Source organism: Pipistrellus kuhlii, unplaced genomic scaffold (genome assembly GCF_014108245.1).
Source record: "Pipistrellus kuhlii isolate mPipKuh1 unplaced genomic scaffold, mPipKuh1.p scaffold_m20_p_15, whole genome shotgun sequence".
NCBI lineage: Eukaryota > Metazoa > Chordata > Mammalia > Chiroptera > Vespertilionidae > Pipistrellus > Pipistrellus kuhlii.
Window position 1 is genome coordinate 25,974,606 of NW_023425460.1, and position 144,179 is coordinate 26,118,784.

At 41.2% G+C, this 144,179-nt stretch overlaps 1 protein-coding gene and 1 long non-coding RNA gene across 4 annotated transcripts; one reads left to right on the forward strand and one right to left on the reverse strand.

Annotated features, from left to right (window-relative positions):
• The first annotated feature begins 56,475 nt into the window (after positions 1-56,475).
• Positions 56,476-106,524, forward strand: PCGF5 (polycomb group ring finger 5). Of its 3 annotated transcripts, XM_036438538.2 has the most exons (10): positions 56,476-56,654; positions 59,294-59,588; positions 79,046-79,142; positions 82,710-82,765; positions 82,878-82,937; positions 85,088-85,236; positions 88,536-88,634; positions 91,571-91,660; positions 97,172-97,231; positions 103,649-106,524. In XM_036438538.2, exons 2-10 carry the CDS (start codon positions 59,477-59,479, stop codon positions 103,694-103,696), a joined length of 771 nt encoding a protein of 256 aa, XP_036294431.1. In that variant the 5' UTR covers positions 56,476-56,654; positions 59,294-59,476; the 3' UTR covers positions 103,697-106,524. The 3 variants fall into 3 exon arrangements, with proteins under 3 accessions (XP_036294431.1, XP_036294432.1, XP_036294433.1); XM_036438539.2 differs by lacking the exon at positions 97,172-97,231; XM_036438540.2 differs by lacking the exon at positions 88,536-88,634.
• A 385-nt stretch (positions 106,525-106,909) lies between these two features.
• LOC123652380 lies at positions 106,910-109,302 on the reverse strand. Its single transcript, XR_006741693.1, has 2 exons — positions 107,850-109,302; positions 106,910-107,814 (listed from the first exon to the last, which is right to left on the reverse strand). It is a non-coding gene; the product is annotated as an uncharacterized LOC123652380 (long non-coding RNA).
• Between the last annotated feature and the right edge of the window lie 34,877 nt (positions 109,303-144,179).

Below are 144,179 nucleotides of genomic sequence, written 5' to 3' on the forward strand. Positions count from 1 at the left end.
CAGGAACATGAAGGAAAACAGTGGGAATAAACACTAGTTAAGGGTGCCATGCCAGTCGGGACAAAGCACCTTCTATCCTATGGCACCGATCTCACTGGTGGATCAGAAGATGGGTTGGGTGGAGGCTGTTGGAGATAGGACAGTGAGAAACACCCACAACTGTAAAATCTCGATCATTGGTACCACTCCTTTAGCTTTGGATCACGTGTTGCCTTGCAGCGATTCTGGTATTATTGTCCTGAATCTCCATTTAGTTCTTGAATTCTCATTTCCCTTATTATAGTTATGAATCCTGCCTTGCCAACTATACTCTAGTTCTTATTAGAGCAGGAACCTGGGTATATATCTCTTTATATGGCACAAAACTCTACAGGTGCTCATAAATACCAGTCTAATTAAATCAGGACTTGTTAAACTTTAGACAAACCTTTCTCTTTCCCAAATAAGATCCTAATTATTTGTCTTTCTTCTCAAATACATAGTCCGTCCAGTCCTGAATAATTATAGTTACTAATCTACAAATAATCTTCTGTATGTTCAAAGAAAAGTAGTTCAGCTACAGAAGAGAAGCAGATATTTAACATTTTATAAAATACTTTGTATTTAGTCTCTGATGCCAGGTGGATGAGACAGGGCATTTTCTTAGCTAAGATGAGGCCATGCGTTCAGCCTTTAGACTGTGGTCCGCAAGCTCTGGTGTTCCTGAGACCCTCCCAAAGTGTCTGCAAAGTGAGAACTACTTTCATAATATTACTGAAAAATTATTTGCATTTGTGCTAGATAAAAAACTTCTGCTGCATTATAAATATGAGAGTTGTCTTGAGGCAAGCACTCAAGCTCTTCAAATTATGAGCCTTACTCATTGCTTTTTTTCATGAAGCACCAGTTTTACTTGAAAGAAAGCCTGGAAGAATACTACTATAGTGTTTGGCAGATATTTTCTCCAAAATGAATGAAGTAAACCTGTCACTCAAAGAAATAAAATTGAGTGTATATGTTGCCAATAATAAAATTTGCATTTTTAAGCAAAAATTAGAATTTTGGAAAACATGTATTCCTCAATGAAAATGGAAGCTTCTCAATGCTCACAGGCTTTTCTGGTGAGAAATATAGTGATACTAGTAAATGCATTTTTATATTGTAGAATGAAACATCAACATTTGGAAGAACTATAAAAGTTTTAGTCAGTAAATAATTTCCAAATGAATAATTAATCATTACACAAATTATGCATGGGTTTACATTTTTAAAGATATTCAAAGTGTAGGGTAAATGAATTTTAATATAACAGAACAAGAAAAGATAATTAATATAGTTTCAGATTCCATATTGCAAATAGGCTCCCCCCAAAAAATCACTTAGTGAGTTTTAGTGTAGTATCAAAGAACAATGTCTACAATTATCTTTAAAAGCCTATGAAAATATATTCCTTCTCCATCTATATAACTGTGTGAAACCAGATTTTCTTCTGCTTCAATCAAAAGAACATTGAAGTAGTTTAAATGCAGAGGTAAATATAATCATTCACTCTTTTCTCCTAAGTCACACATTAAAGAGTTTTGGAGAAAAACAAAAACAAAAACAAAAAAACACACCATAAAAACAATTCCATTCTTCTTACTTTTTAAAAAAATTTTGAAAGTATAGTCAATTGAAATTGTTTAATTTATATTAATATGTAATGGGTTTCTTATAATTTTAAAATGAAGTAATAAAAGGCTCTTTGGAGTCCTCAATGAATCTCTTAAAAATATATTTTATTGATTTCAGAGAGGATGGGAGAGGGATAGAAACATCAATGATGAGAGAGAATAATTGGCCAGCTTGCCCCACAATGGGGACCGAGCCGACAATCCAAGCACATGCCTTTGACCAAAATCAAACTCAAGACCCTTCACTCTCCAGGCTGATGTTCTATCCACTAAGCAAAACCAGCTAGGGCAATAAATTTTAATTTTTTTGGTCCTGGGACCAAATGGTTTGAGAGCCACTGGTCTAGAATAACTCAATTTGTAGGTCTTCTTTGTTGTTCATAACCTATTAGCAGGGAGTAACCTCTTTATGGTATAAACCCAACATCTTTCAAGTGTAAACTGGATTATTTTTTATTCATGTGCTTTATCTGACCCCTACCTACTGAGGCTCCTGAGTGGAATTTATGACGGTGCTATGGTGGCTCACATGTCCTGATTGAAGAACATTCTGTATCTCCCTTCTCAGAGGAGCTTAGTGTTATTTGAAAATTTAGAGATTTTGCCTTTCTAGGTCATTCATAAAGATGTTAAGTAGGATTTCCCTCTATAATTATTAACCCAAAAGGCCCCTCACTTAGCGTTATATGTTTTCTGTCTCAAAGACAACTATCTGTCCTTGACTAAACATTGCCCTCAATTTCACATAATCTCAACATTTAGGGTTATCTTCAGTGTGCAAGCCAGTGGAAGGCTGATAATACTCAGTATTGACCACAACCATATGTTCCCTTCACTATAGATTTTTGTAATCCCTTGAGAATCTGCATTTTTCAGGCATGACTTGTCCTTACAGAACAATTTCCCCGAAGAGCTTTCTCTCTCTCTCTCTCTCTCTCTCTCTCTCTCTCTCTCTCTCTCTCTCTCTCTCTCTCTCTCTCTCTCTCTCTCTTTCTCTTTCTCTTTAAAAATTTCTCTTTGATTCAGTATTTCTCCCAGTTCCAGTGACTTATTCCATAGAGTCCTAGTCACTCAGTGGTGATTCACATTAAAATGATACTTCCTGTCATTTGTGATCTTTAACTGCCCAACTGCTGATACGAATTTGATCTGACAGACGTTGCATGATTTCCTGTTTCTGTCATTTGTAGAATGTTTCCCTTCTCCCATGAAACCCTTTTTCCTCAAGTGATTTCATCTACTACCCTAGTGAACAACATAGATTTTTCTCAAGAAGATATTTTCAAGTTTTTGTCTTATTTTATAAGTGAACTGCAGTTATTTATTTCAATCTAGAAATTTAGTCTTATTTCCTTTTTAAAATTAAGTTTCTTAATGGATGCTTTTCTTCCTTTTCCTCTCCCTCTAGATTCTGAATTCAATCGTGTAGTCACTGTTATGTGACAACTCACAAACAAGCTACTTTCTATAGCTATTCCTGATCACCACTCCTGAAAGAATACAATGAATGTCTTTCCTTGTGGACTTCTTCTTGAAACAATAATTTGTGTTATCTCAAACTTCTTGCTTCTATATCTGGCCCAGGAGCACTGCTGCAATTTGTATAAATCCTCCTTTGGGGGGTAAGTCTCTGGCAGTTATCATTTGGTCTAATTTTGGAGCTTCCCTCCTTATTACAAAGTGTCCGCCCAGGCTCATCATTTAGTTCAATAACCCTGTTGAATACACATTTGGGATAAGTGCTCTGGGGATACACATATGGAAAACAATATGGAAGATTAGACACACATTGGTCTCTGAGCTCCCAGGAGTCCAGTCTGATGGGGGAGACAGAGAGGCTGACTCAAGCCACTCTGATGGCACTAACAAAGTGTTTTTGGAAAAACAAGGACAGTAGGAACACCTGTTACCAGAGCTGCCTAAGGCTCCATCACCCTCCTTGTGTAATCCTTGTTTCTCTGAGCTGCAGCAGTCTTGGCAACCATGCGGGTAATGAGTGCGAGGGCATTTGTGTCTATTCACCTCATGAGATTGTATTCGACACCCTTTCCTTCCCAGTGTAGGACCTTCTGGTGGGTTTTTCAACTGTTGCTTCTTCCAACACATGCCTGGGACCCCACTGCACCCCAACACTGTCCATGCCTTCCACTGCTCCAGTACTAGGCTCTACTGCCCTTACAGCCATCACTGAAGAAGTTCTAGATGCTGGGACATTTTTATCCAGTCTTGGAGATCTGAGAGAGTGGTTGGTTACAGTCATTTTTAAGCTTTTAGGATGGCCTGTCTCTCTTGCTCAGCCACCTTGGAGAGGAATTGGTAAAATCTCTGCAGAGTGAGAATGGAAAAGATAAATGAAGAGTCACCACCACCCATGTATTGAGCAGTCATAAATACATTTTTCTTCTCACAGTAAATGCTCCACCTTCCTGGAGGCATGCTGACCCCAGAGGTTCAGCAACTCTTTATCTCCTCTCTGTTGAGCAATATGACAAGTATCTTAGAATCTGACTATTAGCTTCAGAGTCCCTTAATAATTTATCCCAGGAATAGAGTTCTCCATGTAAATAGGAGTCCTGATAGACTGCCAGACCACCACAGCATTTGGGGGGTGGGCATTCAAATTAGGCCCTTTCCCTGATTATTGATCTTGCTGGTGCTTTTCTAGCAAGACCTTTCAATTATCAAAGTAATGCATATTCTTTTTCAAAGATAAAAATTGTCCACAAATATATATATACATATATATGTGTATATACATACATATATATATATATATATATATATATATATTTGTGTGTGTGTGTGTGTGTGTGTGTGTTTTAAAGGTTCCCATTGTCACCTCCCACTAATCTCACTTCTCAGAGATTAGTTATTTTAAATTTGCTGTTTTCCCTATTTGCACACACAATCACAGAAAACTTGGGTTAGTCCCAAAACACAAGGAATTTGTCACATAAATTATCCTATTAACAGAATAAAGGGAAACTGTTTCTAATTGTCTTTCCAGATAAAGAAAAAATATTTAATAAAATTCAGCAGCAATATCTAAAAAAAAAACAAAAAAAAAACAACTTTTAGTAAATAGAAACAGAAGAAAACTTTAAACTTAATGGTTTTATTCCAAAAAACAAATCTAATATCATAGTTATGTTAAAGTGTAGAATTTTCCCCTTAAAGGAATATGAGAAACAAGGTTTGCTAAAGCAGCGCACAGAACTCAGGGTGGCACTTGTAGCAGTTTATTAAAGGCTGTGGTAAAAGATAGAGATGATCAGCCGGATGATGAGGTACACAGAGCAAGGCCCGGAAGGGTCCTGAGCCCAGGAGCTTCTGTCCCCATGGCTGTAGATGAGTTGACCCGCCTGGAAGCTCCCTGAACCCCATACTACTGGGATTTCATGGAGGCTTCTCATATAGGCATGATCGGTTAGGAACGCCATAGCCCCTCTCCCCACTCTGGAGGATGGGGCTGGGAGAGTTTGGTTTTTCTGGGTGACCAACCCCATCCAAGAGCCAACCAGGAGCCCACCTAGAGTCACCTCATTAGAACAAAAGATGCTTCAAGTGCTCTTCTCACTTAGGAAATTACAAGGGACTTGGGAGCTCTGTGCCAGGAGCATGGGGCAGAGACCAATGTATGTTTTCTGTTACCTCACACCATTATTAATCAGGGAATAAGCTGCTGTTTTGGGGGTTTAAAAGGTCAGGAAAGAGTTTTCATTATGTTTGTTTTGGTAGGTTATTAACCAAATCAGGCGAAGTTAATGGAACAGTGATTCTCCATAATAAAACTTATGCAGTGATACTATAGAATCTACAACGTTAAAATCACCAAGAGTTTGTAGAACTTATAAAAAGATTCTTCCTGCCATGCCCACACAATCTAACAGCATCCCGAAGTGGGAAAGCCATAAAAGAAATTGCTTTATTAAGTTGCAAGTAACTGCAATGTCTTTTCTCCCAAAAATAATCTGGAAAAAAAAAATCAAAAGGCCCCTTTGCTCGGGAAATGAAATAATAGTGAAAGAATACTCTTCTGATAAAACTACATCTGGTGAGAAATACAAGTGATACATCTGCATTACATTCAGATTTTCTCATTCAAGATAATATTCATTACATTCAAAATGCAAGGGAGAGGGACAGTGGCATAAATTATTCAATAAGTAAATAATACAATTTCCCAAAAAGTGTCCAGTAATCTCCATAAATTACCTATCCACAAATAAACACAGATTCCTTCAGCATTCCTGTGTGGCTTATCACTTCTCACTGAAATCTTCGTCCTAGGCGTGGCTTCTGTTTCATTCTTTCTCTATGTCAGACATGTCCTGATTATTTTGCCTTCCTGATATTTTAATCATTTTTTTCTCCTGTCCAAGTTGATCCCAGGTCTAGCATAATGGTAAAAGAAATAGGAAGTAGATCAATTCATGTTACTTTGGATTGATTAGCCAAAAGGTGATTAAAAAAAAAAGGAGAGAAAATAACATACACCGAATACCTACACTGTGTCAATAAGTAGGTTGCCTCATTTCATCCTTAAAATAACTCTGAGAGGTTATCCCTATTTACTTATGAGGGAACTGAGGCTCAGAAAGTTTGAACATACTGAATAAGGTTATTCAGCTGTTGGGCTGTAGAATTCAGGTTCAATTCCAATCCGTCTTTCTGTGAAGGCTGTGCGCTCTCTCTGGATCTCATCTGGGAACACATACCCAGGTGGCTTGGGTAGTCCATGATAAATGAATAAGTTAGACCCGAACAGAAAGTGAATTTTTCTGATTCTAGCCGATTAGAAATGTAACTTATATAAATGTGTTACCCTATTTTTAGATTTTATTATGGACATGATTTTATAACTTTAAATTTTGATTAAGCTCAGTGAATAAGCTACATATATAATACATTTTGTCTCCCCCTCTCCTGAAATAATAATACTCACCACTTTATAGACAAACCTCTTCTGTTACTTAACTTCAATATATATTAGATTAAGTTGGGATTTTATATTATTTCAAAAGTTCATCTTAAAAAATCATCTAATTTAAGATATCTCATTTTGGATCAAATTATCTGGAGCATGATGCAATGGATCACCCATAAAACTGTAATTGCTAAATAATGTTTCTTTCATTAAAAAAAATTTAGCCTCAAGTGCTAGCTTTATTAAAATTTTACTTTACCCTGTTCAAGTGATATCGTGAACAGGGTAAAGTAAATTTGTTAGATTGTTAATAACACTAACTTTATTTACTTTAAATCATTTTTATTTATTATCTATTTATTTTTTAATATATTTTTATTGATTTCAGAGAAGAAGAGAGAGGGGGAGAGAGAGAGATAGAAACATCAATGATGAGAGAGAATCATTGATCAGCTGCCTCTTGCACACCCCACACAGGAGATCAAGCCCGCAATCCATGCATGTGCCCTTGACCGGAATCAAACCTGGGACCTTTCAGTCCACAGGCTGAGTCAAACCGGCTATGGCTACTTTAAATTATTTTCAGATTATGAAATCTAAAATATATGTCATTAAAACAAATCAAACAATACAGTTGTGTATAGACATGTAATAAGACAAATGAGGTTGGAGAAATAGGTAGAGGTCAGTTCCTGTAGGGAGTTTGGAACTTCACTTACATTCAAAAGGCATCCCATGGAAGATCTTAAGCAGAAAAATAACAGGAGCTGATCTGTGTTTTGAGAAAAGATACTCCGGCTGCTGTCTGAAGAGTGAATTGGTAAAGGAATGGGATCCGGGAGCCCGTTGAGAGGTGCAGTCAAACAATGTTTGGGGGAAAGACAGTGGTAACTGAGAATGTTGGGGAAACAGTGTAAACAGAGGGAAGACCACGTTTAGTATCTATTTGGTGGATTGGATTGGGGAATGGGCTGGCTAGAGATATCTCCTCTGTTTGAGGGCTGAGCTATATAGGTGGAGCACTTTCTGAAATGGAGAATGAGAGAGAAATAAAATACTTCCCTTGTTGTAAGGTTTTCATGTGGGCATGTTTTAGAGATGGGGTGGTTCCTAGGATTTCACCCCTACTCCACTGCTCACATACATTTTACAATTCTCCAATTGTGGTAGATAATGCTCCAGGGTGATCCCCATGATTCCAACTTCCTGGTGCTCAAGTTTTAAGTGATCCTCTCCCCTTTGAGTATTAATGGGACCTGTGACTTGCTTCTAACCAATGGGATACAGCAAATGTGACAGGATGTCTGTGGATATAAGTACATGACCATATTACATAACACCGTAATCCAATTTGCTAGGAAACTCTAGTTTGTTTGGTGAAGTAAGCCATCGTGTTGTGAGATAGCCTATGAAGAGGACCAAGTGGCAAGCAACTGAAGTTATAAACTAGCCTCTGGTTAGTAGCCAAGAAACTGAGGTCCTCTGCTTTTAAAGGATTCTGGTTTGGCGGGGAGGGAGGGGGAGAAGGACACTTACATTTAAAAAAAAAAATAGAACTATCACTGGAAAGGCAGTGCCAATTCAAATAGTTTAAAAAAATTATATATATATATATATAATTTTTTTTTTTTTTAACAGAGAAGAAGGGAGAGAGATAGAGAGCTAGAAATGTCGATGAGAGAGAACATCGACCAGCTGCCTCCTGCACACCCCCCACCGGGGATGTGCCCGCAACCAAAGTTCATGCCCTTGACCGGAATGGAACCCAGGACCCTTCAGTCCGCAGACTGATGCTCTACCACTGAGCCAAACCGGTTTTGGCCAATTCAAATAGTTTAATACATCTGATTCAAATCCCAGCTTCGCAGCCTTAAATGGGACCTTCTTGGTCAAAGTTACTTAAGTGCACTTTAGGTTCCTCGTGTGAAATGGAAGCATATAGTAATATCCACCTTATAGAGTTATGGTGGCAATTCAGTGGGAAGCTGCACGTAAAGTTGTTAGCATAATATTGGGCCTACCACACACACTCAAAATTGTTAGTTATCATTATCATAGTCATCATTAACTTTTTGACCCTGCACCTTGAAAATTATAGGTTACAACAGGATAGATTAAATGGTTATGGGAATTTAGCAGCTCACATACGAGGTCAAACAACTTATGATTTCTCTATCTGGAGAAATTCAGACTGAGAAATAATACCATCTAGTCAAAATAATAAATAATGAGAAGAGAGGCACAGGCCTAATCATTAAATCTAAGAAAACAAACCCCCAGGGAAACAGAGAGGTTTACAACAAATGGAGTACTGTATACTCTAGTTAAAACTCAAAGGATATTTAACATTTCCTTAAGTTTATTCCATGTTATACCAGTTCCATGAGAAAGACATTTAAAGAAAACATGCGTTGATGGTCAAATGTGTTTGGGGAAATTCAGGATTCACATTAGTGTTTTAAAGGTCCTGTGAATTCCACTGAAAACAAAACAAATTAATCCTGAACTGTTTAATTCTGTTTCACCCAGTCTTTTTCTTTTTCTTTTCTTTTTTATAATATATTTTATTGATTTTCTACAGAAAGGAAGGAAGAGGGATAGAGAGCTAGAAACGTCGATGAGAGAGAAACATCGACCAGCTGCCTCCTGCACATCCCCTACTTCGGATGTGCCCGCAACCAATGTACATGCCCTTGATCGGAATCGAACCTGAGACCCTTCAGTCCGCAGACCGACGCTCTATCCACTGAGCCAAACCGGTTTCGGCTTACCCAGTCTTTTTCAAACTACCTGACTAGACAATGCTTATTTTATGCAATAGCTGGTATTGTTTTGGGAACACACTTCCTCAAGTTTAGAAAAGTTTCAGAATGTGTGTGTGGGGGGCGGGAGGGGGGAGGTTGGGGTAGATCTCTAACCATCGGAAGTATCATCATCATCACTGTGGAAGACAGCTACTGAATACCTACTCATCACCCTCATGAACTCTAAACTCAATGAGCCAGGCTTCCAGGAAGCTTGAAACCCAGAAATAGCTGCAACAAGAGAGAATGAAACAGTAGGAAAGGACTGAGAGCAGAGAAGTACCAGAACTGGTCATCATTAACCATCATCCTCAACCTCATCATTGCTGAGAATTTGCTGTACATACTATACAAAGTACCACTAGAAAAGAAAGATGATCATTTAGGGACACGGTCCCAGCTCTGTAATCCATGTTTTCTTACGGTGATACTTTTGCCATCTTGGAATATCTATATACCTCTGAGCCTCCTAGAAATGTGTTAGGAAAACCACTAATGTGAAAATACAAACATTTCAGTAGAAAACACTTTTAAATTCATCATATCATTATTTCCAGGAGTCCTAATCTAACTGATGAGAGACAAATGAAGCAGAAATATTGGGTCTGGTTCTAGCTTTCCCCCATCATAGGCTGTGTGTAGCTTTGCATATGATGCTTGGCTTTTTGGGTCTTGATTACTTAACTATACAAAGAATCGTTTGGCCTTTGTTATCTGCGAAGTCTTTCTGGCTTTAGCATTTTATTATTCTAGGATCTATTAAAACCTCATCATTAGAAGGCCAAGGTCAATATTTACTATGAATCAAAAAAGACCAGATGTCCAAATATAAACCATCAGACGCTCACAGGACAACAGGCACTCAGGGAAAGCAAGGGAACATGGAAGGCATGGAGTGTCAAGTACAATTTAGAAATACAGTGGGCCAAAGACTAACTCACAGAACACCTGGAAAGGGACATCAAAATCAGTAACCAGGGGGTTTGTTTTGTTTTGTTTTGTTTTGTTTTAAGCATCATCAAAGGGAATAAGACAGTAAAATCAGACAGTTTTGATGATCATGGAACAAAAAACTGCCTTAAGGGAAGGAACTGAAATAGTAATAGAGACCAAAAGTATGATTTCCTGGGACACCACTAGGGAAATTCTCTTTTCTAAATTGTCTTTTGAGGCAGAAATGTCTGACAAACAAACAGAGCTAGACACAGAGACTCTTTTGTCCAATCCATGAGAAAGGACACATATAAGTGTAAGCACAATCTGAGCAAATCTCTGGGCTATCACTATGAACTGTTCTTGGGTCAGAGATTGCCTAAGTCCGTGGTCGGCAAACTGTGGCTTGAGAGCCACATGAGGCTCTTTGGCCCCTTGAGTGTGGCTCTTGCACAAAATACCATAGCCTGGACACGTCTATTTTGAAGTGGCCTTAAAAGAAGATTAAGTTTAAAAATTTTTGGCTCTCAAAAGAAATTTCAATCGTGGTACTGTTGATATTTGGCTGTGTTGACTAATGAGTTTGCCGACCACTAGCCTAAGTAATTCCCATTTTATCAAGAATACTGCAGGGCCCAATGAGGATGAGGGGGCCTGGGTGAGTACAGAGCCCCAGCAGTGCAAGAACCACTAGCCATCCTTCCAGCCTGTCTTCAGGAAGCAGACACAAGTGGTACTCAGTAAATTGGACTATCATGAATTTCTTGTCTCCTGCTAAAATGATAGTAAGGCTCAATTTCTGAAAGAAATCTGGAAGGAAATCAGAGAAGAGGTTTTTCTTATTTCTTTAAGGTGATAATACTGATAATAAACAATAGCTACCATTTACTAAGTGCTTTCTATGTCCCAGTCTGTAGCATACAGGTTTGTTCAGATTTCATTGCCCAGCTCTGAGTCCTGGTTCAGTCATTTCTCGGCTTGTTGATCTTGGGAAAGTTATTAAACTTCTTTGAGGTTTTTTTTTTTCCATTTACAAATAATAATGGAATCTATATTGTAGGGTCAATAGGAGATAATTCATTTAAAGAGCTTAGAATAATACCTGTTGAGAGTAAGATCTCAACAAATACTAGCCATTATCAACTATTATTGTTAATTGCTTTACATTTACTATTCCATTTGATTCTCAAACAGCCCCATGAGTTAGGCACATATGCCAATAATAACACCAGTTAACAGACTAAGCACATCGCCTAAGGTCACACAGCTAGTTACTGGTACATATTTCAGAATTGGGAAGGCTTGGCAAAAATAAATTTGTATTTGATTGGTAGTCTAAATGCATGTTGATTTTGATGTTTATATGTCAAAATAGAATTGCTTTATTATAACTGTAAAAATATTGGATCATATTAAGATGGTTCTGCTATAAGAGAAAGGTTGGAGGGAGACAGAGTTGTGAAGAGAAAATGCCCTGAACCATGGGCCAGTTCACTCTAGGAAGACAAGTCAGAGAGGAGATACCCAGAAGTGGAAGAGGAGGTCTGAAGAAAGGAGAGCCAACCATCACTCATATTAATCCTAAAGGGCACAAAGGATAGTGGTGAGGGGCAAAAATGGGGCAGTCAGGAGGGCAGCTGGTGATGGAAAGTTCACCTTTAGGTGGACAGAGCGTGGGATGAGAGCTTTGCCACCAACATCTCTGTGCCTCAGTTTTCTCTTTTATCAAATGAGTAGTTAATCTAGAATTCGTCCTTTGGGTTCCTTCCGGCTTCCTAGAGGAAACATATAAATGAAATAGAAGATGTAAATGAAAGAGACAGTGAGTGATCAGGGTATTGGGTCACCAGTCTGGCTTTGAAGGAAAAGAGAAAAATAGTAAAAGAAAACTGTGCCTTTTAAGAAGTGACTTGAGCAGGATCATTAATATAGCCACCTGTAGAAACAGGCCATCTACCGATGAACCAAGAACTCTAAAGCAAAATGGTTAACAATGCAAGTCAAATAGCCTTTATTTATAGGAGAGATAAGCTTCAGTTTGTGTGAAGGTGTTAGGAGAGTCCAGATGCCCCAAAAATGTATTCCTGACCTTCTTAAAATACTGCCTGGATTTACACCCTTAAGACAAACCCCTTTGAATGTAGTTTGCATCGTAAGGTGCACATTTCTTTCACATTCAGCTGTTGACATGCTTTGCGGTGAACTAATGTAGCGGCTGACAACTAGCTAAGGACAGTCTCGCTGCGGAGACGAGGATTTGGAGTGGGAGAAGGAGGGATGCTTTTGGTATGTGTGGCATTGCTCACGTCAGTTGGCTCAACAATACGTGGCTGTGTCTGTTATCCTAAGCTAGGCTTTAGAGATAAGTAAGGTCCAGCAGCTTCTAGTCCAGAGGAGAGATTGCACAAAGACCATGATGCTGAGGAGTTTTGAAAAGTGAAACCAGGGACTCAGAAAGGAAAGGAGGAGGGACAATGAAGATTCTCTCCCATCACAGTTTGGGTGAAGGATTGGACACTCAATTAGAACAAGGCTTTTTCTTGGTTCCAGCGAATTCCTCTAAGGAACTGCCAAAATTGAAGCGGGCGGTTTTCACTCTGGAGGCTGAGGAAGGACAGATGATTCAAATGCCTTTAGTTCCATGATTTTTCGAAATGTGGATGGTGCTTTGAAATTTGAAATTGTAAAACATGGCTGTATCAGAATGTGTAAACCATATTGCCCACTGTAAAATGCATGCCCGTTGCTAATTTTTCATGACCCCCTTCTCTCTGGAAGGACACGGTGGTACTGACTGCACAGCAGGATTGCCTGCACAGGTGGCAGAGGAGGCAGCAGGAAGTGTGAGGAATGGGAGCCAGAAGGACTACTGAGAACTTTAAGCAGCAGATGGGAAGACAACCATATTTTCACAGGTGGCCTTCAACAGCACCCTAAGACATAACTTCCAGTAATGGGGATAACTCAGTTATGGCTGACAGGACTTTGAGGGACCAGTTCTGGCTCTGGTATTTACTAGCTGAATAGCCACGGAAAATCATAATAATATTCACCGGGCATCAGGCCATGCCTTTTACTCGTAAAAACGTTTAATTCCCACAAACTGCTGAGGTGGATTCTATCATTTTTTTCCTATTCTATAGCTGAGGAAACTTAAACTATACAAATAGCCTAACATTTGTCAAAGCAGGGATTTGAATACAGGTAGTCAAATACAGGTACTCAAACTCTAGTGCTCATGTTGAACTGTCTTTTAGCCCTCCCCTCACTTAAAAATGGACAAGTTGGGCCAATATCTAGATAATGTCTTTCTGGCTTTAAAATACTATGCTCCTAATTTTATGAATGACATCTCTACTCAATACAGCTAGGGTTAACCTGAGTTTCTGAGTAGTTTGTCTTAAAGAACTGGGACCTAAAAGCAAAGTTATGGAATCTGGCTTTACTTGCTAGCTGTCTTTTGAGTTTCAGTTAAGTTGGATGGTAATAGCCACTGTTCCACAAAGAATGCCCTTCCTTAACCTCCATTTACTGAAATTCTACCTATCTTTCAAAAGCCAACTGAAATGTCACCTCCTCCAAGTACCTATTCTCAGTCGTTGGAGATTTAGAATGGAGATGTATTAGACTCTAGACTCTACAGAGAAGGGGCCAAAATCTAAAATCCAGCCTAAATCGCGGGCCGAATGGTTTACTGAACAGTCATAAACTGTCATTGTGATGGAAACGCAGAGGAGTGCAGTGATGACAGCGCGGTGCGGGCCACATTGCAAGACCTGGCGGGACGGATTTGGCCCGAGGGCCTTGTGTTTGACACATGTGCTCTAGAGGAACAACAATATGATAGTTCTGAATCCCATTGCCTCCCAGAGGAGCCTCTCATCTCTGTCAACTGAAGAAGGCTGCCATCCTGCCCAGGAAGGGGTAAGACAAACAGAGGTGAGAAGAGACTCCTTGGGGAAAAGAGGTCAGGAGCATTACATGTGAACACAAAGAGGAAAATGAGAGCCAGAGACAGGACAGCCAGAGAGAAAAGGGAAATATAAAGGCATCATGTTAGAGATGATGATACATGATAAAGAAGAGAATAGATGGATAAATGGCAGCAAAAGGGCAAAGAGGAAAATAAGAAGTTCGTGTTGCCCTGCAGGCTCTGAGAAAGATCCCCAGAGGTAACCAGGTGCAGCACCCATGCTGGGAGTGCTAGTCACTTGCCACCGCTCTCTCAGACCCATTCTCCTTTTCCTGCTCCTCTCCAGGGGAGTACTTGCTAATCGCAGGATTGCCTCACCTTCCCCTGGTTACACATCCAGTTCTTTCAACCTCTATGTAACTAAGCCACGATTGAATTGTCTGGGCAAGAAAACTTGACTCTCATGTGGATTCACCCTCAGAGTCCAAAGACAACTTTCCCAGAGGAAGCAGCACATCATGAAAGAAAGAAACCAGCCATCCCGAGAGTCAGGACGGCTCAGGGTCCACTTCTCCAGGGTCTGATTGGAGAGTGACACTGTCCGAGTTGAGGGACTCTGAGTCTAGAAATTAACTATAAAATGACTGCGTCCATGGCCATGCATGTCTATTCTTCCCAAAGTACTATATTCACTTTGATCATTTGAGCCTTAACTTAAAGAACATCTGCTTTTTCTTCCTCCCAGGTTATGAAGTGCCCATCATGTGTATAGAGGGTACAGAACTAAATGTGATGGGGGCAGGGGGCAGACACAGAGACGTAGAAGAAATGGAGGGCATTCCCAGTTTTTGAAAGTGTTTGCTTTTTTGCAAAATGAAGTTCGTGAACCCTCTCTCAGGAGACCCTCTTGATAGACTGGAGTTTTTCTAGCCCCAGCAGAACTGCAGACACTCAGACAGTTGCATTCTTGCAGCGTTCATCTCTCCCATCTTCGGAGCCCGTTAAAACCCGGCTCCTGTGCCTCAGGATCCGCAGACAGTGGGGGCACAGTGATGCCAGCCACAGGGCATTCTGTGCGTGAAGGTGTGTGTGGGGGCGGGCAGGGGAGGAGGGTGAGCTGCACTTGTTAGACATGCTGAGTAGATGAGGCTTTGACAGGTGGAGGGAGTCCTGAGGTTTTCCGTTTCCTGGCCGAGAACAGAGTGGGATCAAAATCATTTGTGGAAGGTCAGAGACATCTGATGAGGTATCTGAAGACCAGGCTCATTGGGGTGCTGGCTGGGCAGTGGAGAGGAGACTGAAAGGGAGAGGCCCAGCCCTGGGGACTCTGAGACAAAAGGATTGGGGCTTGAGGACATGGGGAGTCATATGAGTGTCTTGAGCACCACGAGGCAAGGTCACTCCTGGGGGCGGCACCTTTGAATGCTGCGCAGGGGGGGAGACTGGGAAGGAGCCACATCCCCAGGGATGGTTTAGACAGGAAGGCTGGGGTGACCATCACCCAGGGGCCATGTCAACATTTGAGCTGCCTTTCCATCCATTCAAGGGCACCCTTCTTCCGTCTGGGAGGCGGGGAGGGAAAGAGCCTCTTCTCCGGTGAATGGATACAAAGTCTCCAGCGTCAGAAGTTTCTAATTTCCCCCTCCCTGCCAATCGGCCACTACAGGTGGGCAACTGCAAGCTCTGGGCAAACGTCTGCCGCCGGGGTGGGTCCTCTCCAGGCCCCGGCGCCGCCAGGGGGTGGGGGCCGAGCCCAGCAGGGCGCTCCGGGACCTGCACGGCGGCGGCTGGAGGAGGCCGGGCGGCCGGCCGCCAGAGGCTGTGCCCCAGTTTGTGTCCAATCAGGCCGTGCGGGCTGTGCCCCGAGCCGGGCGGCGATGCGTAAACAAACCCGCGGCGACTCCTCCGCCCCCTCTGCGCTCGCTCTGCGCCCGCCGCCCGCCCGCCCCGCTCCTCGCGCCCGCCCGCCCGCCCGCCCGCCCGGCCCAGCCCCGCCCCCGCCCCGCGCGGCTCGCACCCCCGCCCCGCCCCGCCCCCGCCGCGCGGGCCTCACCTACCGCCCCCCGCGCGCTCGCTCCCGCACCACGCGCCCCGCGCCGCCCGCCCGCCCGCCCGGATCGCGGCCTCCGGAGAGCGAGGTAAGGGCGATGCGCGGGCGCCGCGGCTCTGCTGGCCGGCGCGGCCCCGGGAAGTTTCTGACGCCGCTGCTTTCCGCCGGGTCCGGGGAGGCCCGGCTCCGGGCGCGCCCGGCGGGCTGGCGGGCGGGCGGGAGGAGGCGGCCCGGCGCCCGGGGGTCACAAGTTGCCCAACCTGACCGGGCGCGGGCGGCGCGGCGGGAGCGGGCGCGGGGCGGGCCCCCGGGAACTTTCTCCTCCCCGGAGGGCTTCCTCCCGCCGCGGCCGCGGCCCCGCCGCCCGCGCCGCCGGCCCCCGGGCGGAGGGAGACCGTGCACTGTGTTGGGAGAAGCTGACGCAGTTGGTGACGCTCGCGGCTTCCTGGCGGGGACCGGCCGCGGCAGCGCCGTCTCCGAGGAGGGACCGGCCGAGCGGCCGCCGCGCCGGCCCTGCCTCCCCCGCAGGGCACCGCGCTCCCTCCCGGGCGCTCCGTGCGGGGCCCGGGGGCCGGAGGCGCACGCATCTGGCCCCGCCGCCCGCCGGGGGGCCGGGCCCGGCAGCGCGCGCGGCTTCCGTCCGGATCCGCTCGAGTTATTATATAAGATGTTAAGATGTCACGGAGGGAGAGGGGCGAGCGGGCGGCGCGTTGGCGGGGAGCGGCGGCCTGGCGCGCGGCGGGAGGGGCGGGAGGCGGCGGCGGGGACCCACCTGTGCGCCCTCCGCGCCCCCTGTCCGCGCGCGCCGGAGGGGGGGTGGGCAAGGGGCGCCAGGACCTGCCCGCCGCCTCCTCCCGGACCTGAACCCGAACCCGGACCCGGGAACACGGGCAGCGGCCGAAAGGTGCCTTTCCTCCCGGCCCCCCGGCCTGGCTCCGCACGTTGTACTTGGAGACGTTGATCTCGCACGGAGGAAGCTGCGTGTGCGGCCGTCAGAGCGCCGCCGGGAGCGCGTGGCCGCGGGGGAATGAATCATCGCTCCGCGGAGCCGCACCGATGATTCACGCGGGGAAGGTCCCGGCGCGCGCCCCTGCCCCGCGGACAGCGGCCCCCGGCAGCCACGACGCCTGGAGGGGCGGGGGAGAATGCCTGCAAACGCGGGGCGGTTTTTTTTTCTTTTTTCTTTTTTCTTCTCCCCCTTTTTCACAGTTTGGGGGAAACTTTGGGGGTGCCAAGTGGCCCAGGTTTCCCCAGGCCTGTTTGTTGCACGTTCTTGGGAGGATTACTGGACTCCTCCACCTGGCTGAATGAATGAGTCCGTGGAGGAGCGCTGATTCGCTGCGGGGCTGGGACCTGTCTCATTCAGGATTTGGATGGTGTGGAATGAGGTATTGGGCTCTGAGAGAACCCTTCTAGGAACCGCCTCTACTTAAGTCCCTCTGAAATGATTAGCAACTTTAAAAGTTAGTGTCTCTTAAAAGAAAAATGAGCGGCTCCTAAGTAGAGAAGTCCTACTTGAAGATTTAGGTGGGAGTTTGTTTCTGGGCTCTTGGATGCGGGGGAGGGGGGGTAGACGGTGATAGCCAAGTCCTAATAGTTTGCCATTAATAGGAAACTTGATCGTTGTGACCTCCCTGTGAGATTAAGAATAAAAATTTCTCATCACTTAGGACTTAGCAAGGCCCTCTTGGTCACCTGAAGTAGCCTTATGTCCCTCACTCTGAGAACCACTTCCTAGTTCTACTTCCTTTTCTTCATAGTATTTCGTCGCTATATGAAATGACTTTATTTAGAGTTCTTTTAAATCCCTTTTCTTTGCATTGGAACGGGAGTTCCACTCTGGCAGGAATCTCTCTGCCTGTTCTGTTCACTGTATAACTACCACGGAGGACTGTGCCTGGCACATAGTCAGCATTTAGTATTTGCTGACTGGTGAATATTCTTTTCTTGGTAGAAGTGTCTTTGACAGTTGAAATTCAGAGCATTTCTGGGTCAGGCACTAAGAGAGGATATCGTTCAAGTTTTTTTTGTTTTTGTTTTTGTTTTTGTTTTTGTTTTCATCTAAGTTTTTTGGTTGGTTGGTTTCCTCCTTTGTGCCCTGTTACCTTCCAGCACAGGTTGGTTTGCACATCCCCTCCCAAGATGCTGAGTCTGCAGAAAGAGAAGGCATGGGGAGCCTTGTCAAAGAGAAAGTGTGTTACTGTGTAAGTCAGTGATGACGATTAAAAATATTATATGTGCTGGCTGGAGAAAAAAAAGCGAGGATATTGAAATGAAATCTGCAAAGTCTAGTTCCCATTGCAATGTATTTCCACTGGTATTTAAAATAGTGATAGTTCATCGTCTCCTCTTCCCACTACGTGTACACCAACCCCACATCTAGCTGCAGCCTGGGAAGGTCCATAGCAGATAGAAGTTACGAAGTATTAATGTAACTAAATGAATACAGGATTTACATCTCTGCAGAGCTCCTAACTCTGTTGTTAATGCCACTAACTTAACTCCACAGAAGACTAGATAGAAGTTACATATTTTAAACATCTTGAGTGGGTTGTAAAGAATTAAAGCTAAAATACTAAGCCAATGATATAATGGGAGAATGATTTGAATGTAGTGCTTCATACCACTTTCTTAGCCGGTAAACTTGACTTTGTGATTGATACATACTAAACTTGGGAAGCACATCAGTCTACCTTCATCTTGTGGCGGCATTTTTAGAACTCGGCACTTCCAAAGTCACTTCTAAAGAAGGCTGGGCATCCAGCAGTTCCCTTCCCTTCCAGAAGCATAATCTCAAGAGTGAGCTCAAGGATAGTAGAAATGTAAAGCTAAAAAGGACCTTGAAATTGCTTGGCGCCAGTCATTGCTTTCTACCAGTTGCTTCCTGAGGAAGTGAAGACGCTGCGAGGTGACTTGCCCAAGGTGCAGGGTGGAGAGGAGAAGCCAGGATTGTCCCTGAGTTAGCCAGAGGTCCCCTGGGTGGGGGAGGAGTGATTTCTACCGGTAGTTGATTGATTGCCTCTTGCTTACGAACTCTCAGAGAGTAAAACTCTTACTCAGTTTTGTACCTTCCCATGTGTCTTGGCCATCTAGGGGCTCAACAGATATTTGTTGAGTGTGGTAGGACAAACAGTGTGTTTAAAATGGAAAGCATACTTAAGAATGGGAAGCATGTATCTTTTCCAAATTGAAGAGGTTTTCTGACGGAGTCACAATGTTGGCAGTAATTAACCTTAGAACTTTGATAGCAATGAAGCTACTATTGAGTTTTCCTGCCTCCAGGATTTCAAACAAAATGGCTTACGACTTACAAGTGTGTTACAAGTGTGCCTGCTTGCTTAGCATAATTACTCACTGGTGGAGAAACAAGTCGGAAAGACACCTGCCACAGTGTTTAATTAGAGAAGCCTAAACTTTGTAGCCAGATAGATGTGGGCCTGAAGCTCAGCTCTGGCCCTCACAGACAGGGCTGGCTCTCTGTAGCAAGTTCCTAACTTTTCTGAGCATCCTCTCATCTCTAAAGAGGATGGATGTAATACCACTTACCCCGAAAGGTTGTTGAATGAGTGGGATAACTTAGGTAAAGTGCCTGGCGTACACTGGGCCCTTAATAAACGGTGATAGCTATCATTGTGATTTCTGACTTGTGTGATCATGGGAATAGCTTAAACTCTCAGAGCTTCAGTTTTCTTACCTAGAGAATTGGTGGTTGAGATCGGGGGGAGGGGGAGTTAAATGATCTCTAAGATTTTGTCCATCTTAAGAAACCAATAAGAATGCACAACTTTCCTATAATTTTAGTTTAAATAAAATGATTCATATTGATCTAACAAGAGTAACTACAAAAAAATGGTTAGTTTCTAGGCATTCCTAAGAATTTAGCATAATGAGTTTTTGGTGATATTAAGTACATTTTCATTATTTTATGTGCTGTGTAATGGATACGAAGTTAACTTAATATTTCAACCTCTCAGCTTATATACAAGGCAGTATACAGAGTGTACAGATTAATAAGCCATGGACACCCTTTCTGTGAGAGCATAAGAAAGGAAACCAAAGGCTGAATGTTACATGGAAGAACTGGTAGAGAGGCATAGCAACAATGCTTTGTGATTTCAGAGAAGGAAAAATTGGAGACGACTTAAGGAATCTTGAGCAAAGCAGTAAAGAATTGGTAGGACTTCAACTGGCAGTGATGTAAGGATCAGCCTGTTTTAAGACTTGAAGGATATCCAGAAATGGATGGACAAAAAGCTGGGGACAGGATAGTGGGACAGAAGGCTTTATGGCACTGTATGGTTAGGATCATATTGTGAACACCTTGAATGCTGGGCTAAGGAGCCTGTTCCGTAGGCAGTAGCTAACCATTAAAGGTATTTGAAGTGGAGGGAATGATGTACTAGTCATTAAAGCTGTGCTTTGATAAGATTGATCTGCATTGGAGGAGCAATGGGTAGTCCCAGCTCGGAAGCTATTAAAATCGTCTCCAGAAGAAAAGCAGTGAAAATCTAAATTGGGGGGGGGGGGGCAGGTGGGTCGGGTATGACACTGTGCAAGTAAATGCAAGAGGACTTGTTGGCAAATTGGATGAGGGAGAAGTCAAAGATTGAAACAGAAACTTGGGATGGGGATGGTGAGAAGTGTAGTGAATGGCCGGTTTAGCAAGAACAAGGAAGAGAACTGGGAGTGTGGAGGGACGATTCTGAGGCTGGTGGCAAAGGGTATGAGGAACTTTCAGAATCTCTTATCCTCGTGGAGGGATCAGTTATGAGCAATTATGTAAATTCTAAGTGTGGCTGAATTTGAGGATGGTGAAGTGACAAAGGCATGAGGTAGAAGGTCATTGATCCTCAGGTGTTAAAATTGAGCCACGGTGTTAAAATGATCATATATCAATGTCCGTGTCTTTTAAATATGCTGGCATACATTTATTATTACAGCCTTTCTGAGCTTTTAGACCATAGAGTGGAAAGTACCTTACAGATAGGGAAGTTATTCCTTCCCTTAAAAGATGAGGAAGCTAACATCTTTTAAAAGACTTTCTGGAAAGGTTGCAACTTTCCCAGATCACAGAAGTGTGGCAGAGCTGTTTGTGGGGGAAGAACCTGACCCTCACTTTAGTCCTCCTCTGTAGGACAGTAGGAGGAATTAAGGTACCCCCTGCACAGAATCTGAGAAAGCTTCCACACCATGCAGCTTGCCCACACCATTGTTTGTGGGCCCGGAACTTCACTGCGGAGCGCTGAGGAGTCCAGTCCTTGTGTTCAGACTTCCAAACCAAGAAAGGTGATGACATTTTTGAGGAGGACTCATGAAAAGCAGCAGTTCTTCCTCACCAATCAAGGAACAGATAAGAGTTCAGCCAATAGACAAAATGTTAACTTTATTATTGATGAAGGTTGGATCAGAAAGCTTAGCTTGGTGTGAAGCCCAAAATAGTCTCATGCGCCATCTACAGCCTAGTCCAGACTTCGATTCTACTTGGTGGGAAGTTTGAGTTCGCAAAGCAGAAATACCCATGTTTCTGCCTTTCACTGTCCAGGTACAGGGAAAGATGGAGGCCAAATCTCTCATGGCTAGTATATTTGATTGAAAAACTCCATCCATTTAAGAACTGAGAAATAGAGCCATGGCTGCCACACACCAACCAAATGAACGGCTCCACCTCATGGGGAAGGAGATGGTGCAGGGCAGTGGTCGGCAAACTCATTAGTCAGCCGAGCCAAATATCAACAGTACGATAGAAATTTCTTTTGAGAGCCAAATTTTTTTTAAACTTAAACTTCTTCTAATGCCACTTCTTCAAAATAGACTTGCCCAGGCCATGGTATTTTGTGGAAGAGCCACACTCAAGGGGCCAAAGAGCCGCAGATGGCTCAAGAGCCGCAGTTTGCCGGCCACGGCCACGGGTGTAGGGCAAGCAGACAGACGTACATCAGGAATGTGCCTCCTTTGGAAACTGTGAGAAGGGAAAGAGGCATTCGTTCCGCTTAAACATAAAGTCGGTGACCACTCCTAAGCTTCCTGTTTTCATTTGAGTTAAACAAACTTCTGAAACAGCAGGTGAATTTTTATTTTAACTAGAAATGAGTGTAATGACTCAGAATGGCTAGTTGATGACTCAGATTTCATAGCCATACCCAGTGAATCTTCCCTTCCCTTCAGGGAATGCCAGGGGGCCCACAGATGTCACAGAAACCACCAGCATTCATATTGTGTTGTTGAATTCAGAACTTGAAAGTTCTTTCTCCTCATAAAATATTTAAGGAGCCCTTATTGGACATGGGATGCCTGGAATCAGTCCTGATTCTGTCACTATTAGTGACCCTACTGATAACTACTCAGTGCCTTCGTTTCCCCATCTGCAGCATGGGAGAAAATAATACCTGATCTATTTCTCAGGGATTCATTGTGAAAACTGTTTGCAAATAAACAGTCTTATGCAAAGGTATCCATATTACCTTAAGGGATGCAAGGTAAACTATGGGGTTTAAGAACTCTCTTAATTAACGTGTTTCACATAAAACAAGGAGATGACTAGTGAAGTTTGGTGGGACTCTTGTTTAGGCATTGAAGGGTAAATCAGGATGACCTTTCTCCTTTTATCACTGCTAGTGTGTCTAATAATATGGCCAAGTGAGAGGAAAGCCCTGTGCTTTCACAACAAATGAGATTTCTGCCTTTTCATTTGTTTCTGGTAACTGCTCACAGTCTTTTTATTGCCTGGCTAGTGTGGCGCAGGGGTTGAGCGTCAACCTATGAACCAGGAGATCATGGTTCGATTCCCAGTTAGGGTACGTGCCCGGGTTGTGGGCTTCGTCCCCACTGTGGGGCATGCAAGAGGCCAATCATCATTGATTTCTCTCTCCCTCTCCCTTCCTTTCTGAAATCAATAAAAATATATTTTAAAATATTTTAAATCCTTTTATTGTAAAATATATAACTTCTAAAATGTAGATGTACAGTTCAGTGAATTATTAAAAAGTGAACATCCATGTACCTACCCACTCAGCTTAAGAAATAGAACATTTTCATCTCCCCCTCCCCTTAGGAATGGCTTTTCTTTGTTAGATTTTCTTCTCAGGGAGGTCATGAGTAATAGCCAGAGGCAAAAATAAGTATTGACAGGTCCAGAATATGTGCTTCTGGGTGGAATTACATCAAAGGTATAATATTCGTGTGTTTTTTCTTACTTTTACTCTGTAGTTATTTCTTGTTTTTATAACTATGAAATTTGGTGTTTAGGACAAGTCCTAGATTTTTCAGCCTTCAAGATCAAAGTCTTTAGGTTAAGAGTAGTCACTTTTGTATGCTCTGGATGGGAGAGGAAAAGTTGTGATCCTTTGGATATGAGAAAAGGCCTGTGCTTAATTATTTTTTAAATGTTCTGATCTTCTCTCCTTTGCCTATCTTTGGAAGCAAAATAGCTAAGACTCCAATATTGATGATGACTGGGTGCAGGAGTCAGACGTCTTCCTGGAAAGTAGTACTTGATCACTATCAAGGCAAATTACTTTCAGCTCAGGCCACCACCGATATAAAGTGGCAAGAAAGGAGTCAACAGAAGCAGCTTTACTTCATGAAAATCTGTATTTTCTTGGCTTACTTATAATCTAGTGTTCTATATTCTGCCATCTTTTAAAACTAAAAGGGTTAGTAAATCAAAAGTCTTTTGGGTCACCCAGAAAAAGGTTTCCTGATACATTTTATATTAAAAAAGAAAATGGTAAACTTTGAAATAATTGGAGAAATTATCTTCACTAATCTGGTGTGTCTGTAAAAATAGAAAAATTATGAGTGTTTAAAAAATTTGCAAAGGCTCATCTCTTGGGGCAATTTCTATGGTTGTAAGATTTAGTTATAGGGACTTTAGATTAGAATTTGGTGGACCGAACATGTGTTTACTGCCAGTCCATCCCGAAACACCACAATAGAAATGGCAAACCTGAGAAGAGGCAACAGCAGATGGGAGATGCCAACTAGTTTTTGGAGGATGAAAAGCAGAGAGACCTGGGGCAGCTGACTTCGTGTAGCAGTGAAAGTTGATACTGAAGGGCCCTTGAAGAAGGAGTTGGGAGTAGATACTGGGGAGAAACAGCCAGTTTATTTCCCCCGCCTCCCTCGCCTCAGAAAGGCTCTAGAATTAGAGGCTTTGCAGTGGGCACAAGGCTGGCAATAAAGAATGGACTGGAAGTCTGTAAATGGAACTGCACCCTCAGTTAACTTTCCCCATTGCATGCAGCAAGGTGAAGTCCTTGCCGGAAATGGGGCAAACACCCCCCCCCCCCCCCCCCGGAGAAATTGAAGTAAATGAACGGTATCCCAGATTTAGGGATTCCGGGCAAAAAGGAGAGGAATGGTGAAATGCTCAACTGAAAACAGGAACTTAATGAACTTATATGTATACCAGACAGGGAGACCCTGTGTTCTTTTCACTTGTCCTGATCTTAGGATACCTAAGTAATTACCTACCCAGGCAGGACACTAAAGGATCCCTCTCTGGATAAATGAAACCCCCTAGAGAAAAGTCCTATAGATTCTATCATCTGAGATCCCACAATAACAAAACTGACTTACCGCCCATTCTTCCTGTGGTGAGCCCACTAGTCAACAACTCTATTCCATGAATATGGAACCCTCAAAGAGCTTTTTAGTGTCTTACCCTTAAATACAAATAGATAGCCAATGAGTATGGAGTATGAGACATTTAAAGGAAGAATTTCATTTTTTTAAAAGACAGAAACCAGAAAAAGTAAGAAAAAAAATCATGGAGGAAATACAATTAGTACAACAGCACTGGAACATATAGACTGAGTATCAGCCTTGACTGCAGGAGAGGCTGGGAAACAGTGGTGATATAACTATGTGCGGCGACTGAACAGGGCATCAGCAGTACTATGAGTTACAAAATTAAACTTGAAAGGTAATAAATCAAGAACTATCAGTAATATATCATTTAGGAATATATAATTAAATATCAAATGAGATAGCTAAATGTTTTTTAAGTAGGTTGCCTTTGGGAAGTGGGTTTGGGGGTGAGTGGAGAGGTGATGTGGGTTACTGCTGTGTTTTCATTTTAAGCCTGGTAGTACTGTCTGAGTTTTACATAATTTGCGTGGGTCATGTTGATAAAGATAAAACGAATGAGAAAAAAAGTAATGCAGTGCTAAAAAGTGGATTAGGGCAGTGGTCCTCACCGGTGGTCCGGGGACCACTGATGGTCTGTGAGGTCCAAACGGTTGGCGACCGCTGGTTTAAGGAAACCCTGGGAGCAGTGGTCGCCAACCAGCGGTCCATGAGGTCCGAAAGGTTGGTGACCGCTGGATTAGAAAATGGTTTTGAATGGACCCGGAGCTTTATAAAGTGAGGAACCTTCCTCGGAACTGTGATTCCAGCCCTCAAATGATTCTGACACAGAGTGAGGGCTGGAATTCCAGTTGTGAGGAAGAATTCTAACTTCAAAACAACGTTTTTAACTTTTAATATATGCTTTTTTAAAAATTCAGATGATTTCCTCCTCCCAAGATTCTGACTTGACTTGGTTTTCACGAGGCCCCAAGGAATCAGTAATTTTTAAAAGAATCACAGCTGCTTCTGATGTATAGGTAGGGCTGGCTACTAGCCCATGGTTTAAACACCTTTGTTTCTTAAAGGTTTCTTGTATTCTTCCTCGCCTCTCTCATGCTTCTGCTTCAAGTCCCATCTTCTCTGTCTCTCAATTCTTAACTAATATGGTCTCTTCGGGGTCAGAAGAGTAGGCGGGGAGAAAGGGAGAGGTCATTGGGGCAGCCATGACTAATGAGGATGGCTGTGCCGAGAGCCAATATTTGTTTCCTTCTATTTTTCAAAAACTGCTTTAATCGATGACCTTATCTTGAATTTCTGAAGGAGCAATTTTAGAGCTCAAGTTCAAGCAAATTTGAATTTAATAGCATTATGCTGTGCCTTTGTCTTCAGTGTGGCCTCCTGGGACTCAATCAGGCGCACCCTCAGATTGCCCTCAAGATCTTTCACCTCCAGTTTCGGCCCTAGCTGTGATCTACCGGGTGTTCGCCGATAACAACATTTTGGTTTTGCACCTGATATCACGAGCAGTTTTCATAGTTCCCGAATTTTCTGTGAGGCAATTCTTAGCAAAATTGATTAGCAAGAAAAATTATTGGAATTACGTATTTACCGAGGTTAGACATCTTGTTGTATTGGCCTTTGTCTGGAGATTTTGTACATGTAAAAGAAAAAATGGTTGTTGTGTGGATGAGAGAAATATTTAAGACCTCAGAGAAAAACTGTTGTTGTTGTTGTTGTTTAATCTAACTTCAGATTTTTAAAAACATCAATAATTACAGGGATACTTCAAGTTTCTTTTGTTCTTTTTCCTGGGCCCATTTCCTGCCTCCCTAGACTCTCCGGTTCTCATGAATGGGGTATATCTTTGATCTCCTAGTGACAGTTGCACATCATGCCAGACTGCGATAGCACTGGCCTCTAGCCTGTCCAGTATGTAGGGAGCTGTCCTGACAGTTCCTGAGGAGTTACTTTACACCTAATGCGTGTATACAGCTGGGCCAAGGCGAGGGATCCATTCATCTCATCCATAAGTCTTATTTAGAGCTGGCCCACTTGGCTGACTCTTCCAGGCCAGTGCTTCTCACACTTGAACGTGCACATACGTCACTAGGGATAGCATTACATGGCAGACTCCAATTCATTCATCTTGGTGGGGCCTGAGACTCTGCATTTCTATGAATTCCCAGGAGATGCTACTATTCCACAGATCACACTTAGGGAAGGAAGGGTCTAGCTTAGGGGTGTCGAACTCAATCAGAGAAGGGGCCAAAATCTAAAATCCAGCCTAAATTGCGGGCCGAATGGTTTACTGAACAGTCATAAACTGTCATTGTGATGGAAACGCAGCGGAGTGCAGTGATGACAGCGCGGTGCGGGCCACATTGCAAGGCCTGGCGGGACGGATTTGGCCCGCGGGCCTTGAGTTTGACACATGTGGTCTAGCTGATAGTTCTCAACCCTGGTTGCTCCTTAGCAAGAACTATCAATAATATGTTATTGAGAACCATCCTTAGTGTTCCTGACTTAATTGATCTAGGGTAGGGCCCAGACATAATATACACGTGTGTGTGTGTGTGTGTATGTGTTGTGTATGTATATAAACTCCCCAATTGACACTAGTATGCAAGTAGGATTGAGAGCCACTGTTAAGAGCTCTGTACACTTTTGCTGTGTCTCAGAGATAAAGCTCTCATGTGGATGTTGTAGCAACCTGGGAAGCACCTTCTGGAGCCTTGATGATATGAATCCACTTGCTTTATGGATTGCTGGGTTCCTGGAGATGAGGTGGAGGTGGCTATCAGAGGGGCATACCTAAGAAGAAAACCGGCCTTTTCCTTTTCATAAACCCAGGTGCCATCTGATACAGGAAGGATAGTTGAAGTGATGAGTAAAATACGAAGTTGGCATCTCTTTATTCAGGGGATTCTTCTGTTTCCTTCACCCTTTTAGTAAGAGATCATGGAAAAAATATGTTATGAACTTTGATGCTTTTTTTTCTTCAGAGAAGTCTGTAAATTTATTTCTTACTATTTCTATACATTTACTTTGGGGTCCTAACTTGTCCTAAAAATTGAGTGACTTGCCATCTTGATGAAGGGGCTGTTTATTCTCAGGGGCTTCCAATGCTAATGGTAGATTGATGATTCGATTTTCTCAAAAATCATAGGGCTTAGCTCAGTTCGAAGGTTAATTGTTTTGTTATTATTACAAAGATGTTCCTAGAAGCAGATAATACAATTTTATGTATATTAAAAATTGTTAATTACAGTTTCTTGGAGGCAGTCAACTTTTCAAACTAGCAGATTAAAATTAAATATAATTATGCTGCTAAGAAATGGGAATCCTCTGTCTCCTCACCATTCAATGATACAAAAGGCCTTTGATTTTATTTTCTTAAAATTATCTTGTCTCCCTCATGGCCACTGACTTCGGTTAATTCTCATTCATGTTCATTGTTCATTTGCTCAATGGACCACCCTCCCTCCAGCCTTGCCGGTTACGGTCCTTCCGCCAGAGTCCTCTCTGGTCTCCACGGTCCTCTGTGCCTGAGGATAAAGTTCAAATCTCCAGGTGTCATCTAGAGCCTTCTGACCTGGCCCTACCTTTTCTCCACTCTGCCACCTGTCACTTCCCTTCGTAGCAGTTTATTCACTTTTAGGCTGAGGACTGGGGAGGAAATGCTGGAGGTTCTGTAGAAAGATAAAGGCATGAAAGAGAGGTGTAGGTGAGTGGGAGGGCAAGTAGCACAAGGACATGAAGTACCATTGCCTGGTGGCAGTGAAGGACCCTGAGATAGGTGGTGGGCATAAGGGGAGACCACCTAGCATTGGCTTCAGGGATACAGGTGTGGAGGAGGTGGAGCCGGCGTTCGGTCAGCTGCCCGACTAAGCCATTCCATATTGTCTCTGCTTTTGTACCTGCTGGGTCCTCCATCTAAAACATATCCCTTATCCTCTTTGCCTGGAATAATCCTTCTCTTCCCTTAAGAAGCCCTGATGATCATTTTCTTCTCTTTCCAAATGGTCTTTTGTCATCTCTGTGGAATTTGGTCATCTCCCTCCATTCTGTCCCCATTGTTCCATTAACCAGCCACTGTGACTGCACTTACCATTGCTGTGACAAGCGTCCGTTCATTGCTGTCTCTGCTACACTGTGAATTCAGCAAGGGCAGGGGTGTGATCTTTTGGTGCCCATGTTCATAACACAGTCCCTAGCATGGAGTACCCACTTATTAGTATAATAAATGCTGGATGAATCAATACAGGATTTCTCGGTGAAGTGTTGAGAATCTGTTCTTGCTGAATAAGGATCATTTTAAAAGTCAATTCAACTTAGTAATATATGGCGTGAACAATTTTAGGGCTTTAAATTTTAGTCTGATCTACCCCTACCAAATATCCAAGTTAGATCTTTCCAAATATACACATATATGTGTATGTGTGTATATATGCACATACATATATATCTACATGAAAGTGGAAGAAAGTTAGATCAAAGAGTATAACTATTAAACATCTGAGTTAACAAACATCATGGGGGCCTGCACAGTGCCCGTGGTTTATCTGTTCTCCTTCAGGCGGGCCTCTTTGTCTGGTAGGAAACAGGTTAAAACCTAAGAAACGTATGAGCCAGGATTGAACACATCCAAATTTTCAAGTTGTATTGAAGTTAGCAGTATCAAAATGTAGTTTTCAAAAGGTTTTTTTTTCCCAATCACGTAGAACCATACGGAGATTTTCACTACCAAAACAATTGCATACAGTTCACAGATGAATAAAACCCAGGGAGAAATTCAGGGTACCTTTTTTCGGAGGTAATGATTTTTCTGTAGGAGCGGAGGGGACTTGGGTTCTGTCCTGATGTGTCATTAAAAAAGGCTGTTGTGTCAGACAATGTTTCCCACCTCTCTAAGCTTTAGTTTCCCCCATGTATAAAATATGAGGTTTGGTCTAAATTATTACCAAGGTCATTTTGAATCATCTGTGATTCTGGAAAGTTATGAAACACAGCCGGTAACCATGGTGAGGAAAGTTGATTGGTGACTCCAAAAATAGACTTATTTTCTCCCTCTGCCTAACATTGATGCTCTCCCATTGAGTAAATCATTCCGTGTGTGTTGCCTTAATAAACCAATCTCTTTTTCCCCCCATAATGAAGAGTTATCAAAAGTGAATGAAAGATTGCCTTAAATACCGAATAAACAAGCTCTTGTTTTAAATATAGACCTGAATTATTGTGTGCCTTTGCAGTCCTGTTGTAGGTATTCAGAAGGCAGAAGGTGGTGATTTAGAAACTATTCCGCATCAGTTCCTGCTAGTTTGTGTGAGAACCCTATTCCAAATACGCTTTATTTATTCTTCCCTTAAATATGCTTTTCTTCATTTTTGCCTTCCTGCTGGCAACAAGTCCATATCTGTAAATACAGATTTTTGTCACAGTCTTTAAGTAACAGTTTTGTTTTGTTTTTTTCTGACTAGCTGTGTGATATTAAACAAATCACTTACCCTCTCTGAGCTTCAGTTCCCTTCTGTATAATGTTGGGATTTGATTTCTAAATTGCCTTTGACTCCAAAATTATTTTTCTTTATAACTTTGTCATCCTCTATCCAGCCCTAAAGTGACTGATGGCAATCGGTAATCTTAAACCTCAGCTAATCTCTGTCTCTTCTCCTGATATTTCCTCAAGCCACTATGGATAGTTCGCCTGCTCCAGAGGCATTTGTAGAGGCTTGTATGACAATTTTATTCCATTTATTTTTCTGTACATTTTGAGACCAGATCAACTCAACAACTCAAATTTATTTTACTTGTATATCTGGGTAATAATATAAAAACAAATTGTTCTCATTTTTGTAGAAATAATAAATATTTTTTTCCCAGCATGCATTGCCGTGAGTCTTTGTTAATGGGAATTAAGATCAATAGGTATGACTGATCTTAGCTATGTAGCACATTAAAATATCAGGTCTTTGATATTTACCCATATTCCTCATCATCAATCAGGAATCTGTTTAAATTAGTGTTTTCAAACTGTTGAAACTAAAAAAAAAAAAAAAAAAAAAAAAAATCTGTGGAAACAGGATTAGAGAATGTTCTAGTGTGGGTTAAGTTTATCTGTTTATTCAAGAAATACTCTTTGAATGTCTACTGGGTAGTCATTGGATTATCAGTGAACAAAGCTCCTTGATGTAATGGAGTTATTTTCTCTCAGGGGAAGACAAACAATAATATTAGTTATATGGTTTGTTATAAGATGAGACTGGACCACCAGGATAGAAAGATGAAAAGGTCAATCAGGAAAAGGGGAGTGACAGGCGGGTGGGGAGTGGAGAGCTGGGTTGCAGAGGAAATGCCGTGGTCAGGGAAGTAGGTGAGGCGGGCAGAAAGCCCCCTGAAGATGCCCTGGTCTAACCCCTGAGCCTGTAAATCAAATCCCACAGTAAAAGGACTTTACAGCTTTAATGAAAGTGTTGACCTTAAAAGATGGGGATCATCGTGGATTATCCTGGTGGTCCAGTCTCATCAAGTGAACCCTTAAAAGTAGGGTAGTGGTTCGAGTCAGAGAGATGTGGCTGAAGTTGGAGGGATTCAAAATCTGGAGAGGCTCGACCTACTCAGACTGAAGTGGGTGGGTGGGACATGAGGAAAGCATGAGAAGAAAGCAAAGACCAACCCCTGACTGATAGCCAGCAAGGAAACAGGACTTGTCCGAAAAAAAACCCGAATCTAGCCAACAACCTGATGAGCCTGGAAGCAGATCTATCCCCAGAACCTCCCAATAGGAATGCAGGCCCACTGACGCCTTGGTTTTGGCCATTTAGACTCTGAGCTGTGGACCCGCTGAGCTACGCTGTACCCAGACTTCTGATCTGCAGAACTAGAAGGCAATATGGCTGTTGTTTCAAGTCCCTGAATCTGTAGTAATTGCTCATGGCAATAATAGAAAACTCATACAAGGGATGAGGCAACGAGCCAAGGGTGTTGGGGAAGAGTATCCCATGAAGACAGAACAAGGAGAGCCAAGTCCTACAGTGAGGTCCACCTGGACTGTTAGACGGACCGCGTGTGGCCAGTGTGGCTAGAGTGGAGAGGGCAAGGGGACATGTAGCAGGAGATGAAGCCAAAAAGGCAATTAGTGTGGAAAGTAAAGACCATTGAGGTCTTTGGCTTTTATTCCAAATGAGCTAGGGAGACAGTGCAGCATTTTGATCGGAAAAGCATTATCTTTTGACTTAATTTTTTCAAAGGGGTCATGCTGGCTGTTCTGTAAACAGACTGTAGAGGGGAAACTGGAAGACCAATTAGGAAGAGACAGCAGAAATTCTACTCTGAATGGTGGTGGCTTAGACCAGTAGTAGTGGAGATGGTGAAAAATTGTCAGATTCACAATATATTTTGAAGACCAAGTCTTATTCTTTGTGACTTTGATGTGGAATATGAGAGAGAGAGAGAGAGAGAGAGAGAGAGAGAGAGAGAGAGAGGAGTCAAAGATGATCTATAGTTTGGGGCCTGAACAACCAGGAAGATGAAGTTGCCATCAACTGAAATGTGGAAAGCTGCGGGTGGAGGAGATCTAGGCTAGAGGGGAGAATTGGAGTTAAATTTGGACATAGAGGGATGAGCTGTCTGTGAGACATCCCTTTGGAGATGCAGAGTATGGTAAGTAGAATCATGGCCCTCAGATTCCCAGAACCTATGAATATGTCATCTTAGGCAGCAAGAGGGATTTGCAAATGTGACTAAATTAGAGACCTTGAGATGGAAAGATTACCCTGGATTACCTGGGTGGGCCCCATATAAACCACCTGAATCCTAAAAAGTGAAGAAACTTTCCAGCACTGGCCAGAGGAAAATACAACTCTGGGAGGATTGTCAGAGGGATACAGCATTGCTGGCTTTGGAGATCTAGAAGAGAGGCATGGCAAAGAAAGGAATCCTCTCCTAGGGTCTCAAGAAAGGAACACAGCCCTGTCAGCATCTGCGTTTAGCCAAGTGAGACCCATGTCTGACCTGCAGGAAGTTAAGACAATAAATCTGCATTGCCTTAAGCCAGCGATTTTCAGCTGGTGTGCATGCGGCCAGAGGCACACTGGTGTGCCACAAGAATTTTTGAAACACTTAATAACTGACTATTTAGTCGGGGGCACTGACCTCTTTTACCTTACTTAGATTGTCAAATAAAAATTTAAAAAGCAATGACTACTAACACAATAGCCATCTGATTTGAATGAATCAAAATTATACCTGTTTTTTTTGTGTGTGTGTCAGATTGGCAAAAAAATATATGTTTTGCTGCGCCCTGAGATGAAAAAGGTTGGAAATCATTGTGTTGAGCCATTAAAAATGTGTGAAAATTTATTACTACTGCCATAGAAAACTAACACCGTGTAAGTGGTTGGAGATAAATCTGGAGGTAAGGAGGGAGAGTGTTGAAAGCATAGAGATGGCATTTAAAGCCAAGGGACTGAATGAGATGGGCAATAGAATGAGTAGAGATAGAGACAAGGACAAAGCATTGAACCATTTGGCAGTCAACAGCCAGAGGATAGGAAGAAAGAAGGAAAAAGCAAAGCACCTCAGGAGTGATCAGGCAAGGAGGTAGGGGGCAAAGGAAGAGAGGGTGAAGCCCTGGGAGGCGAGCGAGGAAATCAGATCAAGGAGGAGAGAATGATCGCTTATGATTTAAGTAAGTTAATGAGTTAAGTAAGAAGCACCCAGAAGGCTCCTCTGAGAATCATCTAGGTCAGTGATCATCAAAGGGGATTCTCCATCCTGATCAAGAGGGAACTAGAGTAGTTTGTAAATGCTTCCTTCCTCTTCCCTAACCTCTTCCCTCCTGCCTTGAGATTGGCCAGACTTGTAGCACTCAGAAAGACAGTGTCTGTGAAATCCTATTAATTTTAAATCTCACTGTTGAGCATTTTGAAGACACTATTGTTCAATAGATGTTTAATGAATGAATTCCATAAATGCAATACCTCCCAGGCTGCTGGTGCTTCTGTGATTTCCCCTGCATCGAGGCATCTGGTTTTAGAAATTAGAAATATGTTTAGTTTTAGGATCCTCTCCTGGTGCCTGAAAGAGATCATAGGTAGGTATTCGTTGTTTTGGCTTCAACATTGATTTAAGTACAGACCTTCCGAGGAAGTAGAAACATTCTTCTTCTCTGGATTCATATTGCCATTTAGAAAAGAATTATTCAGGCCCATCAGTGTGGCTCAGTGGTGGAGTGTTGACCTGTGAACCAGGAGGTCACAGTTTGTTTGTCCAGGTTGTAGGTTCTATCCCCAGTGGGGGTCGTGCAGGAGGTTCTATCCCCAGTGGGGGGTCATGCTAATCAATAATTCTCTCTTATCATTGATGATTCTCTCTCTCTCTCTCCCTCACCCTCTCTGAAATATATATTTTAAGGAAAATAATTCTTCAGGTTCCTCTCAAGGTGATGCATTCATTCACTAAATGTTGATTATCTAATGGGTGCCAGACACTGGGGGAAATAGACAGCAGTGGACAGAGTAGACAAAAATGTCAGTCCTCATGGAGCTTATCTTCCAATGGGTTGAGACAGTCAATAAATAGGTGGTGAGAAATGCTATGGAAAAAAACAAAAAAACGTCTGGAGAAGGGAAATGGAGGGGTCACATCAAGTCACTCCTACCCAGTTATGTTCCCATGGCCTCCCATCTTCTCCAAGTAGAAGCCACAGTCCCTACGGTGGTCCAGAAGGTCATACACACCTAGTCCTCATCCCCTTCACCTCAGCGCCCCTTTCTCAGCCACACCGGCCTCCTTGCCGTTCTCTGTGGCTCTTCCTTGGCATCAGCATCATTTCTGCCCGTGGCCCTTTCATTTCTCTCTACATGGCCACCCTTCCCTCAGGTAACCACCAGATGAACTCCTTCCCTCTTCTCGGTCTTTGCCCCGGTGCCTCCTGGTCAGGGAGGCCTTCCCTGACCACCTTGCTTTGAAGGCCACTTACTCTCCTTACCCTGGCACTCCTTACTCTCCCAGAGGTCACAGCCCAGCAGAGGAGGTGGCTGGGCACCACCAGTTGGGCAACACCACCGGCGGAACAGCATTCCTCCTGGGGGCAGGTCTGTCTGTGGGTTGGAGAGGGGTCTGTCTTACAGTTTTGTTGGGAGTGTTTTCAGGAAAGGCCCCGCCTCCTGGCTGCACCTGGGAATCTCCTGCCTCTTCAGTCACAGAGCCGAGTTAGTACCTGGATGGCATATGCCTTTGTCATGCATGGTCTGATCTCTCTGACTGGATGTAGACTCTTGAAATAAAGGGCCCTCTTCCCGATGGAGTATTTCTCCCCCATGAATTTGACTGGGCGTGATGGGTATGGTTAGTTTGCTCCTCCCCGGCAAGGCCATTCTCGTTTTCCTTCTCCAGCAGGCAGTTCTCCGTTTCTGCACCCTCTGTGACAGCCTCATCTGAGTTCTCTGCTTTCAGTTTCACTAACTGTGCTGCCCTTTTATGTATTTCTAGCTTTTGTTCAGAAACCGAAACTGCATTTCATACATAGCTGGTTTCTATCTGCCTCGTTCCCATTTTATTAAAAGCTTAGCCTTTCCTTCTCGTCCCCACCACTTTCTGGTCTTCCAGCATCGAAAGGAACAGCCCTGCTTCCTCGGCAGAGTCCCAGAGTCTATGATTTTCGTGACATAATAAACAAAACTTAAAATGCCATTGTTACAGGTTGGGTTCCCTGGGGAGCAGAGACTGCTGTGGCAGCTCAGGATGTTTACTAGGGAGCCATCTTCAAAGTGGGGGAAGGAAGCAAGAGGCAGGAGAAAAGTTTAGGGGTGTGCAAGCCCAAGGTAGCATTGGTTGGCTCCATGGGGAGCTTGCAGCTAGAATCGCTCCTCAGAGCAGTCCTGGCCTGGGCCGAGATGGCCAGGTTTCTCTACTTCAGCATCCCTTGGTCGTTGCATATTGGCTACCTTCGGAAAGTGCATGACCTTGGACAATAAGGATCTATCTCTATAGCTGAGACCAGCAGCATCCCCAACAAGTGCTGAAGACGGTGTGTGATGAGGGATTTGGGCAGGTCTGGGCAGTACCTCCCGCTGCTTCCCTGCTGATGTAGTTGCGGTTCAGCTACGGCTCCAAGATAGGACGCAGGGTTTTCTTAGTTAAGAAGTAACCTCCATTGTCAGCTTTAGTTTGATATTGGAATTTGATTTATTTCATTGAAAGCTTAGGGTGTTGGAACCTGAAGAGGCCATAGAGAGTCTCTATCCAGCCCTCTGGGTTAATGGATGGACAAAAGGAGTAATAAAGGGGAGGAAGTCTCAGTTGGGTTGCCCCAGCAACAGGCCCAAGGCAAGGATCTGAGAGTAAGTGATCTGTCTGAGAGCTGTTCCCCAGAAATAGGGAGAAGAATTCCCCCACACTCCCAGGGAAGTGGGCAAATGGGAGGGAAGAAGGGGAAGCCAGTAAAGATGATCTTCAATAGAATGACTGCCGTGGACATGTGGAGCTGAGTGCCTGGAGGGAACTCAGGGAGACAGTCCACAAACTTTAGAGTCCTACCCACAGTGCAAGGAAGCTGGGATGTTTGCCCAGAAACTTGCCCATCCGTCCTAGCTCTCTTTGCAGGCCTGGCCTGCTCCCAGAGCCAGAGGTAAAGCCACAGGTGTTCACAGGAGGGGGTGAGCCTTGAGGACACAGGAGGTGGGGGGGGGGGGGCAATGACAGTCTCCCACAAGGCCTTACTCACAACGGGGCTAGAACTTAGGTGTCCCGACTACTAGCCAGGACTCTTAACCCTGATTATTGAGCATCTCCCTACACTGTGCTCAAATCTGTTTAAGTAACTAACTAGTGAGGAGAGGGAGGCTGCCGAAGGAGCAGGGGATACAGTCCCTCTTTCTGGGAGACGGTAATGGGAGAGCCAGCGCGCCTCCATGTCTGAAAGGACTCAGAGATGTCATACGCATTCGCACCAGCTGGGTGGAATATACTGCCCTGAAGGCAGAGTGTGGCCTCGTCAGTGCGGAGGTGCTTCTGTGAAGGGCTGCTCCAGAAGGAAAGGTGTTTTTTCGTTTTGTTTTTTGTTCTTTTGTTTGCAAGAGATTGAGTCTGGAACAGAGTCTCCATTGAACATGGATTGGTGTGGACAAGAGGTGAATAGCAAGCACACTGGTTAAGAACCGGGGGCCATCGGAGTGAACCGTCCAGCTTTCCATCCTACTTCCCTCATGCAGGGGTCCTTGGACAGTGGGTGGATTAAGCTTCCGTAGGGCCAGTAAAAGAAACAAGTTCAGTGCGTCCATCTGACCTAACGGTGCTGTGTGGGGGAGTTTGGTCTGTAGCCGTGGTCACCATTCTTGTTGGTAGGGAAAGGCAGAGTCAAGTGGGAGAATGATTAGGGTGCGGGATCTGAGAAGCAAGAGGAGAAAGGCTGTGAAGGCCCACGTTGGGTGCTGGGGGAGGACGAGGGAGGCTGTGTACATCAAGAAGGTCTGCCCACTCAGACCACGTTCTCATGGGAGCCTCGGTCCCATCAAAGCGAAAGCATGTGGGGAAACCCAGCATGTAAAAGACATAAACAGAGCTGCTCGCTTGAGAGTGGCGTGGGGAAGCAGGGGTCCTTTCTTCCCCCTCCTCCTCAACCACCCACAGCCCCCGAGGGGTTCTGAGAAACCCCAAGGCTGCAGGAACAAAAACAGTTTCTTTTAGAAGGGTTTGGAAAAGCTACTGTAACACCTCATTTTTTCTGTATTTGAGTTGGTTTTTCCGGAAAAACATTTATTTATTTTATTTTTTAAAGAAACTCATCTTGGACGAAATTTTGCTTAACTGTTCCCTTTTTTTGCCTTCTTAACAAGGCTGAATGAAAACCTTTTAATCTGTTCTTGATGGTTTTTGATTATCATAATGAACACTTAGTTACGGTTCTGTGCTTTAATGTGGTGATTTCCAACCTCAGAGGTTCTCAAGAGTTAGGACTGTTTACTTACACTGTGCTTTGCAAATTGCAACAAGAAGCAGCCAAACTGCCCAGGTTTGTGTCCCAGTTTTGCATTTTATTAGCACCGTGACCTTGAACGAGTACTTACGTAACCACTTTGGCTCAGTTTTTTCTTCTATAAATTGGGAATACTAGTCGTACTTAATTCATAGGATTATTGTGAGAAATTTTATATGTTTATTGCTTAGAATAGTGTCTGAATATAAAAAAGTGACATACAAGTATTCTTCTTCTCCTTCCTGATTTTATAAAATTTTCTGTTTTTTCGTAGCACAGTGGTTAAGCCTGTGAGCTCTGAAGCTCAATAACCTAGGTTTGAAACCTACCACCACTGTGATTTTGGGAAAGTTAGCTTAATCTTCTGTGATTTAGTCTATTCATATGAATATTGGTTTTAATAATACAAACTAGTTGTGAGGGTTAAATTGGGTAAGATTTATAAAGCCATTAGCACAGTATCTGGCACATTGCGTCACAGCCATCATTATTACTAATTATTACAGCTCTAAATGAAGGCTACAGTAGCTGTGTTGTAATATAGAGCCAGAAGTTTGTGTTTTTTTGTGTTTTTTTTGTTTTTTTTTTACCAGGTTGACTCCTCAGAAGGCTTTATAAAGTTCCTTCTTGTGACTTAATTGGTTTTCAGTTAGCAGAGGTTAAGGTGTTGAACTTAAAAAATATTTTCAGTGTGCCTCTTAACTATTGAAACGAGGGGTGGTAGAGGAGGGCTTGACCATTTATACTGTATCCTGTGATGCTTATTGTCAAAGTGTGACTCAGAACTTGTACTAGTGTTTATGTTGGAGGAGTGGATCTTTTGGGTTACTAGTAAAAGGTTGGCATGGTTAGTATTCATACGAGGGGATAGATGGGAATGGCTTGAAACAACACAGGGTAGACAGCAGCTTTTCTGATATAGAAGAGTAGAGGCCAAATGGGATTAAAAAAATAAGCAGGGAAGCAAGCACACAGTGATTTTGCAGCCCTGGTGTGTGTGGGGGGGGAGGAGCCGGGGGGGGGGGGGGGGGGGATGTTCAGCACCAGCCATCAGCGTACTCCTTGGTGCTAAGCATTTTAAGGGCTAATTTAGGTCTCCAGAGCATCCCCTATCGAGACTAACCCATGCAATAGGTTTTGCCTATTGATGTAAAATTACCGAATCCTAAGAAATAAGGCATAAGAATTATCACATGTCCTTTCAGTGTTATGCAGGAGCATCATCAGGATCACATCATTCTCTAGGGCAGTGTCTCCCAAAGTGTGGTACGCGTACCCCCAGGGGTACGGGAAGAGTTTGGTGGGGGTATGCGTTGCAGAGGAGCTTGGTGGGGATATGCACTGCACTGTGCTTAGCTGCACCTAATTCTACGTTCTCATGAGTACGAGGGGTACTCAGCGTTACGAAAATTATAGAAGGGGTACACATATTTCAAAAGTTTGGGAAACACTGCTCTAGGGAAATGTACTTTATGTAACCTACTAATTACCTCAATTAGGACCCAGACTCATTATAGTTAAATGTTAATCATAGATTAATGACTTGCAAGCGATTTCTGTCTGATAAAGAAGAGAACATCCAAAGCTTATAGAGTTTTACCGACTATAGGACATGAACCACCTTTGTATCTAAATTAGCAACCTTATTTCAGTATTCTGTTTTTCATTGATTATATACACTTCAGTCTTTCCTGTAATCCACTGAACCAGATGTATCATCCTGCTGGTTTCCTCATTAATGGTTTCAACAAATTTTTGACACAGGCCCAGTTAATATATTTATATGAGTCATTTTTAATTTTTAAAAACTGTACCCCAACAAACCAACTACCGGTTAATGGAAATTTTCTTTCTTATTGTTTTCTACTTTCTTGAAAAATTTCATTTGCTTTTCATTGCAATTTCAAAATGGAAATGTATTTTATAGGTCTTTTATTCTTTTAATGTAGGCATTCTGTGAAGGGTAGCAGTAAACATTAGGTTGTTAAAAGTTTTAAACCTGATTGTTTTAGGCTAAGTTTCATTGTGAATCTAATGATTTCAGCAAGACCTACAGAGTGTGACATCAAAAATTGTAAAAATGTCCCAATTTCTGTAACCACAACTACAAATGAGACAGTGATCATTTTAGAGGACATTTTTGAAGTTATTTGCTTTTATAAAGACTTCTTTAGAATTATGAGTATAATTTTTAGTTTGTATACGTTTCTGTTCATCTTTATTCCTTATAGAGTACTCTGACATGTCTTGCAATGGGGAGGAAAGCTGTTTGTTAGGGGCGTTAGTGTTGGATAATCAACTGAATTTGTGGCCTTTAAAGTCACTTGGGTTGTTGAAGTTATGTGATCCTAAATAAGGCTGTCATGGAAAACTTTTTTAAAAATATGTATTTTTATTGATTTCAGAGAGGAAGGAAGAGGGAGAGAGAGAAATAGAAACATCCATGATGAGAGAGAATCATGGAACGGCTGTCTCTTGCAAGTCTCCCACTGGGGATCGAGCCCACAACCGGGCATGTGCCCTTGACCGGAATCGAACCTGGGACCTTTCAGTTTGCAGGCTGACGCTCTATTCACAGCCAAACCGGCTAGGGTTGGAAAACTTTTTGTGTTAGTCTCCACTCCTTTGGTTAGAGGTTTGCTCTCCACTGTTTTAGGTAGTCTTAATTAGTATTTACTTAATAGGCATTAATTTAATTAATATGTAATTCTCCTAGAATGTAAACTCCATGAGGATAGTCATGCCTGCGTAATCCACATTGGGTTCCAAGCACCTGGTCTCTGGCCTGACCGAACCACTGCCTACTCACTGTCCCATCAGACAACAAGGACAGTAGACAGATGATTTCAAATGCTGTGAATGCTGAATGTGGTTGCATGTGTAATCCAGGACTTCACCAAGCTGAGACTCACGGGGACATAGAAGATCCTCTATGCCAAATACTTCCAATCTCTGCAGCATTTTGTTTTTTGCCTTTTTTTTTTAAATTATCCTGCTTGAAATAATGGGGAATAAATTGATATGAAGTGATAGAGCTAATTTTTGGGGGGGTCTTTTGTTTTTTTGGGGGGAGGGGTGTTTGTTTTTTTAAAAATATATTTTATTGAGTTTTTACAGAGAGAGAGAGGGGGGGATAGAGAGTTAGAAACATCGATGAGAGAGAAACATTGATCAGCTGCCTTTTGCACACCCCCTACTGGGGATGTGCCCGCAACCAAGGTATATGCCCTTGACCAGAATCAAACCTGGGACCTTTCAGTCCGCAGGCCTACGTTCTATCCACTGAGCCAAACCGGTTTCGGTGGGGAGGGGCGTTTTTAACAGAGAATGCTACTTCACAAAGTTTGTTGAGGTATTTTGTTTAATATATGTATACATATATATATATAATATTTTTTAAATTGTTTTCAGAGAGGAGGGGAGAGGGAGAGATAGAAACATCAGTGATGAGAACCATCCATCACTGCCTCCAGTACGTGGCCCCCAATAGGTGGGGATGGAGCCTGAAACCAGGTGCCTGCCCTGACCAGGAAAGGAACCCTGACCTCCTGGTTCACAGTCTCAAAAGCCTCAGAAGATGCTAAACATAGGAACCCAGAAAATGCTAAGAGGGGTAGCTTAGAAGATAAAGCCTCTTAGTCATCGCAAAAGTTCCCCCAACCCCAGTTCACTATTGCTCTGCCCCTTTTCTTCCTCAAATTTCTTCCTCCTCTTTGTGTTTCTTTTGCTGAAAATGAGTGCTTTGGGTATTGATTTGATGCTGTGTAGATCGCCAAGTTTAAGAAATGTGTGTGTGTTATAACTTATATATACATATAATCTAAAATTTTATAATTTGTATCTATATAAAACAACTTAAAATTTTATGGGTAAATCAAATTATATGTCCTACAGGTTTATAATGCTAGTCCTTCTTACTGAGCTATTTAAGCATAAATTGCAGCCCTGGCTGGGCGGCTTAGTTGGTTGGAGTGTCACCAGTATTAATATACTAAAAGGTTGCAGGTTTGATTCGCAATCAGGGCACATACCTAGGTTGCTGGTTCGATCCCCATGTGGGCTCATACAGGAGGCAACTGATGGGTACTTCTCTCTCACATTGATATTTCCCTCTCTCCCCTTCCTTTTTCTCTAAATTCAATAAAACATATTCTCAGGTGAGGATTTTTTTTTTTTTTAAGTTGCAGATATGACTCTTCCCCTCTTTGGTACTTCAGTTCGTATCATCTAAAAAGAAGATACAGTTACCATACTCAGGAAGTATAGCATTGATACAATAGCATTACCTAATGCCAGACCTGTCTTAATGATGCCCTTTCTAACAACAATATACATATAACAACAGGAGGAAGTCTCAATCCAGGAAACAGTGTAGGATCACACATCACATTTAGTTATCAAGCCTCTTCAATCTTTCTGTCTGCCTTTAATGGCATTAACATTTTTTAAAAATATAGGCTGTTTGTTTTGTAAAATGTTTCCCAATGTGGCTTATTTTCTACTTCATGATTAGAGTCAGGTTATGCTTTTTTTTTTTTTTTTTTTTTTTTTTTTTTTTGTGGCAGAAATACCACATAGGTGATATCCCAACCTTCTAAGTGCATCAGTGCATCACCTCAGCAGGTACATGAATTTGGTCACTTGATGTAGGTAGTATCCAACAGATTTCTTCACTGGAAAAGTCCCCTTTTCACTGTGTAACTTAGAAATAGTCTCCGGAGAGATAGAAGGACAGCTACAAAACTGTGTAAACCTACTCCCCAACAAACTGTGTAAACCTACTCCCCAACAAACTTCCACCTGATGGTTTTAGGGTCTCTGGAAATTCTTGCCTGAATCCATTATAACGTTGGTGGTTGCCAAATGGTGATTTCCTAATTTGCATTCTTTATGTGTTTACTAGAGGCCCAATGCACAAAATTCGTGCAAGGGGCTTGGCCCTTGCAGCTGCACAGCTTGCCTTGGCCCTCGTAGCCCTGGCTTTGTCCGGAAGGTCGTCTGGAAGGTCGTTCGGCTGTCTAGTCTAATTAGCATATTACGCTTTTATTATTATAGATAAGTTGGCGTATTCTTATAAAGAAGAGCTTTTGCTGCCCTAGCTGGTTTGACTCAGTGGGCAGAGCTTTGGCCTGCGGACTAACGGGTCCCAGGTTCAATTCTGGTCAAGGGCACATGCCTGGGTTGCGGGCTCAATCCCCGGTGGGGGATGTGCAGGAGATAGCCAATCAGTGATTCTCTCTCATCCATGTTTCTATCTCTCTCTGAAGTCAATAAAAATATATCTCCCTTCCTCTCTGAAATCAATTTTTTAAAAAAATTTAAGAAAAAAGAAGAGCTTTTGCTTTACTCATTTGTTTATTTCCTTATAAATAATGACTTATGGATTCTTTTCTTTAAAATCAGTGTGTTATAATCTCTAACTATCATTCATTTTGATGCTCAGATTGTCTGCCTATATCTAACTTAACTGATCCCTGGCATCTGGGGAGAGAAATATCTAATCCCAGGAGTAAGAAATCTTTTTTTGTACGTTCACAATGCTTCTGAAATTTTAATTGTGTATGAATCACCTGGGGCCCCAGTTTCTGCATCCTGTCCAGTTCCCTGGTGGTGCTGATGGCCTGTGGACTGCAGCTGAAGTAGCAAAGATGTAGAGTCTGCAGGCTGACCTGGAAGGCTTAAAACATGTCTTGTTTTCCCTTTATTAGGATGAAAATTTTTGCCTCCTTTACATAGAAGAGACTCATCTTTTGAAAGTATATGAGCTCTGGTAGGCTGTGGGGGAGAGAATAGCCGAACCCAGCTACTTAATTCTCAGAAACCATGATAATGAGGTGGGCTGTATTCCCCTCCCTCAGGCTTGTTTTTACGTTTCCCTAGAAATCCTGACCTTTCCGCCTTCAGGTCCTGAACCCTGGGACCAGGGGAATAGTGACACCCAGAGCAGAGGATGTGTCTCTACCAGCACTGTCATTGGTCAGACTTTATTAATATCCGGGGAAGGTAAAGGGTGGGGGGCAGGGGAAAGGCAGGCAATTTGAGCTTTCTTCATAAAAAAAATAAATGTTCAATGTTTTTGCTCTGTGGGAATTACGAGCTTTCTGTCATTGGCAGATTTCAGTTGCTTTTGGGCAAATAATTTTCTCTTTCCCTTTTAAAGCCATTTCTAGACAGATTGTTGCTGGCACACCGGCATCTGCAGTTTTCGACCACTACATTCATAAAAATTCCAAATGTACACGGTGTTTTGCATTGCTTGGTGATCTTATTTAATGCTTACATTTTAATCAGTAATCCTTTTTATTTCCTTACATCATTCCCCTTACCCATCTGTCATCTGACTTTTACATGTTCCCTTACTTCATTCTATTAAAACTGGATGGGTCATCCTTATGGAAGAAAACTTTACAATCAAGGGAATCGGAACCCCTCTGTGGAGGTCTCAGAGGACACATTAGAAATCAGAGGATACCCACCCAGCTGGCTTGGCTCACTGGTTGAGCATCAACCTATGAACCAGCAGGTCACAGTTTGATTCCTGGTCAGGGCACATGCCTGGGTTGCGAGCTTGATTCCAATCAGGGCATGCAGGAGACAGCCAATCAATGATTCTCTCATCATTGGTGTTTCTCTCCCTCTCTGAAAGCACTAAAAAAAATTATATATAAAGAAATCAGAGGATACCTGATGTACTTGATGTTATGGACTGAATGTTTGTGTCCCTCCCAAATTCATGTTGAAATCCTGCTACCTTGTATGCTGTCCATAGGAAATGGGCCTTTAGGAGGTCATTAGGAGTAGATAGTCATAAGGGTGGAGTCCTCATGAAAGGGACTAGAGACCTTGCTGCATCTACTCTGCTCTTGGCCGCATGAGGTTACAGCAGCAGTCTGCTGTCTGCAGTTTGGAAGAGGGTTCCCACGACCACCCAACCTTGCTGGCACCCTGATAGAGGACTTCCAGCCTCCAGTACTGTGAGAGATCAGTTTCTGTTGTTCATAAGCTCTCCCTCCCCCAGCGTGTGACATTTTGTTACAGCAGCCTGAACTGGCAGAGACACCTGTTGAGGTAAAATTATGTAATCATCCTAGTTTAGCAGCGACTAGGGAGCACTGGAGAATGAAGGCGTGTGGAACCAACCCGTGGTGCACACACCAACTCACTTAACTGCATCTGGAAGGTTTCCAAAATGAGCGTTCTGTTTGTGTTTGTTTGTTTTAACCTCTACCACTTGTATGTTTTTGCGGTTTCTGGCATCGAGATAGCTGATAATAGTATAAAACTTGAGTCAAGCGTGGGCAGTGTCTGACTTATGAATGAACGACTCACAGCTCTCTGTGTCCCAGTGCTTTCTCTGCTCCCCTTCCTTCCAGCTCTCCTAGCTTCACCTCCCTGCAACTCTTCCCCTCTCTGCAAAGACTACCTGCCGCTACAGCCCTTCTCCACCAGGAAGCGCGGAGCTCTTGTGATCCCTTTCTTCATCTCGGCACATGCCTGGTGCTCATGGACTGGGTGGAGTTAGGAGGAGTTTTATTCTCCCTCTCCGAATGATGTGTGTGTGACACAGCCGCACCCTGAAAACATTGCTTCTAAAACCTACCCTGGAAATCTCCTCGTTAGATGCATAAACAAGGAGATGCTTTCTCTGTTTTCTTTGTTAGGAGATGCCACCTGAAGATTTCTAATATCAAATTGCAGTAATGGGCTTGACCTGGTAAGAGCTGATTGCCCCACAGAGGTTTCATGGTTGCTACAGAAGCACGAGGCCAGCAGAACTGGTGGTCTGTGCAGGTCGCCGTTAGGTCCTCAGGAGTGTGGCCTTGGGGAAGGGGAGGGGCCAGGCCTCTGTGGAAACAGAATGGCTGTCTCAGTGCCTTGACTGCTAAGCACCTGGAACCAGTTGGACCACACCTGCTTTCTGCTGTTTGGTCTCTCTTAAAAAAAAGTCACTGAAAATCAGAAATGTTTCAGATTCGGACCCAGATTTCTATGAATCTTTATAACCTCTCAAAACTGTGTGTAAAATCTGGCCATAATAGTAGGAGAGCAAGTTTCCTCTGTTCTCTGCTTCTGATGTACAAGAATGTCATTCTGACATTGAAAAATTCTCAGACAGGCGAGCTGCTTCACACACAGGCGCACACACATATGCACACACAGGCACACAAGTGCACACACACCTTGGGAGGACTATGCTGGCATCCTTTACAGTGCCCCACACAATGATTAACATGTAGGTACAAGGAAGCGTTCGCTAAATAAATGATCCAAAGCATATACGTACACACACACACACACACACACACACACACACACACACACATACTCTGAGTGGCCAGATTATTATGCGTTCAGAGATCATAATTATCTAGCCACTTAGTGTATAACATACAGTACTCAATCAGGTACTCATGCCTGTGCTTATAAGTTCAGTTTCTAATTATAAAAATTATTTCCTTTTCTGGTAGAAATGAGCACCCCACTTAAAACTTGAGACTTCGTTGATAAAAGGAATTAAAGAATAAATTGTTCAGGAAATACTGTAAAGGAAATGGTGATCTACCAATTTATAATCATCAACTTCCAATTAACTACCTCGTCAGTATGTGTGATAAGCATCATCCTTCTAAAGTTTTTAGGAAGGGAAGTATCATTATAAATTGTTGAAATCAAGAACAATCTGAAAAACCTTACCTTTTAAAAAAATAAGTTGATACGTTTAATTACCTCTCTCCCTTGGGTTTTTTCCTGCAGTGTTCTTAAGTTAGTCAATTAAAATGCTGAATATCAAAGGCTCCTCAATTTGTAACTCAGCAATATAGGTAGTGAATGGACCTCAATCTGATCACTTGTATGAAAAGTCTACTTGGAAACTCTTATACCTTCTTCACAGATTATTCTTGATTTGTATAAAACAGTCATCCAAAAATCCAGAAGGGGAGGATATTGTCACATCCATTGTCTTTGATTGCATCAATTCCTTTCAGCATCAGAGAATTAAAAGCATCCTTTTTCTTCTTCTTCTTCTTCATTTGTCAGGTCACGTCTAGTTCTCATAGCTGCAGCTTTCTTATTTCAAGTGTGTCTTCTGTTGTTGCAGCTGCGATCCTTCAGAGGAGACGAGAAGGTGAGTTCTCACTACTCTGTCCTTCAGGGCCTCTTCTCAGCCGGGACGCAGGCTGCTGAGGCTGGCCACAGGGAGGCTGGAGCGGACATACACAGTCTCCAGCCTAACTTCCCAGGCTAGGCCAGCATGCAGCACTCTAAGTGAGCAGATAGCTTACCCCTTGAAGCCCTGTGTTTTCTCTAGATCAGAATTCTAAAATCTCAGGTAGAATGGGAAAATACTTTCTCTTTAAATGACACTAAGACTTTGTGGTGTCTTGAAGGCAGAGAGAGGTGAGAGACAAAGCCTACTCCTTGGCAAACAGGAGAGAATGTTTTGGTTTAACACTCCCTTTCTCATTGTTGGTAGACTTTCTCCATTGTGGCAGCCCTAACCGGTTTGGCTCAGTGGATAGAGCGTCAGCCTGTGGACTCAAGGGTCCCTGGTTCAATTTCGATCAAGGGCATGTACCTTGGTTGCAGGCACATCCCCAGTGGGGGGTGTGCAGGAGGCAGCTGATTGATGTTTCTCTCTCATCGATGTTTCTGACTCTCTATCCTTCTCCCTTCCTCCCTGTAAAAAAAGTCAATAAAATATATATATATATTTTTTTAAAATTGGGGCAGACCTTTACAATGAAGAATCAAGGATGGTTTCTAATTCTCTGAGCCATTTGATGATGGTGATGGTGAGGAGGAGGATACCACCCCCTTTAGTAGTTAAGCTATTGGAATTGTAGAAGTGATCGATCCTGGGCTATAGGATGCGTCTAATTGCTATCGTCTATGCACCTCCACAGAGATCATCTCCAGGTCAGGGACTGGCAAACTATCCCAAGGGCCAAATCTGGTTCACTGTTTCTTAAATAAAATTTATTAGAACACAGCTACATACGTTCCTTTATATACGTTTTTGATAGCTTCTGCCCGATGTGGGCAGAGTTGAATAGTTGGAACTATGGTCCACAAAGCCTAAAATGTTTACCCATTACAGATAAAATTTGCTGACCCCTACTTCAGGTAATGTTTCATAATTGTGTAACTATATAATTAAAGAATTTCAAGGCCTGTTAGAGATTATGTACTTTAAGTCTAAAGTGACTTTATAGAGTGGCAGGTCAAAGCTCATGAAATGACTTGCCAGGGATCTTACTGTCTGTTGGTGATTTTCTTTTACTTTTTCTAAAAGTGAAGATTTTTTTCCCCATAACTATTTTTTATTTCAAGATACACAGAACAAAAAAATTCATCATTTAGCCATTTTATGTGTACAGTTTAGTGACATTTAAGTCCAACAATATAAATATATTTGTACAACAATATGAATAAATTGTTCATAATATGAATATATTGTTGTACAACCATCACCACCATTCTTCTCCAGGACTTTAATATCTTCCCAAAGTAAAACTCTGTACTCATTAAACAATGACGCTCTGTTCCCCCTGCCCCAGTCCCTGGAAGTTCCATTCTACTTTCTGTCTCTATGAATTTGTCTACTTCAAGTACTTCATATAAGTGGGGTCATATAATAGTTGTCCTTTTGTTTCTGGCTTACCCATAACATTTCTAGTTGAAGGAAATATGCTTTACAGAAACAGGAAAAGTCCAGCCTTGTCCCTGACTGATTCACCACTGGACTCGGTCCAGAGTAAGCTGATCAAATTAATGTCTTAGGCTCTAAAATGATACATCTTTTCCTGAAGAATACAACACAATATCATGTTGTTAGCCAATTAAAATTACAAAGGAAGATCTCAAAACTTAAGTGGAATAGTCACAAAATATTAACTTTGCAGCTCAGGTATGTGCTTCCAGTATTTTGGTATTGTTTGTGAGAACACAAAATAATACTCATAAAGTGACTTTGGGAATCAGAGCCAGAGATGAAGGATGATAACTCAGGTCTCATGACCCACTCCCGGGTAGGATCAAGCATACTTCTCTGGTGACTAGTTCTGAGTTTGTCAAGTTCAGTGTCTTCCTGTCCAAGACAGTGTTGCCTACACATTGTCCACATCTTGGGCTTTGTACTTCCCTTTTATGAGCTTCACACTTTTCCTTCCTTTTCTGTGTACACCAAGTTATTTCAGACAGGGTAGAATAGGAATGATTACATTTTAGTTACTATGTCACATTTAAGTTCTACCTTTCTGAGGCTATACCAAGGTCACTCAGCTAGGGTTCTGAGTGTTCATGAAACTCTTTGAACTCCCAGGATCATGCTATTTCCTGGTTTCAACCTGAGATGAGTAATTTAAGCCATGCTTTTCATATTTTACTCAGTCAGCACTTAGAGATAAAACTTACTGTGACATTCTTGTAGAGGGCACCTGGCAGGAAAGTTAGGTGACCAAATGCTGCCTCCATGTACTTTTTAAAAGAAAGTAAGTTGTACTAAGACATTTGTCTAAGTATTTATTGGCCATCAGGCCTTAAATTATATCCTATTTTTATTGCTGTTTTGTCCCAATAGCAGGAAAGGGTATGGATATGAAATTCTTAAGATCAATTCAGCAAGCATTTGTTTGCTTGTTATGAACTAAGTGCCTTACTTGTATTAGCTCTTATAATCTTCTTAAAAACTCCTGAGATTTGTACTTTCATTATATCCATTTAAATGATGAGAAAACTGAGACCCAAAATAGTTCTTTGCCATATGACACTTACCCCGCAAGAGGTTGTGCCAGAATTTGAATGTGAGCAGTTTTGATTGCAAATTCAGATTTCATTTATTTGCGTGTTCATTTGTCTATTCATTCAACCAATATTTAAGGAGCGCCTATTATGTTTTAGACTTGATTCCAGGGATACAGCAGTAATGATAAATACCTTGCCCTCACAGAGCTCATACTTTGTTAACCACTTTTCTATTAAGCCATCGTGTCTTCTCATTCATTACCTCTCCTACGATGCTTCCATGCTGGTGCTTTCTTACAGCTTCTCATTAAGGAAGGTATCACATGAAGGTTTGGTAAATGGCAGTTTTTCCAATCAGCTAGGATGGCTTCTTTCAACAGGCATAATTGAAGAAACCATTGGAGACAAATACTGTTTCTTTCTTCTTGAGCTATCAAGGACACGTTATCATGGCATCTGAGACTATTGTAGGGCTTACCACCCTGCAGGTCAAGGATTAAGGATGTCTATCTTATATTATTGCTACTGTTCACTGCTTTAATTTATGCCAGTTTTCTCTTAGCTTTTTCTGCAAACATATTTAAAAATCAACCAGTATCTTAGTCAAGTTGAAGACAGTATGGACATATTAACTTGCCCTTTTGTTTTCAAGAAGTTTTTGTTGTTGTTGTTGATCCAAGACAAAATTGTGAAGCATATTTGGTGGTTTGCCAACCTCTTTCAGATACTCTTTCTTTCACCCTTCTGGCTTCCCCGCCTCCCAGCCAGGAAAATGCTCCAGTTAATACCCTGCTAAAGTGTTATAACTAAAACCTCCTGTTCTCATATGAAGTAAGAAGTCTGCTAATCCTGGTGAGCTGGGCATAGATAGCTCAAGAGATGGCTCATAAGGGCTTAATTATGACCCCGCCTGGAGAATTTGCATTTTAATGGAAAACATTTCTGCTATCCCTTCACTTGAGGGGAGCGATTGAAGATTTAACACACTAAGTCTACACCAGGCATGTAGAACTCTCTGCCGGCGGGCCGCACGCCTCGTTTATGCCTATTTAAACATTACACAAGTTTATGTTTATTTAAACATAACATGAGTTAACATGCTTGGTCTACACTGTTGAACTAACCCAAATTATTAAACATTTTGGGGGGAACTGGTTTTCTTTGTATGATTTTGAATTGCTTCGTGAAGTAGTTAGGCTTCCACATCTTGATTTTTTTAAAACGGGTGTGATGAACATTAGTGTAGACGCAGGCGTCCTCAAACTTTTTAAAGTGGGGGCCAGATCATGGTCCCTCAGAGAGCTGGAGGGCCGGACTATATGAACTACTAATTCCTACTGTAACACCTCGACTGCGCTCACTGCCCAAAAAACCTGGCGGGCCGGATCAGACTCCTCTGCGGGCCGCAGTTTGAAGACGCCTGGTAGAGCACTTGTTAGTTGGGATTCAGGAATCTGTAGTTTAACAACTCCACCAGGTGATTCTCATCATGAGAGAAGTTTGGGAAACACTGGTGTAGAGGAAGGAGTACTTTCTCACCATTGCATGCCTTATTTTATGCTGTGTCCCACTGTCTTTGGATACGTCTTAGTATCAGGACCTCTGCTAGGTGGTACTATTCCACTCTGGTGGTTCACAAAATTACCACTTAGACCTCGCGCTTTTTATAGTTTGCAATGTAAAAAAAAATACTTCTCAATTATCTCATTTTTGCTCATCTTCTACATGCTCATTATAACAACATACAAGTATATAAAGAAAGTCTCCCCTGTAGGCCAGTGATGAAGATTATATTAATATCAATTTCCATAGGAAGAACATGAAGTCAAAGGAAGTTAAGTGATTTGTCCTGATTAAATACCACGTTCTCTTGACCGAGTCTGGGGACCTTTGTTCCAAATCTAAGCCATAGCTGCCTGTAAAATCACACCTGTTCTCTCCCTGTGCCTAGTCTCCTTTGATATGTGAATGATTATGTTACAGAATTTCTGTACTGTATTTGCTCCAAATGAATTTCACATCGTTCTATTTGGTAGGACTTTTTTTTCCTTCTAACTTTTCTACAACTACTAACTTAGAATCATCCACATTCAGATTTGATGGAATGTTCTTAGTGTCTGCATTTAAGTTATTTGTTCATTATGATCCTCAGATCTGATCTCCCAGAATAATAGTTGTGGTTCTATAGTGATGTTTTAAAATATCACAGCCTTGATAATTGGAGTAAATCCAGGTTTTTCTTAGGATATGTACCTATTTTAGTGGTAGTCTCTGTTCTTTCAGTATAAATGGAACTAGCTTCAGCCAACTGTTGACATCACAGTAAAGAAAATACAACTAGTTTTTCTGACTCTCAAAGGGGAAAAAAAATTGCCGACCTGACCTATCTTTTTAGCATAATGTATTTCAAGCACTTTGAAATATTTACTATTTCGCTAGTTGCACAGTTTTTCACAGACTAATCTTGTCCCTATTCTTATCTGTATACACTTTTAGCATATTGACTTAATTTCTCTTCCTTTTTTTCTGGCTTTCTCATTTAATACCATAGCTTTTGGTGTTTTACCTTGCTGTCTTTGTAACTGGCAGAGTCTCAGTCATATGGGACTAATTTCTTAACCACCCTTGGCATTCCATCTTTCAACTGGAGCTTTTGTCTTTTGATCAGGTTCCACTTAACATTTTATTAATAAATTTGGTGCATCACTCTGTAATTGTTTCTTGTGGATAAGTCTGTACTCCTGGTGTGATTTTAATTAGTAGTCCTAGAGGCAGCTCATCCTTTGTAAAGATCCCTCTAAGAAGAAACTGAAGAAGACACAGAATACGTTTTAGATTGCGTGCAATCCTTCAGCTTTTCAGTCAGTATTGATTTGAATGTCTACCATTTGCCATCCACTCTGCTGGCGATGTACAGTCAAGCAATGTGTCTACTGGGCTTACACTATTAGTTTGTCCAGACAGTTGTATCCGATAATCCAAGACAGTGTGGTGTGGGACTTGAGAGAGTTAGTATTAGTTGTTATGTATGTGGGTGTCGTATGTCTATTGAGGAAACTCTTAAGCAACTTGTCTGGGAGGTGGCCTTTGAGATCATCTGATACCTAACAGGATAAGTAACAGTTGGTCAGCTTTAGCAAGGGTGGGGAGACTGAGACAGGGTGGTTGTTTGCAAGAAGACCCTTCTCTTTAGCCAGAGGGTAAAAAGGTTCATTATGGCTGCAGCACGAAGTTCAAGGGAGAGGCTGTGTAGAAGTAAGGGGTCCAGAAAGGGCTTATTACGTGTTTGGTTTTATCCTAAGAACAAGGGCTTTTTCTCTTCTTTTTCTTTTTCTTTTTTTCTTTTTTTAAGACTAGGGAACAGCACGATCAAATTTGTAGTGAGAAAGAGTCCTCTGGCTGTGCTGTGGAGAATGTTTTGGCAGAGAAGAGTTGTAGGGAGACTGCTTAAGAGTTCATTGAAGTAATGGAAAGTAGAAATGAGAGTGATCTGAACCAGGGTAGGTTAAGTGGAAGGATTCAAGAGACATTGAGCAGAGAGAGTCCTTGAGAATCATTGATTGCAGGGGAGGGCTGCGTAAGAGAAAAGGAGATATGGTCAAGGGTGCTTGGAAGTCTTTCAATTCTCTGTTCCCCTCCCATTCCTCCACCATTGGTTTTAGGCAGTCATAGATTTTGAGCTGTAATATCTGTAGCCATAAAGTAAGTACACTTGGACCCAGTAGGATACTCTAAATTGTAATCTATTCTGAAATCTTTGTAAGAATATTTTTAGAATACAAAGGGTAGTTTTATGTGAGAGAGATTCCATGTTAAAAGACTAAATAGCATTCTTAAGATATATAAAATAACTTACAAGAAAAAAGTCATATCATTTAATATTTCAGGCAAATGTAAAGATATAACCCTATTTTTTAAAATGCTATGCCATTAAACAGCAGTTCAACAGTTCATTGATGATATATTCATAAAGGAAGGAATCTGAACTTTTCAGTAGAGAATTACCCAGCCATTGCCCAGCCTTAATGGAAATAAAAATCTAGACATAAAATATAAAGTAATGAAAACATTCATTAGGCATGTAGATAGTTTCAAGTAGTTCCAAGGGTTATCAGAAGCCACATGTGATTTCCTGGGTGAAAGTCGATCAGTGCTCAAATCAAACAAGTTACTGCTTTGGGATTCCCTTTGATAGGGAATCACCGGTGTCCAGTTCACTCCTAAATACCGTCCCAACAGCTATTTCCTGCCCTCTCTTTGCCCATTCTTCTCTCTCTTTGTTCCTTTAAAGTTAATTTGTTTCTTACTAGACCGCCCTTCAATTCTTGGACTTGAGAAGTTCTCTTGAGAGGTGTAAAACAGTATGGAACTGGTGGTACCTTTATTTTGTTCTTGGTTTTACCCAAATCAGCTCTGTGGTTATGAATTTGCCACTTTCCAGGATCTTGCTTTCTATACCTCTGTAAAACAAGAAAGCTGAAGTAGATCAGTGATAAGGGAACTCTCAGGTATGATTCTTTTATCGGCCTTTTCTTTTTCCTGGCCCTGCATATCCAGTTGCTTCCAGGCCTTTGTCTACGGAGGGTCCCCCTGGTGCTTGAGATTTGTTATCAGAGCCATTCCTCATATGGAGGCTTAGAGGTGTGTTATAGCCCCCACTGTCAGAACCGAGGATCCAAAGAGGGAGCTACCAGAGAGCTGCCCCAGGGGAGGGGAGGAGGCAGCACAGCAGCTGAAAGTCTTATGCTGAAATGCTAAGAACCTGCAGGTAGGGCAGGAAAGTCATCCGTTGGTAACATTCTCTCTTGCCTTCTCTTGTTGTTGTTATTATTTTTTTAATCAAACAGATGTTTGAATTTTTTTTTCTTTTTCTTTTTTTGGCTTATGCATTTTTTGGGGGTTGGGAGATGGGAAAGGTAGGGTGGTTGCTGAAGAGGGGAAATAAGAGACCACTGAACATTTTTTTTTTTTTTAGGGACCCTACTGCCTCTAGGACCACATTTCTTTACAAAGGTTGTAATTGTTTCCTCCACCCTCGAATCCACCATTCGCACTTTTGATGTTGGCAACCCACCTCCACATCTGTTCCGGGGTGCTGCTCTATAGCATCTTTGTGAGCCCCCCTTCCTCCTTTGTCAATGTAAACCCCCCTAACATCCATCTTCAAGCTCATTTCTTCAGGGAATGCTAATAAACTCCACTCAGTGTTGATCACTAATCACATTTAAACCTCCTGGACTTCATGAACTGTTATTCTGTAAAATATATACTTAGTGTAGGTTCACATGCAGAGTAGGAAAATCCCAGGTCATATTGTACATGTTGTAGTATGTATGGTAGTATCTTCCATTACGTACTTTAACTACTCTAGAAATAATGACTTTTCACATGTTGATCTGTTTAGTCTCCAAAATGAGAGATCTAAAGAGTAATCCTTCAGCTATAAAGTCATTTGACCTGACTTGTTTTTCATTCTCATTGTGATTGCTGTGAGTTACTGAAGTTGATTAACCTTGGAAATGGGCATGTTAGCTTAAAAAAGATCACGTTTGCCTTAAAAATGCGGTAATTGAATGCTGTTTCTGAAAATGTATTGCTCCTGCTATATTACAAATGATAATTTTTAAATGTTATGTTCAGTCTATGTAAGTTTAACTATAAATTGGATATTTTAAGAAGTTGTCCTGGTCTACTTTTTGGTGTATTTTAAATTGGAAATGAATCTTTGAATACCTAATCTTTGAATACCTGGCTTAGTGATCACTGGGTTCATTGGTTTGTCACTAGAGCTCTCTTCAAAGTTGATCACTCTGGTAATAACCAAGGTGACTCCTGTCAATTGGAGATAAAGCAAATACTTTGCATTAATTCTCCCCTCCCTTTCCACTACTGTCAACCTCCTAACCAACCATCACTGCTCTCTACTTCTATGGACACAAAGATAACACAATTGCAACACCTTTTCCTCTTTCTAATACTACTCAAGATTGAAAGCTGCCCTTTGCTGATTCCCTTGGTCATGTTAGCTTTAGCTTTTGTTTTACAGGTGGAGATTACACTGTTTTCCCTGCTACCCTGAGATTACTGGATTGCAGTCTTCTAAGAAGCCAAGAAGGAGATCTAATTGATGTTTAGCAAAATAATGGTTATAGTAGAAATTTATAAGTTTGTAGAATGCAGAATAGGATTGAATGACTTTGAAGAATCTTTTAATGCATGCTTTTGAATACTTTTTTTTTTTTTTTGGCAATGAATGGTCGTTTGAAGATCTCAAAGTTCACTAGAGGTTATGACTCTTACAGTCATAACTAGTTACCTTTCCATTAAAACTCCCACTCCCACCATGCTCCCCAGTGCTTACAGTTGTCAACAGTCATGCTGTGGGGACCGACCCCACAGCAGCAAGTTCGTTAATGACTTTTTTTTTTTTTTAAATAAGGCACAAATGAAAGGATGTCTTCGTCCTCCTCTTGGCCCAGGTGGGACTGGCTTGGGGAAGACGCAGCCCAGTCGAGTTCTGCAGGGTGACTCATTCATTCTCCACACTGACCTTTGTTGCTAACCCGCCAGGAAAACTAGACCAGACATTGTTAGGATGAAAGACGACGACCGGGAGGGGTTGGTGGTGGGGAGACGAATGGAGATAAAATTTGGCCAAAGCTACGTGTCGCACAGCTGCGCGCAGCGGGACGGGCGGGGCGGCCCCCGCACCTGCGTGGAGTACGGGCCCGCGGGCGGGGCGCTGGGGGCGTGACCGGGGCGCGTCGCGGGGCGTGGCCGGGGCGTGTCTAGGAGGCGTGACCAATGGGCGGAGTCGGGGCGGGGCCAGCCCTGGCGCCGGCGGTTGGAAGGGGGTGGAGTTGCCCTTGGGGGCGGCACCGGCCCTGGGCCCGAGGCCCGTCGCCCTATCGTGCCCAAGCCCAGTGGCCCCGCGGAGCCGGCGCGCTCCCGCCTGCAGGGGGAGGGCGGACGGGGCGGCGGGACCGGCCAGGCCTCGGCGGGCGGGCGCTGTTTCTCTTTCACTTTCCTTCCTGTGAGGCCGGCGCGCTGGCGGGCGAGGAGCGTTGGCGGCGGCGGCGGCCGCTGGTAGGTATCCGGCAGGGGTGAGGGCGGCCGAGGGGCCGGGTCCCCGCCGCCCCCGCGCTCCCGTCCCCAACTTCGGGCCCGGAGCGGGCGCAGCGCCGGCCCCTCCAGGCACCTGCCGCGGCCCGCCCCGTCTGGACCCGGAGACGCCGTCGGGGGCGGCGGCGGCGGCGGCGGCCGGGGCTTGGGGGCTCCGGAGGCGCGGCCTCCCCCTCGGGGCGCAGGGGGCTGCGGGCGCCCGGCCGGCTGCGGCGGCGGCCGAGCAGCGCGCCCGCGGGCCGGGCACCTGCGGGGCGGGCGGGGCGCGCTGTGCGCGGGGCGCCCGGGGGCGCGGAAAAGTTGCTGTCACTGCCCGGCCCCGCTTCCTTTCTGCCCCGGTGACAGGGCTGGGAGGCTCAGGACCTCCATTCCGCCCGCCCCCCCCCCCCCCCCCCCCCCGTCCGGCCGCGGGCTTCCCCTTTCCGAGAACTTCTCTTCCTGGGAGCTTCCCAGATCTTCGAACCACCATTCATTTCCTACCTGTGGGGAAGGCGGGCCCACGGATGGCCAGTGCCGGGCTGAAGGTCATGCCGAGCCAGGGACCTGAACCCAGTCCCCTGTCCGTCCGTGCTCTCCTCCTGCTGCCCCCGCCGCGCAGTCTCCCTGGCGGGTAGGGTGGGCACTCGCAGAGCCTGTTTCTTGCACATTCTCAATGGCGATGGCGCCTCTTAACCTTCCTAGTTGCTTTATGTCTACTTAGCAATGAATGAACAGCTAAGATAGGAAAAAAGTTGCTGTTGAAAGAAGTAAATTTAGGAAATCACCTTTTTTTCATGCTTGTTTCCTAAGAGGATACATTTGTTATACTAAGGAACCTTTAAAGCTTTTTTTTTTTAAGTAATCTTATGTACAAGTCCATTATGCTAAACATGTCTGGGGGAAAAAAGTGAATGGTTTTCATATTTTACTGTGGGCTAGTTGCATGCATGTTGCCTCATTTAATCCTCGCCAAGGAGACTGGCTGTATTATTTTCATTTTACAGTTTGACAAACAAACAAAAGACTTGGATAAGTAACAGTGCCCGGGTTATATAGACATTTACTAAATTCGACCAGTTTCTAGCAAAGAGTTTTGTGGTGTAATAGAGGAGATAAAGAGTGACTATATATATAAAAGCCTAAGAGACTGTTCTACCATTGGGCCAGTGGCTATGATGTGCACTGACCACCAGGGGGCAGGCACAGGCATGGGAACCTGGAACAGACTGATGAATTGCAGAGGGAAAAGGGGGAGGGGAGGGCAGGAAGAAATTAACCAAAGACCTTATATGCATACCAGAGGATTTTGCACCAGTGGGGTCCCTTGGCCTGGCCTGCAGGGATCGGGCCAAAACCAGAAGTCTGATATCCCCTGAAGGGTCCCAGATTGTAGTGTCCGAATCTGTGCACCAGACCTCTAGTATAACTATAAATCAAAATATGTAAAAGGAGCCTTAGCCAATTTGGCTCAGTGGATAGAGCGTCAGCCTGCAGACTGAAAGGTCCCGGGGTAAGTTCCCATCAAGGGCACATGCCCAGGTTGCGGGCTCAATCCACAGTAGGGGGCATGCAGAAGGTTGCTGATCAGTGATTCTCTCTCATCATTGATGTTTTTCTCTCTCTCCCCCTCTCCCTTTCTCTCTGAAATCAATAAAAATATATTTAAAAGTATGTAAAAGGACAATGTAATAGGAAAGAATTAAGAGTTAAAAACCATGAAGAGATTACATCAAGGATAGCTTTGGAGAAGGGTTTTGAAGGAAAGGTAGGCTCTAGACCAGTGGTTTTTAACCTTTTTCATCTCATGGTACACAAACTAATTACTAAAATTCTGTGGCACACCAGAAAATAGATTTTTTGCTGGTCTGACAAAGAAAAATAGGTAACTTGGATTCATTCACACCAGATGGCTATTGTCATTTTTTTAATTTGACAATCTAAGGGAAAAGAAGGCAGTGCCCCTGATAAATGGTCAGCTATTGCATGTTTTAAAAATTCTTGTGGCACACCAGTATGTCTCTTGCAGGTGAAAACCAATGATCTAGATAGAGGAGAGGAAGGGGATGTTGGATAGAGGGCATAGAGCCTCCAGAAGCTAAGAAATGTAAACGTTTTTCTGGTTGTAAAGAGGAGACTTTGACATTCTTTGCTAACCTGGTAGAGAATATATGATGGAGTGAAGGTGGATGTGGATGAAAAGGAAAAGGACATCAACTTGATTTGACTACTGACTGGCTATGGGGTACAAAAAGGAAACGGGCCATTTTGATAGGGTCAGTAATGATTTTAATTTTTAATCCTTTAACTTGTGTCGCCAGGAGCTCCTAATAGAGCAGACAAGCAGACTGAAGGCATTACTAAAGAGGTAAAGATGGCAGAACTGGAGTTAACAGCCTGACTGTCATTGCTATAGAGGAGGATAGTTGAGGCTTCAGGAGTGGATCAGTTTTGCCATTATTCTGAATTACATTGTAGCAGGTTTACAGACTACGGTTACAATAAGGCAATGTTCTTTTCACCTGTTTACCTAATTTAGAACATGTAACATGTGCTGCTAATATAATGGTATTGATACAGTATGACAAATCTATACCATTTTCTCTCTTAAATTATTGTGGAAACAGGTATGGGAAAGCAGAACCACCAAAAGGAGTGATGACCAGCAATCTTGTGATAGATCTGGATGTTAGTTCTCATGCCGCAGGATATCCAGTTGGGAACTCCATACCAGCTCTTGGGATCAGACTTTTATCAACTTAAAACCCTTCGTTACCTGAACTATTGAAGCCAGCCCGAGCTAACTACGAATGGCTACCCAAAGGAAACACTTGGTGAAAGATTTCAATCCTTACATCACCTGCTACATCTGTAAAGGGTATCTGATCAAGCCAACCACAGTGACGGAATGCCTCCATACCTGTAAGTAATTTTGTCATGTACGCATCAGAAGCTATGGGTTACACTTGCTTTTTTAAAATTACCACATTTTGCTTTTATCCAGTTTTTAACTTTTAAAACAATGAGTATTCTAATACTTACCTTAACTTTAAATATATTTTCAGGATTGAATTTGTCATTGGGATACTAGTGGCATGAAATTATTCTTATATTATTTAAATTATAATAGTTGATTTTTAGCTGACACTTAAATGTTCTAAAAATAATTAGCATATTATTGGTTATAGTTTTAAGTAAACTGTTTTAGGTTTTTAATTAAGAATTATATTGAAAGCTCTAGCTGGTTTGGCTCAGTGGATAGAGCAATGGCCTATGGATTTTGTGTTCCCCGTTTGATTCCATCAAGGGCACATATCTGGGTTTTTGCTCGATCCCCAGTAGGGGGCGTGCAGGAGGCAGTCTAATAATGATTCTCTCTCATTGATGTTTCTATCTCTCCCTCTCCCTTCCTCTCTGAAATCAATAAAAATGTTTTTTAAAAATTATACTGAAGGAATTAATCTGCTCAGAGGTTTTGTTAGAATGTGCATACTTTAAACCATTGTTATTTTTAAACTATTGAGGTGTGATTAACATAAACAGCTGTACTTGTTTAATGTATACAACTTGATGAGTTTAGATTCAAGTATACACCTGTGAAACCATCACCACATCTATGCCATAAACCCATTTGTCACCTCCCAAAGTTAAATATACCCTCTTAGCAAATTTTAGATATACAACAGAGTATTGCTACCCATAGGCACCATGCAGTACTGTAGCTCTCAGGACTTCATCATCTAGAATAACCAAAACTTTGTGCCCTTGAACTCATAACTAGTAGCTCAGCATCAGTTGGGAACTTGTTAGAAATGCAAGTTCTCAGGCCCCACCAGAATTACTGAATCAGAAACTCTGGGAGTGGACCCATCAATCTGCATTTAAACAGCTCTCCATGGGATTCTGAGGCACTCAGGTTTCAGAATTACTGTTCTAAGGTGATCATATCTGTGGAACTTCCAAGTTTCTTTCTCATCTGCCCTATCAGTAGAGAAAGAAAAAAATTTATAGCCACTTATGCCAAGATTTTACTTTTGAGGTTCTGCCAATATGAATTTATTTTCTATCTCAATTAAAGTAATTCCAATAACTCTAGTTTAATACTTATTTGCACAAAACTAGATATTTTATATATCTACTACATTTCATTCTAGCTTTAGAGTAACCTTAGAGCAGTTTGGAGTGGGAGGAAAGAGAGGGTAGCCGAAACCGGTTTGGCTCAGTGGATAGAGCGTCAGCCTGAGGACTGAAAGGTCTCAGGTTCAATTCCAGTCAAGGGCATGTACCTTGGTTGCGGGCACATCCACAGTAGGGGGTGTGCAAGAGGCAGCTGGTCGATGTTTCTAACTCTCTTTCTCTCTTCCTTTCTGTAAAAAATCAAATATATTTTTAAAAAAAGAGAGAGAGAGAGAGAGGGTAAAAGGTTATCTTTATTTTGTGGGTATGGAAACTTTGAGTTAAGTAATTAAATATTATACCATAGTTTTAAACAGGGGTGCAAAATATAAAACCTGGAAATAGTTAAAATGACAAATTTTATGTTATATGTATTTTATCACAGTTTGTAAAAAATGGAATCACCTAGGAAGCGGTTTAAACATTCTCATGTTCAGAATTCTACCTGGAGAGGTTTGGTGGATGTTGTGAGATCTGGGCAGGTATATTTTGAAAAATCTTTCCAGGTGATGCTGGTGTATACTTCCTTTAGTGTTACTGGCCCATGCTGTTCAATTGGCAATTAACTATGAATTGTCTTGAAATAATTGTCTATTGCCCTATATAATTATTTAACTTGAACAATTACCAGTTAAATGTCATCAACAGACATTTGTTGAATACCTACTGTGTGCCATGCACCATTCTAAGCACAGAGGATACAGCAGTGAACAAGATGGTAAAATATCTCTGTTCTTAAGGAGTTTTATGGGAAACTAATAATAAATATGTGTCACATTAGTGATAAATGCTATGAAGAGGAACAAAGGCAGTTTGTAGATAGAAGAGATGGGGTTATTTTATATAGAGTGTCAGGGTTGGCCTCTTCAATATGATGACATTTGAATAGAAACTTTAAGGGATTGAGCATTTTAGGCAGAGGGAAAATCAAATACAAGGCCTTGAGGTAGGAATGTTCTCGGCAAGTTCAAGGAAGACCAAATCAGTTGGGAGAGCATTGCTACTGGTCAGTGGAAGATTACAGGGCCTTCACCTTGGGTAATGCGGTGTGAGATGGAGGTAGGGAAGAGTGCTTGGATTGTGGATGTGTTTTGGAGGAAGAGCCAACAGGATGTCACTGCTCTAGTGACATGTTTCCCACTATACCCAACATGTACCTGGACATGGTCCACAGTCTGTTTTGCTTTTCTGCTTCTAACATGTGTACATTGCTTTTATATTTGGATGTCTCCAGCAATAACTGCCAAATCGTTAGTAAGAAAATAAGAAGGCACAAATTTTTCATTTTCTACCTATATAATATAGATTTTATATCTGTTCTTCTCAAAAAAATATTTGGGGCATAATGAAATCCCAATTTAAATGTAACTTTTTTGGAGGAAAGACAAAAGATTCTAGAAGTATAAATAATCCATTTATAAGCAAGGGTTATGTTTATGCTTGCAACAACAATTTAAGGTATAAAAAGGGTGAGTGACTGTTTAACTGCATTTTCAGTCATTCTGGCCTGAACAATCACTTGGAAGTTAACAAGCCCCTTTACTGAGAGAGAATAAAAATGACAGCAGTGTGATTAAAAGACAGTGGGGGAAAACAAATGTGACCTTCTATCATCAACAGATAACAAAGAACAGAGTAAATGATGGAGTACTCAACCCAGGGTCACAGTGCTAACCTTTTTGCACGTCTAGTCCTTGGAATTCTATGTTTTTGTTTTTGTTTCTTTTTAGTTACAATAGGGCTTATATTAGGCAAAAGTTATCTCACTAGAAACATGTCCTCTTATTAGTATTGATAAAATAAGTAGCACCACAAAGTAGTGTTTTTCAGTCATTGTTTGGTCTTTGGTATTACCTGGTTTTCTTATGTATAATGTGGGACAGATAGAGAGGCACTGTGATTTGGGAGCAGTATAAAATAGAAAAATAAGAAACCAAATGGAACAAGAAGAAAGTGAGAAGTGTTAAATGACATTGTGATACTCCATAATATTTTCAGTCTTGACTTAGTTATATAAAAAAAATATTAAGGCAACTTTGTACAAAGACTATTCTTTTAAATGATACTATAAGTAAAGAATAATTCTTATTATGAAGCTAATTATAAATAAAAGATTTGGGTCTTACTGTTCAAGTTTGAAATATGTAAGTAGAGCTTTATTAGTGGTGAGCAAAACCAGACGTGGAATCTGCCTTTCTGGACTTTCTGATCAAGTAAAGAAAGATAGAGTAATCAAGTTAAATGTACAAAAGCCGTAGCTGGTTTGGTTCAGTGGATAGAGCGCCAGCCTGTGGACTGAAGGGTCCCAGGTTAGATTCCTGTCAAGGGCACATGCCTGGTTGCTGGCTTGATCCCCAGTAGGGGGCGTTCAGGAGGCAGGCAATCAATGATTCTCTCCTCCTGTCTTCTCTTAAATCAATAAAAACATATTTAAAAATGTATAAAATAAAATTTGATGTTAATTGTGATGAAAATACTACTAATGAAACAGAATGATAAAATAACAGATGTGTGTCAGGTTATTGCAATAGAATGGAATGCAAAAGAAGGAACTAAAGTGTTTTCTGAAATTCCTAAAGCCATTGGTCCTAGATCTTCTCAGGCAGGGACATTAATTTTGGGGCGGTAGAGGTACATTGGGGTGGGAAGTAGGGATCATGAGTGGCTCTCTCTACTTTGATATGGATAAATTAAGTTGCTTTATTCTTCTTTCAAAATATTCTGCAAAGGCAGGTCAGCTTTTTCTCTCTTCAAATCAGAGAGGTTGTTGCTCTCCCATTTCCCATTGAAAAATTCTGGAGCTAATACTGACTGGCTCCCATGTAGATGTAGAAAGAAGGGCCAGAAGGACCTGCAGGATGGCTGAGTGCAGCAGCCCTTGATGTTGTTAGCACTTGAGCTCCTTAGAAGGAGAAGAAAGGGGCAAGCCAATCAGAAGGAAGGGGGAGCCAGAGGGGATTTATAAAAGCTTACTAACATCACTTCCCTTCAGCAGGCCAATGACATTCTATAAAAAGATGAAAGTTTAAACATTTAAAACATAAATATGAGTTTTTAGTTCTAAATGAGAAAATATTAGAGGAACTAAATCTGCATTTACTATAGTTATAAGTCTATAAGATAATTTTAATAATGCAACAAACATAATGAAATAAATATGTTCTCACAGATAATTATTGAATTTTGTCTATAAGATAATTTTAATAATCCAACAAACGTAATGAAATAAATATGTTCTCACAGATAATTATTGAATTTTTAAAAATAAATAATTAACACTTTAATTATTTTAACCAATAATTAGATTGGTTAAAAAAAAGATAATTGGGAACTTAAAACTCTATCAAGCAAAACTTCTCATAAGACAAGAAGAAATTTCTACACATGTATTTGGATCTTTTTCTTTTTTGTGTGAGCTCATCTACTCTGAGATGTCAGTTACCTTGTTGATATCTCACAAATGTTTATTTCTGGCATAGTCCTTTCCTCTGAGTTTCAGAATCCAACCAGATGTCCACTTAGATGACCTAAAGTCGGTGGAACTCAACATTATCTAACAACGAATGAATGAGATTCTAACACTCAGTTGTCCAAATGAGGTGTATTCCGCACATCACCCTCTTTACCTTTACTATCAAAACAGGGGCAAAGTCCTGACTGGTTTCCCTCCTTAGTATCTCTTAAATATGCCCCTTCACTTCCTTCCCCCATGACTTTATTCAGATTCTCATTACTTCTCACCAGTCACTGCAGCCCACTCCTAACCACTGTCATAGTGGTGATCATTTAAACCTTGCTGTCTTCATCACTCACTCTTCAGCTGACCAGTATTTCCTATAGATACCCTAATGCCCTCAGGATAAATTAAAGCTACTTAAGTATGACCAGCTTCTGTCCCACCATCCAGCATACACCATGTACAAATACTTTGTTTAGCAGCTTGTTCTGCTTAGAATGCACTTCTCTTGTATACCTGGCTAGCAGTTATTCATTCTTCAAAAATAATTTCCTCCAAGATATGCCCTCCACCTGCTATCACAGACATATTTGGGTTAAGTGTATTCTTACTACCTGTTCCTTGAGTGTTCAATAAAGGCTTACATGAATAAGTAAATAGCCAGTCGGTTATTTTATTGTGTTTTTCCTTTCAGAGATTCAAATGCAGTGATAGGTAGCTTGAAAGGCATGTAAATAGTGTTGGTTAGCACTTACAAATTTTTAAAAACTACCTTTTAAAATATAGGGGGAGTCTTTTGTGCTGTAGGCAGAGAGAGAGAGATGCTGGGTTGAGGACTGGAGATTGAGGGCTCTCAGTTAAGGGGTGCTCTGTCTTTTGCACTAGTGTTCTGAGGAGCTTTTTAAGGTTAGATAGAGGCTGTATAGGTTGTTGATTTAAAATGGAAGATTTCTCGCTTAAACTAAGAACAAAGGACTTTTCCCCAATAGTTAAAATGTGTAGAGAAAACAGTGCATTGGTTCTTAACCCTTTTGTGGTTAGTATGCTATAAAAATCTGATTATTCTTTTCTCAGGAAAAGGGGGAAGGTTTAGACACAGAATTCTGTGGTGTAATATAGGAAAGTTTTATTCTTTTTGCCCTTTCAGAGATTATTGCATTAATCCCCTAACTAAGAATGAATTATTTGGGAAAACACAACGTTGTACTTAGTGTTGACTTAGCAAAGAACAAGGGTTAATTGATAATTAAATATAGTTGATGTGACAAGTGACATGATTTTATGTGGTAATACGGAAAATGGAGGAACAATTTAATCGTAAAATGGTAAAATTTAAGTACTACCAACCATTTATTGTTTTTGAACAACTATTATAAATACACAAGTATTTAAGTTACAGAGAACTTTTGATGCGTTGATACTCGGTGTTTAAAAATCTTGTAGTACATATACTTGCTATGCAAGGTGCTGACTGGAAGCATCCACGCACAGCACCACTTGGGAGCTTGTTAGGAGCGCGTATCTGTGGGCCTCACTGTGGGCCTGCTGAGTCAGGATCTCTGGGGAGGAGACTGAAAGTGTGTGTAATGACAAGTCTCCAGGTGACTCTGTGGTGCACTAATGTTTGAGAAACACTGCTCTGGACCAGACATTTATAATACTAGCATCTCTTGAACTAGGCAGCTTGTACTTTTAATCATAGAGTAATTAAAATAAATACTAATGAAAGATTAAACTAATAGCTGTTATTTATTGAATGTCATATTTGAGGTCATGAGCTTTACTTTCATTGTCTTATGTAATCTTCCCAAGGATCCTTCTAGTTAGGTGGTAGTATTTAATCATTAATAGATTTGTATCTGTATTTTATCAGTTTTTATTCTAGCCAGTGGAAACAAAACAGTAAAGAACACAGGTATAGTATGTGCCCTCTTAGGATTTATGTTTTATTGGAGAGACAGACAATACATTAATAAACAATATGATTTCAGATGCTGTATCAAATACTCTGAGGAAAAATAAAACAGAGCAAGTTTTATCTTGGGAGTTACCAATTGAGCAGACTGGAGTAATAGGAAGAAGCAAACTATGAGAAAGTTTGTGGGCAGAGTATTTCAGATTCGTTTTTCAGCGTTTTTCACAAAAACTCAAAAAGTTAAAGTGACACAGCTAATAAATGCTAGACCTGGGTTCTGACTCCTAGAGAGCTGTATCGGGCACATCTTCATATTAAATTGTCATATTCCTAAATTTTTTTCTTTCTGCTTGGCTATATTTTCTAAAAATTCTTAAATGGCATGTGAATTTAAAATTCTATATAATAAAACCCTAATATGCAAACGACTGAAAAACAGAATGACCGGTTGCTATGATGCACACTGACCACCAGGGGGCAGATGCTCAGTGCAGGAGCCACCTCTTGGTGGTCAGTGCACTCCCTCAGGGAGAGCGCTGCTGAGCCAGAAGCTGGGCTGGCTGCTCCTTAGTGCTGCCTCAGAGGTGGGAGAGGCGCCCGCCACTAATGCTGCACTTGCCAGCAGAGAGCGCTGCTCAGCCAGAAGCTGGACTCATGGCTGGTGAGCACAGCAGAGGTGGTTTTAATTTGTGTGTTTCTTTGTTAGTTTAAATAAATTTATGTTGGTTTTTTTTTTTTTAAGAGAATAGGGAAAAAATCAAAGTCTAAGAAGTTATATTAAAGTCTCGGTGGGTACAGATATAAATTTTTAGGGTTATGTTAGAAATGAGATCACTGGTATACTGATAATACATATTTCAAACAGTATTTTGGCAGAAACTAATCACTTATTCATGAAAGTGATTATAGTGCTCATTTTGATGATTCTTTTTAAATAAGGGAAAATAATTATAGGTCTTAATCTAGATGTCATCTATTATTAATCTTAAAGAAGAATTATATGAAATGTATGGTTCTTTTAGCTTTTGAAACTATGCATTAGATTAGCAATTTTCAACATGTGCCACAAGAATTTTTAAAACATGCAATACTTATTTATTAGTGGCACTAACCCTTTTTCCCTTAGTTTGTCAAATTAAAAAATCACAGCAGCCAATACAACAATAGCCATCCAGTGTGAATGAATCAAAATTATACCTTTTTTGGTCAAATTAGCAAAAAACATGTTTTTTGGAGTGTCATGAAATTTTAGTAATTAGTTTGTGTGTACCTTGAGAAAAAAGGTTGAAAACTTGCTGTACTAAATAAGAATGTTTAAACAGTTGAGCAAAACATCTTTTAGTGGACACTAAAAGATAGATAAAAAATAAAACTGTCTTTTATATTGGCTTCTGAGAAGAAATTATGTCAGAATGAGTTGGAACTGATACCAATGATGATTTGAAGGAAAATATGTAACCTAAAGTATGTATTCAGAATTAGAAATCATGGTCACTGCACTTCTGCTAGACTCTTAAACTTCTACTAGTTTAAGAGTCTAGCAGAAGCCCTGTTTGCCTGCTATCCACAGCTTGGATCGCTGCCGCCATGCCACCTGCTCACCCGAACTACTTCAGTGTCTGGAGGCTGTGAAGGTTGCACAGGGGGGTCCAGAAGCATTTTGCTTTGAGAATGTCAATGGATATACCAACTGCTGCTTTGGACTTTTCCTGGTGGGAGGTGGTTGGCCAGCTGTTTGGAATGCAGCCAGTTTGAGTGAAGAAGATCGTTATTTGTGGCTTTGTTACAACAGAGACATCTACAGCCACCAGGAGCTACAGTGCCATTTTGAAGGTGAATATCACACTAACATGGATGGTGAAATAATTCATCTTTATGTCAAAGGGAGAATTGGATAGACGTGATTTGTATGTTGGATGGTGTATTTGCATTTATTTTACTGGATATGGCCAATAAGAAAGTGTTCCTGGGCAGAGATACCAGTGGAGTAAACCTTTCTTTAAAGCTGTGATTGAAGATGGATTTTTGGCTATGTGTTCAGAAGCTAAAGGTCTTGTTAACTTGAAGCACTCCACAATTTTTTTTTTAAATGAGCCTTTTCTTCTGGAAGTTTTGGATTTAAAGTCAAATAGCGAAGTTGCATTGGTGGAAGTGGCTAAATATAATCACTGCAGAGGGAGCCTCTGCATGCCCTCTGTGAAGTGTGGAGAAACTTCCCAGGTTCTGGGATAGAAACCACGAAGAACAGCCTCCCGGTCCTTTTTGACGCTGCCACTAAAATATTTGATGACAGACAGAAGGATTGGGTGTCTTTTATCAGGGGGCTTGGATTCCAGTTTGGTTGCTGCCACCCTGTTGAAGCAGCTAAAAGAGGCTCTTCAGACATTTGTGATTGGCATGGAAGACAGTTCTGATTTTCTAGCTGCCAGAAGGGTGGCAAGTCATATTTTCCTTTGAAGCTTATGACATTACAACAGTTTGCATTTCAGTGGGTATGTACCCAATTTCCAAGTACAGTAGGAAGAACACAGCGTGGAAAAGGTCCAGATCAGGGGTCCTCAAACTTTTTAAAGTAGGGGCCAGATCACGGTCCCTCAGAGAGCTGGAGGGCCGGACTATATGAACTACTAATTGCTACTGTAACACCTCGGCTGCGCTCACTGCCCAAAAAACCTGGCGGGCCGGATCAGACTCCTCTGCGGGCCGATGTGGCCCGCGGGCCGATGTGGCCCGCGGGCCGTAGTTTGAAGACGCCTGGTCCAGATGAACTGATGCAGGGTTCACATTGCATCAGTTCACAAGGCGCCGTCTCCTGACAAAAAGCCGAGGAGGAGAGGAAGAGGCATCTAAAGGAACTCTGTTTGATGCCCTCCGCTGAGATCCAATGTGCTGCCCATGGCCTCTGACATCTGAAACTAAAGAAGGCTGTTACTGTTGTCAAGTCCTTGCACACCACTAACCAGACAGGAATGACTTTCCAACCCATTATTGGATTCTCAGGTGGATTAGTGCCACTGACCCTTCTGCACCCACTCTGACCGATCACAAGTCAGCCACCAAAACTTGAGTTCTCTCTAAGCTACAGAGTGAAAGTAAATGTGAAGGTAGAGGCCTTTGGGCTTGGAAGAGTGGCAAAGAACATCATCATTCATGGGGTAAAAAAAAAAAGTCAAATCTGAAAAACAATCTTAACAGAAAGATTGAATATAAACATTAAGAATAAGTACAGTCTAACCTGTAAAAAAGACAAAAGGCAATTTCCATTTTGATACTTTGAAGACTTTTTATAGGTCCTGAGGCTTCATAACACACTGGTTTTTCCCAAACGACTACTACTACTACTATATTATAACAAAAATTTAAAAACCACTGAACAAAAGCTATGTTCCCTCAGAGGCTTCATTACTGACATTGGAGAGGGTACAGGCTGTGCTGAGGGACACACACCTCCAAACACTAATTTCATGTACTGGGCCTCTAGTAGTGTATATTTGAAGGTAATAAATGCTATTGAAAAAGGGAGTCTTAAGCTGGTAAGGGGAATTGGGCAGTCAGTGAGAAAGTGTTAAAATTTAAAATAACCTTGTGTTCTAGGTTGGCCTCATTAAAAAAATGACATTTGAAAAAAAAGAAAAGAAAGTGATATTTGAATAGACTTCAGGAGGTAAAGGAGTTAGCCAATTACACGAATGAGGGAAGAATATTTCAGGTAGAGGGAATAGAAAGAGCCAGCAGTCTAAGGCAGGCATGTGCCTGACATGTTGAGAAATGGTCATGCCAGTATGGCTAGACAGCAGAATCACAGGGGGTGATAGGGTGGATGTGAGACACAGGCACAGTGTGCAGTTCTCAGAGGGCCACTGTAAGGATTAGGCTTTTACTCTAGAGAAATGACCCATTTCAGGCAGGATTTTGAGAGAGGAATGACATCTGATTTATGTTTAAAAGCATCACTCAAGACTACTATTGAAAACAGACCTGTTAAGAGGTGGTTGCAATAGTCCAGGCAAGAAGAAGTGATGGTTTGCACCAAGGCAGTGGTAGTGGTAAAAGTGGTCAGATTCTGGTTATATTTTGAAAGTAAAGCCAAATTTGCTAATGACCTGCAGTGGGGGTCATAAGAGAAAAAAAAGTCAAGGAGTTGTTAGTCTTAAAGAATATCTTTGAGATTTTGGTCTGAGAAACTTGAGGATAAAGATGTCATCCAATCATATAGAAAAGGCTGAAGGTGGAAGGTCAGGAGGCTATTTTTGGAGACACCAAATGGAGATGTCAGTTGGGAGTTGGATGTGTGAGTCTGGAGATTATTAGCATATAGATCATATTTCAACAGTGAAAGTACCAAGGGGGCAAGTGTAGACAAAGAAGAGAAGAGGACCAAGGATGGAGCTCCAGGGCGCTGAGGAGGAGTCTTAAGATAGGAGAAAGCAGGGTAGGATTCTAGGAGGCAAAACACACAAAAAGTCAAGAAGGAGGGAGGGATCAGCTGAGTCAACTGTGTTGAATAAGATGGAACTGAGAATAGACCACTGGACTTAGCAACACAGAGGCCATGGATAATCCTGTCGAGCAGTTTCATGGAGTGGTAAAGAGTGAAAATCTGGATAAGTGTGAGAGGATGGAAAATTCCCTGGTTTTACTCATTATACTGTGATTATGTAAGTACTAGGGGTCCGGTGCACAAAATTTGTGCACCTGGAGGTGGGGGTCCCTCAGCCCACCCTGCACCCTCTCACAGTCTGGGAGCCCTCAGAGGATCAGACATCCTAAGTCCTTCTGTGGAGGCAGGAGAGGCTCTCACCACTGCTGCTGCGCTCACCAGCCGTGAACCCGGCTTCTGGCTGAGCAGTACTCTCTCTGAGGGAGCACACTGACCACCAGGGGGCAGCGCCTGCATTGAGCACCTGCCACCTGGTGGTAATGTTCATCATAGTGACCAGTTGTTCTGCATCAGGCCAAAAGTGGCTTTCTGGCATCCGCCGTGGGGTCCCGGATTGGCAGAGGGCTCAGGCAAGGCTGAGAGACCCCATTTGGTGCATGATCAGGGCCAAGAAGGAATGCATGAGGTTGGCCAGCCAGGGAGGAACCATGGGAGGTCTCCAGGGTGTGTTCAGTCCCAATCTGCTGGACCCCAGCAGCAAGCTAACCTACTGACCAGAGTATCTGCCCTGGTGGTCAGGGCATGTCATAGTGAGTGGTTGAGCAACCTTAGCATATCATTAGCATATTACACTTTGGTTAGACAGATGACCAGACAGCTGGACACTTAGCATGATTAGGCTTTTATTATATAGGATTTTATGTTAATGAAGGTTAGAAAAGAGGTGGGGGAAAAACGAATGAGAAGAGAGGAATTGGAGAGAATGAGTATAAGTATTATAGTTCTGAAATGGAGTGACGGCTGACAAGGGAAGTAGGGTCAACAATTGTTTTTTTAAGCTGAGGAATATGTTTAAATCTTCAGTAGATAGCAAAAGACTAATGCTAGTGTAAGGGGAGAACACTGAAGCAGTGTTCTTAGGTCGTTGGGAGGGAGTTTTGTGCACAGAGTAGATACTGTTAGTAGATAAGCAAATGAAACTTCTGGAAACAGGCAAGAGCACAAAGTACAGTTGCTAGTCATATGGTGATGTGAATTCTCTTGTTCAGTTTTTTTCCCTTTTGTTTTCAGTAAAAGAGGAAACGAGGTTATCAGTGGAGAGTGAGATTGGGGAAGGGTGTGTTGAGGATTTGAGGACAGAGGAGAAGGTATGAAGTATTGATGGAGGGCATAATGGACTTGGGGTGTTCAGTGTGACCACCTGGCAGATAAAGGATCTACTTTAGGTTCACGGTCATGAATTTAAGGTGTGATATGATCAGCGAGGTGCATGTTTTTCTCCCACAGCTATAATGTTGTAGAAACAGAGTATGTTGGATTTAGCCAGTGTTAATAGTTTAACTGAGCAAATATAATGAAAAAAGTGACAGGTAGAAAAATTGAAGTACAGAAGAACAAAGTATCAGGAGTATGTGTGAGAAGTGATCATTATGATTGATAAGAATTTGTATTGATCAGGAGGTTATGAGGACATTGCTGCACTTACTGAGCTACCAAACTCTACCCTGACTCTGTAAGTCTGTCTATGGAAGTAGAACCTTCCAGGACATTTTGGTCTCCTGGCCTGATTGACACAAGATCCTTCGTCTTTGCTGCTGCCTGATCCTCTGTGTTGGTGAAATCATATAGGATTCTTCTCAGTGGGAAGTAATGTTATCCTAAATGTTCTTCATGATATTGCAACTCATGTGGGCCTTCAAAAGAAATGTACCATGTATAACATAACAGAAGGAAGGTGTTTATTAGATCCTTATATAAGTGAAACCAAGAAGTACTGTCTCATGGAAGCAAATACTAGAAAACTCTTTTTTAATATTGTCAGTTTCATCAATAAGGATATGTAACAAAATCAGGAAGCTGTCGCCTCTTCTCTTTGTAGATGACCATAGGTTACTTAAAAACTGTTAGTATAATAGATAATAAAGTTTTCAAAGCAAACTGTATCAAATGAGTGTTACTCAAGAAGGGCACATAAAAGATGGCAATGTGCTAAGGAAGGAAGGAATGTGCTTGTGTTGACAGATAAAATGAACACCTTCGGATGATTTTACCAAAGGAGTCAGCATTTGATCACTTTTAATAGAACATTACCAATGAGTGATAACACCAACATGAGAGAAAAGACTTGTTTTATTATCAACTAGAGGCCCAGTGCATGAAATTCGTGCACTCGGGAGGGGTCCCTCAGCCCGGCCTGTGCCCTTTCACAGCCCAGAAACCCTCGGGGGATGTCTGACTGCCTTGGAGACAGGTAAGGCTTCCACCATCCCTATTGCTCTCGCCAGCCATGAGCCCTACTTCTGGTCTTCTGGCTGAGTGGCACTCCCCCTGTGAGAGCACACTGATTTCACTGGGGGCATCTCCTGTGTTAAGTGTCTGCCCTCTGGTGGTCAGTGCACATCATAGCAACCAGTTGTTCTGCTGTTTTATTGATTTGCATATTACCCTTTTATTATATAGGATGAGAGCAGGATTAGTGGTTAAGAAGAGAAACTTGTGTAGGTTACTTTGTGTCATCAGCTGAAAAGCTAGCTCTCTGATACATAGAGATGTGGGTAGACCATACATACAAGATAGCAACAACAATGGTTCTTATACCTGTTGTGAAGAACACCCCACCTCTCAAGAATTGAAAAATAAGGATGTAGAATGGCCCTTTATTAAACTATGAAATCAACATGCAGTAGTACTTCAGAACAGGTATATGCAAAGTGTAAAGATTGAACAAGGTAGCTCCTAGACCAATAGGACTGTTTTGGAATTTTGAGGCCTGGTGCACAAAATTCATGTACAGGGTGAGGGGGAGGTGTACCTCAGCCCAGCCTGCACACTTTCCAATCTGGGATCCTTCCCACAATCCAGGACTGCTGGCTCCCAACTGCTTGCCTGCACACCTGCCTGATTGCCCCTAACCGCTTCTGTCTGCCCGCCTGATCGATACCTAACTGCTCCCCTTAACAGCCTGATTGCCCCCAACTGCCCTCCCCTGCCGATAGAGGCCTGGTCTCCCCCAACTGCCCTCCCCTGTTGGCCCAGTCACCCCTAATTCCCCTTCCTTGCCAGCCTTTTGTCCTCCCCTGAAGGCCATCTTGTGGTGGTCATCTTGTGTGTTGGAGTGATAGTCAATTTGTATATTATCTCATTATATAGGATAGGATATAAAGTTGAAGAAGGAATGTATAATAGAGAAGTGTTGGTCAATCTTGGACCCTTCACCCCAGAAAAAGAAGTATCATGCATGCAAAGATAGGCAGTTCCCATTCAGGTGAAGCAATGTGTAGAAAATATCTTACTTGAGCTGTAAGACTATCTCTAGGGCTGTCATAACTGCAGAGGATTAATACCAATACATAATAGACATTTAAAGTCCCATTAGCAAGATCATCTGTTATTTCAGATGGACGCATCAAACTAATCATAGGCTGTTGCCATTCAATATTCGATTATTGATTCTCCTTGTTATGATTTTATGCTCATCTAGTGATCTAATTTCTAGTTATAGCTCAAATATTTGTTGAATATTTGTTACAATATACTTATTTACACATTTGACATGTATTATCTCATTTTATCCTTACAAGAACCCTGTGAGATAGATATCCTTATCTCCTTTGTACATAGAAGCATAAAGTAATATGCCTGGCGTCTGCCTTCAGATTGTCTTTTGTCTAGAGCTGTGATCGGGAAACTGTGGCTCACAAGCCACATGCAGCTCTTTGGCCCCTTGAGTGTGGCTCTTCCAAAAAATATCATTGCCTGGGCGAGTCTGTTTTGAAGAAGGGGCATTAGAAGAAGTTTAAGTTTTAAAAATTTGGCTCTCAAAAGAAATTTCAGTCGTCGTACTGTTGATATTTGGCTCTGTTGACTAATGAGTTTGCCGACCACAAGTCTAGAGCATTATGCTGTCCTACCTTGGCCTCTGCATTACAGGGAGAGTATCTTCATCGCATATTTTTTTTATTGTGTTTTGTCCCATGGCTGATTTCCTAACAGTGAATAGTAAAGTGAATTCTGATTATGATTTGGCAGAGGGCCAAATCCTATACCACCCATCAGAGGTTCTCTCTGGTAAGGATTTTGTGGCCAGCGACTAGCCTCATTTTGGCCAGAATTTCCTACTTCTCTTTGACTATCTTGATGGAGAGCTTTGCAAAGTTAGTCCTGTTGTTGATCTCCTGGAGATTCTGATTTGTTTTGGGATGGGCCCATTAATCTGTTCTTTAAAAAATCTCATTGGTGATTGTGGTGCCCATCTCAATTTGGGAACCACCATTTTAGGTGACACATGACACTATTGATTTGTGCAACAGCTTAGTTCAAATCTAAGAAATGGTAAAAGGAAAGATTTCAGTTTGTAAGCTTTACTCAGAAGTTTTATGATGTTTGTGTTGGGCTAAATATAAAGATCAGCTAAAAATAACAAATCTGGATGCCAGGGATCAAGTGTTATTGGCTTTATTATGCCTAGAATAGTAGTTGGATTTTAAGCCTGGAGATGCACAAGCCTGGGAGTGGATGCTGTCTCTGTTACACAGCTGGGCAGCTTGAGCAGCCATGGCAGCCTACTCAGGCTCTCCAGTACTGTGCTTCTCATTTGCCAAAGGGGGGTGGACAGTCCTTACTTTCATCTATACAAAGCCCTGAGCCCAGACCTGATACTAGGTTCGTGCTCAGGAAATGTTAGCACTTGTTGCTATTTAAGTGGTTTTTCAACTGGGAATATCATTGGTGAGCCTAACTCCTGTTCTGACCCAGGTGTTTCTTGTGGCCACAGCATCTTTCTGTAGATGGCTGGCGAGAATGAAGATTGTAATTAGTCTCCATAGAGTCTTCACCCAGACCTGGACCTTTTTATCTTGGACCTGTTGAGTTAACTAGTATATATAGCAGTTGAGCAATTAAAGAGCTTGGTATTAAATCTTTTAAGATATTTTAAAAATGTTTTATAGCTGGTATAAACCAAATTAAAGGCTAAGAATCAAAGGGTAGATTTGCAGTGATGATTTTGTAAACATCTTAGGGAAAGCAAATCTTTACTGAACTTTTGCCTTGGATTTTCTCAGGTTCTACTTTGTATAAGGTTGGGCTTTATTACAGCTTTTAAAATCATGTGGGAGATGTATTTACTACAAGAGTTGGTTTTTTTTGTTTTTGTTTTTGTGTCTTACTGTTGTTTTTTGTTTTTTGTTTTTTAAAGCTGTTTTATTGATTTTTAGAGGGAGGGAGACGGAGATCGAGTTCAGGCCTGGGAGAGATTTCATTTCTATATAACATTTTTTTTTCCTTTTGTAAAATTAAAATCTTTACAATTTGATGTAAAATTTGTGATTTCATGTCAGAAAACCTGGATTCAAATCTCTGCCATTCGTCAGAGTAGACAGGTTATTTGCCTGTAGGAAACTCTTCGTCATCTGCAAAATTAGAATAACATAAGGTTATTGCAAACGTTGATGTGAAATATAAATTGACCTCCAGATGGAGCTTTTTATCTTCCTCTAGAACAGCATTGTTCAGTAGAAAGAAAAGTGAGCTACCTGTGTAATTCAAATTGTTCTAGTAGCCACATTTTAATTTGGAACAAATAAAATTTAAATACTTAATCCAATATGTCTAAAATATTATTTCAACATGTAATTAATATAAAAATTGAGATTTTTTTTCATGCTAATCCTTGGAGATCTGCTGTATTTTACATGTAAAACACCTCTCAGGTTGAACTAGCAACATTTTATGTGCTCAGTAACTACACATGGCTAGTGCTGCCATTTTGGACAGTCCAGATCAGGAATATAGGTTAGTATTTTCCATCAGCATCCTGGGGCACTGGTGTTGTCTCAGCCTTAAGCAATTAACACAGTCTTATTCTTAAAACTTTGTGTACCTCTGGATGGATGAGCTCTCCATTTCTTTCTTCAGCAACCTGGGCTAGTATTTTGTCCTTGGGAGGACAGGCTCCTACCCTCAGCCTTTTGGCTGATTCAGCATAGTGCTTGCTCTGAGCATATCACGTGCCTCTCTATTTGGCCAAGGCTGATAGACAACCAGGAATTCCTGAATCCTTGAGTGTGATAAACCTTTTGAATCACCAAGATTAGACTTTGCAATACCCTTTCATTCTTACTCCCCTCCCCCCCCCCCCCCCCCCCCCCCCCCCCCCCCCCCTCCCTTTCCCAAATTTCAGAGACTTGTCTATTGTCCCTGGGAAAAGAGCAAATACTAGGAATCTTCTAGGAATTCTGCTTTTCAATCCTCCACTACAGTGTAGCTTAACAAGGCAGCCCTCCTTTCCCAAACATTATTTTGACTTTTTAAAAGACTTTTAGAACCTTTTTGCGACTAAGTGATTTGTGGGGTTTTTAAAAATATTTTTTATATATTTCAGAGAGAAAGGGAGAGGGAGAAGAGGGATAGAAACATCAATGATTAAAGAGAATCATTGATCGGGTGCCTCCTGCATGCCTTCTACTGGGGATTGAGCCTGCAACCCAGGCACATACCCTGATAGGGAATTGAACCCTGACCTCCTGGTTCATAGGTCCACATTTAGTCACTGAGCCATGCCAGCTGGACTGGGACCAAGAGATTTAGAGGAAGGCGGCTATATTCTTATCTAAATATATATATATATTTAATGTTTTCTAATACTGTTTTATCCAAATTTTGAGAGATCTATGTTGAAGGGTGTTCCCTAATAGCTGTATGTAATGGTGTAAAAAGATAGGTAATATGGGATTCAAGTATATTTAACAAAAAAAAATATGCTCAGATGTCACCTTAGAAAGTCCTGCCTTGATCACTCTGTCTAAAATAGTTTCCAGCCCCCAGTTCTTTTAGCATTTTTTTTTTGTTTTTTAGTCTCACTTATTACTAAATTGTCTTCTCAAATAGAATATAAGCTCCATAAGGGTATGAATTTTGTTTACTCCTGCACCCCAGCTCCTAGAACAAAGTCTGGTCCTCCATAAATGTTCCTTGGATCAATGAAAAGAAGTGCCAAGATATTCTCTATATGTATTAATGATTTTAAAGTTAGATATCCAGTAGAATTCTTCCCTGACCATTGTTGCTCTAACTGTATATGAAATTTGCTTGAACTTTTCAAACCTAATCTCAGTGGTAAGAATCCTTTAGTTTACTCTTGTTCAGTCATTTAAGCTTTTACTTCTTTTAGACAGTGTGGGGCATGAGCAGTGGAAAAGGAATATTTATAATGGAGTTGTAAAGTAAGGGTTGGGGAAATCTTTACTTTCAGAATACAGAAAATAATCTGTATTTTCAGATTATTATAAAGGATAGTGAAATAGAGGTGGCGGTATTAGGATAAGGAAGTGCGTGAAAATTTTGAATAGTTTGTCTAAGGTTTTGGGGCAAGATAGTTGGCACAGTAGGTAATAGAAGCTTAGGGAAAGATGAGAGAGATTAATACTTTTTGGAGGAAATGTAAGCTATATATAGGTTTGTGGTAAAAAAAAAAAAAAATCCACAAGTCATTTTTCTATTGTCTTAGTTTAGAATCTTTATTTAAAAAATCTTAATTTCCCTGTCAGTTTTGCAGTCATTCTTTCTCTCTGCCTCTCATGCCTTTGTGCTCCATGGATCATGGGACCTGTGCAAACAGACTCTCAGGCTCCACCAGGGCCAGAAGTTCTCTTGTAATCCCTGTTTTGGTCCAGGAGCACCCTGCCAATGAAAAGTAATCCAAACATGTTGAAAACTCACAACTTCTTTTAAGAAATATTTATTTTGCATTCAAAAGAAGTAAATGCAATTAAGGTAAAAGCCTCGTTTTGGTCCTACTTCTTTTTTTTTTTTAATATATATTTTATTGATTTTTTACAGAGAGGAAGAGAGAGGGATAGTTAGATGATTCTCTTTCATCGATGTTTCTATCAGCTGCCTCTTGCACACCCCCTACTGGGATGTGCACGCAACCAAGGTACATGCCCTTGACAGGAATCGAACCTGGGACCCTTCAGTCCACAGGCAGACGCTCTATCCACTGAGCCAAACCAGTTTCGGCTGGTCCCACTTCTTTAAGAAAAACAATAAAATGGTATATACTTTTTATATTGTGACAGCAGGCTTTATTTCAGTTGGGTTTTTTCCAGTATTACAATTTTAAAGTTTTATAAAGTTTGATTAAAGAATAATACTCTACCTATAGTAGATAATTTTTAAGGACTGTTCAGTTTAAATGATGCATTTTAACCTAATACCTTCTTTCTTCTTAGTCTGTAAGACTTGTATTGTTCAGCACTTTGAAGATAGCAATGATTGTCCCAGGTGTGGCAACCAGGTTCATGAGACAAATCCATTAGAAATGTTGAGGTAAGTAAATACATATACACTTAATAACTTTTATTATGTGTTGTAATATTTTTGTTGGCACCTTGATTCAATACATACAGATTTTAAGAAGAAAAGGATAAAATATGACTGTACATATTAAATATTTAAGGAGTACATTTCCAAATTAAAATTATAACTATTTCAGGCTCTCAGAGTTACTTTCGTTATAGTTTTGCTTCAGTATTTTAATATTCTACACAATACACCACTTTTGTTAAACTACATGGCAGTAGAAAGAGAGCAGACCTAATAGTGAGGAAGACTAATCTTGGTTCTATTAAATTTTTAAACTCAGAATTTTAAAAATGACTGCCATTTTTTTTAAGTATAATCACATGTTTTTAAAGCTGGAAATGGTCTGTAAGATCCTAATCCAAACCCTTTTTCCAGTTTAGAAAATTGAAATTTACTATGACTTTGCCTAAAGTCTCAGCAAACTCAAATGTCATTTCCCAGCTTCAAGCCAGCTGTCCCTACCACTAAACTTATTTTTCCCCCACTGATCCTACCATAGCTCTATCACAGGTAATTGTGGGATCTTAGGAAAGTACACATCTAAAAACAGTGCTAGATATTCATAGCCTTATGTAATGTTCATTTCTGTGTGATGTTTGCCATCATTCCATTGAATCTGAATTTGCAAGTCTTAAATTTCAGACTTGTTTTTTCTATTTCAGTGGCATGTAGTTGGAGTAACTTATCTACAGGTAAATGTCTAGCCCAGTGGTTTTCAAAGTATGGTCCCCAAACTAAGAGTCTCTTGTTAGAAATGACAGTTCTGAGACCCTACCTCTGACTTGCTAAAAGTAAATATTAGAAGAAACTGGTTGTGTTTGAAGTGGTTGCCTCTGGGGTTGTAGGAATCAGGATGAGAATGTTCTATTTTACTATAAGATTTACAGGAAAGTTTTACTTGTATATTCCACATTTATATAACTTTGATAAAAATATTAAATTGAGAAATGCTACTTTTTAAATATTACTACTAAATGGTCAGGGGAACTTTGTGAACAAGTTAATATTTGAGTTAAGTCTTGAATAAGGTAACATTGGTTTGGTTGGAGGGTAGAAAAAGAGTAATTGAGCCAGGATAAAGAACAATATATATTTGATTTTTTTTGCAGAGAAGAAGGGAGAGAGAGAGAAACATTGACAAGCTGCCTCCCGCACACCCCCCACTGGGGTTGTGCCTGCAACCAAGGTACGTGCCCTTGACCGGAATTGAACCCAGGACCTTTCAGTCATCAGGCCAATGTTCTATCCGCTGAGCCAAATCGGTTTCAGCCAGACAAGACACCATTATGGAAAACTGAATAGGCCTGTTGGATAGGGAAGAGAGACAAGAGAATAACACTAGTTATGGTTTGTAGGTTAGACTCAAGTTATAAAATCAATTGAAGCCAGGTGGTGGGAAGAAATTGGTGCTTGAGTAAAGCAAATGGTGAATCTTCCTTAAGCATTAATTTGATCATTATGAGCATGTCAAGTTAGAGGACAGAATACACCTATGTTCCTTTAAGTACTGTAGTAATTAAGGAAGTAGAAGGGTGGGGAGCATGAAGACCATATTGGGAAAATATCAAGAAGGAACTGTGAAAGCACAGTGGCTTAAACGTGTGAATCAAGGGGTGGGGAGAGGTATGTGCACGTATTAAGATAATTCTTGCATTTTGAGTCTTTGATCTCATTTTTAAATTTAATTTTTGAAAAGTATGATGGTGGTATTCATTGTTTTGTTGGAGGATGGATGAGACAGTGTTGACAGATTAACAAAAGGAGGTGCTTGAGATATTAAGCATCTGTTGGAAATGTGGCGCTTAAGCTCAGCAGAGATGTAGTTTGTGTGTGTGTGTGTGTATGTATGTAAAAGCTATTTGCTTATATGAAGTCACAAAATCCTACTGATAAGGTCAAGAGAGCAGAGCATTGGAAAAGAAAAATACTTAGGGACCAAGAGAGAGTAGGCAGGGGAAAAAAAGAAAACTCAATTGTTCTTTCTTGAAAGGAGCAATTTTAGACAATCCTATCAAACTGTTGCAGAGCAATATAGGATAAAAATGACTTTAAAAATAATTTTAAACCTATTTAGTTGGCAGTTATGGATAATTTGGGGAAACATTATCAAAACACAGAATATGTGAAAAATGTAGATTTTTTTTTTCTTTCAAAGTTTTTCCAATTAAAAAACAGCCAACAGCTTGAAATACAGGTTAGATTTTTGAACAGGTTGGATTTTTTAAGATGCAAGGAAAGTATTAATGTTCGTAGTTAGAGAAGAGTAATGCTACTGAGCAGGATGAAGGTATGAAGAGAGAAAAGGGTGTTCTGGGAGAAAGAGAATGAAAGAAAAGAAAAAGGAAGGGTTACACTCTCATCAGGAAAAAACTAAAGTAATATCAAGATAAATATTTACATTTTTTATCTAGAAAGATAGAATGACTAAATGGTCTGACTAAATGGTCTAAATTTTTCAGAAGAATGGTGATTATTTCCTTTATAGGAAAGAGCCAGAGTTGTTGTAGAGATTTTGAGCGTGAATTTATCGACTGTTGTAAAACCAACCACCCTTAAAATAAATAAATAAATAAAAATTTCTTATTCCTTACAGTTCTGCAGTTCACAGATCTAGGTGGTTCTTCTGTTCTTGGCTGGGCTCACTCATGGTACTGCTGTTGACTGGATAGATAGAACCAGCTGAGAGCAGCCTCTCAGATTGGGGACAGGCTGTCAGTGACCTGGTCTGAGATGGCCTCAGCAGGGTTCTCTTACGCATGGTGCCTCATTCTCCAGACTTGTTCTCATGGTTGGCAGAATTCTGAAAGAGGGCCTGCAAAAGCATGCAGTGCCTCTTTAGGCTTGGGGTCAGGACTATGCACAATATTTCAAGCATATTTCAAGGCCAGCCCTTATTCTTGGGGTGGGGAGATTGAATTCCTCCCTTGGCTAAGGGATGGAGTCATGTTCAGTGGTTCCCATAATGGGACACATGTCCCACAGGGGGACAATTCAAGAATGAGTTATTAACAGTGAATTTTTTGCATTTTTTACATTATAGGGGCCTCATATACAGTATATAAATATATATTGTGACATTTATGCATTTCATATAACTTCATATTTTTTAAACAATTTCTTAGCGATTTATTCCTCAGTATTTCAACTGGCCTGTCATTCTTTTATTTTTCTCCTTTATGGATGCCATGTCCTTTGGAAGCTTGTTTAGACCAAGTTAGTGGCCTACTTCCTCCATGTGAAATATGTCATCAGGATTTTAGAGATGCTTGGGTGGGGCATGGCCAACAAAGGCTGAGAACCACTGGTGTATATGTAGAGAGAGCTGGGGACTAGGACTGTTTTGTTATCAACCTACCACTGTGGGAAAGGCTAGAAATGGGTGTGTGTGCTCCGAATGCAGAGGAGTTTGGTGTAGATGTGCTGAAACTGAGCATGTACTGCATTTGCAGTACATTTAAGATAGAGATCCCCAGCTGCCTATATATTGGATTTTGATATCTTGTTACTTTGTTCTCTTTTCCCCTTTGGAAGGTTGGATAATACGTTAGAGGAAATCATATTTAAACTGGTCCCTGGACTACGAGAACGTAAGTTACTCTTTGGCTTCTTGTAGAATTCTGTGTTGTATGAAATCAACATTTCTATTACATATTTCATGACTGTTTCTATTATTTTTATACTTTTTTTCTTTCAATTTAGAAGAACTTGAGCGTGAATCTGAATTTTGGAAGAAAAATAAGCCTCAAGAAAATGGACAAGGTGACTTTCTTACACTTGTATCTGACAGCTTCTCACAAATTAGCTTTTAATAGCTTTGGTCAACTAATCTCTCTCTTCAAGCTAACGTGTCTCCTATACAGAATTCATGTACTCTTTTACTTATATTATGAACCTTTCATATAAAATCATGAGTTCATTCCAGTTAAAGGTAATAGGAAATTGGATTTTGGGAAGAGAAAAAGGAGCTAAAATAGAAGAGTACTAATTGCATTATTTGTTAGAGAGCTAAAGGAAACTGAAAGAGCTATAGTATACAACTAGACAGTGAGGGATTTTGTTTCAGTTTGTACATTTGAATAGGAAAGGGAACTGAGATGTGGCTGACAGCATAGCAGGGGGATCTTGGAATGAAGTTTTCATGGGTGGAGCTCAGGTGATGAAAATTTTTATATAACTGGAAGATATTTTTATATATCTAGAAAATGCAAATGCTTTTGAGAGTTTTCCCTATCACCAATGCTAAGTGTCCAAATTTCTCTTCTGGGTGCCTGGAGACTCAGCAATCAGTAAATGTTTAATAATTTTAGCAAAATAATAAACATTACCAAGCAGAGAAAAGGCTTTTGGTAAGTATATAATTCACACAAAGAAAATAAAAAGTATAACATGCCTAAAATTATAAGAAAGTATCCTTATATAAGATTATTTAATATAAGATTGATTTCAAGATGACCTTACACCACTGAAATCTTTAAATATGTACATGTGTTTTTATAGGCTCATTGTGTGAGATTAATTTCCCATCTCTGGCTTTTCCATAAGATCACAGGATTGTCAATTGCTCATAATAATTAAGATGGGTCAGAAAATTCTCTTTCTTTTTCATCTATAAAATTGGGATCTTAGTTTCTTTAACTTAACTTCCTGTAGTAGGGGAGGTTTGAGCATAGTTTTGAATGACAGAGAATATAGCAAGGGATTATTTCTGCTCTATAACAACAACAAAAATGACTTAACTAAAATGACTTAACTAAAGGCTTGTTTTACCCAAGTGTAAAGTACAATTGAGATAGTAGTTCTAAAGTAAAAACATAGGTGATATAAAGTGGACTAAATGTTCCCAAGTTTTGATTACCTTTTCAAGAGGAGTGGTTCCAGAGGATCGTCATCAGAAGCTATCTGTTAGATTTAGTTCATGGCACTATGTATCTTATAGGTTGACTTGTAAAGGACTATAATCTATTTTGTGTTTTTCTCCCTCTCTAAAGTATTTTGTCTTTAGTTTAGATGGAGAGTTTGTATTTTTTCTTGGAGCTAGGAGTTAGGTTCTTAAAAGGTGACACTATCTATAACCTGTCTCTTTTTCTGGCGCTTTTCCATACTGTGATGCTTGGTTGGCTAATTCTTTCCATTAGAAATTTTCCCTGAATCTCTACTTCACCCCACAGTTTATGTTTATTTTATTTTTTTTAATGTTGCTGCGTAGTCTTTTACCTCTTCCATCAAAGGTCTTATCCGACTTCTGTTTTCTCTACCTGTTTCTCCTGTACCGTGACCACTGTGAGGATGCGGATGATGATTCTAGTTTCAATATTGTTTCCTCAAGCCTAGCACAATGCATATCTAACAGTTACAGGCACACAGTAAAACTATGTGTAGGCTGTAGGTATTTCATAGGTTAAAAACATTTGGATATAATATGAAGTATATTATTCAGATTTCCTTAATGGAGTTTTAACATTTTATAGCTATAAACATGTTTAAAAAGAATTCATTTTATTCATTATTTTTAACTAGTTAATTTTATGAATATCTAATAAATTTGAAATTTTTGAGAACTTAGAAAGAAAAAGTACTGTTTTAAATTAGAATATATATAGAATTTGAAAGTATTTTTATATCCTCTCTACATTCTAAGTGATCTAATCACCAACTGCAATTATTTTTGTGACAAAATGTAGCTAGTCCCGAATCTTGCATTTGGATGCCCCAGTGAGCCTAGACATCTTAGGCTATATCAGTAAGTCATTGATGGTTTTTTAAAAATATTTTCATTATTTAGTTGATTCATTTAAAAAGTATTGAAACTTTCAGTTATTCTTCAAAGTTGATTTTTGCTTTGATAATTATTGTTGCTTAACTTCAGTATCAACTTTGGGTTATATCTGAGTTTTGTTCAAATTGTACAGATGATACTTCAAAAGTTGACAAACCTAAAGTAGATGAAGAAGGTGATGAAAATCAAGATGATAAAGACTATCACAGAAGTGACCCACAAATCGCTATATGTCTAGATTGTTTACGGAATAACGGGCAGTCAGGGGACAATGTAGTAAAGGTGAGTGCACAAGTACAGTTGTATTTTTACAATTATTTTATTGTAAACCTTTGATAATTTATTGATGAATTTTCCTGTTTCAATATGTTTGCTTTCAAAGTTTTTATAACAGTCCCATACCTACAAATGGCCAACCAATTGCTTATTCCACACACCTGATTTCCAGCCCCCACAACTGAACCGTCCTGGGCCAATGCCACCACCTAGTGGTTTATCAGAGAATCACACCACTGATTCTCTTGCCACCACTTCTTCTATACCTTTGTTGGGAGTTTATATACATTGGTTTTCCTCTTTTAAAAGTGGTAACCAACTCAGATCATTTCATGTTGGGCAATATCTCCAATCTTTGTTCATCCTCTTCTATATTAATAAAAAAAACACCATGTTTTTGAATAATATAATTAATTGGTTCTGAAATAAAATTGGTGTCATAAAATGCCTATGAACTTAAAGTCCTTGAAGGCTTCCAGATGTTTCCTATAGAATCTCCATTTCTAACCCTGTATGTGTACTAATTAAACCTTTTTGTAAAGATCTCTATACTAGAATAGAGTTTCTGACACACTGCTTGCTTTTTTGTTTGCTTTACCGGTTAAATAGATTTTTCTCACTTTGTCCTAGCAAATGTCAGCCCCTGAGAATATTATAATCCATGTTTTATTCAAATACTATATTCAGTGTCTCTTCTTTCACTTCCACTGTGTTATCTATAAGCCAGTGGGTTGAATTTTCACTAATATATTTAATGATATATTTCTTTTAAGAAATTAAAATTTTTTCATCTCCAATTAAGTGTCACAAGCATTTTGCAACAAAGAATAGAGCATAATGAATCAGTGAATACTAATCCACTATGTGGATATTAGACAATGAAGATATAAATAAAAAAATTTCAGTCAAGGAACTTTGGTGAGGTCTTACACAAATAAACAGTTATAATACAATACAATAATACAATACAATAATACAATACAATAATTGATTTATCAATTGGGTAAGGCATGTAATAAAGTGCAGAAATCTTTAGAGGTTTGGCCTTGACCTTCCGAGGCTTCTCTATGGCTTTTTATGCTCTGGTGGAGCACCTTTTCTTTTTTTAAGTCTTTCCATCAGGGTTTTTAATGACCTTACTTTTCTCTCTCATTGAATCATTCCTGTAATTCCCATGTATGGAGGTTCTTCTTAATAGAGAGATGAAAGATGATAAAAATCTCTAATACATGGGTTATTATCTTATATAAAATATCAATTTTCACTATATGAGTATCTTTATAATATAGTAGATTGAATATATTTTTAAGTAAACGTAAAAGCTACTTTTCTGCAGGATTTCTAGTATGAAAGTAAGTATCCCAGTTGGGAGTTTCCCTAACACCTGAAACTTCATGTATTTAAAGACAAATTCATTATACTTTTACTTAATTGTACTCCAAACCTGCAATTTCAGTTATTATTACCATCTCTCAACCAATCGTACAAGTTCACAACCTTGGGCCTTATACTCTTTCCCTTCAGCCTGTCATAAGTCCTGAATAATTCCCCATCCTAGCTGTTTATATGTAGATTTTTTGAAGTTGTCTCTCAGTTTTTTCTGTATCCTTAATTTCTCTCTTATCCAAGGTTGAGGCCACAGCCTGAATGTGTGTAAGGCAGAGGGTGAAAGTCAGAGTCAAGGCCAATATCAGGGTCAGACACTAAATATTTTAGGCTCTGTGGGCCATGTGGTCTCTGTTGCGGCTACTCAACTTACTCATAGTAGCCCTAAAGCAGCCATAGACAATAGTGAATGACCTGGCATGGTTGTATTCCAATAAAACTTTACTTAAGAAAAGAGGTGGCCAGCCAGATTTGGCTTGAGAGCTGTGGTCATAGTTTGCAATCTTTCAGCCAATAGAATCAAGTCTTAACTCCTTTCCAATAGCATTCATGGCCTTTAACTAATTCCTATCTTGATAAGTGTATCTCCCATGATACCCATCAGTGAAATTTCCTCTCAAGACAAGTGACTATTGCTTTCTTTATGATTACCAACATATATGCTGACACTCATACCTGACAAAGGACTTGCATCAAAATATATGAAGGCTTGTATTAAGACTTAAGCCCCCCTCTCCCCCCTCACTCCACAGACACCAGGAAGGATTGTGGGAGTTTGGCTCCAGGGCAGGTCTGGCCTATCTTGCCCAGTTCCAGCCTGCCAGCCACTTCTAATTAATTTCTTTTCAATGTGCACAAATCCATGCGCTGGGTCACTAGAATAATAATAAAGTGTTTCTAGAGAGAGAGAATACATAATTGTTGTATTTTTATTTTCTAAGTGCCTATAAATTAAGTATTAAATTCCAGGTTGGAATTTTATTAGATTGATGTCAAACTATCATCTGTAGAGTTGTTTCTGTTGGTCTTTGCTAGGAAATGTTTTCCTGGGAATACATTTGCTAAGAAATACATATTGACTGGATAGTTCTACTTTTGACTTAGTGGATTTAAAAACATTTTCAAGCCTGGCTAGGATGGCTCAGTGGTTGAGTATCAACCTATGAACCAGGAAGTGATTCCAGGTCAGAGCACATACCCAGTTGCAGGCTCCATCCCCTGTGGAGACATGTAGGAAGCAGCAGATGAATGCTTCTCTCCCATCTTTGATGTTTCTATCTCTCTCTCCGAAATCAATTTTTAAAAAAGAACATTTTTAAATTGTCTACCTAATTTTCTATACATATAAGTAGAAGTAATACTTTATATCTTTAAAAAGATCAAGTTAAGAGTCCATTCTACATGACTTGGTTGCTAGGACTTTTGTGGACTAACTGATCTCTATTCACCCCTATGGCTCAAAAGAGCCCCATTTGAAGTTAGTGCTCCTTTTTAAAATAGTGGTTTTGAGACTTTTTAAAATGTCCTAATGCTTTCAGAAGCAATATTATCTAATAAAATATGTATATGCTTTTTATGACCTTTTACTTTCAATTAATGATCTGATCTTTACCAAAATGTCTAGAGGTATGCAGATGTCTATATTTGCTAGGATTTTCTTAGTAAACACATTCTCAAAGAATATAATGTATCTAAGAATTAGGAACATTTTTAAAAAATTTTATGAGTTTATTTGAGCCAAACTGATGACATGTGGGAAGCAAGATGTCCTAAGAACATTTTTACTCACAAGTACTAAAGAGCTGTGAACTGAAACATTTTCAGAATACATTTTGAAAATACTCGAAGTGGAAATGACATCTGTGGTTTCTTTATAAACAAGGTAGAATATTATAATTAATAATCTTTATTTCCTTTAGGGTTTAATGAAGAAATTCATTCGATGTTCTACACGTGTAACTGTGGGAACTATTAAAAAATTTCTAAGTTTAAAACTAAAACTTCCAAGTTCATATGAGGTAAGTTAATAATTTAACCTTGATCAATTTGATAACTCTGATCTGAAGTAAAAATTAACTGAGAATATATTTAAATTAAAATTTGTGGACACTTTGGGTTATTTTCCCATTAAAATTTTTAATGCAATATTCCATTTATGTAATCTGTATTTTTAAAATTTAACATCCCGATTAAAACATATTAGTAATACATTTAGTGTTTTATAATTAGAGACGACATTTAAATAACATTAAGTAACCCTGACTGGTTTGGCTCAGTGGATAGAGCGTCAGCCTGCGGACTGAAGGGTCCCAGGTTCGATTCCAGTCAAGGGCATGTACCTTGGTTGAGGGCACATCTCCAGTGCAAGAAGCAGCTGATCGATGTTTCTAACTCTCTATCAAAAATCAAAATATATTTTTTAAAAATAATAATAATAACAACATTAAGTATTCTCAAAATAAATATCCAAGTTAAATGGATTCTTTGTTTTTATGCCAGTGTGCTCTAGTGTGTGTCTTTGTTTATTTTTAATGAGACATTTGGGATCCATTTTTACCAATTCTTCACAGACTTATTTTTTAGAATGGAAACATTGTCAAAAGGGATTTTGTAATAATGTCTAGAATGTGAAACATTGTCAAAAGGGATTTTGTAATAATGTCTAATTTCATGGTGCGTAAAAGTTAGTGTTTAGCACTAGGTGAAAGCTAGTATTTTAGTATTGTATCTGCATATATGCAGTTTAACAATTTTTTTGCAAGAGAGATAAAGTGCCCTCATATTGATCCCAGCACAGCTGGTAAAGTGTTCAATGTTTATAGCCACACTCCTAGAATCGCAAACATTCTTTAAAAACATAAGGAAACAAAGCTACCATTTTTCACCTGCCCAAATGGTAGTCTTCAACATATTAATGACCTCTTCCTCTCCTTTGGTTTATGATAGTAGCATCAAAAAGCTACAGACCCAGCCTGGTTTCCTATATGAACAAAGACATCAAAGGCAACAAACAGGTTTCCAAACTTATGGATAGTAACATTAACAGTCATCACAGCAGAAATAAGACTTGAACATAGGCATTGATAGGGATTAAATTTCCATCTTGAGGAAGCCTCTGATCCTGAACTTACTTTTATTTTATTTTATAGAAAGGAAGGGAGAGTGATTACATTTGAAAATTCTCTCAAATGACTGATTAATCTATGAGTTAAAAATGGTTATGGTTTGATTCTACAAATACTGTACTAAAAATTTTTCCAGTAACATCAAGTTTACATTAGGGGAAAAAATGTAAGGGTTAAAGTGCTATGTGCTTGGTAAAAAGATATAAAAATAAGAGATAACAATTTATAAATACAACAACAGCGAAAATAGAAAGTAAAACTTTTTTATGCTTTCGTTTTGCACTTTATTTCCCTCTTGCAAGATACCATGTGAAGTTTTATTTCCTTTTAAATGTGACTCATTTTCTAGTTTTTAGGAAGCTTTTAAGAGCTGAGAGAACTGTTATTCTCCTCTGGCCATGCTGCTGGCACCTACACTGCTCTGTAGGAGAGGATGAAGGGGAAGAGAATGCTGACAGCTCCTTGTCTATCCCAGTGCAAAGGACTTTTCCTAGGATTTTCAGAAATATTTACTGCCCCCCCCCTTACTTTCCTGCCCAACATGCAGGGGGATGACTTAATGTTATAGCTGAAGATTCTGTAACAGCATTATTAATTGGGGCAGAATAGCTTAGTTATTAATTTAATTAACAATATAAGCAGTATACCCGGTTAAGAATAGAATCCTAAGTAAGTCCCTTCTTGGCTTATGAATTTATTTTACAGGCTAGATAAAATGAAAGTATTATCTTGTTCTTTTAAACATACAATGATATCTGAAAAACATTTGGAGCTCCACATAAATCATCAAAAAAGCAATATATTTTAGCTAATAACTTACCTAATACAATTAGAACTATACTCATTTTAAAGTTCAAAAGTATTCGCTGTCTAGCCAAACCATTATTTAAAACCCATTTTTCTTCCCCCTTTCCATCCTTTAAATTCTGTCAGTTTGCTTTTAATAGCTAGAGAACCAAAATGTTTCACTTATAGAGACTTGTGATAAACATTTAATTGTGCTTTGTTGAATTAGCATAGTCACAGTTTTTACAGACTTCTTAAGTATTTGGGGTTGTTTGGTTCTTGCAATACTAGAGCTAAGGTGAGCATTGAAAAGTACAACCCTTTTTTGAAGTTTCATGCAAGGTGAGAAAAGAGTTCAATGTAAGGTATCAATGCAAGTGACCAACCAAGCAGAGCAGAGAAGCCACGAACCATAGGAATCAATGCAAGTGACCAACCAAGCAGAGCAAAGAAGCCACGAACCATAAGAAACATGGGCCAGTGGCATGATCCTAGCTGTGCTGTCAATTTAGCTACAGGTAATTACTGAAAATTCTCAGATGCCTCGAAGGGCCCATAAATCACACTTCCACATTCATTCATTTAACCTCTTTGAATACAAACTAATCAGAGGAAAGTAACTCTTTCAAATCTTGGGTTATGAAGATAAAGGGATTCTGAAAGATGAGTCTATAAGGCAAAACTGCTGTGAGGAACTAAGGTTTTCACTGTTTCTTGATTTCATAAGAGGCAATCAGATATATGTCTCAGCTCAAAGGTTGCACAGACATGGACTAAGAAACTACATTGCATTTCAAAATTATCTGTTGAACTTGAGATACAGGTTAGTAGGCAAGACAAACAGTGCTTCGTGGTACTTATGTCTGAATAAATACTATGAGATGGATCAGTGCTTTTAATAAAAATAATGTTCTTTTTAAATAAATGGATAATAGTTATAGATATTTTATAACTATTTCAACCCTTTTTGAAATTTGAAAAAACATGTAAAACACATATATTCAAAATTTACATATGTTAATGGATCTGTATTCTTTTTCAAGTTGGATGTGCTGTGCAATGGTGAAATTATGGGGAAGGATCACACTATGGAATTCATCTATATGACAAGATGGCGACTAAGAGGCGAAAACGTAAATTGCTTTTATATTTACCTATGTGTATATTTAGCTATACATCATTATATTACTCAGATTTAATAGTATTATTAATAGTCAGAAACTCAAAGAACAAACTAGCTTGGGAAAGAGAAAAAAACTGGTTCCTCTTACTGTTTCTTTCAACTACTCTATGATAATTAGTCCCAAGTATAAGACCAAGGTCTGTGTTAAATGCAGTTGTGTTATATCAAGGTGAGTTTAAAACCCCAACTAAATATGTTCAGAGCTCTGCTAACCTCAAGACAGAAAGTGGCCCTCACATTTTTTTACATAACTATATGAAGTGGGGGTAAGAAGACTAAGTTCTGCCCTAATACGTTTAATGGCTGATAATATATTATCTTTTTGGTTATGGTAGAGGAGGTAGCTAGAGTAGAATTAAGATAATTTTTTCAGGTACCTTTATTGAAGTATAAAATTAGACTGAAGAGTAAGTGGGTTTGCAGTGGTTTCTGATGCCAGGTTAGATTATTGTGCCTTGGGCCCTAGGCAATATAAGGAGAAAAACTAAGAAAATAATAAAATAAAAAACTTAAAAGGAGAACTTTGTATTTTGAACAGTATCTTTGATTAGGGTTAATTAGAAGGTTCGAGCATATCTTATCTGAGTTGTATGTAACAGTATTAGGGACATTTTAGAGACTAGGGATTATAAGGCTGATATATAACAATAAATATAGTAGTAATGCTAACAGAAATTCTCTCTGTAATCTGAGCACATGAATAAACATACGATCGACTATTAGACCTTAAGATTTTACAGTGTTTAGGGTACAAAATGTCTGTGTAATTTTAATCTTTCTATAAGCTAGGTTTTATCATATTTTTAAATATGTTTTTATTTACTTTAGAGAGGAAGGGAGAGGGAAGAGAGAGATAGAAACATCAATTATGAGAGAATCAGTGATCGATCGGCTGCCTCCTGCATGCCCCCTACTGGGGATTGAGCCCTGACCTAGAATCCAACTGTGATCTGCTGGTTCATGGGTTGATATTCAACCACTGAGCCATACCAGCCAGGCTATTATGAAAATATGAACTATAAAAACAATCACATAATTAAGAAATATAATCTCGCACTAAGGTAGATAATATAGAAACTAATATGAGGGTTGCCATTATGGTTCAAAACATACTTATATTGAATGTCAACTTCTGTGGAACTTCTGTGAAACAAACCTCAAAATATATTCTTTATGTGTCATTCAATAGGTAGGATATTTGGCTATTTTTAAGAAGAAATGTATCTTGATATGATACAGTAAATGAAGTACCTAGCTTTTTTATTTTTCTGTTTGAGTCTCACTAGGGTAAAGCCTTCCTTGTGAGGCTGAATTCTCATGACCAGGAAGGAAAATTACATTCTAGTACTAGAGTCAACAACTAGTTGTTACCCTTGAATTCATTAAACCTTTCTAGGGTTTTTTTTTTTTTAAGAAAATAAAAATTTGATTATATTTGGTAAATTACTAATTGCCCTTATATGACATTTCCTAGTTTTTAAATGGTTGTACATACATCACCCTTACTTAATGCTTCCAGTTCCAAGCACAGATTATAGAGACAGCCCATTCTCTTCCCCAGCTCTGTTGGGGCCTATGTACGGTGATATTGCATATAATATTAATGTCATATTGATATAATTTTAGCTTCCTTTAATAATTCTTTGGACATTTCGGTGTGTGCTTGAAGCCATCATGATGAGTAGGTTTCCCTTAAGGTTGAAAAGATGTAAGTAGTCATCCACCATAAGATCTCTGCTAGCACTCACCGTCCTTCCTGAGAACCCTCCCCAAAAGTCACCCACACTGCCAGTTACTTCAAGGTCAAAGCATGAAAGTTAATTCATAAAAATTGTTACTAATAGATTCGAAGTTCAATCTGTCCTTGCTACAGTTAGGTTTTTTACCACATTTCTGAATAGTTGAAGTTTTTAGTTACTTAAGGCATACTTTAATAAAAAGTGGTTCAAATAGTTCAGTATCATATGATTTTTCATTCATATAAAAACAAAACCAATAGAGGAATTACCACATTTTATAATTAATGCAACAGTAAAGTAATTATTAGCCTGTTTCATTTTTCAGTATGAGAAACCTGCTTTTGTTTGATCCCCTTCTCCAGCCTGTTTCTCCCTTAGTTTTCACAATTGCAGTAGTTCCCTTTTGGTCTCTCAGACCAAATTCCTGAAGTCAGTCCTGGTTAGTTTCTTTCTTTTCTATTCATCCTTAGCAAACTTTGTGACCTATGTAATATACAAGGTAGTCACGGTCCCATTATGTCTTATCACCTCCACTGAACCAACTCTGATCCAGGCCCCGGGCCCCATCCTCCGGAATTTCTACCAAAGACTCCTAGCCTTTCCCCCCACCCCCACCCCGCCCATCTTTGTCCGGTAGAGCAGCTGGAACAATCCTTTTAAAACAAGTTAGAACACGTCATTTCTCTGCTTTGAGCTCTCCAGTAACATCTAGTAGCATGTAAAGCCAAAATCAGGGACCTATAGATACAAACCCAAGTGATTTTCCTACCCATGTCTCTGGTCTTACCTTCTCCTTCCCTCTGGCTCCCCACACTCAGCCTCACTGGCCCGTCCTCTAACGTACCAGGCTTGCTCCGGCTCCCCCGTGTCCACCTAACTTGTTCTCTTCACCCCTTCGCTCAAAGAATTTTGCTTCTCTACCTTCTCAGTGAGGCCTCTGACTCCGACACTCTAAATCCTTTTTTATGCCTTACTGTTTTCCATAGGATCTCATTACTACCTGCAATCCTGTATCTCTTGTTTATGGTTTGTTAAAATATATCCGAGGGCAGGGCTTGTCAGGAGCAGTGCCTAATACAGATACTCAAAAAATATTTGTTTAAAGAGTAAACGGAATAAAAATTTTTCTTATATAAGGTTAGTACAATAGTTATGTAAAATATACCCTAAAGACCATTCTGTTTATTTGAATCTCAATTTCCCAATTGTTTTTTGTTAAATAAATTTTAAATATTTGTCTTGTTCCAATTAATTTTGAGTTATAGTAGTAATTGTTGAATTCTGACCTTTGAAATAAATGGACAAATTATAAATAAAACAATTTAAAAAAAATGTATTTTTATTGATTTCAGAGAGGAAGGGAGAGTGAGAGAGAAATAGAAACATCAATGATGAGAAAAAATCATTGATCGGTTGTCTCCTGCATGCCTCCTATGGTGACCAAACCCGCAACCTGGACATGTGCCCTTTACTGGAATTGAACCTGGGACCCTTCAGTCTATAGGCTGATGCTCTATCCACGGAGCCAAACCGGCTAAGGCAAAACAATCATTTCTTGATTAAACCCCTACTAGCAAACACATACCCTTTCCATCTCTACCTTCCATTGCCAGCAAGTTGCCAGGATGTCTGAAAAGCTTGCAGTATTTTACTTGCTGGCATTGCTCACTCACTGCCTTGGTTGTGACCCCAGCTTTTTTTCTAAACTAGTGTCTACTTTGTGGTTCCTTCACTTGCTTCTAGTACATTTTGTATTCCACCTGGGATTTGTTTAATTACACACACATACCTACAACAAGGCTAAGACTCTTATTGACCTCTAGGACCTCTTTTTGTATTCTGGATTCTAACCTTTTGTTATTTATGTGGAAGCTGTTTCCTTCCAGTTTTGTCCTGGTTTCTAGTTTTGCCTCTGTCTTTTAAGCCTTAAAATTTGGGTAATGCTACCTATCTCAAATATTTTAGAGAGAATGAGGTAATATAAAATACTCAGTAGTGTGTCTAGCATAGTGTTACTTTATTAATAGCTTATGTTAGCTTTTATTATTATTGTAATTCTCTCCTCCTACACTTGGTCTCATGTGGGAGCTCACTGTTAATATCTTTCTGTTCAAGCCTTCCTTTCACATGAACTCATATTCTTCCTGCTCACCTCTTCAGAGGGCCGAGTACCCACTCTTGGGACAGCCCGTCTTCCCAGATGGTCCTGGTTGGGTTTACCTTCCAGCAACCTCTGTTAGTCCATATCTAAAGTCACTACACCATGTTTACCTTGCTTTGCTTTATTTGAATTTTCAAGCAGTTTTAGAAAAAGCAAACATCTATTTGAACTAATACCAGAGAGATTAATGTAGGGAAAATAAGTGCTATTTGGGACTTGTATAGTTAGTCCAAATCTGATAAAGCTAAAAGATTTTTTTAAAACATTTTTTAATTCTCACCCGACAATATTTTTCCATTGATGTTTTTATAGAGAGTGGAAGGAAGGGGAGAGACACAGAGAGAGACATCGATGTGAGAGAAACACATTGATTGGTTGCCACCCACATGAACCCTGATCAGGGCCAGGGGTCAGATCAACCTGCAACTGAGGTACATGCCCTTGACTGGAATCGAACCCAGGACCCTTTAGTCCTCAGGCCAATGCTCTGTCCACTGAGCCAATCAAGCCAAGCCAAGCTTAAAGGTTCTTGAGAGAGGGAAAGGTTGCCAAGGACAGCAGTGGTGGGCATATCTTAGGACATGTTAATGAGCCCCACACAGAAATGCAAGGAGTAATGTTTAGGAGGAGAACTTGCTAAAGTCTTTGGGGAAATGGAAAATTTCTAAAATTTTATTTTAAAGGCTGTCAATATATTTGTTTTGATTATTGCTTAAGTGTCCTTTCAAAGTATATATTTTTAAAAGCTGCTTGGGGATGTTAGATTTCCCTGGTTAATTTACACCTTTCATTTTTCTTTTTTTTTCTTTTTGAATAGGCATGCAATGTTGAATTCACATATGCATACTGTTGAAAATTCATTATTAGGAGATGGTTTTTTTAAATATGAATGGTTAAACTGCTAACATTAGTGAGTTTGCAAATGAATTTACTTAATAGTTTTAAAATATGTTTATTGATTTACTCAAAAATATTTTTGAGTGGCTTCTGTGGGCCTTAGCTATTAACACTGAAAATACAAATTAGAGACTCAAGGAGCTCGCCGTCTGATGTTATTAAAATAAACATGGAGACTAAGAATCTAACCTGCTAACAATGGAAGGAACCAAATTTAAAACAGGAAATGGATCCCTTTCAAGTTGAGGCAAATTTCATGCCCCTGGCAGAGCTCCAATATCCTTAAAAGTGATGCTTTCAAAAGGTAGTTGAGGAGGAGACCTAGGAGATTAATCATAGGACAAGATGGTGGAAGAGGTGAGAGTTTTGCTAAACATTAGTATTTGAAGAGGAGATGGAAAGGATGGGTAAAATATTTGCAGAATATTAGCCAAACTCTTATTTAGGTACTAAAATTACTTAAAGCTAAATTTTACCAGTCACTATTATTAAAATCAATTAAAACAAAAAACAAAAAAAACTCTACCCTATTTTGGAACGTGTTTACTTAAAATTAATCGTGTTGACTCATGTTTGACGTTAAATTATATTTTTTGAATAATCAGTTTTAAATATGTATCCAGTTGTGGATGCCTCTTATCTGATGAGTTCATCTCCTCCGCAGTTTCGGTGTCTGAACTGCTCAGCTTCGCAAGTCTGCCCTCAGGATGGCCCTTTGTATCAGGTAAGAGGCACTCACGACTGTACATATGACCCTGACGATGCTGCCACCATGGGGACTGCTTTCATCCCAAACTCAAGTTCCTAAGACACATAACTTGGTGAAACTAATAACTTATTTGAGCTACAAAACTTCCTTTCAAATTATGTCCCCAAAGTTTTCCATTATTTTAGTTCTCTTGAAACATCTATCTAATTTTACTAAACTAAAAATAAAATTATTAATGTTAAGGCTATTGTTTTATGTGTTAGGATTTTTAATAATTACCAATTTTAGCCCTTTCTGAGAAATCTCTGCTCCACACATAATACTTCTTTGTGTATTACTTTTTTAAAATTAATCGTTCACCCACAATGAAAAGTGAAGCTAAATAATGGCAGCAGCTAAATATAATTGTGAGCTGGCTTACTAGGCTCTCCCTAAGTGCTTTACTTGAGTTATCTCTTTCAATATAGAAATGATAGTGAACTAATTTAATAATGCACTGAGAAAACTTGAACATAGGTCTGAGGAAAGTTTATCAATAAAAATACATTTTGTAAATTTGGAAAACAGAAGGGATTAAAGATGGTATAGTAAGAATTACTCTACAGAGATGATCTATGGATTATTATAGCATTTCTTTAAAATCCCCATTGTTTGGAATATTACTCAGCCATAAAAATAGAATAAAATCAACATTTGCAATACCTTGGATGGACCTAAAGGATATTAAGCTAAATGAAATAAGTCAGAGAAATACAAATATCATATGATTTCACTTATATGTGGAATCTAAAGAACAATGTAAATAAACAGAAATAGACACATAGATACAGAGAACAAACTGATGGCTGTCAGAGAGGAGAGAGGCAAAAGCATTAAGAAGTACAAAATGGGAGTCACAAAATAGTCATGGGGAACATAGGCAATAATCCTATATAATAAAAGCCTAATATTCAGATTGACCAAATTGTGGAACGACCAGTTGCTATGACATGCATTGACCACCAGGGACCAGATTCTCAATGCAGGAGCTGCCCCAGGCCCACAGGCCAGGACTCAAATCTTATTTTGAATACAAATATAAAAATGATAAGTAATATATTATACTAAATATTATACTACAAATATAAAAATGATAATATATTATACTAAATATTATACTAAAAGAATGAATCCAAGACTAAATAGAACTTTTATCAGTAATGTAAGAAATATAAAATCTGCCCTACTTGAAGGGTCCCAGGTTCAATTTTGGTCAAGGACATGTACCTTGGTTTGCAGGCACATCCTCAGCAGGGGTTGTGCAAGAGGCAGCTGATAATGTTTCACTCTCATCGATGTTTCTAACTCTCTTCCTCTCCCTTCCTCTCTGTAAAAAATCACTAAAATATATTTTTTTAAAAAGAAATAAAAATCATCAGTAGATGCTGAAAAGGCATTTGACTAAAAGTTCTACTTTTTCTTATCAGCTTTTGATTTTTAAGTTTCGAAACAAGTTGAGATAATAATACAAAGGAATATTCTTTACTTACATATAGATTTATCAAGCAACATTTTGCTACATTTTCTGCCCTCTCTCTCCTTATCAATCTTTATACATGTACTATTGTTTCTTTGTGAAACCATTTGAAAGTAAATTGCAAGTATCATGATAATAGGCTACTAAATACTTCAGCATATAATATCTAAAATCAAAGACCTTCTCATATAGAACCAAAATACCACTACACTCACAAAACGTTTATTTATAATAATAAAAGCATTAATATGCTAATTAGACCTGACAGCTGAACAACCTGTGGACATCCTTCCAGACAACCTTCTGGATGAAGCTGGGCTGGGAGGGCCAACCCCCTTGCACGAATTTCGTGCATCAGGCCTCTAGTATCCTAAATATTAGAGATGTCAGTTCTCCCCATAAACTATTATATTTAGAGAGGTTCTAAGCACATTTTACCAATTTTTTATTTAACTTGACAAAATCATTCTAAAGTTCATCAGAAAATATAAATCAGTGTTTCTGATCAGTCACATTTTTAAATGAGCAACCTGGGGACATGTGCAATGCCACATACTGACATGTATTTTAAAGCTGGAGTAACTAAAACAGAGGACTAACTTACAGACATATGAATAAGGACAGTAGCTCAGGAACAGACTGTAGTTTGTATGAATCTATAAAGAGAGTGTTTTAAATTATGAAGGAAAAAAAATTCATTTAGCAAATATTGTTAAGCCCATAATTGTGCATTCTTTTAGGTTAGGGGTGTCGAACTCAATCAGAGAAGGGGCCAAAATCTAAAATCCAGCCTAAATCGCGGGCCAAATGGTTTACTGAACAGTCAAACTGTCATTGTGATGGAAACGCAGTGGAGTGCAGTGATGACAGCGCGGTGCGGGCCACATTGCAAGGCCTGGCGGGACGGATTGGCCCGCGGGCCTTGTGTTTGACACATGTGTTTTAGGTCCTAGGGAAACAGAAGTAAAAATGAGGAAAAAAAATTATTTCATGGAGTTTACACTCTGGTAACATGAAAAATAAAATTTATAATGTTGGAATAAAAATTAAAGTTAATAAATAGAATTAGATAAGCTTGCCCAGGAAAGATGGTGATGATATTTGATCAAAAGAACTGAGAGAGATAGCTATGTATGTATCTGGGGTAGGGTACTCCAGGCTGAGGGAACCCAGAGCAGAGAGCGGGAGGAGGGCCTTATCTGGTTGGCTGAGGCTAACCCGTGAGCGTGGAACATAGATGTTGGGGGTGGGTGTGATCTAGCAGGAATGTGCAGGATCTAATCCATACTTCACATCTGAGTTTCTCACGGCTTAAAACTAAGTATTTAAAGAAGAAAATGTAGTTAAATAGTGAATCTCAGAGTGGGGATCACCTTTCTCCTTGTACATGCAAAAGAAAAAAATGCAAACTGAGTTGACTATTAATATTGTAAGGTACATGACAAATATACCACAATTGAGGAGATATCAGTAATATGATGCAAAGGTTTAATGTCCTTAACACAAAGAATCCATACGAATCTATAAGACAAAGTCCAACATTCCATAGGATAATGAGCAAAAGCTATGATTAGACAAATCACAAAAGAAAGAAACTGTCCAATAAAGAAACAAAAATGGTTTACTTCTTTAGAAGCCAAGAAAAGAAATATTTTATGCTTATTAAATTGCCAGATTAAGAGGAAGAAGGGGTAGTGCTCCTTACTGATGAGGCTATGGAATATTTCTTTTGGAAATATAAAAATAGAACAACTTTCTTGGAGCCAGTCTCTTGTGTGACAACATTTAGCAAAAAGCTCTAGAAGTGTGTGTGCTGTTTTAACCAGCAGTTCTCCTTCTAGGACCAACGGGGGGGGGGGCGGGGGGGCAGGCAGGAGGTGAGCTAGAAAGCAGGGACTAGACCATAGATCATTGGGTCAGCATTAATTTTTAATAGAAAAAAAATGAATAAAGTAAAATGTACAGCAAAAAGATTTATTGATAACTTATGGGTTCATTTCTATAAAGGCATTTACAGCCTTTAAAAATGATCAATTTAGTCAAAACCGGTTTGGCTCAGTGGATAGAGCATCGGCCTGTGGACTGAAAGATCCCAGGTTTGATTCTGGTCAAGGGCATGTACCTTGGTTGCGGGCACATCCCCGGTAGGGGGTGTGCAGGAGGCAGCTGATTGATGTTTCTCTCTCATCGATGTTTCCATCTCTCTATCCCTCTCCCTTTCTCTCTGTAAAAAATCAATAAAATATATTTTAAAAAATGATCAAGTTGAGTAGAAACAAATTATGGAATTTTTTAATGGACAAAATTATTTACTGAACAATATGTGTAGTATGATTTCAGTTTTAAAAAACAAAGTACAAAAGCAAAAAGACTAGAAGGATATACACCGATATCCTATGGTATTATCTTTGGATGGTAGCATTTAAATCAATTTTTTTTTCATGGTGCTTTTCTGTATTTTCCAAATCTACAGTAAAGCAAATTTATTTTTATGATAAAAACTTATTTAAAAGAGTATTTCGAAGTTAATTTTAGGAGTTTCTAACATCACATTTGAAATATATTTGGAAGTATCTGTTCTTTTAGTACCTGATATGACTAGGGACTAGCCAACTTGTGAAATTTGGGTTGATTCAGTGCAATCACTTAACAACATCGGGAGAAGTGAGTGATGTGCCATAATTCATTAGAATAAGAAAGCAACTGAAACACAAATAATACTTAAAGTTCATCTTGATTTCCAGTATTGTAACACTTTTCAATAAATTAACCTTCATATGTTTTCATAGATCAGACAACCACAAATGTTTACTTTGAGGCAAAACCATTTTTGGCCAAAAACTGAGAAAGTCCCAACCACTTACAACCAAGCCGTTTTACTTCCCTGTCTACCTTCATGCTACTAAAATCAGTGATGGTTCTCCTGTGTGTTATGAGTGGATTCTAGAACAAATGACTTAATTATTTGCCGAGTGTGTGTGCAGATTCGGCATCAGGAGTGGAAGCAGAGGTGGGAGGCATATTGGGGTGAAGGGCAGGCCGTAGGCTGGGGGTTGGTAGAATGGGAAGCAGTAAAGTCAGAGTTGGACGTCTATGAGCAAGCAATAGCGTATACAGGTCTCCAAATCTGGCTGAGCTTCAAAAACACAGGGAGTTCTGTAAAACAGATTCTGTCTCCACTCCCAGATGCTCTGGTTCATAGGGAACAAAATAAATTTTAAAACAAAAACAAGCAAACAAAATTTAGACCAAAAATAATTTTGACCATGGAAACCCCGAGAGACTGACTTTTACTCCAGCCCCTAGAAAGCTGGTAGTGGTGCCACCTTATTCAGCTGGGAGGAGCGATCCTAGGAATTTCCGTTCACACACTGAATGGCAGCAGAAAATCCACCACTGGGTTTTCTCACTATGTAGCACAGCTATGCTGAATATTGAGACCTCTGTCAGGTCATTGTCAGGATTACAGACCGTTAGTCTGTCCCTTTGATTTGCACAAAGAAGACAGTTCTCTGCACTGGATTTGTGCATTCACCACACTGAGATGAAGGGGAAACAGTCAAGGGCCATTTCAGCCCTTTCATAAAAGTAGCTCCTCAAAATTTCATTTTAAAGGGGAGAATCTGCAGCTTTAAGAAAAGGAAAACCATGGGTTCTACAGACCCTCTCTGACTTGGGTTCTATACATGTGGTAAAACAGAGAGTAAATGCAGATGGAAAAGGAGCACTGTGCCACATACCATTTGTCTACCGGAAGCTGTTTCCTCTCTAGCACCATGTGCTGGCGTATGGCACTTTTTCTACAAAGTGACATGAAGGAAAGCCGGAACCATCCAATTACATTAAGAATCAAACTGAAATATTTAATAGGATCAACTGATTGTTGAAAGGAGGCAGTAACCTAAATGTTTCATGTAATAAATCAGCTACTTGGTATGGTTGTTTTTTTTTTTTTAAGCTGAAAAGAAAATGTGGAACTGACTTAAAAAATGTCTTTTATGAAAACTCTCCCACTTTCATAGATTCGTAACAGGGGGTGTGTGTTAATTTGTGACTCAGTAGGGTCTCACAGTCCAGCTCTGTTGGAACCCAGCCTGCGGCTTTGCCTTGGTCAGTCCCACAGGTGCACACCTCTAAGAGGCATCACAGCTCTCAGTGCCCACAGCCCTGCCTCCCCTGAGTGTCACATCAGGACTAGTCATGGGCAACCGGTGCAAGGTCTACAGGACTTTAAACTCGACCTTTGTCATATATTTTGGGAAACTTTACTGATTCCAGAAAAATTATGGCAATTAAAAAATACTGAGTTTTTATAGATACAAACAACAGAATGGTGGTTACCAAAGGGTAAGTAAGGTAGGGGAAGGCAAATTGTATAAAGGGCGTCAAAATATATGGTATGAAAGGAAACTAGATTTTGGGTGGTGAGCAAGCAATAGAGTATACAGATAGCAAATTACCATTGTACACCTGAAATTTATATATTAACCATTGTTGTTACCTCAATAAGTTAAAAATATATAGAACAACATAAACTGATGAAATAAATAGATCTAGAAGATAGAGAAGCATCAAACTGACTGTCAAACCTCAGAGGGAAGGCGGGAGGGAGTGGGTAAGGGGGACTTGTATTCATACATATAAGCATTACCAATGGACACAAGACACTTGGGGGGGGGGGGTCTGAGGGCATGTGTTAGGGGATGGGAGTGGCTGGGAAGAAGTCAATGGGGGGGGAGATATATGTAATACTTTAATGAATAAAGAAAATTTTAAAAATATGTAGTTTTAATGTCACCTTGTTATAATCACTAGTATCAGCAAATATTGGAAATTATAACTCCTTAAAATCTTTTGTATACGATCTATATTGTTTTCATATAAAAATCTTCCTCATCATTTGTTTTTATTTGTAGTCATATCCCATGGTATTGCAGTATCGACCAAGAATTGACTTCGGTTAGACCAAGGGGCCTGGACCCCACTGAGATGAATCCTGCACTATTTGTTTACTCATGGACAGATGGCACAGCAAGAGGTGTGTGGACTAAAGGGACACAACCAGATTTTCAGCATGCAAATAAGGCCATTGTCTGTCTCTAAATTGTCAGTTGCATTTATGTTGTTTCTGTTAAGAGCAAACCAAGTGCCATTCTGCTACTGAACCACCTGTGTAAGTTATGTGTGCTGTCTCACAGTGTACAAGTCACACTGAGGTCAGCTGGGTGTGCATCCCTGTTGCAGCCTTTAGAATACTTTGCTTGTTGTCCCAAGACTGTTCTAATGTTCAGTTACACTAGTAATATGGCTCAATCTTTGTGGTGTTACAGTTTTCACATACTTTCTCTTTTATTCTTGTTCAAATAGAGTATTGTATAAGAAACTGGTTATTATATTTGGAAATTATTTTATATGGCAAATATGTTTAGAAAAATGGTTTTTGAACCACTGTCCTATTCTCAGTAAGCTTTTTCTGTGTAACATAGTTCATCTTTTGGGAAGAATTCCAATTATTCTTTAACATTAGAGCACATTGTAATTGTAGGCATTTTAAGTCATCTGTCAGTGTAGTCTACCAACTGCACAAGGAGGGCCTGTTAGCCCTCCACGTTGAAAATGTGTGCGATTCTGGGAGAACTGAAGCTGGATTCACAACCATTCAAAATGTTGGCAGCTGATCACATTTACTTCTAACAAAATGACTGTAAGTAAGGTTCCTCTTCTCTCATAATGCCTTATGACAAGCGGGTACTGCTGTGAACCGTCTTTGTGTAGCCCATTTTATGGATGCATCACTATCTTGTTGTCTCATTTAATGAGAACATTGTTTCTCTTTTTAAGTTGGCCTTAGGTATGTGTTGCTGTTGCATGAAGAGGATTATGATGATTTTAAATATTAGGATCTTTAGAGCATTAGCTACTTTATGGATTTCAAGTCAAAACAGTTGTAGATTAATACTGTTACCTATCACATTTCCAAACCATTTGCATAAAATAGAATAAATGCAGTGTAGTAGATAAATATGCTAACCACCATTAGTGGGCTGAGGATATTTCACTTTAGAGCCTGTGGCAATCAGAGGGGTGGGAATACTGTTCATACATAAGTTTATTACAGTGAGAGCTATGGGAATGGCCTTGATTTCGTAGTTTTGTTAAGTCTTCCATTCATTTTGAGATTAGTCTGCAAGTCAAAGAAAATCTTGTTACCTTAAATTATGTGAAGAACTTCATTTAAATGTTTTAAAATGTGTATTTGTTTTCCAAAAACTTCGTTGGCGATTGTTTTATTAATTGATTCAGAACAAGTTAACCTCTGAAACTTAGGAAAAACCTTGAAAGTTAGGAAAATATTTATTTTAGAAACCTGACATGAGCACAATCTGTGTGTTACACACACGGTTTTTATACTGTATACATGGTAGATATGCTACATTTTCCAGTAAATTGTGTCACAAATCAATGCCTTCTAAATCTCAAAATGCTTCTTAGAAATAAAACATTGTAGAATTCAAACACATACAACATACAACTAAGCCTTGATGCATTTCACAATATAAAAGGCTGAAATATCATAATTATTTTTCCATATGTCTTTGTTTCAAGTCTAATAGCCTATATTAAAGCTTTCTGTTTTTGTTCTGACTTGTGGAAAAGGTTAGGGCAGTACTTTAATTTGTTAAATTGTGTTTGTGCTTGGAAGGGCTCACAAGCAGAATTTAAAAGGCAGAGTTTTTTGTTAAAAATCTATTAAAATGGTTGGAATAGACGGTTACCATTATACTCAACCAAAACTGATTTTATTCTTTAGCTACAGAAATTGTTTTATGCCCTAAAAGCTAACTTCCTGACATCCCTAAAAAGTTTTAAAATTTTTTATAAATTTGTTACATCTAGGTCAGTAATTAAAATAATGTTTTACAAATGGGAATTTATTTTAATTGACTTAATGCAAAATGCATTGAGAGTCCATTTTAAAAACCACAAATGAGACCTGGTCATTTTGGGGGCATCAGCCAAAACCTACAACCTTAAGTGAGTTTTATGGATATTCTCTTTACATTTGTCCTGCTGCTTCATCGTAAGTAATTTCATCATTTTCCAAGGAAATACATAGGAAGCAATTATGAAATTTAGAGTAGTTTTTGTGAATTTTTACTGAAATGCAATGGAATATGTGCCAAAACGTGTGAAAAATTTACATAAAGAAGGATACCAGTTGTCATCGGGGCAAAGTACACACTTTGTGATGGTCCTGAGTAATGCTGTATTACTCAGAACCACGAACCACAGACTTCTTCAGCCAACCTCTTTTGATACATTCAACTATGATTTTCTAAGTATGGGACTACTTTCATATCTAACAATACACTAAATCCCAGTTATTTATTCCCTAAGTTAGGTTGTGAAATTTGCAAGAAACCAGAAATAGAAAAAATATGCAGACAAACTTTGTGGTTAGTTTTATAAACTTAGGGTAGTAGTAAAACAAACTTTTTATAAATAACCCATAGGAATAATCATCTGAATCTGCAAAGTTGGGAGAATAAATAAAACTAAGTTTTTATTTAGTCTATTGTTTCTTAAACAACAACCTGAAAGAACTTTGCTTTCATAAAAGATTTTGTCATCTGTTTTCTCTGCTTTAGATATCATATTAGTAAAGGGGTCAAGCAATGTGGGATTTCAAGGTCCGTATCACATCACTCTGAGGTAATCACATCCATTACTAGAAAAATCAGAATATGGCCTCTTCTCTAGATTGACAAAATACTTTCAGGAAGTACAAAAAGAAATTAAAAGGCTCATTAGCTCATTCATTCTGGGGTACTGCTACCTTGGGTGATGTCTTTTAACTACTTTTAGAAAGATGTGTTATTTCTTTATTCATTGAAAACATGTCCCATACTAATTTGCCACATTTTATAAATGTAATGAGTTTGCTCAACTATGTAATATACTCAAATGTAATCTAAATTTAAATGGTTAAGAGGAAAAAAGGTATGTTATATAATACTATGAACTGTTTAGCTTTATTGAACTATTTAAGAGAAAGTGCCTCATTGCTACTGTGCATTTGTTTGATTTACTGCATATAGTTTGAGTTATCTGTACCTGTCTCTTATTAATTATTTCATATCTAAATAGACGCTTGTAAGTTAGAGTGATCACTTTTATAAAGATTTTCATAAGAAAATACCTATCACCAAAGACATTTTACTGCTAATGAACAACCATGTTGGAGAGATAGTTGTAACGGTTTGGAGTTTGGAAATTAATTTTATGAGGCAATAAGATTGATTAATTGCTAAAATATCACCAAAGAAAGGCTTTAACTCTAAATTTCATGATGAGATCAATCAAATGCAGAGCACACTTCCTTTCAAATATGCTTGTTTTTCTGCACCATTTGACAGGTCGTAGGAAATCCTCAAATGCAAGAAAGAGACAAACACAACAAATAGCCTTCCTTTGGATGAAAAGTGGGAGAGAGACATACTTTAAAATTCTTCTAATTTGAGAAGCTTTTTCTTTCATGAAGGAAATAGAAACAAAAATAACATTTATTTGGTTCCTGAGTTCTTAATAATAGGATAAATTTTATTAAAGACAGACTTTGGTAAAGTGTTGACATGCCTACTTGTATAAAAAATAGCACATTCTATTGAACTCGCATACATAAATGCTTTTTCCATTTTCTAAAACAAAATTTTCATAAAGGCCTGTTTCACCTCCCTGTCCTGTTTCTCAGCGATTGCTCTATTTTTATTAGAATTCAGACTCACAGCCAAATTAGCAAAATGGGTCTCAGATCTAGATCATACATACTGTTCTTACATCATTCTCCTTGGGAGTTCAGGCTGTGGGCTACCTCAAAGGTAAAGCTCGCATCCTGAAGTCTCTGACAGGCCATATGTGAGCCTCTGTTAAATACTGTGACTTATCATAAGGAATTTCCCACAGGCTAAGCTTGATACTCAAGATGTTGGTTGTAGGAGAATGGCAAAAATGAATGTGTTTGCCATAACTTTAAATACCTGGATTAGAACCACAAATACGTAAAACGCTATTATAGATGACACTCACACTGACACTGACACACACACACACACACACACACACACACACAAAATAAGGAACATAGCATGTCTGCCAGATCTGGCATATGACAGGTTGAAAAATATTAAATATACTAAAGACTCTAAGACCCTTGGAAAGCACAAAATAACCAACCATTGCTCGATTGACTCGAGAGACCTAGTTCAATAGTGTTTTGATGGAAAAACATGATATTGAAAGCTCGTTAAAATGTATTTAAATACGCATTACTGGGTTTTCACCATTTTTCCCCCTACAGCAATGGCATTTCCCTGATAATTTAAAAGTGATTCTCTTCCCAGTATAATGTAGTTGTCACATAGTGTGTTTACTTCTTAGGCTTTTACTATGCTTTCAAACACTTAAAATGCTTGAGCACTTCCTTTTCAGAAAGTTATGAAATTAAACTTAAAAATCATTTAATTTTAAATGCTCATTAAAATGTGTCTGTGTACTTGTTATGCCCCTTTTCCTAGGAGCCAGCACTGAGACATTGTTTAGCAATGCTTTTTAATGTTCATTGTCTGTAAACCTAGAATCAAGTGCAACTGATATCTGTCAAATGTTGGGTCTAGTTTTCTTCTATCTTCCAGAGCTTCGTGGCATAAGAAACTAATCTAGTACAAATGAGGATGAAATGTTTTCTGGGCAACAGTAGGGTTAGTAAGCAGGTTATTTATCCACAGACACACGTCAGTCCACTGGAGCAGGGGCTCAACACATTGGAAATGGAATGGGATCACCTCATCTGCTCGGGGCCAGTTTTCTTTGCTGTGTTTTGCAGAGTGGGGCGGGGGCCCAAGTGTCCTTATGAAGCTGTGGTCCACGACACGTGCCCGTGAGGGAGCTGGGTCCCGCTGCGCCCTCACGTCGGGCAGCACCAGCGAGCACCAGTGTTGTAGGGTAGCCCTCACGTTAAACCATCGTAGAGTACAGTGTACAGTTGTGTTGCTGATTTTCCTTTGAAATATAAGATATTTTAAGCTTTTTTTTCTTTTTGTCAAAAGTGGTTAACATCTTAATACAGATAAAAAAACCTTTTTGTGGTTGTAAGATTTAGCTTATGAATCATTCAAATTGAAGTGAAAGATTACCAGGTCATTGTTAATGACTTAGTCTATTAAGAATATATGTATTTTTGTAAAGGAAAAGCACTTGTAGATATTTAATCAGTACAAGATATATGTCTGTTTTGCAGAAATAAAATGCTGCTTAGAGATTATCTTTAAATATTTTTTATTTTTGTGCTCAAATGTATTTTCTGTTGATCTATGGAATGTTCTGTACAAAGCTGTATGGTCGTACTGTTGGGCTAGATACTTCTGTTTTTTAAAATATGGACTTAGCCAAGTATACTTGACCATGTTAAAAATAGTATCTTTGTTATTAAAATTTTGATTGCCTAACTTATTGTCTGTCATCCTTAATAGTAATTGTAAGTCATTATCTCTATTTAAAAGTATCAGGTATGACGATAGCAAATTTTGTAGAAACTTTTTAGAGTATATGAGATCATAAACATTTTCTAGAGTTTGAGCTATCTAGGATGGCAGAAGTCCCTCAAGTAGTACTGGGAGTGTGCTCACTGTACCTGGTACAGTGAGCACATCTAAGGAGCCTTTTGGGTGGAACTGGTATCACAGAAAGGCCCAGCCGATTGGAAGGCTCTCTCCACAGCAGCTAGGGAACACCCCCTCCTGCACACTGGCCTCGGGAATCCCGCGTAGGCTTCAGGAGGGCCTTCCCCCCAGGAGGGCTCCAGGGTCATAGCCCTGCCCCTGTCACTGTGTCGTTAGTGATGCCAGGAGGTGGCAATGCAGAGAGGTGGAGAGGCACATCCTCTCAGCAAGATGACTCTCCATGTCAGTGACCTTTACCCTCTTCAAGGGCAAATGGGAAAGAGCGTGGAGTGCGGTGCCTGGGAAGTGCTCAAAAACATGACATCTCTTTCATAACACAGAATTGGCCAAAACTCGCTCCATGACATATTCTTCTCTTTTACAGTCTTTTAAGAAACTTTTTGAAATGTTCAACAACCAATTAAATAAACATGAATTAGGGGAGAGGACTATGCCCTATAATTTGGGGTAGTGGGAGTATTCCTGGCCTGGGAGACTACAGAAGGCACTGCTCCTTGGCTAAAGTCACAAACCCCAGTTCACCCAAGAGCGAATGTCTGGCACACAGGCCGCCACACCTCCCTCACCTCTGGATAGGAGAGTTTGGGGAGATCCTGGCTCCCTGGGGATCTTGGCAAGTCAGTCTTCATGCTGGGTTCAGGTGGGTACCAGAGGGTCCAGGTAACCTGGGCACCTGTGCCAAGGCCAGGCTTCTGCCCATCCTTCACCCTCCCACCAGGTCCATGAAACAACCTCAGCTCACAGGCAGCAGGCTGCCCAGGGAAAGTCCGATCCTCTGGGGTTAGGCTGCAAGGCCCCAGGTGAGAACAGAGGATGGCCATGTGACTTCACATATCTAACCTATTCAGGGACATGCCATGTGGCCTCTATTTGTATCCTTGCTCCAAGCCCTGCAGCGTTAGAGGTGTGTCTGCCTGGTGGCCCTGTGCTCAGGCTTCATCAGCCATGCACTGTCACTCCTGTAGCCTTTGATGAGCCTTTTTTTGTTAAAGCTCCTATTATGTGCTAGGCATTGTGCTGATAGATAGTCCTGCAAGGGTCTCATTGCCCAGCAAAGCTGATGGACACATGGACAAGTAAATGATAATGCTGTACGCTCAGAGCAGTGAGAGATACATACATATAGGCTTTTTGGGAGAACAGAGAAAAGTGTCTAAAGCAGGAAAATGTCAGGTTATTTTACATTTAAGCTCCTCCCTAAGCTACAAATCGAGGACAAATAGACTGGCAATCTGGAATTCCAAGTGCTTCCTGGAAAAACTAGAAGAATCCAACCAAAAAAAGAAAAAGAAAAAAAGGCCAATGAAAAATAAGAGCAGAAGAAACTACTATAATTCTTGTGTTTATTTTGTCAGGCATTGTGCTAAGTCCCTTACATGTATTATCTCAGTCAATCCTCAGAAACTAGGTTTCATTATGGTCCTCATTTTGCAGATAAGGAAACTGGCTCAGAGTGGTTAAGTAATTTTCCTAAAGCCACAGAGCTAGTGATTGTCAGAGCTGGGATAGACCCAGGTCTCTCGCATTCCAGAGCCTATGTCTTTAGCTACCAGGGCTTTTAGTAAGCAATAGTTGTGCACCTGCCATATGCCCAGCACTCTTCTGGGTCCTGCATGCAAAAGGACCTTCCTGGCAATCATTCTGAAAAGGAGAGCCCCACACATAGCACAGACTCCTCAGCTGCTAAGACCAATCAAGCAAATTCAACAGGAGTAAAAGTTATTTGTGACAAATTAAATGAAGAGCCCTTCTCAGAAAGATAAAATGTCAAGGCTCCAGGAGGAGGGCTGTAGATGAACAGGAGAAACTTTTAGGTCCATTCTGTTCTGCCATGTTTGGATTTATGTCAAGAATCAGAAAATACTAACACCAAGGGACAAAAAAAGTGAAATCAGAAAGAATAAAACTTGTCATTTTCTCTAACTGCTGTGGCTAGCATGGCCCCATAAGGCACTTAGGGACTTTCTCAGGAAGTCATATCCCTGCCCCGTCAGGGCCAGCCAGCACTTGGGTCTTCTCTCCATTGGTTCCCCCATAAGAATCAGCTCCAGGTCTTACTGCAGCTTAAGTCTGAACTCTCCTGGCCAACTGGGAAGTTTATAGGGAACGTTTGCACTTGATCATAGAACAAAATTTAAGCCACAGGGAAGAAACTGGAGGGGGATAAATTATAGACTATGAGAAAATTGGGGAGATAGGAGTGGAGAGAGATGCTTACAAAATTTCAAGCAATGTGTTGTTTTGGTAAGGTAAAAGCTTATATGCAAGACAAATCAAATATGCATGGGTAAGAGCACAGACTTTATGATCAGAAAGACCTGGGTGGAAATGTTTCTCTCATTTGCTTTGGGCAAGTTACCAACCTAAGACTCAGTTTTCTTATCATTTGAGTATAATAAAAAGACAAGGTCCTGAGGACTGTGTGAAAGTACTCAGTAAAAGGTAGTCATTAACCCAAAGTAACCTACAGATTCAATGCAACCCAGTTTACAATTCCAATTGCCTTTTTTTTTTTTTCAGACAAACGATTCTAAAATTTGTATGGAATGAAAAAAGATTGCAAATAGATAAAGCAATCGTAAGAGAGAAAAAAAAGAACAAAGCTGGCAGCATCGCACTTCCTAATTTCAAACTTTATTACAAAACAATAATCAAAACAGTATTGTTTGGATATATTAAAAAAACAAACAAAAAAAAAAAACAGACACATAGGTCAATGGAACAGAATAGAGAGTCCAGAAATAAGCCCATGCATATATGGGCAATTGATTATAAAGAACACCCAATAAATATATAATAGGGATTATATATTTAAGAATATAAAATGGGGAAGTCTCTTCAATAAATAGACAGCCACATGCAACAGAATGACACCAAACTACTATCTGACACCATACACAAAAATTAACTCAAAAATGGATTAAAGACTTGAATATAAGACCTGAAAGCATTAAACGCCTAGAAGAAAACAAAGGCAGTAAGCTAATTGACATCAATCTTAGTGATCTTTTTTTTTTAATTTGAAACCAAAAACAAGTGGAACTACATCAAATTTAAAGTTTCTGCACAGCAAAGGAAACCAACAAAAATAAAAAGCCAACCTATTGCCAAAACTGGTTTGGCTCAGTGGATAGAGCGTCAGCCTGAAGACTGAAAGGTTCCAGGTTCAATTCCGGTCAAGGGCATGTACCTTGGTTATGGGCATATCCCCAGTAGGGGGTGTGCAAGAGGCAGCTAATCAATGATTCTCATCGATGTTTCTAACTCTCTATCCCTCTCTCGTCCTCTCTGTAAAAAATCAATAAAATATATATATATATATATTTAAAAGCCAACCTATTGAATGGGAGAAAATACTCATTAAGTCATATGTCTGATAAGGTGTCAAAGAACTCATACAACTCAATGAAAAAACAATCCATTTTTAAAATGGGCAGAGACTTTGAATAAACCTTTTCTAAAGAAGATATATAGATGGCCACTAGGTATATAAAAAAGTGTTCAATATCATTAATCATCAGGAAAATGCAAATCAAAACCAGAAGGCAATATCTCACACCTATTAGAATGGCTATTAGCAAAAGGATCAGAAATAAGTGGTGGCAAGGATGAGAGCAAAGGGATGCTTGTGCACTGTTTGTGGGAGTGTAATTCATGTAGCTACTATGAAAGAAATATGGAGAATCCTAAAAAAAATTAAAAATACAACTACAATGGAATCTAGCAATTCCACTTCTGGGTAATTATTCAAAGAAAATGAAAACACTAACAAAAAATATGCACCCCCATGTTTACTGCAACATTACTTACAATAGCCAATATATGGAAGCAACCTAAGTGTCCATCAGTGTAAAGAAAATGTTACACACGCACACTGGAATATTAGCCATAAAAAGGAAACCTTGCCATTTCATGACAACATGGTGGACTTTAAGGACATTATGGTAAATTAAGTCGGACAGAGAAAAACAATCATCTCATTTATACACGGAATTGAGAGAGGGAATGAGAGATAATGAGAACAAGGCCTGACTGACCCTGGAAGGTTGGGAGAAGGCTGAAGTGGTTGCCAAGACAGCAAACAGTTTCCCTCGCTGGCCTCCAGGGGGCGCCATCAGCCTTTTAGACCAAGTCAGGAGGCAGCAGGTGGACCTTGAGAGGCAAGACTGCGAAAATGAAGATGCGGACCAACACCTTCAGGGGAGGGTGAGCAAGAATGAAAGAATGAGGTGTTTACAGTCAGAGGAGGGCCTGAATTTCCTTCTCATTAAGTCTGGCTGAGATAAGCACCTCGGCTGGCCTCCTACAGCCGAGGCTCGTTCATGCCTGCTTTTAACTTTCATGCCTGCTTTTAACTTCGCTGGCCTCTTTACTTAGGAATGAATGAGAAACGGCATCCCGGGAGAAAGAACTCGGAAAGGCTGTTAACAGCCCGTAATAGCGAGGCCGAGGCCGGCTCCCCCAGGGCGTCCCTGTCCCCTGGATGCTTCCACAAGGCCCCTTGGGTCACCGCTCACATGAATAGGAAGCTGATTGCCACTCCACACTGACTGATGTGTGTTTGTTCCATTGGAAATGTTCTGAGGAAAGAACTGTTACTGAAAAGGAGAGATTTGTATGAGCACAGCAAACATTCAGGCCAGACTCCAACATCACCAGGGAGGCAGCCTTTTCTTCTATCAGAGCGTGCCAAGGGATGCAGAGCGGTTTCCAGCATCCTCTGATAATCCAGGAACACCTGTGAGGAAGGGCCAACCCAGTCTTCTCTTCTCAAACCAATCAGTGGGGATTGTTAAAGACAACACAGCTGCCCCAAGAGGAGTTGGGTAGGCTAAGTCTCGTTTCACCAAACGAGCAACTCAAATACAGCTTCAGCCCTCCCAGAATGCAATCTTACCCCGTCAGTCAGGGATCACCTGGTCAGCGTGAGTCACCAGTGGTCGGCAAACTCATTAGTCAACAGAACCAAATATCAACAGTACGATTGAATTTCTTTTTCTTTTAAGAGCCAAATTTTTAAAATTTAAACTTCTTCTAATGCCACTTCTTCAAAATGCCCAGGCCGTGGTATTTTGTGAAAGAGCCACACTCAGGGGCCAAAGAGCCGCATATGGCTCTCAAGCCGCAGTTTGCCGACCACGAAGTTAGGCCATCTGTCTGCTAGACCTTTGCCATCCCTGAAAGGAAAGCAGTAACCAACTGGCTTTTTTGCCCAATATAACTTGCTTGTTTCTGCTCCCTTCTGCTTATAAGTCATTCATTTTCTACAGCTCCTTGGAGTTCCCTTCGACTTGCTAGATGTAATGCTGCCCTATTTAAGCCATTTTTTATTCAAATAAACTCCTAAGGTTTTCTTAATATGCCCCCTCCCACCCCCCAGGTCAGCACTTCTTGAGAGTGATGTCCGTCACCTTAGACGAGGTAGGACCAGTTCTCACACTTTTTGCTCTCAGAACCCCATCACCGCCCTTAGAAGCATTACAAGTTCACACAGAGCATTTGAAAACACAAGAATACCCAGATACACATACAAAGCAATGATCTCATCACCTATCACAGTCTCAGAAAACTCCCATGTGAGAATGAGAGTGAAATGTAAAGACATCTTAGTCTTGTTACGAAATAGTTTTGGTTTGTAGAACCCCTCGGCAGCGTGTCTAGGACCGCATGGCCTGCACACCCCGCTGCTGTGGGCTGTGGGTGCAGTGAAGGCCCCCAAAGCCAGTACCTGCACCTGAGTTTTGGTTCTGCTCCTTGCTGAATCCGTGCCCTGGGGCCTGTTGTTCCCCACCCTGAGCTCCATTTCCTGGAAAGCTGCAATACTGGCTTTTACAGGCTTACGTCAAATAACACATAAAAGTACGTCAACAAATGTAAGTGCTCCATAAACGTGGGCAATTATTCATCAACCAGAGATAAATGTTCGTCAAGCAAATACAGTTGGAAACTCAACAACAGAAAGAAAAAAAAGAAAAAAAAAACTTACCAAGCAATGCAATTGCTGCTTCCCGCTGGGAGCTGCAGGGGTGGACAGGGGGTCCCACGGGCTTGAGGCCCATCCTCGGTCCCGGGGCCGAGCCACCCGCTCTGACGGAGTCCGGAATGAGCGCTGGGCCCAGCAGACCTCCGTCCGCACTGCTGTCGGGCAGTAACTGCGGGGGCCCAGGAGCTTCCCAATTATGCTGAAGGCTCCTCCCCGCGCACCTGCCCAGCATGAGCCCCAGTGAGCAGTTCCCTGGCTCCCTCACCTGAGCGCCTCCCCTAAACACAGGGCTTTGCTCCTTGGCAGTCAGTCAGTGCTGGTCACAATGGACTGACATGGGCATTTCAGGTCAGCCTCCATCGGGATGAGGCTCTCCCCAAACCCTCATCTCTGCCCCTTCATTTCTGCCTCTGTCTTGGTGGATGGAACGCCGGGTTATGAGCTCCGAACGTGTATTGCATTCACCTGGAGAGCTGAGCTACAGCTGACCCTGCAACCGGTTTGAACGCTCGGGTTTTATTTTGGGAACGGTAGCTAATGAGTACACATATATAACTCTTCCACGTGACCCATCGGCCCCGCCACAGCTCATTTGTCCCAGGGTGGGCCCCTGGCTGCTCTGGGGCTTGGGGGCGGGACACTGACACCTCCCTCTGGTGACTGAAGCTGGAAGGCACTAGCACAGCTGGGTGGCGTCTCCAGCCACGTGGAGGGGCCGGTCTGTGAGAACAGAGAAGGCGGCTGAAGCCACGCAGAGCAAGGAGACCAGGGGAGCCTGGCTTTAGTTATTCTCGGTGTTTCAACATTTCCCTTAGATTTTGTGGCTCAACCAATTCCCCTTTAACATGAGCTCATGGAATTCTGGTCTGTCCCTCGTAACCACAGCCCTGACCAAAGCAGGTGTTGAACACCTTTAGGGCCATTAAAATGAAAACAAGCAATGGTCCTAAATTCTCATTTTTTTTTGCTGCCTCGTGTCTTTCTTAAACATGAATTTTAGGGTCAATTACATAATGTTTAAGCAAACTTTATGGAATTATAACATAACCCCACACACACACACACACACACACAAAGCACTGTGCAATCATAACTTTTTACAAAATACATACCTGTGTCACCAACACACAGATCAAGAGTCAGCCTGGCCGATGTGGCTCAGTAGTTGAGTGTTGACCTATGAACCAAGAGGTTGCACATGCCTGGAATTGCAGGCTCAATCCCCAGTGGGGGCGTGCAGGAGGCAGCTAATCAATGTTTCTCTGGCATTGATGTTTCTATATCCCCTCTCCCTTCCTCTGTCTCTAAAAATTAATTTTAAAATAATAATAATTTTTTTTTAATCAGAGCATTCCCAGTAACCCAGAAGGCTCCTCATGCCCTCAGTATATCCACTCTCCTGTCTCTGACATGGAGATTGGTGCTGCCCGTTTCTGTGCTTAAGGAATCAGACAGCATGTTCTCTCTTGTGTCTGGCTTCTTTCTCATTTGTGAGAAGCATCCATGTCATTGCATGAGGCTGTAGAGCCTTCTGTTGCTGAGTTATAGCCCCAGCTTTGTCTTTAAATCTTATCCTTGCTTATGGACAGTAGCTGGCAGTCAGTCCGGGGGACCTAGCAGAAGGAGCTAGTTGTGTCACGATTTCTGATTCAGCAGCCCACTTCCAATAGGTACAAATTCGATGGCCTCTAAACCACCTGAAGGCTGGAATGGGCCCAGCCTTTCCTTCTCTTGGGGGTGCACGGCTTGGGATGGCGAGTGCCTGGAACTTTTCAGCAGGAGAAATCGTTTGGATGACGCTGGAAGTTTTATTGAGAAATTACACTGCTCAGCTCAAATGAGGGCAAAGTCTGCTTCCTTTTTGTGGAGGAAAAACAACAAATGACCTGCCCCATCCCTGTTCAGAAAGCAGTTTCTGAAAGAAAAACTCGGCACAGCTCTCCTCCAAAGTGACCCCTTCCAAACCTAATCAAATTGCATAGTGTTTATTTCAGCAAATTGCATTCTACCAATAAATAATAAACAATGGCTTTAAGATAAAGAACCCTTAAGTGAAATTGTACCATGACTTCTGGAAGACAGCACCATTTTTCCAATTTTTTACCAAGCAAGCAAGCTAATTTATCCACAGGAATTAACTCTGGTTGAGTCCAGGGACCCATAATGGCCAACCATCTTTTCTGGATGAGGCCTGAGAGTCCCACAATTCCTATCTCCTCACAGTTCTTCTCTATGCTCTGCCCATCCTTAAGGCCCAAGTTTAATGGCCTCCATCTGATAGTGATACAATAGCTACCTGGTGGGAGAGGGCCCAGCCTTCCAGGTCTCTAAGGCAGACTGCCTCTTGCTCATGAAGAACGTTGATGAGAGATATTAAGAGAATATACTAGTAAGTGGGGAGCCAGATTTGCTTTTATCCCCATCCTATCAGTCTCACCTCTTGCTAAATATCTTTCTTTTCTACCTGTTGTGGTTTGGATCAACTTTGTACAAATGTGGCATTTCTAACCTTGAAAATATCCAAATTATGAAACTTTAAATCAGTTTAGATTGCAGATTATAGGTAGAAAGAGTCCATATTGCAAAACTCTTGTTTTCTTCCATTTCTGCATTCAGCCCACTTCTGTCTAAACTTGCTTCTTAAACTATCTCTCTTTGGAAAGTTACATCAACAAATAACCAGCATATGCCAATATCCCCAATTCTCCTACCCTTATCTCCAGTCGTACAGTCTCTGCAGGAAGCTGAGGTCCAACAGATGACAACTTGCCAAACTCCCCAGATTCAGAAATTCTGAAACATGGCTTTTGCTGTTACAAAAGGCATAAGAGCTTCATAAAGGAGGAAATGAAGGAGTTGACCCCCAGTAGAAGCCAGGAACGATCACACCTCAGTTCTTGAAACACCAGTTTTACTTTACATATATGGGTACATGCCAGTTCCCCGACCTACTGCCTTCTTTCCAGAAAGTGTTTTAGAATCTACAGCAAAGGGAAGCACTTTTGCCCTAACCTGTTTGGCTCAGTGATAGAGCATTGGCCTGCGGACCGAAAGGTCCCAGGTTCGATTCCAGTCAAGGGCATGTACCTTGGTTGCGGGCACATACTCAGTGGGGGGTATGCAGGAGGCAGCTGATTTATGTTTCTTTCCCATCAATGTTTCTGACTCTTTATCTCTCCCCCTTCCTCTCTGTAAAAAAAAAATCAATAAAATATATTCTTTTAAAAAGGGAAGCACTTTTATTCACAAATAAACATGCATTTGAAAAGGGATTTCAATACACATTTTGAAAACAAGGTGAGTCACAGCAAACACTGTAAAATATGTATCTGAAAATAGATTAAGATACACCCTTCCTATAAAAGGAGGCATGTCATAGTTATCAGAAGAACAAAGGGAGTATAACATTAAGAATTTCTTCACTGCCCTGGCCAGCTTTACTCAGTAGTTAGAGCATCAGCCTGAAGACCAAATGGTCTCAGGTTCTATTCCTGGTCAAGAGCATGTACCTTGGTTACAGGCTCAATCCCCAGCCCCTGGGTCAAGGCACGAGTGGGAGGCAACCAATCGAGGTGTCTCTCTCACATCAAAATTGCGCGCTCTCTCTCTCTCTCTCTTTCTCTCTCTCTCTCTCTCTCCCTCCACTCTCTCTCTAAAAGTCAATGGGAAAAATATCCTTGAGTGAAGATTAACAAATAAAAAAGAATTTCTTTGTTCACTGAGTTTTTACTTTCAGAAATCATGCCATGAAGTTCTGTCCACCATGGATGGTTCCTCTTAACTTTCCTTAAAGGCAGGATGCCTGTCCTCATCAGTGTTCCACTACTGAGCAGCGATTTTCCTCCAGGACCCCTGGGAGGAGGGTTCATGCCAGTGTACCTCTGAGCCTTCTAACTGCGCTCTTACTCAAAGTCAACATTCTAACCGGGCACAAGCAGGGAATTCACACTGAACCCCGTGGGGCTGGGCAGTCTTGGTGGTCCCAGCACTAACACCAGCATCCTGGGACTTACCATGTGATTCTAGTGGTATAATTCTCACCATGCAAGGGTTTGCCATTTTTTATGATATTTAAATCAAGTCAAATATTCTTCCAAAAGTGACTACTCCTATTTGGTGTGGGGTTGAATGTTAACCAGCTCTCTGTACACAAGTTTAGCATATTTGACCAGAACAGAACTATGTTCCAAAAACAAGATTGGTATGGTGTAGCATGTCCACCAGTTCATTCCTTATGGTTAGCAGTCCTGGTACATGGTAGGTGCTCAATAAATACTGCATAGATGAATACATGAAAACAGCCATGCCTACTCAGTGGCTCCAACAGCACTGGCTTTGAACAGTTCCCTGGTCACACTGAGTTGTTTACAGTTTACTAACAGTGAGGAGCGGAGCCAGACATGGAGAAACCAGACTGCATTTCATTAGATTTTGAGTCTTGCTTTCCTCATTAGTGTCTATCAACATCTACTCTCTCCCAGGTAGAACTCTAGGCAGAAAGTTAAAATTCCCAGAATGAATCTCTTTCTAAATTATTCTTCTTCCTCTAAACCATCTGTTCCCAACACCCCACCCCACCCCCGCCAAATACCTGGTTCTGAGCCAGGTGGCTGTGAGGCCCAGCCCTGATGCTGCTGCAGCCACATGTAGGCCTCTGGTCAGCCCCAACGAAGTTCCCAGACATCAGCTAGCGACAACTGCTGGCCATGTGTATGAGCCACCCGGATACCCAGCTCAGTTGAGCCTTCGGATGACTGCAGCGCAAGCCAGTAACTGCCAGCAACAGCTAGAGAGAGCTCAGTGAAAGCTGTGGAACTGCTCCCAAATCTGACTCCAAAGTCATAAAAGGATGGCTTTAAACCACTGAACATGGGGGCAACTGGTTACACATTACTAATAACTGGACCTATCACCTCTGGCCATGGCTACCATTAAAAAAAAAATCCTTGAGTGTTTCTCCCATATTCCTGAAGGGGGCAGTGCAGCATCTGTCATATTCAGGGTAAGCATACACAGGGACACGGATGCACACACTTTATCAGTGAATGTCTCTGTCCCTAGATAAAGACAACACCCAGGGGCATGTGGGATCCGTTCAAATGTAAAGTAAAATCACGGAGGAATTCTGGAAGAGAAGCAGTCTCTGCTTAATTAAGGCAAGCAATGCAAAACCTGTCCAAGGTGAGAGTCATAAGAATAATTACTAGAGGCTTAACCAAAGTGACGTTTCTTCGTTACTGAACAAAGACTTGGTTACTAGAAAAGCTCCAAAATGACTCTCCTTTGAAAGGAAATGAAGGGGGGAACGTTCACAGAAACATCTTGTGACTGAACCAACTCTGCCCCCATGTAGGGCAGCGATGCTGACTTCCGTCCCCTAAAACATTCCCGGGACCAATCACTGACAATTAGTGCGTATGTAACAAATACTCTCTCCAGCCAAGGCAGCAGTAGGAAACCTTCCCATATGGCACAGTCAGGAGGGTTTGCAGGCTTCACAAATTAAACCTTTCACCGGCACAAAAGGAAAGAATCACATGTGACCACGTGTGCTTTCTCGCTTTGTTCCTCTTCCCATCAGAAGCGGACCCCATCCATGTGCCGCTGAGGAGGCAGCTTCCTGAGGCTCTGCCCTTCCCTGCCTGCCCTGTTCTGTCCAGCCCTTCGGCACTCCCCACATTGGAGAACAACCGGCCCAGCTGGCCTGAGGGGCAGACAAGAGAGAGCTGAGCTATTCTCACTCATCTGTCCCCGCAGCCTGGCAGGCCAGAGCAGCCCCAGGCCAAGAGCACATGAAATCGGGTCGGTAGCTGGCCCCAGGACTGGCAACTGAGAACTGTAACCTACTTACTGGCAGCCCCCAACTTGAGCAACTTCCTTGCAAAGATCCCTTAGCTATCCAGAGAGGCAGCTGCTTGCAAACAGTGCTCTGAAAAGCTACGCTGGACACACGCGGGGGTCACCCCAGAGAATGGAAGATGGGAGAATGAGGTGAGTAGAGGTCTGAGCCACCCACCCACATGACAAGCAGAGCAGCTCATCTTTTTTGTTTCACACATCTGGCTTGAAATATTTCATTTTTAGAAAAAAAACATGCTGCCCTTAAAAATTCTCTGGAAACCACTGCAGGGCTCTGGAATCAGAAGGCCGTAAGCTCAACACCTACGGACCCTCCCTGAATGTCTCCAATCTCAATTCTTCTGTAAAATGGGGATAATGATGCAAAACTCACAGACATAGGGAGGATTGAATGAGATGATGTGTTCACAAAATCTAGCACATAGTAGTTGCTCAATTAATGATGAAGGTTGGAGCTTTAAGGGTCAGTAAATATTACTTTCTTTTTCTCTAAGTTCAGGATCAATTGAGGAAAAGACAAGAATCAGATTGATAAAGGCCCAAAGCAGCAAACTGTTTGGAGAATGAGGTTTAGCTTGGTGGCAACAACAGGCTTTCCAATGCTTTGTCCCAGAATTAAACTTAACCACTCACTCCCAGGTAGAACTGGAAATCCCTCTAGGGGAGGGATGGCTCTCTTGTGTAATTTATAGCATAGACAATCTCTCTCCCAAATAAACAGGTAAGTAGAAGGAAAAGGCTATGTTACAGATATTCAGTTCTCTCAAATTCACTCACAGACAGATCACCTAGAGCTGAAATTACAGTTGCACATGCTGTTCACTGCACACCTGCGAATAATAACATTTATTATCTTTTTATTTTATTGTTATTTTTATTTGCCTTAACAATAAATCTAGTAGTTTCCATAGGTCATAGTCAACAATACCATTGATTTCTCAACATTTTGTAAGATAGAAACTGAAGAGCAAAGTATCCACTGGAAAAGTATCTAAAGAGAAAATTCACCAGATTTAATCATAGCCATCTATGGACAAGCGCTCTCTCTCTCTCTCTCTCTCTCTCTCTCTCTCTCTCTCTCTCTCTCTCTCTGTGTGTGTGTGTGTGTGTGTGTGTGTGTGTTATTGTTGTTGCTGATGTGTTGTTGCAAAGTGAAGGGTGGATAAATCCCATTCTAGTCAAAATGAATAATGCTTCTTGGTGAGAACTGGTAACATGTGACAGCTGCAGGTCACCACTGGTGTCTTCATCTTGGATGATTGTCCTAGGACGTGACAGACTTCACACACCTGCTGGGCCATGTGACATTAGCCTTGTCACTCATCTGTTGTCAGGGTAGCCTTTGGAATAATTTTCCAGGGGTGCTTTTTAGTTGGTACATTTCACTTCTGTAGTCATACAAAAACTTGCTCTCTGCCCTGAATCAGAGTATTTCTATTCACCCTCCCTGGGTGTTTCTTGCCTGGAATCTCCACCGATAAAAAGGGCTTTTACAACAAGTCCTCAGCCTCTTGAAGGGAGAGAGATAGAGAGTTAGAAATGTCGATGAGAGAGAAACATCGACCAGCTGCCTCTTGCACACCCCCTTCAGGGGATGTGCCCGCAACCAACGTACATGCCCTTGACCGGAATCGAACCTGGGACCTTTCAGTCTGAAGACCGACGCTCTACCACTGAGCCAAACCGGTTTCAGCATCCTCAGCCTCTTTTAACATGAAGGCTAATCCTGGAAGGGTACCAACAGCTCACCATGATGTCACAGTGTTCAATGAATGTGTACCCTACTGAGATTCAAGTCTTAACACAGTGTGAAGATAAGTGTGTCTCCTGCTCTCTCTAAATACACTCAATTTAACTAATATTAGCACTAGTCTTGAGTTGTCAGAAATACTTGGGAAAGAAACAAAGATGATTTCGTTTATTTTAGTCTCGTTCCCTTGTTACCTCCTATTCCTAGCTTTCTGCTGATGTGGTTTTGCCATATTTGGTTTTGAGAAATGGGCATGAGTCTTACCTGCGGAAAACAAGAGAGAAGGAGCAACTCCAACTGTATGGTAGACAGTAAGGCCTTAACAGAAATACAGTATTTCTAAGAGCAGAGGCTTAAAAAATTTGGTGATGGTTCTCTATAACTACAGAATTTCTCAGAATTTTTTTTTTCTCCAAAAACTCCATGGATTTGAACAAGCTATATGGAGTGAAAACAGTCACTACCATTTGTTGAGCTTTTACTGAGTTCTTCCCAAAGCCAGACAGTCCAGTTTTTCCCTGTATGAGTCTGGATCCTCAGTCTCGCCCAGAACTGGAATTCAGAGCAGTCAGGAGCCTGTATCTCTCTCAAGATTGAAAAAGATAGCCTCGCACTCAGTTGCCAGCCCTTTCCTTGCACACCCCTGTACCTCTGTACTTCCGCAGCTCCTCTGTATCTCAATGTGCTTTTCTCTTTCCTTCTAGTTGAAGAGTTTCCACTCCGCCAGGTTTTCTATGGTTCTGGGTGATGCCTGTTTTGTCTTTTAGTTGTAATTTTGAAGTAGTTGTTCGAGGCAGCAATTTCAGGTGTTTACCTATGCCGCATCTTGGTTTTTCAGTATGCATTCTTGTAATAACTCATTCCTAGACCCTTTTGATGTTACTGACTTTCTTTTTCTTCCCTGTTTTAAATGAAAAGTGTGCATCTCCAAAGACCTATCAATAGCAGCAGCCTGGTGGTGGCAATGGAAATGACCACAGGGCAGGGAATTGGAAGGTTCCAGATTCCCTTCCCAAACAGAGGGTTTTTCCTTCCCTGCCAAATATTGGCAAATTCAAGTTTGACTGCTCTTGGCATTGCTGACTACCACTGGTCAGCATCTCCCAAACAGTTCATAGAAGGGAGCTTTACAAGGACATCAAGGTTGGAAACCAAGGCCTACCTGCATGACATAACCCCACGTTATGATAACAGGAGAGGTATGAGAATTGTGGAGATCCATAGAAGACTACTGGCAAATCAAACCTTGTAATAGTAGAGGTTGGTTTGTTTGTTTGTTTGTTTGTTTATATTGAGAGATAATTTCAAAAGCCTGTGTGTAGGAAGCTCACATGAAGGGGGAACTGAAACCATGTATCTGACAAAAAAAAAAAAAAAAAAAAAAAAAAAGGAAAAAAACCCTAAAAATTTTGAAAAGCTGTCTCACCCATGAAATATAGTTAGAAAAACCAACACCACTTCCATCCTTACATTTCTCTCTCTTTTTTTTTTTTTGCCAACCTAAGACAGTTTTCCCCTTTCTAAGATGCCCCTGAGAAACCCCACAATTCCCTTAATTTATTTTGCAGAAAAAATCAGCCTTCCTTTTCTCTGTGTGTATTTTTATCTCTTTTCCTCCCTCCTTTCAGAACAAGCCCAAGAAGCCTTCAGAACATTTCCCTAAAGGAAATATATCCCCTAATACAAATTAAGTCACTACTTAGGTATATGGAAGTTGCTCCTGTTGGTATTTTGTAATAAATAGCTATTTATTTTCCAGAAACAATGATATTTTTATTTTTAAAAAATATTTTTATTGATTTTAGAGAGGAAGGGAGAAGGAGAGAGAGATAGAAACATCAATGATGAGAAAGAATCATTGATCAGCTGACTCCTACACTGAGGATTGAGCCCACAACCTGGACATGTACCCCGACTGGGTTCGAACTGTGACCTCCTGGTTCACAGGTCAACGCTCAACCACTGAGCCACACTGGCTGGGCCAGAAACAATTATTTTTCCTCACTTAATTATCAAGTTCTACTTGTAGTAGTTACCATGGCTTTTAATTCATCTTTGACTCCTAATTTCCATGCTGGGCCAGGTGTGGAATGGAACACATGAATGAGGTAGGGATTCTCATACCCATATGGCTTTTAAAAAAAACTCTCAAAAGTAGGGTTTGCTATATCTGCAGGCCGCATGAAATTCTGTAAACCAAAGCAGCTACATCAAAACTATTTCTGCCCGGCTGGTGTGGCTCAGTGGTTGAGGGCTGACCAATGAACCGGGAAGTTGTGGTTTGATTCCTGGTCAGGGCGCATGCCTATGTTTCAGGATTGATCCCCAGTTCAGGGTGTATAAGGAGGCAGCCGATCAATGATTCTCTCTTATCACTTATGTTTCTATTTCTTCATCTCCCTTCCTCCCTCTGTAATTAATGAAAACATTATTTAAAAACTATTTCATCAAAATGCCAGGTACACACATTGCAGTAATACTCCTGTCTTCCGGACGGGTAAACTGGAGCCCCGAGCCTTCATCCAGTGTTCAGCTCCCAAAGCCGGGGAGTGCCTGAGCTGGGCTTTCAACCCACATCTTCTGACTCAAAACACCATTCCCCTTTAGCGACACATGGCAGCCTTCTCGACTTAATACGTTTCATTTTAGCCTAAAGAAAAACACTGAAGGCTTTGGTAACTACACATAATTTTCTTCCTACATGTCACAATGAGTTCAACTGGGAGTTCAATTCCTCTTTACAATGGAAGTTCCCGGAGGATAAAGAGGGAAAGAACACAGGCGATTCTTCTAGTAAGGCTTTCTTCTTTCCTTATAAAACAGCACGTAAAGTCCTATGGTAAGCTGTGACAATAATGCTTAGGAAAATTAGATTGGCCTCCTCAACTACAAATAAAGTGGGTATCTTGGCACATGTATTTTTCCTGCAGGTGGTGTTCCAGCTGTCAGAACAGCACCCCCTATCGGGCGAAGTGTCTTGCTGGAAGCACTGCTTGGAAGCTTCCCTGTGGATGCCGGGCAAGGGGACAAAGAAGCATTGTATTTTGGACTTGGGTTCAGCTGGGAGCAGAAGTTGCATGGAGCCACTGAGTGGAGTCATTTGGGTATTCATCCAGCAAATATTTGAACACCTACTATGTGCCAACATCATGCTAGGCAATGGGGGCGATATGCTAACAGGAGGCACAGTTCCCATCCCCATGCAGCTCCTATGTGGGGTGGGGAGAAACGGACATTAAACAAATACTAATTACGCAAGCCACTCAGATGTCACTGTCCATGCAAGCTGCCTCTCTTGATAAAAACGACGAAACCTGGAGGTAGGACATAGCACCTCTCTTCTTCCAATAAGTAAACAGACAATCTGTTCTGCACCAAAAGCACTTGTAAGCAGCACAGGTGCTGACCCGGAGCTGGAAGAAGGGGTTCGGTTCCCGTTGTTACACATGCAGTGAAATCTCCAAATTCTCTTGGGAAAAGTCTGGTCTCCAACCTGGGATGCCCTCTGCCCTTTGCTGAAGCAGCTCTGGGCCTCACTATGTCTACCTCTTCTGGGGTTGTCCCCCTGGAACTTTCGTTCTGTCCTCCACCTCCATCCCATCATGGTGAGCAGCTTGGCTCTGCCTCCGACTCTGCCTCCAGCCTGCTCCCTGGCAGCATCTCTGGGCTTGGCAAAGAAATGCCTCCAGAGGCTGGGCCCACCTCCTGCCTACCTCCTCCCTACCTCCTCCGCACCTCGTCATCACTTCCTCCCTACCTCCTCCCCGCACCTCCTCCCCACCTCCTCGGAATTTAGCTTGTGTGTTACGGTGGGGCGGCATAACAGCCAATACTGGCCGTGCTACATTTAAATCAGTAGTGATTATAATTGTGATAATTTGCTAACAGGAGAAACACAGGTGCCAGAAGACTGAGGAAGAGCCAGCCTGGTGTGGTGGCCAAGAACAGCTGCGCTCGGCTGCCTGTCAGGTCGGCCTCCTGAGTCCGCCTGCGTCTGTCTCATTAGGAGCAGCCACCATCGCTGTCTGAGTAATTCTCTGGGACGGAGTTTCTTCCGGGATGACTGATTCACATGGGATGAAAAACTGTCTCTCTCCACTAGGAAGTGAACTAAAACAGCTGACTCACACTTCACGCTTCCATTTCTGCCAAGAGCAGGTGATGTCTGTTACTCTGTTCCCAGCTGAACCGAAGTCTTTCTTTTCCCCTTGCCCGAGATCCACAGGGTAGCAGGTGGCCAAGGGGGGCTTGCTGGGTTAGGTTCCGGGGTCCCAGATTCCAGTGGAGTCCTGGAGTGTGGCCATACCCACAGTTGGTGGTCTGGACCCATTCAGGACAAGAAACTTCAGGTCCTGTGGATTCAGAAGTTTCTTCCCACCAAGCCTCACCCTCCCTGGATGTCTCCTGGAGCAGGTGCGTGTCCCGGCTGTCCTCTGAACATGTCTGATATCCCAGCCCTGGAGCATGGAGCGTGAGGCTTCAGGGCTGGATGCCAGGTGTAGACACTACAGAAGTCCGAGTTGAGAACATGTGGCAGAGACCAAGCTCAGGAACTGAGCTGGGAGCAAACCTGACCACCACGGCCAAATGCAAGAACCGTGGCCAGACCTAGAGTACTGGACAGTCAGCGGGTTTAAAGGCCCAGTGCCCGTGGGCTGCAGTATATTGGGAGGGAGGCAAGGGCTGGCACCTGAATTCATGTGCCTCCTAATTACTGGCAGTGATAAAGGGAGTCAGCCAATAGAATCCTACCTTTTCTTTTACCAGCATTTCATAAACATTTACCTCGAGACATTACATATTGAAGATATGGTAGTCTTACCGTCTACTAAAAAAAGACAAAAAAAAAAAAAAAAAAAAAGACCTGTGATTTATCTGCACACAATCACACCACAGTGAATGTTGCTCTCTGTGGTCTGCAATATGTCCTCACAATATGTACCATCTCAGTAAGTACCCTGTACGAGCTGAGGTGACAAATGCTGTTCAGCTATGCCGTCATGAACACTAGGGAGTTTATACATTCTCCCACCCACGTGGTTGCAAGATGTGACTGTTGTTTTAAAGACTAGCTTGCCAATTCAAAAGCAATAGCTTTTGAGCCTTTCCCTTGGTACTCACAAAACTAAAGAAATGATAAATTAAATTCTTTCTTGTGTGGGCTCTGTAAACTTATAGCCAGCTAACATGTACTGAGCGTGGCACTCATATTAGTGAATCCTCACAACTATGCAGTTTAAGCACCTTTATTATCCATGTTGTATAAATCTTAAAAAGATTAAGTAACTTGACCGGAGTGATTCAATGAGTAAATTATTGAGGGTAATCCAGGACTCAGATCAGAGTCAGGTGCATGACTACGCTGTTCTTCCCAGGGAGAGCATGTCGGGTACCTTCCTGAGCCTTTCCTGTCGCCCCTTGGGTTCACAGTGCATTGATTCCGCACCTTGGCTCCCCTGTCCTCCACAGAATGCTCTAGTCATAACAGTTCTCAGGGTTGAGAGAGTCCTCATTGGTCTAATTTTATCAGGACCTCTCTCTTTCATGATCCTCCTGCCCTCTGGGGGCCGCATCTGGATTACACCTTTGGGAGCACAGGCTCCGACTCACCCACCCGCTCCCTGAAGCAGCACCCATGTGTTATTGGTGCATTGTTGGTCCTAATCCCTTAAGAGAACACCATTTAGCACCTCAGAGTTTCTATGGGGCAGGAACCTGGGCATGGCTTAGCTGGGCGCCTTTCACTCAGGGTGACTCACTGGGCTGCAATCAAGGGATTGCCTGGGGCTGCAGTCATCTCAAGGACCAACCGGGGGATGATCCTCTTTCAAATTCACTCCCTTGGTGCAGCCAGGTGCCAGGTTCCCTCTGGCTATTTGCTGGAAACATTAGCTCCTTGCCACTTGGGTCATTTCTAACCAGGCAGTTTGCTTTCCCAAAACTGAAGGAGGGAGGAAAGGGGGAGAGAGGGAGAGAGGGAGAGAGGGAGAGAGGGAGAGAGGGAGAGAGAGGGAGAGAGAGGGAGGGAGGGGAGAGAGAGAGAGAGAGAGAGGGAGAGAGGGAGAGAGGGAGAGAGAGAGAGGGAGAGAGGGAGAGAGGGAGAGAGAGAGAGAAGGGAAAGCAAGATGAAAGTCATAGCTTATGGGGGTAAGGAGTGGGGAGTGGGTACTCCTGGCATCTAGTTTGGGGAGACCAGGGATGCTGCTAAGCATCTCAAAATGCACCATGCAGCCCACACAGTAAAGAATTATCGCTCAAAATGTCAAAAGTTACTAAGGTTGCGAAACCCTGACCTTGAGTGTTGGATGGAAACCATTTGATGTACATTATTTCAATCCTCACACAATCCAATGAGGGAAACATTATTATTATTATATCTCCTTTTCACTGTTGAGGAAACTAGGGCTTAGAGAAGGTCAATGACTTGCCACCTAACAGGCATGTGAAGAGGCTGGACTTGAACCAGGTTGGTCTCACTCTATTGCCAGGCTCCTTGGTGAAACAGGTGAAAAAGAACAAGGTCTGGGAGCAGGAGGGGCTAAATGACCTCTCTGCCAGGAAATGTGACAGAAATCACTCCATCACTCATTTGAGATTTGCAATTAGGCAAGAACATGAACCTGAGCAGACTGTTCCCCGGGAAGGGGTGGGCTGGACATGCCCAGGTCTGCCTCAGAGTTGAGCTGGCGCTGTGGGTCCCTGTGGTCCCAGAACCACAGTGCTCGCTCTGACTGCACTCTCTTCCCAGCACTGGGGCCCAGCTGGGCCTCCAGATGAGTCACTGATGACTGCTCACAGAGCCGTGCCACCCCCAGCCATTCCGCTTTCAATGCAGTAGGCTGGGCTTCCTTTGTGCCCCAGAGACAAACCACCAATGAGATCACATTGGGAAACCACCTGATAAACACATTTCCATCCTTTCCTATCCAACGGTGGGCCCCACTCCCACTCTCCTTCTAGACTTTAGGACTTGCTTCCTCCTGACCTGACCCCAGCAGTCGTCAGGATTTGAACATTTCACCTTCTGAACGATCAGACCACCCTGAGATAAGTCGTGCCCTCTCGCTGTGCCCTTCCTTCCCTTGCGGGCCAGCCCGTGCTGGTTGTGCTCCGTATTTGAACAGGACTTACCCCTTCTGGGATGGAAACCTGCACACCTAGTCTGCAGTGACTCTCAAACGACAGTGAGGGGCTCTTAGTGCCATGGAGTTGTAGAGGATATGAATGAAAAATTTCCAGCTGTGTGAGCATTATGGAAACTCGGTTCTTATGTAAAATTTTATATTTAAAAAAAAAAATTGGCAAGGGGGAAATTTTTTTCTCCACCCTAGAGCTGTTAGAAGAGATGAACCTTTCATCAGCTGAGAATTTGTAGGTATGTGCTTGCTGGGATTTCAAAGGGCACACATTCTTTGGCCAAATATGACCTTGCAGGAGCATCCTTTTTGCAGCTTCCGTCTGTGGTTGAGTGACTCATGTCATCTTACTTTGTCTTTATCATCACCTAAACTGGGGGTAGGTGGGGAGAGAGAGAGAATTCTTCATTTGGGATCTTGGTGGACCAACTGAAAAACTGCCCAGGCTTATAAATCCCCCTGCTGTCAGCTGATATTGCAGCAGCTGCATCTAGAGACAGACAAATCCCAGTCTGGAAATGGCAGTTACAAACATGCATAGGGCCTTTTAAAATTAACAGGAAAACATAGGAAGCAGAACCACACACACAAAATAAACATTGACAAATCAGATGACACCTAGTAACCTGTTTCCTCTTCCCTGGTTATTTCTGATTTCTGACCTGTTGGCTTCTCTATTCAGGTGACCAGTTGTTGGGAATTTGATTAGAAAGAAATTTTCATTCAACATTATCATGTTGTTGTTTTTTCCCCTCTTGAATTTTTTTATTTGGTTATTGTATATATAAATTCATTACGTAAGGGTTTTCAAACTTTTTTGGCAATGACCACAGTAAGATATTAGTTTTACATTGTGGCACACGCACACACATACACACACATACACACACATACACACACACACACACACACACACACACACACATTGCCAAAACTAATAGTCCAACAAAAAATATATTTGCTCTTGCTATGTGTGATTCACTTTAATATGTCAATTCCATTCTCATCTAGTCTAGTGTATTGAAAATGTCTGTTATTGCCCATTAATTTCACAATGCATTAAATGAATATGATCCACAGTGTGAAAATATCACATTACCTATATTGTGGTTTAAAGAATAACAACTTATAGCATTCTGCTAAAATTCAAAGTGTACCTAGGAAGTGAATTGATTAGCATTTTCCAGGATTTTTTTTTTTCTGTAGTGATAGTACTATTGCTCATCCAGCTCTTTAGTGGAACCATAATGTACCCATATTTTCACACTTTTCTCTTCCAGTTCTGATGATCGGTTGTGAAAACTGTGTCATTATAACAAACTCTTTCTACATCCTCAAACAGACATGTTCTTTAGGAGCCCCTTTCTTAAATTTCCCTTTAAGAATCTGAATTAAGCCGAAACCGGTTTGGCTCAGTGGTATAGCATCGGTCTGCGGACTGAAGGGTCCCAGGTTCGATTCCGGGCAAGGGCATGTACATTGGTTGTGGGCACAACCCTGGTAAGGGGGTGTGCAGGAGGCAGCTGGTCGATGATTCTCTTTCATCGACGTTTCTAGCTCTCTATTTCTCTCCTTTCCTCTCTATAAAAAAAAATCAATAAAATATATATTTTTTAAAAAATAATCTGAATTAAGTGAGGTCCAAGATTATCTATCATCACCATATCACACAGTGGCAAAGCCAGACATTTCATCATTTCATCCATAAATATGCCAGTATGTATAAAAAAGCTATTTTAAAGACAAAACCCAAATTTTATCACTTAAAATGTTTTAATAATTATTTTTTAATAAAAAATATTTTTATTTCAGAGAGGATGGGAGAGAGATAAAAACATCAATGATGAAAGAATCACTGATTGAGGCAGCCTTCTGCATGCCTCCTACTGGGGATTGAGCCCACAACCCAAGGATGTGCCTTGACAGGGAATCAAACTGTGACCTCATGGGCAGTGATTTCTTAATATCATTCAATAACCAATTAGTATCCACATTTCCTTAATTATCCTATATTTGTTTGTTTGTTTTTACTTTGGCTTATTTTAATCAGACTCCAAATAATTAGGTACATGTATTTAAATTGGTTGATCTGTCTCATAAGATTCTTAGAGTTTCCCCCATTTGGGGGCTGGGGTGGTACCAAGGTAAACTCCAAACCTCTTTAAATAATGGACTATGTCCAAGATAATATAAACTGTTTACTTCAACTTGTTTTTCAGCTGAGAAAAACAGCTACAGGCCTGTACATATAGGAGGGGGAAAGTTTGCCTTGGGTAGCACCAAAAGTGATGAGGACTGGACCTACCTTGCTTCTTCCATCAGTCATTCCTCCATTAGACTCAGTCCATTAGATGTCTAAAAGGCCTCTTTAAAACACTGCTGCATTAAAATCCCTTGTATATCACTTTCCATAAACAGGAAATACGTTAATCTCAGATATTAATCTCTCAGTTCTTTGCTGGCACAGAGTTTATAAATGAGGCCCAGGGAATGGCAGCATGGTGAGTCTTCAAAGAGTCAATTTGACTCAGTAGAAACCAAGCAAAAAAAGAGTACATACTATTTGAGTCCCTATTCTAGAAAATGCCAAATAATCTAACTGACCATCTGCAAACACTGCTCTGCTCTGAAACGGGCCCTCAAGTCTGAATGATTCATCAATAAGCCCTTCTCCACCACTACTACTCTTATATCCATTTGAATTTGGGCCTTAGTTAATTGGATGGATTATACGGTCTGTTTTAAACTTTGCATAAAGGAGGATTCTGAATAGAAAAATATTTGAGTCTGTGAGAGGCTAAAGCTAAAGTTGCACCTCATCAAATAGCCTACCATGTTTGTAGAACAGGACAGTTAAAGGTCTATCAAGCTCTAACCAGTTTGGCTCAGTGGATAGAGTGTTGACCTGCAGACTCAAGGGTCCCAGGTTCAATTCTGGTCAAGGGCATGTACCTTGGCTGCAGGCACATCCCCAGTAGGGAGTGTGTAGGAAGCAGCTGATGGGTGTTTCTCTCTCATCAATGTTTCTAATTCTCTAACTCTCTCCCTTCCTCTCTGTAAAAAATCAATAAAATATTTTTTTAAAGGTCTATCAAAATATCAGAGAAAATAAACAAAAGAATAACACCACCTCATATTTAAATTTCTTAATTGGGCCTCTCACTAATCCTCTGAAAAAAGCAATAGCTGTTGGCATTTCCATTTTACAAGTGAGGAAACTAAGAATCAAATCAGGAAATTGACTTGGCCAATGTCACATAGGTAAATGATAACGGAACTCAAAAAGACAAAGTCATTGTGAGTAAATTTACCAGTGATGGCCTGTTACATGGGTAGCTCAAACCAACCCTGGGAACACAGGACCAACTATGAGGTGTGATTTGAGAGATGCCAAATCATTCACCCCCTAGCTTTCCATGGGACTTATAATTTTAGTATTAGTCATTCATTTTTAGCTTGAGCCATCGATGAGCTGTTAAAATGGAAATTTAATTTTCTTACATTTGTACAGCAATTCACATTTTTCCAAATGTGTTCTATATTTAACAATACCTAATGTCTATTATGAGCACTCTCTATGTGGCAAGTACTATATTAAGTGTTTTTGCATAGACTATTTTTATCTATATAATAATTCTAAGAGAAAAGGTACTATAAATATCTCCATTTAAATATGAAGAAACTAAAGCCTAAAAAGTTTAAATATCTTGCTTTATGTCATACAATTAGAAAGAATTAGGATTTGAATCTAGGTCCAGAATTCTTCCTTTTTAACCATTAAACTGTTATGTGATTAGATTCAAATCAAGGTTTTGCAAGATAAAGACATTATTAAATCGCCTTTTACAGATAAACCAACAGAGACCCAGAAAATGTAAGTGACTTGCCTAAGGTTTCCTGAATAACTATTAGTTGATTCTTAATTAATCCTGGGAATCATGATTCCTAGTCAACTATTTCCAATATACTAAGTCAAAAGAATTATTAGTTAAGTCATTATCATTACTCTTTTAGTAAATCACTTATTTCCCTATGCTTCTTCCAAGAAACAACCCACGACATACAAAATGTTATTGCCTTGAGATTTTTCAAAACACAATGGTAAATTTGATGGTGTAAGTTATATGCTATCAAAGGAGGGGATAAGTTCCACTATATAGTAAGATAGGATCAGATGGAGCTGTAAAGACACAGATTTTCCACATAAAATCTTCAAGAAAGTTGCCTGGCCTTAAACAACTGATTTATCAATAAAATCTTCTGTAAAGTCCTCTTTTAGGTTATCCAAAGTTCCTACTACTAAAAAGTGCTGTGCTGGCAGCCATCATGGAGGGTTGGGGAGGTCCGAGAAACTATTTCTAGTCCTGTGCAAACTACCTTCACCATCACCACTTTTACAAAAGCCCAGCTTCTCCAGTTTTCTACTTGGGTTTACTTTAACAAACTCATCAGAACTGACAAGGGATAAATTCTGAGCTCAGGGTAGGAAAAATCCTTTGATTCTTTGAGTTGCTAGGCAGCAACTGTTCCCAGGCCGAAGGAACCAGCTTTGCTTTTATCTGCAGTTGTCAATCATGCCCAGCAGGCAGAGCCTCCAGGAAAAGCTCATTTTTCTCCTCTCTCCTCCTTGACCCATCCACATCATTTATGCGGGATTTCTTCCAGGACCTCACTTCACTTTCAGGGCTCCCTGACTCCCAAAACCACTTCATTCCTACAACTCTGGAGGGTGTTCCCGCTCCCCAAACAATGTCTGCTCACCCAAGGCAGCCAGAGGCTTCACTTCGTTGGGCCTAATGACTCTACTGTACACTGAAATGCAAATCCAGTCGCTTGATTGACAGGTCTGGGTAAATAAATTTATCAAATCATTTCCACTGGAAAGGTGGGTGTCCTAGAGTGGGGGGAAATGAACAGAATAGCACCTGGGGGGGGGGGGAGAAAAAAAGGCGTGTGTGTGTGTGTGTGTGTGTGTGTGTGTGTGTGTGTGAGATGAGGAACAGTGAAAGGAAGAAGCAGTGGCAAAAGAACAGGGAATCCAGGAGGGAAAGTTGGGAGCACTGATGACAAACCTGTCAGCTCCTAAGTTTCATTAAGGGATGGTCTTATATTTGGCAACTAAGCCAGGGTTTTTCACTAAACTGAGCTTAGCAGCATCCTGCTGTCCAACCACGTAAATCAGGAATGGGAGCAGGAGGTCAGGATAAAGGTAGGTGTGGAGGACCCTGGGATACATACACTGTGGAACGAGGGACCAATTACTTCCAGCTGCTAGGACTGCTACCAGCCCTTCACCCTCAGCCTCAGGAGAAGGAAACTCCAAGACCAACATCTCCTCTCATTTAAGAGAACCCACATCTAATAACTTAAGTCAGCAGAAGAGAGACCCCGAATGACATCTCTGCAGTTTCATTCCACTTTCATAACTCCTGTATGGTTGGCTGAGGCATTTGTTAGGCTGCATCCATCGCTCCCTCTGCTCGGTCTTGCTTCCTTTCCTTCCTTTCTTATGTTGATGTCTAAAAAAATCTGCATGGCAATCTCCATCTCAGGTTCTGCACCTTGGGGACCCCAAACTGTGATAACAAGGTTTCCATTTCCTAGAGGAAGCTCACCCCATCCTACATCATTAAATAGTTGACAAGACTTGGATGTCTTGGGCTGCAGTAATGGCTGCCTAATGCCCTGTGTAGGCTAACACTGGGAAATTTGGCTCATTGACAAAAGCAGTCCAAACAGGCCCAAAGAAGTCTTCCTTTGTCCCTAAGGGAGGTCCTGAAAGCTTGGCTTCTCCTACATTAAACAACAACAACAACATTCACTGAATGACCTCTTTAACAAGAACAAAATTATCATCATCATCAATGTTGTTAACTAGTTAGTATTTCAAGTGTTTATCTCCAGATCTGGTATTCCAAGAACTGGGGAACAAACTCCTATTCATTCATGTTCCCATTAAGATTTCACAAACTAAGATGATATCCCTATGTAGTCTTTGTATTTCCTGATCAAAGTAAACTTAGTTCTCAAATTGTCCAGCTAGTGATATTTCCCCATCTGCTTCATCATTCCACTTGCCTTTCCCTGGAATTGCTTCACTTCTGCTGGGACTTTGGAGTCAGAGCGATCCTGTGTGTTTCCTTCTTTCTAGCTGTGTCTGAACCAGAGCCCTGAACCAGGTGAGAGTATAGTCTTTTGGGTGCTCCCAGTGGTCTCAACGAAGATGTCCAAGCTGACTTCCCGGTAAAGCTATCCACTGGGTCAGGTGACTTTAGAGCTTCTCTGGCATATGTACAATAATAGTTCAAAGTCCTACATTTCCTCACTCACTACTTTATGTTCCCCTCACTGACACTCTGCTACTAATTTCCTTAGAAATACTCTATGGTTTTCTTAGTTGGTTGACATTTCACTCGCTCAAACAATTTATTATCTCCTATAAACATTGAAGCTTGGCTACAGATGTCCTTTGCCAATATGCTCTTTGTCATGAGCAGTAACTAGTTCTGATTACTCAGGGCTTCATTGTTTAGACCTCCACGAAATGCCCCTATTCCTACCTTTTCTTTCTTGCCTTGAATTTTCCTTTTCAAAATAATCCTACAAAGTTGATGCTTGCTGGGGACTGAGGCAGTGGGGCAGCAACCATAGGCTTCCCTAAGTTACATGCTGATCCAGACATACCATGGATACACACATAACTCATTGGTTGACTGGTCCTTAGCCATGACTTAGCCATGTTTTCCCTCAGCCCTGCAGTGGGTTCGGAACTCCTTCACTGGCCTGAAACCTACTTCACTTTCTGGTTGTGATCTGACCAATTTCAGAGTCCTGGATATGACCTCATTAGCCTTCCTCCTCAGGTTGAATTCGCTCCCTAGAGATTCCTAATAGACTCAGAGTAAGAGCAGAACAGAAAGTTTCTTGTGCAATTACCACCTACGGGGCATGGGCAAATTACCTTATAACTTCCAAGGTAGACAGAATGACACAAGTAAAACCTCACCATTGCGTTCAAGATGTGAAGCTTTGGCAAATTCCACGTTACTTTTCAAGCATACTTTAAACAAAACCTTGGAATTCTGCCACATATTAGAGACTGTGAAGAATAATGTGTGCACAGTTTACAATATCACAAGGAGTAAAAGCATCTATTGTCTCATATTGATCCATGAAGAACTGGGAACTGGGGCATTTTATAAGATGTGAATATTAAATCTATTCTTCCTGGCTGTGAATCATATCCCTAAATATAGATTCATGTGTGTGTGCATATATAAAATTGTGGCATCTACCCTGTTGACTCAGAGGATTTTATTTCGGCTTTTCATTTCTAAGAAGTCACTGTGCTCTCCTCTCCCTCCTTTTGCTCCTTGTAAGATAACAGGGACAAATTTACACAACTAAAGCACAGGGTATTTTTAGAACCAAGCTACTAAAGTTAGCCTTCTTGATGGGAATCAAAACCAGCACATCATATTTCAGGACAAGCTTCACATGTAATGACTTGATAAGGCATCTTGAATCATAGGAACTGAGAACTAAAGCAGGATTCACTACTTTACTCTTGTAAATTTCTACATATACGAAACATTTGTATAGGTCACTGTTGTTTTATTTTGTTTTGTTTTTAAAATATTTTTAATTTATTTCAGGGAGGAAGGGAGAGGGAGAGAGATATAGAAACATCAATGATGAGAGAGAATCATTGATTGGCTGCCTCTTGCACACCCTCTACTGGGGATCGAGCCCACAACCCAGGCATGTGCCTTAACTGGGAATCAAACTGTGACCTCCTGGTTCATAGGTTGATGCTCAACCACTGAGCTACACTGTTTATGTAATTGTTAACAACAAATAATTATAGATAGATAGATAGATAGATAGACAGACAGACAGACAGACAGACAAACAGGTTTAGTTTATATATTTGGGTAGAGTAACTTTAAATATTTAACTTGGTAATCTTCCTGTGCTTAAAATGTAGAGTGTCAACTATTTTGATTTCTTTGTAAATATCTATCGATATAATAATAAAAGTGTAATATACTAATTAGACCAGACAGCCAAACGATCTTCCAGACGTCATTTCAGACATCCTTTGGACTAAGTCATGGTGGCGGAGGCCGAGGCAAAAGCAGTTAGGGGTGATCAGGCAGGCAGGCAGGTGAGCGGTTAGGAGTCAGTGGTCCCAGATGTGAGAGGGCGCAGGCTGGGCTGAGGAATCCTCCTCTTTTGCCCCCCTCCCCTGAAACCAATAAAAATATATATCTAAAAAAAAAAAAGCCGAAACCGGTTTGGCTCAGTGGTAGAGCGTCGGTCTGCGGACTGAAAGGTCCCAGGTTTGATTCCGGTCAGGGGCATGTACCTTGGTTGCGGGCACATCCCCGGTAGGGGGTGAGCAAGAGGCAGCTGGTCGGTGTTTCTCTCTCAACGATGTTTCTAGCTCTCTATCTCTCTCCCTTCCTCTCTGTAAAAAAATCAATAAAATATATATTTTTTTAAAAAAAACAACACTACCTGGGGGGAAAAAAAATCATAGATCAATCAGTGCTGTTGTCTAGGTTGCCATCTAGTGATCAAATTCTGCACAGCAGGCAAGGAGCCCTGAGGCTGTCACCACTGAGTGACCCTGTTCCTTAAAATTCATTTGTTGATGTCCTCACACTCCAGTTTATCCAGTAGGTGGGTGCGTGCTAAATTCCCAGTTAACTGCTGTGTGATTTGAGGTGAGTAACCTCATCTCAGCTCGCACCTAACTTCCTCTCCCGCTCCCCATTACTCGAGATCTGCCTGGAAAGCCTAGCGGTCAGAGCCTGGGAAGGTACACAAGAAGCAGAGTCCTGCCTGGAGGCTATGGGAAAACTAAGCTGGAGGAAAGGGCAAAGCCAACAATTGGGCTGAAGAGGCAAGATCTGAATTCGTGGCAAAGTCCGGTGGAATCAAAGTCAGGGAAGCAGAATTTCAATGTGATTCAAGAGGCGGTTGGGGAACTTTGTCAGCACCCGCCCTCTCAGGGAAGGAGGAGGGACTCACAGATCACAGCTGTCTCCCAGGCAGTTACCATTTTCCAGTCTAGCTCAGCCTCTTATCACTCCATGCCTCTGAACTCGCCCAATGTAGCTGACCCGACCCTCACTCTCCACACAGAGCCCTCCCTGTCAGGGCCTCCCTGCCATTCTCCACTTCCAGGCCTGTAAAAACCCCAAATTTAAGTTCTATTAGAGAGCTGGGAGTCCCAGCCCATTTGTCAACCTCAGCCCGTCCAGAGAGGGCTAAATGACCCAACACTTAGGTGCCCATTTGACTTCCCATGTTGACTGTTCAGTGGATTAAAAAGCAAGGAGGGGGTGAGCCATTGGCTTCCTAGACGTCAGGCAGGAAATTGAATTGGACAAACCTAATCAACTGTAGGTACTTCACTTGAATGACTAAAAAGAAAATGAGTGCTCAGCCCAAAACGACATTGAGGCTTCATAAATCTTGTGGAGAACTTACTTCAAATGCAGGTTCCAGGGCCCCTCCTCTGAGACTTTTATTCCTGTACATCTGGGATGGCACCGTGAATTGGGATGCAGGTATGTTCAGACCAGACTTTGAGGAGCAAACCCCTATCTTTCAAATACCTCTGCTAGATGATAAAAAGGGGTCGCCTCGCCCTGCCTCGGAGACGGTCCGTCTGTGCAGGCACCATCCCTGTTGTGAATTATGTAGCAGGGCTACCCTGGTTCTGGTGTGGGCTCAGCTACCGCCTCCTGGCCACAGTTGACTTCCTTTGTCACTTGCCTGCAGGGAGGTAACTGCAGATCTACCGACATGAATACTCCTCTCTGTCCACAGCTGTCTTTCTCATTATATGAATCAATACATGGCAATCATTCATTTTCATTTCTGTGGCTACTCTTACTTCTGGTCCCCTCCAAAGAGCAGAGCTTCTCTCCCGGTGCAGACAAAGCCCGCTTTCTGCCTTCACAGACACTGAGCCTTCCGTGAGCGGATCAATCTCATGTGCTGACACGTCCAGAAGAATGTTCAGAACAGTAATTTCCAGCTCAAACCATCTGCTCTCAGCCCAGCAGCATCCACTGTACACAGAGCCTCAGCCCCACCCCCTTGCCCTTTGTTCTCAACTCCCAGGGCCATCCACAGTGTCACCCTCTCCCAGGGCCTTGGGGACCCTCCCCCCCTTTACTGAGTGCTTATTCCCTACCACCTCTTCTCGTTCAGACACCTCTGCTTCTTGTTCTCTGATCTCATCTCTTTCCCTCCTCAGCTTTTGGTCTGAGCTGTCAATCATTTCAATGTGTCTTTCTGCTCTTCTCACCATCACCCCCTCCTCCCAACAGTGGAGCTACAGTTTCCATCCCTGCCAGTGTCGGAAATTCTGGAACAACAAAAGACCCCTTTCTGTTATCCTTGCTCAGTGCATGCCTGACCCCAGAGAGGAGCTGGTTGCGTGCCAGGTCCCAGGGAAGGCGGAGGAAGACTCACCCACCAGAACGGTTAGAGCCAGACCCTCCTTCCTGTGTTCTGTTCACTTCAGGGAACATCACCCCTTGTGAGCAGCCTGAACCACATGCATCAGCATTCACACTGCATCGCCATTCAAGGAAAAGAACAGAAGAAAGGCGCAGGGAGATTAGACCAATCTTCCTTCCCAGGCAATCCCGGCTCTTAATAGCGGTCTTGACTGACAGACTGCCCTTCAAGCTGTTTACCTCAATAGATGCGGGGCAGCCCCAAACAGCTTCTTTTCTCTAGTACCCTGCTATTAAGCCTCTCCTTTATGCCTTCTATCAAGTTTGTCATCCTGTCCTGCCAATTTCCGTAGCCACCATCGTGGTTCTTATTGTTCTAATTCTCATCAGCATCCTTCTTGGCTACTCAGGGGGTCTGATTTCTGTGTTGTCTTCTCTCTCTCCTACTAGAGCAATCTCAAGATGTTCACCATCTCACTTCTGACTCAGAATCCTACTGGGCAGGCAGACCCAGGCCCCTCCCAGGTCTCCACGGCCCAGCTCCACCTTAACTGACCCTCCTTCCCAGCACAGACTCCTCTTTGCATCCCATCCTGGTCCAGCACCCCAAGGCTCCACCTCCCACCTGCCTGCAGTGCCCTCAGCTGTACACTCTTCAAAACTCTACCTCTTTTCAAAATGCCAGCCTCAAACTGTGTTGTTTAGAACAGGCAGCTAGGATACAAGGCTATGGTGAGATGGCGCTGGGCCAGGGGTTCGAAGGTTTCGGCTCTGAGACTTCTACTTTCCAGCATGTGGAGGCAGCTTAACTCCTCTGAATTTCAGAGTTATTAGACAATAATCATACTTCCCCGGGCGCTGTCTTTCCCACCCAAACCCGCTGAAGGATAAATCAGGGAAGAGTTTTACTTTCCACCAGCTCAGGTCTGCCACAGGCTTAGAGCAGCTTTTCCTTCCTGGTCCTTGAACAATAGCTTTCTAGGCACTTGGGGTAAAAGGAGAAATCTCACTTCCAAATACTAAAAAGTCCAGTCCAATGCAATTACAACCCTAAAAGCTCCTCCCTCTGCCCCTCTCCTCCCCTTCCCCACCCTCTCAGGTTTGGCTCCTGGCTGGGAGACCTGGTGCCCTCCACCCTTTCATCCCTTCCTGCCCGTCCACTCTTTTGCCTGCGTCTGGTTCTTCCAGAGTCAGGGCAGGAGGGAGAGAAAGAGAAGAAAACTGGCCAAGTCTTTACTCAGCGGGCGCTCTCTGAGCCACCAATGCCCTCTGACACAACAGGAGACTAAAGCCTGGCTCTTGGGTGGGCTCAGATGTGTGGATTGTTCGGAGGCCCCTCTAAGACCTTTGCACCGCTCCCTAAACAAGGCCGGCCCAGCAGCACACGACACATGGCCTCTTCTTGGAAGAGGGCCGATTCAGTGGGGTCTCAGTAAGATGGATGGAGCCAGTTATCTTCCCCCGACATCTAGTCGGCCCAGTACCGACACCAGGCATGTAGGCTCCATAAGCTCCCGCCTCCCCTGCCACTGGGCAACACAACCTTCAGAATCTGCAAACAAAAGGCAGCTCAGTGTCCACAGCACAGCTCGTCTCTTCTTGTTGCTGAGCCCTAGTCATTTTTTATCCCTTTTCACCCTGAGGGAAGATGGCACTAGGTCAAGAACTCGACGACGCTTCTGCCTCAGTGACATTTTCAGTCATCTCTCTCTTCCAGGGTCTCTTTGCAAAGGCTGGAGATGGGTGAAGGCAGTGGGAGGTGAAAAGTCAGTTGGGCATCCTCAGCCTTTGCACGGATGTGTCTAAGACTCCAGTTAAAAATGTGGGGCTATTTATCATCTATTGTACTCAAATTTGGAAGCCTTATCAAAAAGTCCAAGACCTCAAGAAAAGTTCCTTTCAACATTCAACCGATGGAGAACAAAGCAAATGCTTGACAGAGCCGGGCATTGCATAAACTCCATAAATGGTCATTATCAGGTGGCTACCCTCAAATGGATAAAGCAGTACATTAGTATACATAGGAGGTAATCTGATGCTAGTCCTGTGTGATATTTATCTGAACACTGCAATATAAATCTATTGTAGACTATCATTTAATCATTCTTTCATATGCTTATGTATTGTATTTTTTAATTAAAATGTAAACTTTCATTGAAAGAAATGTCTTTTTTCTCTTCCCTATAACATCAAATATGGGGCTGAGCATGTTCTAATTATTTAAGTAATATTTGTTTATTAATTTCTCTCATTTTTCTTTATTTGATCTTCAATTATACTTGATTTAGGATCTCATCACATTTTTAGTTGGTGATCATCCTATTGTTGTATGGGCATAGGAAACTATAAACTTGCTGAGCGTAGAAGTCAAAGTGTTCCCTTCTTTGCCATCCGCTTTTCAGTTTAATCCATGAGCAAAGGTGAGTAGACAGGGATGGCAGAGCACAGGTTGCAGGAGAAAGGCGAGGTCTCGTGAGCACATTGTACTTAATAGACAAGGAGGTCATTAGTGACTTTCTGAGAAATAGCTTAAGTCTCAGAGATTCCCACAGGGAGTCAGACTGGTCAGCCTAAGGCGGCAAGTCCCGTTCAGACTCAAAGGAAAGGAGACAGGAGAGCACCTGCAGAGGAAGACTGGCCAAGGAAGGAGAGAGGCTGGGAGCAAGGTTACAGGTCAGAGACAAGGCATCAACGGGCATATCTTAAGGTTGACAAGAGGCCCAGGACTGAGCCTCTACGCAGAACCTGCCTAGAACAGGCATTCTCAACTGGAGAGGATTTTGCCCCTGAGAGAACATCTGATCCTGTCTGGGGACATTTTTTATTGTCCTGACAGGGGGAGAGACCAGAGATGCTGGTGAACATCCTACAATGCAAAGGACAGCTGGCCTACCCCCCACTTCCTGCACGTGCCCCTCCCCCAACAGTAAAGAATTATCTTGCCCAGAACATTAACAGTGCCAACGAGGAGAAACCTTGTCCCAGAAAGAGGCAAAACGGAAAGTTAACATGAAACAGACATTATGAAAACTAGCAAGAGTAAGAACTTGGGGTTACCGACAGGTTTCAGGGGACCTTTCCAGAACCCAAGTTGGGAGGTATAGCTTCTCATGAACTTGACAGGGATTTGGAAGCCATTCCCTTGCTCACTTTGAGACCCCAGGCTTCCCTTTCTGCTCTCTGCTTCCCAGCACATGGCCAGGCTGCCACTCCACCCCTGACCCCAAATCTGTACAGGGGCATGAAATGCAATCATTGTGCTTATTTGGCTTCTCAAAGGGAGACTTGGATTGGCCAGTCCTGGCAACAAATGCTCTGGCTCTGAGTCCGACTTATAATCAACTACAGCCAGAGGAAAGCCCCTGTCCACTCCGTAGGGCTGTGGCAGGCACCACAAGAAGCATTTTCCCCTCAGAGAAAAAGAACGCGTGAGGCAGAGGGAAGAGAAGCCTAAAGAGCTCGAATCAGGTGGCCTGAAACCTTGATAAAAGAGATGGCCAAG

Excerpts from the sequence above, each read along its gene's own strand:
- PCGF5 (XM_036438538.2), top strand. The coding sequence starts at position 59,477 with ATGGCTACCCAAAGGAAACACTTGGTGAAAGATTTCAATCCTTACATC. Across the intron at positions 85,237-88,535 it reads CAGGGGACAATGTAGTAAAG|GGTTTAATGAAGAAATTCAT; the intron begins GTGAGTGCACAA and ends TATTTCCTTTAG. Across the intron at positions 88,635-91,570 it reads AACTTCCAAGTTCATATGAG|TTGGATGTGCTGTGCAATGG; the intron begins GTAAGTTAATAA and ends TTCTTTTTCAAG.